The sequence below is a fragment of the Natrix helvetica genome (assembly GCF_964273705.1).
Source record: "Natrix helvetica genome assembly, chromosome: 3".
In the NCBI taxonomy this organism is placed as follows: domain Eukaryota; kingdom Metazoa; phylum Chordata; class Lepidosauria; order Squamata; family Natricidae; genus Natrix; species Natrix helvetica.
Window position 1 is genome coordinate 70,343,000 of NC_138549.1, and position 144,179 is coordinate 70,487,178.

The 144,179-nt window shown below is 37.7% G+C and overlaps 1 protein-coding gene across 2 annotated transcripts; it reads left to right on the forward strand.

The window, feature by feature from the left end:
* Nucleotides 1–41,317: 41,317 nt before the first annotated feature.
* On the forward strand, nucleotides 41,318–119,690 carry PLA2G4A (phospholipase A2 group IVA). Of its 2 annotated transcripts, none has more exons than XM_081948796.1 (18): nucleotides 41,318–41,476; nucleotides 69,008–69,155; nucleotides 74,688–74,769; nucleotides 80,042–80,190; nucleotides 81,759–81,872; nucleotides 83,043–83,080; nucleotides 83,649–83,781; nucleotides 84,883–85,019; nucleotides 86,894–87,116; nucleotides 88,133–88,247; nucleotides 92,439–92,576; nucleotides 93,415–93,507; nucleotides 98,477–98,545; nucleotides 99,126–99,368; nucleotides 107,953–108,137; nucleotides 111,819–112,014; nucleotides 113,346–113,503; nucleotides 119,249–119,690. In XM_081948796.1, exons 2-18 carry the CDS (start codon nucleotides 69,123–69,125, stop codon nucleotides 119,375–119,377), a joined length of 2,235 nt encoding a protein of 744 aa, XP_081804922.1. In that variant the 5' UTR covers nucleotides 41,318–41,476; nucleotides 69,008–69,122; the 3' UTR covers nucleotides 119,378–119,690. The 2 variants fall into 2 exon arrangements, with proteins under 2 accessions (XP_081804922.1, XP_081804923.1); XM_081948797.1 differs by having other exon boundaries at nucleotides 83,652–83,781.
* The last annotated feature ends 24,489 nt before the right edge of the window (nucleotides 119,691–144,179 follow it).

The window sequence follows — 144,179 nt, forward strand, 5'->3', positions numbered from 1 at the left end:
AATAGGAAAAAAAGATTATAAAAGATAAAACAAAAAGTGAAGGATAACAAAAAAGCAGGAAAAAGAGAGGAATCTAAAAAAGTTACTTCCAATCTTCTTTGTAGCAAATATAAACATAGCAATTACTGTTCCAATGCCCTCAAGTTGCATATCATATTTCCCTTCTTCCCATAAACAAACAAACCTTTTAATCAATAAATCAGAAAATCAGCCATTTTTATCTATTTTCAGCAAAAAGTCTATAAAGGATTTCTAGTCTTTTATAAAAATAGGTCTAGTTCCCTCTTTAATCAAAAAAGTAAATTTAGACACTTTTGTAAACTCAGTCATCTTCACAGTCTATTCTTCCATCTTTGGAGTTTCTGTAGTCTTCCAAATTTGTGTATAAATTAGCCTTACTGAAGTTACCATATACGTATAAATCCATTTGTCCATGAGCCTTTCCTAGTTGGGTGTCTATAAGTCCTAACAAAGAAAAGTTTCAGTTTCATCTGAATGTTAAGTTTTAAAACTCTCTGTATGCATTTCCCTCCAGTATCTTTTCACTTTTTCACACCACTAATGATGAAATGTCTCCTCATATTTTTCTTAATCCCAACAGTGATTAGAAGTACCTTTATACATCTTAGACAATTTCTCTGGTGTCATTTAAAAGTTTTAATGTGTTTAATTGTGTTTGTAACACAATATGAATTTCAGGTTTTTTAATCTCATTCTCTCCCATTAATTCATCTGAATATTGTAACTGAAATTCTTGGCCTATTTTACCATACATCTTTAAACTTTTCCTCCATTTCAAATCTCAATAAATCTGTGTGTACATCTTCATCATTTATACATATTTTGTTTTCAATAGCATTGGAACGCATTCTATTCCTGATACTTTTTAAAATAAAAATTAAATCTTTCCCTTAATTATGCAAAGGGAACCATTGATTACTAAATTGTGTTTATATGCTGTGCTAAGCAGCGTTTTGGTAAATGATTGCTTATAGGATATGATTACAATGATCATAAACTATGATTGTTGTCGTATCATATAGAGTGAATTCAGTCAAATTAACAATACTTAATTGAATTCACTCTAAATCATAAAATGATTTAGTTTGAAACTTGTTAGGAAACGAGTAATAGTTTCAAAGTCACAATCATTGGGTTCACAAAACATAGTAAATCAAAATCTATTAAAGAAAAGAAATATAGTTTAGAGATTAAGATGATTAAGATGATTAAGACTGGAAGACCCTGATTCAAGTTTCCACTTAACTGCAAAGCTCACTGGGTGTTTTTATCAACGATATCAAGCCAGTTAATAGCAAGAAGCTAGACACAAATATATGGAAAGGTGAACATTTTTCATCAATAATTAAAATAAAATTGTCAGAATTCTATTAATAAAAAAATTGAAAACTAGCAGCAGTCATAAAATTGTATGTGGAGACTTTTCATTCCACTTGATGATGTAAAATAGATATTAATGTGCTAACTACCAGATATTTAAGAACCAAGGAAAGAAAAACTGATTTGCAAACTTCAAAAAATGCACCTATATACAAGCCTAAACATACATGGTTGGAGAAATTAAAACAAATTTGAAAAACATGGGCCTTGAACAGGGAAATGTAACCTAATGTAACCTAAATCAGAAATGGAAAATGGTGAAAATTCTTTGTTACACTGATGATTTAATAGCATGAGCAAAGGATCAAAAAGACATCTTGGAGATAGTGAACAATTTAAATTAATTAATGGAAGTAAATTATATATCTTGGATATATTATTACACTCTAACTTAGAATGGCAATAAAAAGGAGAAAAGCAGAAAATACATCTTTAATTGGAAGATAATTTTACTAGACAGAATAACGTGTCTAGGTCTCATGAAGGAATGGACGTCAAGTATACCTATGGAAGTTGGATATTTTCCTAGAAAAGGAACTAAAGGAACTAAAGTGAGTTACCAAGCAATTAACAATATTGGACAGCTGTGGAAAACCTACTACACATTGCATCAGTGAGCAGACTTAGAATAGCCAATACAGTTGGCCAGATAGGTGGAAAAGTCAATGAGCCAAGACAAGAAGCTCAGACTGCAATAAAAGGATTAGACAGATACTTAAAAGAACAATGACTTTAATTGAAAACTGCCTATACCTAATGATTGGACATCTTTATTTAGATATGGCTGAAGATTGCACAAATCATTACAGCAGATAATTTCATACATGTGTCAGATATGAATTAGAAAGTTGGATACATCATCTCGGTCCACCAAATTGGTGTAGAATACAGGAGGGATCAGTGGGTGCACTCATTTCCATATCTACCCTTCTGCTCTCATGTCCATAAAAAGGCCAAAGGCCATTCCTTTTGGGTCTTCATGCTAATTACCTACAGTATTGTTTCTAAAGGTTACGAAAAGTTCTATGCCTTTTGATATATACATAAATAATGTAAATTCTTGCATATTGATGTTCTCCTGGCCCTGCTTTTTCTGTTTCTTTTTGCTAGTGAATTCTTTTTGATGTTTGCTGATACTTGAATAATCAAATGTTATTTTTGGCTAGCTGACCTGAGCAATGCATGTGCTTTTTCTGACCTTGACATAAGAGCTGCGGTGGCACAGTGGTTAGAATGCAGTACTGCAGGATACTTCTGCTGACTACCAGCTGACTGCAATTTGGCAGATTGAATCTCACCAGGCTCAAGGTTGACTCAGCCTTCCATCCTCCCAAGGTGGGTAAAATGAGGACCCATATTGTTGGGGGCAATATGCTGACTCTGTAAACTGCTTAGAGAGGGCTGTAAAAGCACTGTGAAGCAGTATATATGTCTAAGTGCTATTGCTATTGCTATTATCTAGAAGTGTACTGGGTGCCAACTAAACAATTTTCCAACATACATAACTGTAAATGCGTTTTCTAGATAACATCTAAACATTTTATTAATGTGGTTAAGTTACTCATCCCAGCAGGACAGTGTGGTGTATTCAAATTAACCCTGTAGAGGAAAAATAGACTACTCTCATATGGAAATGAAAAATGATCTCAATGCAAATTGCTTTCAATCCACTGTAAATAAGGCATAATGCAGAAAGTGCCCAAATGTGTTTCCAAGCTTATCTGTTGCATTGCTTATACTATTTATTTAATTATTAACTATTTTGTTTACCAAATTTAGACACTCCCCTTCTCACTATCCAAGTAATTCTGAGCAGTTTATAGATATAAGCCACAAAACATATAAAAATAGTTAAAACAGAATTAAAAAATGGAGTGAAGAACAAAACAAGAATAGAGTTAAGACAAGTTAAAGGGTAGAGGAGTTGTATGTCCATTTTGGATTCCCAGCCAGCCAAGTTTTCACACCCTTCTGATTACAAGGGGACGACAATCCAGTGGGACCCCAACGGTGCTTTTCCAAAAGGCAACTGGACTTTCTTGGTTTTTCCTTGAAAATGTTTCACTTCTCATCCAAGTAGTTTCTTCAAAGCTGAAGAACCTTCTTCAGAACTGAATTCTGAACTGAACTGAGTTCAAGTTCTGAATCGAGTTTAGTTTTCAAGAACTGAACCTTCTTCTTGAAGAAGCTTCTTGGATGAGAAGCAAGAAATTTTCCAGGAACTCCCCATCCCCCCAGAAAGTCCAGTTGCCTTTTGGAAAAGCATCTTTGGAACAACCATGACGTGAATGATTGAGAATCTCTATAGATTCTCTGGGAGCAAGATATCCAATAAGATGAGGGCAATAGCCTAAAGTAGCCCATGGTGAGATAGGCAACAAATAAATATGATGATGATGATAATAATAATGCAAACAAAGCCAAAATTGAGAAGATAGCAACAGATAGCAAATACCGCCTATGCAAAGAAACCGAAGAAAGTGGACCACCTCACTATCAGTTGCAAGAAGCTTGTATAGACTGACTACACACAAGAGCATAACAAAGTAGCAACAATGTACTACTACAACAGAAGTACTATTTGCCTGCAAGCAAGAACTGGTGAGACCATAAACCAGAAAAGGTAATAGAAACTGAAGAAGCTGAAGTGCTCTGGGACTTAGACTTCAAACAGACAGGCACCTGCCACATAAACATCCCAGACTTAACAATTGTTGATAAGAAAGACAAAAAAAGTCTGTATAGTGGACTTGGCAGTACCTGAAGACAGCAAAATAGAAGAGAAAGAACTGAAGAAAATAACAAAATTAAAAGGCCTGTAAAAAGAAATAGAAAAACTGTGCCAAAAGAAAGCAAAGGTAGTACTTAGTCTACCTTTAGTAGTCATAGACTTCTTGGGTGAAATCCCAAAACAACTGGAACACACTTGTCTATGGCGATTCTCAGTCATCCAGGTAAGATTCTAATTCTCCCAAAGGTGCTTTTTCAAGAGGCAACTGGACTTTCTTGTTTTTCTTTGAAGACATTTTGCTTCTCATCCAAGAAGCTTCTTCAGCTCTGACTGGATGGTGGGGAATGGAAGGATTTATATTCCTTGCAGACAGCTGGTCATTTGCATTCTTTTAGAGAGTCGTTGAGGACACCTGGAGGTGTATCTGTGTCATTCAGGGTCACATGCAGTGCAAATGGGTGTGGAGCCTTCTTGGAACGGTTGAAAGGATTGTGTTGTAGCTTGGAGATAGAAGATGTCAAATCCCGTCCTCTCTGTTGAAAAAAGGCTATTCAATTTTGACATAGATGGTGTCTTTGACCCCTCTTTCAAACCAGTGGTCCCCTCTGTCCAAAAGGTGGACTTCACTGTCTTCAAAAGAGAGGCCTTTTAAATGCAGATGGACTGCTGAATCTAGTCCTGATGTGCTTGTTCTCTTATGTTGTCCCATGCACTTATGAAGTGGTTGTTTTGTTTCCCCAATGTACAGATCTGCACATGGCTCACTGCATTGTATTGCATATACCATGTTGCTCAGTTTGTATCTGGATCAGGGTAGAAATGCTACTGGTTCTGCCTGGGTCGCTGGAACCGGTAGTAACGAATGCTGAACAGGTAGTAAAAAATGCTGTTAAAAAGTTAAAAAAAAGGTTCCCACGATCACAGGCACAGCTAATTGCCTTTTTTGATGCTGATGAACCTTTTTTAAAGCATTTTTTACTACCAATTCACCCAACTGGTAGTAAAAAAATGCTTTAAAAAGTTTTTAAAAAAAGGTTCCAACTATCAGCTGTTTGACAATCAGCTGTGCTGGGGGATGATGGAACCTTTTTCTTTTTACTTTTTAAAAGCATTTTTAAACTACCTATTAGCCCTAATGGTGACTCTGTCAGGTTCCTGCTTGTTGCAGGGCCATTTTGTGTGAAGTCCAGCTGCTTCTGCATTGTTTGTGAGTCAGTTGTGTAGGAGTCAGTTGTGTAGCTTTTGTGTTAATTTTGTGTAAAGTGTGATAGTTGGTTTTTGAGCTCTTTGTGGCTTTGTGAGGTTCCTGCTTGTTGTTGGAGGGACCATTTTGTGTGTTTTTGCTTTGTGTGTGAGTCAGTTGTGTTGTTTGTGTGTGAAGTGTGAAAGATGGTTTTTGAGCTCACCCGATCACATGAGCATGACCACCAAACCATGACCACCTAGTCACATAACCACCAAGTCACGCTCACCAAGCTACGCCCATCAAGCCGCAACCACAAAACCGGTAGGGAAATTTTTTAGATTTCACCACTTGTCTGGGTGTTTTATCATTAGGGTGGACATGCCTCTGCCTTAGTGTATTCTTGGGTTTAAAGTGTGCACATATGTTGTGTTGGCTGAAGATCCTCCTGAGCTTTTCAGATATTACTGCAATGTTCTCATTCGACAGTAAAATAGATAGGGACTAGTGGACAATTATATGCTAATCTGCACAACCCTCAAAAACAGGATGACTTCTTTTGCAACAGTTTTGATTGGTCTTGCTAATTTGGAAGGTCCTCCTGTTTATCCCTGGACATACAGAAATTGAGCAAGTTCTCTCCCCACCCCCCCACAACACCAATAATCTAATTAATAATCTACATAGGTACTTAACTGAATTACATGTGTCTCCATCTACTTTTTAAAGTACAGAAGTAGGGATAATGGAAGGGATACTTCCAAACTGGAAGATGGTTCAAGAGTTCTGGCATTATAAATCATCAGCCTTTTTCCCACAGATGCCTTACAGAAATCTGGGAACTATATTTCTAGAATTGCCAATCAGCATCATTAATGACTGGGAATTCCAGGAACTGCAATTCCAAAATCTCTTGGGAAAGTGGTATAGACTAAAACATTACAGCATTCATAAAAACCTTGACAACCTATGCAGACAATGATCTACCTGATCTTCTATCTTCTTCTTAGAAATCAAATATATGCTTTTCTTTCTTCCTCCCTTTCCCCTACACCATCTCCTCTAACCATTTTCCTCTGCTTCTTTCCCGCTATTTTCATTTTTAAAAAATCTATGTTTTGATAAGCTAATAAAACATTTGAAGTATGAATAAATTATGACTTTATGAATGAGAAGGGTTCTTTTCTATTTAATAGATATGAATGTACTCTGGCCTTGGGAACTGATTTGACGTACTCCTAGATGACCTCTTCTGCTCCAAGGGAACTTCATTAACTCATGCTAGAAGATCTTAAAGCAAAAAACCTAATCAGGTTTTTGCACACGAAGTATTAACACTGTTAAACTCACATTAGGCTTTGCTTCCCATTTCCTTTGTACAAGCCTTTAGTGAACAGCCCCAGTACCAAAATCTGGGACCTCTTATAACATATTGATTAAATTTTAATTTGTATAAGTGATAAATCTTTTCTTGTTCAACATGAAATAGTTCATAGGAGTTCATAGACTCATAGGCATAGTTTGTACTCATTGGGAGTCATATAACTTCATGTATTATGTTAGGAGATCATGGTTTGACAAACCACTAATCTAGGCAACTTATTGGCTACCGCGACTTGTAAAGCTTATATAAGGTTATTGGTCACTGAAGATTTCCTTGAGAAACAGTTTCATGTTACATGTATTCAAACACAATGCTTACCCAAAATATTTACTCAATTTCCTGGACTTTCATAACATATCAAGCTGAAATGTGACTATCTAGAATGTCACAGGACTATGGCTTTGTGTGTAATTATTACCACACATTCTCAGCCTGCAATATTTCCTCCAGGCCCATCTTCTGATGATATACGTATGTCTCCTGAGCTTCATTCAGTCAGTTGCTATAACTTAAACCACTTTTTAAGTAACATCGTTTCAATAGCTTCTATCCTTCTCTTTAGTGGGTTATTTTTTTTTTTTTTTGTATGAACATTCTGACAGAAAGAGATAAGATAATACACAAAGAAGACAAATAGCTTTGCCAAAATCTAATATGTCAGTGGTTTTCTCCAATGTCAAACACGCTTCTCTTTTCCTAACTACTTCTTAGGGTGTCTCTGAATAATTTTGGGTTACTACTTCCTGCTCCGAAAAAAAACCCTGAAGTATGGGAAGGAAGAAAGGCTGAAGACTTCAGGGAAGATACTTGTTAAGACAGGACATTGACTCATATATTGTCAACATCTTGCCAATAAAGTAAGTTTGGGATAAAAAGCTTATCAAACGGGGTGGGGGGAATGTGTGTGTAACTTGCTGAGGAACTTTCAGCATACCATTAGAGGACAATACTATCCAAACTTAAAAATACCTAATTTTGAATCTCAGTTCAACTTGAAATCTTATTAGATCATGGGTGTTAAACTGGCAACCCTTGGGGCAGATGTGTCATGCGCAGCCCATGCTCACCCTAGCCCACAAAAGGTTAAAAAAAATCACAAAACGTCATGTGACAGCAATATGACGTGGCGAGTTTGACACTGGTTATTAGATGATCTTAGAGTCTGATCTCTATTGGCCTAACCTATTCTCAATAGTTTAGAATATGTAGCATGCTAACCTATTATATGATTTGCTTTGATATATTTTTATTTTGCTTAGCAGGTTTGCAAGCTATGCATTCTGACATAACGTATCATGGAAACCCAGCTCAATTGTAATTTTCATTGGTGAACCAATGATTACCAAAATGATAATTTGGCATGCGTAACCACAGCCAGATAATTGTATTGAGGGTAGAATGGTGAGAGAAAAACCTTTTAGGACTCCATAATTTTTTTGAAGAAAAGTTGGAATAAAATATGCTAATCAGAAGACCTAAGAGCACCCATTTTTGACAGATAAACAAAGAATTAGCTGGAGTTATTAAGACATCAAACATTGCTGATAACACAAAGAAATCTGAACTTCAGTTGAAGTTGCAATGTACCTGTAGGAAGGACAGGAAAATCTTTTTGGTAAAAAGTCCTAAAGGAGATTCAGATCAGATAAGAGTGAGCGAGTGCTATATTTTTAACCTTGTCGCTTAAAAGTGGATGGTTTTTTTGTGTTTTGTTTTTCAATTCGCGTATACGTATCCATTGCTATTTCACATTTCCTGTGGTTTTTTTAGTAGACTGGCATCTTTTGTGTAATATGCGTTGTGATTCACTGCCCAGTATTTTACTCACTTTTAGGTTTGCCTTTACTAGCCTGCAAACCATTGATTATGCTGAGAATTGTGGTCTCTGCATTTTTGTTGCGTATCACAAGTTATCATTTAATATATTAGTCAATGTGGAAGTTTGGGTTCAAGAGATTATGACATATTCCTCAACTGATCCACTAAAAACAATATATTTGTGATAAGTGGAAGTCTTGTCATTCTGGAATGGATCTTTTTATCTGTACCCATATTTTTGGTAACTTTTAATATTCAATACATTCTATAATTTTCCACATTTTTCATATTCAGTGTGCAGAATCAGTCATGCTTTAAAAATGTCCTTTGGAGTTTGCATATATGTTATGCTGTGCCATTTCACCTATTTCTTTGTCCATAATGGCTCTTTGAAACCAGGGAGTAGGTTTCCACAAAAAGCCTCAGGACATTTTGGTGGCTGAAGTAGAAAATTCAGAGTTAACTTTATACTATTAGGAAAAATAGGAAGTACGTAAATGTGACTTTTCTGAAAAGTAGCAGTGGACTGATAAGATACTACAGATTTTTTTTAATAAGTATGGTAAAAATAAGTACTTTTTAAATGGAAAAAGTCAACCAAGAGTTTCAACCAATTTCATTTAAAAATAATTTGGGGGTTCTGAAGATACTATTTGGGGGAGACACGTGTGATAGACTGAGAGCTCTGACTTAGATCAAGGATTCTCACAGACTCTGTTGAGAAACAGAATGAAAGGAAATGATTGTTGGCACCCCATTTTTTGTATTACAAAATCTAATGGCTTTCACCCTTTGTAAGACAGAGATCCCCGAGTAACTTAATGTTTAGTAGAATATACATTTTTATAATGTTGAAAAATAATGCAATAGAAGGTTCTGCATTTCTATTAAAAATAGCATCAGTTGGCAGGAAATGGTGATAATGTAACTTGGCTACTTTTGGTTGATGTAATAAATAATACATGAAATAAATATGTCTACATAAGTAGGAATTAACACTAGGCATGCATCTAATAGTTGATAATTACAGTAATATGTTCATACAGAAATTATCTGACAAACTTCCCCCAACCCAGGAGTCTGCAAATCCCAAAATTCTGTTTCAATCCACTAGGAAGTCACCAGAATGGGAGATATAGTTTCAACATATCATATTAGGCTACAATCCTATATCACTTATCTGGAACAAATCTTACTATATTTGGCATAGATTTAATGAGGATAAAATATACCTAGAAAGGTTTCTTAAACTTTGCAGTACCCTGCCCCCATGAATAAAATGAATGATTTCCTTGAGTTGAAGATTGGTCAAGAAATAAATAAGCCATTGACTCATAAGCCACAACTCATTCAGAATATAGTTTCATAAATAGTTATGAGTCCACTTCTGCATGCACACATGACACTCTGCTTTGCAAGCTGCACTCATTACTAATCAATTTCTGGATGCAATTCAATATTATCTGCAGAGGACCTTCATGGCTTGGAGATTAGTTACAGTATGTAAGGTACAGTGGTGGGTTGCCAATTTTTTTACTACCAGTTTGGGTGCGCTCCCATGCGTGTGACGCTTCTGCGCATGTCGGCGGGTAGGTGGAGCCTCCTGCTGCCACTACTACTGGCAATCTGGGCCTAACAGGGAACAATCCACCTCTGGTATGGTACCACTTTTCCACAATTATCTTTGCCTGTCCTGTTAGGGACTTGATGTTAGGCTCCATGGTCTGTCAGCTGAACAGTGTCATTGTGTAGAACCCTAGAGGCGTGCTGTCTCTGCTGTCATTTCTGCCCCCTGGAATGCCATTCTCCATTGTGAGGGTATTTTTCCGTTCCAACTTTGCTATTCTGTACAAAATCTTTTAAAGCTTGCCTTTCCCAAAAGCCTGAGGGAAGGGTGATCCTATTTGATAGATGCATCATCCATTAAATAGAATCTAATTATTGGATGACGTATGACTGGAGTGCTTTTGTTTGTCAATTTCCCCAATTCACTCCTTTTTTTTCATTTTATGATGATGTTTATCACTGTATGCTGCCTTGAATGTCTTGATATGGCAGACATAGAAATTTAATGTTATTTAGTAGTAGTAGTAGTAGTAGTAGTAGTAGTACTGGCATTGGGCTTGGAAAAGAATACAGTTGAGTGAGCTCACATAATAAAATGCAGGCTGGATTTGCACTGCAGACTAAGCAATAAGCTACAATATTACTTAGTAGAATGCCCAAGCAGTGATAACTATTGCTATTGTACAAAGAAAAGTACACGGAGCTGGACAATTGCTCTTTTTCTATTGCTTCTCTTTCTCTGCTTTCTGTCCTCAGCAACTCTTGGCAGTCCTTACAATACAACTATAATTTATGGTTTCTGAGAGCTTTGGCTTCTAGCTATTTACAGTCATTATGTGCTAAATACCAAGGAGGCTGAAATGTTAATAAAAAGCTAATTGTCCTTCACTAATCTAATGGAACAACAAAATGTTGGACATGTAAACTTTTCCGCAGGAAGCCTGTAAAAATTTAGAATTCCAAGAGTGATGTGGCAAAGCTTACGGGGAGTTGTGTGTGTTTATGGCCCACTTCAGTCAAAAATAGAAGATTAAAAAAAATAGAATATAAACATTACTACTTATAACTTTGGGGCACAGGCTGGGGGTCTAGCAGAGCTGACCATTAATATGGGGAAGATTATTCAATGCCCCGGTTTGAAATACTAACAGAAATGTTAAGAATTAATAATTTAGATGTTTTCACTCACAACAGTTACAGTATATGCCTTTGCTTAAATGCAGCACAGCATTTCTTCTCTGGTTCAAAGAGTGTCATTCCAACCCATTATTACTTTTGAGTAATGAACACTTCAGTTTCCTAAAAATATACTTCCTTTGTCAAAGTGTACTTCTTCAGTCTCACTGATGTTTAGAAGAAAACAATGTTTTTGTTGGCTGGCTTTATTTTCTGTGTGCTGCCTTTTTTTACCATGCTCTGAGTTGCTTACAACCATAACTTTATCACTATGAAGTGGCGTGGGAGGATGCCAATCCTCACCCCACCCCACATCTCTATTAAGTCTTCTGCTGCCTATTTCCTGATCCCAACAAGTCTAACAGGAGGAATTAAATCTAGTTGTCTTCCTTTGAGATTTGAAAGTTGTGAATCTGTGTGATTGGATTGGATGCTAAAAGCACAATAAAATATCTTTTGTCCATGTCTTAACTATAATAAGTTTATTACGATTCATGAAGCTTTCTGAGAGTTTTAATTCAATGTGGATCACTTTGATGTTGCTTTTCCTTGTGACTTGTAGAATCAGCTTAATTCAACCAGGGATTTAGTGCATAAAATCTAGACCACAATTTCACTTAACAGTCATTAACTTTGTTCAAATTTGACACTGAAAGACAATCTGCCTAGTTTCCTATATCTGCAAGTATAAATTGGCTGAGATTTAGAGAGAGGGTGTGAATGCATCCTGCATGCCAGAATACAGATTCACAATCTTCATCCACATGAGGAAGATGTGATCCTTTTTTATGTACACAGGCCTTTGTCTCTCCCTCTATCAGATACTACAAAGATTTTATATTTCTAAAATAAAAGAGAAAAATCCAGGGGGAAAATGGGTTTCTATCTTCCAATGGCATGTAATTTATTAATTTATTAAATTTGTATGCTGCCCATATTGCCAAAGGTGAGTCTACTAAGCTTTTATTTCTTAATTTAATAAAAAAGCTATTTTTCCCAGCACTTATGGTGCTGCTTTTTGCTGGGAGATCTTTGTGAGGTCCAGCAGCCAAAATATGTAGCCATGGCAAATGTTGCTCGGGGTATACCACAAGACTGGTCTTCATTGTACCCTGAAAGCCAGTTTTGCCTAGTGGTTAAAGTAGCAGGGTAGAAACCAGGAAACTCTGTTCTAGTCATGCCATAGGTATGCAACCGGCTGGGTGGACTTGGGCCAGTCACTCATTCTCTTTGCCATAGAAACATGAAGCAATAGCATACCATTCTGAAAATCTTGCCAAGAGAACTGCAGGGACTAGTCCAGACAATCCCAAGGAATCAAAACTGGTGTGTTCATACACACAAAGTTGAATACATAGCCAGAGATTTAAACTAAATGTGACTTGTAATATTTTGAACTTTGTAGCAGCTGAGTGCCACAATATGGTCAATTTTGAGTATTGTATTTCCTGTTGTATTTTTTTCTGGTCTAACTGTAGTTGTAATTGTAAAGTTCTGAATAGCCGTGATCTGGTAATGTGGTTTGTAATTTTCTCCTTCACATTGCTCATCTGCATTTAACATTTAAATTAAATTGGTGCTTTCATTTTATCTTTTTTTTAAATTAAACTTAATTAATTTAATTTGTTTAATTATTGTGAGATTGAATTACCTTCCAAGAGACAAAAAGAGGAAGGAATGACAAAATCCCTTAGTCATTATGACTCTGCTGCATATAGTGGCAGTATTGAAATTATTTCAACGTTTGCATTTTAATATTCTGATTACCAGAAAAAGCAGGGAATGGCAGCCCCATCTCTCTTGCACATTGTGGTTAGGGACTGCCTGGTGAGAGCCTTCTGAGGACAGGTGATAGCAACAGGAACTACCAAGCCACAACAAAAATAGGAGATAGACATATGATATGAAAATTATAGCGCTTCAGAGAGATGGTATCCTATTGCGCCGGCTGGAGGGGCTGGGGGTAAGGGGCACCGTTTTACTGTGGTTCTGCTCCTACCTCTCCGACCGGACGCAATGTGTGTTGGCAGGGGAGCAGAGGTCGACCCTGAGGCCACTCACTTGTGGGGTGCCACAGGGGTCGGTCCTCTCGCCTCTCCTGTTCAACACATATATGAAACCGCTGGGTGAGATCATCCGTGGGTTTGGGGTGGGATGCCATCTGTATGCTGACGATACTCAGCTGTACATTTCCACCCCGAACCACCCCAACGAGGCCGTTGACGTGATGTCCCGGTGTTTGGAAGCCGTATGGGTCTGGATGGGAGACAACAGACTTAAACTCAACCCCTCCAAGACGGAGTGGCTGTGGCTACTGGCCTCTCGGTTCAACCAGCTGACTCCATCGCTGGCCATTGGGGGCGACCAACTGGCCCCCGTGGAGCGGGCGCACAATTTGGGCGTCCCCCTAGATGCCCGGCTGTCTATGGATGACCATGTGGCAGCCGTGGCAAGGGGGGCATTCCACCAGGTTTGCCTGGTGTGCCAATTGCACCCCCTATTGGACCGGGATGCCCTTCGCACAGTCACTCATGCGCTGGTGACGTCTCGTCTGGATTACTGTAATGCTCTTTACATGGGGCTTCCCTTGAGATGCACCCGAGGACTGCAGTTGGTCCAGAACGCGGCCGCGCGGGCAGTGATGGGGAGTATGAGGTACTCCCATGTGACACCTCTCCTGCGCGAGCTGCACTGGCTCCCTGTAGTCTTTCAGGTGCGTTTCAAGGTGTTGATCACTATCTTTAAAGTGCTCTATGGCACAGGACCTAGCTATTTGCGGGATCGTATCCTGCCCCATACATCCCTGCGACCAATTCGCTCTCACAGAGAGGGACTTCTCCGGGTGCCGTCCACTAAGCAATGCCAGAGGGCGGCGCCGAGGGGTAGGGCCTTCTCTGTGATGGGCCCAGCCCTCTGGAATGACCTCCCCCCCGACATTAGGACAGCTACCGATCTCCGCTCCTTCCGCACGAAACTCAAGACCCACCTGTTCCAACTAGCCGGCCTGGCCTGAATTATAATTATATTTTCTAATCCCCCTGGATAATTTTTAAATTTTAAATTAAGTTTGACTTTGGGTATTTTAATTGTTTTTAATTGCATTATGTTGTTCTTAACTAATTGATTATTTATTTATTATGTATTGTACAATGTTTTTGTATATCTCCTCCTCTTTATTTATTTGTTGTGTAATGAATTGTACGCCGCCCCGAGTCCCTTGGTGGAGAGGGAGCGGCCTATAAATTGGATTAATAATAAATAAATAAATAAATAAATAAATAAATAAATAAATAAATAAATAAATAAATAAATAAATAAATAAATAAATAAATAAATAAATAAATATTTGTGAGGAAATGTTAACAGAGATTCAGAGATGGACTAAACATTTGTATAAATTATTGGCTCTTGCTTATTATGTGAACCTTGCTTACTATGACTTCTTTAGTAACTCATAGTTAACAGATAATATTTAGTATATGTATTAATGAACATTTCTGTCCTACTCCCTGATTTGATAAATTTTAAGATCTTTGCTCATTCGCCATCAGGGGGGAAAAATCTATGACATTGCTTTTTCATATAGATGAATTTAATTCAAGTTTTCCCCTGGTAGTAAGTACCTTATATTAGAAAGAGGCTTTGAATAACTTCATTTCAATTAGCTCTTGTTAATCTTTTAACTCTTAATAACATCTTTATTATTTTTTCTTAAAATTCTTAAGGAAAAGCATGTTCTGATGTTTTTAATGAATTGTAACAGTTTTGCTCTTTCGTTTGTTTTAAAAAAAAACCAAATGTCATCTAATAGCCTCATATTTGTTTAGCCTTCTTAGAACATATTTTGTAAATCTTTATTGCTAGCAGTGCCAATCATACACTATAATTATGTGCTCATTCAGTAGATGATCATTCATCTTCACTGAGCTAATTTGCATTTCATACGAAACATGTTTTTGCTGTTGCCATAGCAAGTTGGTTAATCAAACAATAAAATCAGAGCAAGAGCCCAGAAACTCTGTTTCAGCCTCCAACCTCTGGAACAGCATCTCCCATAGAAATAAGGACAGCACCCCAGAGGTGTGGATTCAGCCAGTTCGGACCAGTTCAGGTGAACCGGTTGTTAAAATTCTGCCCAGTTTGGCAAACCAGATAATCCCACCACTAGCTGGCCCTCCTCTCACCCAATTTTTGGGCCATTTTGGATGTAGTAGTAAATAAGTAGAGAGGGAAATTTTACCTTGTTGTGGCCTTTGAGGCGAGTGGCCGGGAGGCAGGGCTGGGTGTGATGAGTGACGTTGAGATGGCCAGATTCTGTGGCACACAATATTTGCTAGGGGAAAGATGCTTTACAATATTGCAGGGGTGTCCAAACTTGGGAACTTTAAGATTTGTGGACTTTAACTCCCAGAATTCCCCAGCCAGCCATGCTGGCTGGGGAATTCTGGGAGTTGAAGTCCACAAGTCTTAAAGTTCCCAAGTTTGGACACCCCTGCAATATACAATAGCCATGTTTGTGGTAGGCAGCCTACTTGGTACAGTTAAACAAGGTAGCAGCAATAAGCAAATGTACAATGATTAACTTTAAAAGTAAAATACCAACAATGAGAGTTGATACTACATTTTTGAAATATTTTTAACTGGCAATGTTTCAAAATGTTTCAAAGAAATATTTTATGAGAGCAATAAAAGGCAACCACTTAGTTCATCAGAACAGAACTGCAAGCAAGCTAGAACTTGTTTAACAGCACTCTTTCTTTTTTAGACATGATCACCATCCTTTAAAATATAGTTAAGGACATTTTTTAAAACCCAATCAAAATGAACCAAATATTAAAACTACCACTTGAGGGAGCCAGATGTTGAACTTAGAGTTTCCTGCAATGAAATCACTTCCCCCAAATCAATTTGTATTAGGTTATAAATGCTGACTTTTAACTTTTTTGCTATCTTCCCTTGGAAAGTAGAAACCTGTTCATTAAGAAAATCTCCTGTTTCATTTATGATTTATTATCACTGTACTGTATAGTACTTAATTAAAGATTTCATCTTCCAATCTGTGGTATGATAATAGCTACCAATAGTGATCAAGATTTTTTTTAAAAGGAGAGACTTTACTATAAAATGGAAACCATTAACTTGGAATATACTCATGTTTTCCAAATTACATTTGTGTTGTTGCGTGCGTACGTATGCACAGATGCACACATCTTGCTTACAGAACTGAACAGAGAAAGATAAAATACACCCAAACAATGTTCCCTCTAATTTTTTTTCAGTGTATGCGGAAAAGTATAGTGTTTGAGCGGCACATTTTCATGCCTATGCACCTGAATTTTTTTCACAGACATTTGTTAAGTGAGTTTTGCCACATTTTACAACCTTTCTTGCTACAGTAAAGTGAATCACTGCGGTTAAATCACTAACCTGGTTGTTAAGTCAATCTGACTTTCCCACTGTCTTTGCTTGGCACAAGGTTGCAAAAGGTAACTACACAGTGGTGGGTTTCAAAAAATTTTAGAACCTCTTCTGTAGGTGTGGCCTGCTTTGTGGGAGTGGCTTGCCAGCCATGTGACTGTGTGGGAGTGGCTTGCCAACCACGTGACTGGGTGGGTGTGGCCATCTTGTAAAATATGATGAAACTCACTTAACATGCTCTTGCTTAGCAACCAAAATGTTGGCACAGAAACTCTGGCAGTTAAAGCACGCAAGTCTTAAAGCTGTCAAGTTACAAGACCCTTGCACCCCTAACCCTTTAGAAAAAAAAACCCAGGGGTGTTCAAACTTGACAGATTTAAGGCTTGTGGACTTCAACTCCCAGAATTCCTCCTCCAGTCATGTTGGCTCAGGAACTCTGACATTGAAGTGTGCAAGTCTTAAAGCTGTCAAGTTATAAGACCCTTGCACCCCTAACTCTTTAGAAAAAAAACTCCAGGGGTGTTCAAACTTGACAGATTTAAGGCTTGTGGACTTCAACTCCCAGAATTCCTCCTCCAGTCATGTTGGCTCAGGAACTCTGACATTGAAGTGTGCAAGTCTTAAAGCTGTCAAGTTACAAGACCCTTGCACCCCTAACCCTTTAGAAAAAAACTCCAGGGGTGTTCAAACTTGAAAGTTTTAAGACTTGTGGGCTTCAACTACCAGAATTCCTCCTCTCACTCTTCATCTTGATGAGGTGCGGACGGACGGGGGGAGGGAGCTGGAACCGATTCTAAACAGCACTGTAGATTCGTGGAACCTCTTCTATAGAAGAGGTTATAACTGACAGGAACCCACCCCTGTGACTACATGACCCTAGGACACTGCAACCATCATAAATATGAGGCAGTTGCTAAACATCCAAATTTTGATCAAGTGGCCATGGGGATGCTGCAATGATCATAAGTGTGAAGAACAGCCGTGAGTCACTTTTTTCAATGCTGATATAACTTCAGTCATTAAGTGAACTGTTGTAAGTTGAGGACTACTTGTATTCAAGTTCAATGGATGACTCTCTATGGGAAAAGGATCAAAACTTTCCTCCACCCACATTTTCCATACTATGAATTACTTTATACGCTTTATACTTTCCCCCTTACTATCCAATAGTCTTCAGTGATATTAGCAAGTTATGAATAAATTACCAATTGATCATTATAGACTATGTTTAAAATATGAAGAGTAACAAGTTTTACTGGCTAAGACCGAGTGTGAAAATTGATTTAAAAATCTCAGACTACAAGAATGATATGGGAAGAGATGCTACATAGGCTATACAAATGAAAACAGCTGATGTCCTAATAATTAAAATGAATATATAGATAATAAACCAAAACAGTGACCTTAATAGCTTTTCTATATTGGATTTACAAAAGAGACCTGTTAAACCTTTGTAGAATTTTTTTGAGATGGTACAAAGAAAAATGATAAATATGTATCATGTTTTAGGACTTTATGTGAAGTGATTAAAGATCAAGTTTGTTAAAAGTAAAAGGAGGAATATAAAGTTGCTTTACTTGATCAAGCTTAAAATGACTATGTTGTCATCTCTGGTAACCCTTAATGGACTTTTGCTGACCAGGATAGAATGACAATGTTGTAAGAATTTGTTTATAGATAAGAGATGAAATATGGGAAGAGGAAATTGTGTGTTGTATTTTAAAAGAAAGTGGTAATACACTAAAGTTTCTTATACTTGTGATGAAAGAGGAAGTCATTTCTTTTTTCTTTATCATATTATTTTTTCTATTTTTTCTATCTATATTTTTCTGTACTTTCTATTTTTTCAAGCTTGTAGTAGCTTTTATTGTTTTTAATTGCAATCTTTAATAAAATTACTACAAAAAAGCTAGCTGTGTATGAGTGAAATCACTGGATGGCAATTCCATTCACGATCAATCTATACAGATGTTCCAGGGGTTTACCCTGATAACAAATTACAAGAACAGTGATGAAACAGAACTTTTCCTATTCCTCTCCCAACATTCTACAAATGGAATGTTACTCTCCTAACATTCCAGTGACCAAAGATGTTTGATTTCCAAATTGAAGCCTAGGCCTCAATTGTTAAAGACTCAGAAATTAAAGGTAATTCAAGAGTGATTGCTTTGCTACAGATTTAATCCCTTTAACTGAAGGGGGGGGGCATTCTTACTATTGAGATCTCTACAGGTTTAGTAAATGTTTTATGGAAGATGGTTAACTTCCTCTATTAAAGAAAAGATAATTTTATCTTGGCTGCCTACAGAATAAGGACTGAATATGTTGACAGGCAAGCTTGAATCCTGCTTATCCTTAGCTGAATGACACTAACCTTTCCAATATGGGGATTTCCAAAAAAGAAGGAGGAGGAGGAGGAGGAGGAAGAGGAGGTGGTGGTGGTGGTAGTTCTTCTCTATTACTGTTATTCTTATTATTATGGGAAAACCATAAATCTACAATATTTGAAAAGAGTTATTGTAGTAGTTTTTATAAATAGGAAGACATCTTCAATACTTTTAAAGGATTCATTTGCTTTTCCTTTTATACATTTTTTTTGGTAGGGGGAGGATAGGAAATTACAATTTTGTATGATCTTGCCTGTCAACATATTCAGTCCTTATTCTGTAGGCAGGTAAGATACATTTCTCTTTGTATGAAGAGGGACTATATCCTAGTGATTTTTAGACAAAAATCCTGCAGTTTTAGAAGGCTATGTTTGTTGTTATCTAGTTGCTAAGTTGTGTCCAACTCTTTATGTCCTCATGGACCACAGCATGCCAGAATCCCTGTTTCTACTGTCTCATAGAATTAGAAGTCTAGGTACACAGGATAAAGAATTACATATCAGCAAATGAAAAACCAGAAATATTTATAATACCTCCTCATGGGAGAGGCCAAAATCAATCAATTATTTTTTATTATGGTCATAGACCATTGCATTAGGCCAAAATAACATATAGCGTATTACAACAGAAACAGAGTAGGGTGCAGGTTTTATGTTGCTGGATATGAACTCACAGTATCCAGAAGTATGACTTGAGTATCCAGAATTTTAAAATGGGCTCTCTATCTATCTTTTCAAATTTCATTCCGTTTTGTTGTTGTGGTGTCCCTTCTTGCTCTTTTCAGAATAACTTAGCAAAGATCACTAAATGGTCTTGCATTGTATTTCTTCAATGTCATTCACTCTCTCAAAATAATGTTCTGTTGATAAAAAAAAACCTTCAGTATAATGTCAATAGTTCCCCCCCCCAAAGTGTTTAATGCATGATTTTAATGATCTCATTCTCCAGTTTTTACTAGACCATGGACAAAATGTCGAGAAAGTAAGTCCTTCTGAACATGAGCATTATCTTCCAAAAAATATTTGCTGCAAAAGCTGCATTCTCTGTTTGGATTTTCTTTTTACAGTTTCCAAGCAGTGCTTATGCAAAACATATTTATTTTTCCTGCATACCATTGTTATGTAATATATTCCAGAGAAAGAGATTTTGGATTTTGATTAATCAAGAAAAGCTGACAAGACATTAATACAAATATTTTGGTTGGTGCAGAAGTAATAGAAATCAAATGTTCCTCCATGATAGCTTTGGGCTCTTCAGATTTGTTGGACTTCATAATTTAAGCACTGAAGATTGGAAAAAGCAGATTTCAATTATTGAATGTTCTTACAGGTTTTCTGACGCCAATCTATACTATACAATTTAAGGCACTACTGGACTGAAACAAATGGATGAAAAAAGTGACATTTGTAAATGAGTTTTATAAACATTAAACAAAAGTTAAGAATGTAGCCAGGAAAAATAGCTCTAGCCACTAATTTCATAATGGCATTATTTATGTAACCAAACAGTTAAGAAATTAATTCTTTAAAAAGAAATTCTAAAACATTTATCCACTGCGCAGAAATGAGATACCAAAGTAGAATCTCTGCCATAGACAAGCTTTCATATACTTGATGTGTTATATATGATGCAATCTATAGAAGCAACTTGCATATGCAATAAACTTTCAAGGAATTAAGTATATTGCAAATGCTATGGATGTGTACCATTTAGTTAAGAAAATGAGTTACTCAAATTCCAAATATCTATACTGAAGAGTTTTTGTGATCAATTGTTACTATTCCTTACTGTAGTTAGTAACTCTTCTCCGTCCAGAAACTCACCACACCTCTCCTCCTTTCCCTCATAGCAAATCTTTGGACCTCTCAGGTGAATTTATGAGTAAAAAATTTAACTTGGCTCAGGCAGAGAAGTCTGCCTAGGATTTTGTGTGGTCATTACATCTCAAATGGCTTTTTCTGGTTATTAATTGGAACAGCAGGACTTGTTCAAGGCATTTTGCTGACCAAAATACACATGGTGCCTTCTCATTTAACAGATTATAATACAGAAAACAGAACATTCTATGTATACTGTTTTCCTTTCTTTGGCAGGTTGCTATTTAAAATAATTTGCCTGAGATGACTACTTCATTCTGCCTAATGCCACTCCCCTCCCCCCTATTTTTCCTTCTCACCATTTCCATTTAACATTATCTCACAGAAAGCACGTAACAAGGACTAACATAGGTCATTACCACTTTTTTTCAGTTCTCTGCATTCAAAATAATACTTAAAGGTTCATAAGCCAGTCTATGACACACAGGAACATAGATACATGCATTCTTTTCTTCTATCCTCTCAGGATTAGCGCAGATTGACTGTCAATCTGTATTTACGACTGCTTCTTTCTCAAGGATTTCAATCCTCTGACATTTAGATGAATCTGGGTGCAATCTGATCCAAGGAAATCTCAGGAGTCTCAGCAGAGACTAGATGTCCCAGGAATCCCCCATTTTATAAAGTGATAACTGCCCAGAGTTACCTTGAGATAAAATGGACAGCCTATAAATTTTATAAATAAATAAATAACCAACAACAGCAGCATTAAAAACATAGCTGAAAACCACAACCCTTTTCCTTTGCCATTATGCATTATAGCTTATTATTCTTTATAATTCAGCATTGTCTGCAGTCAACATCTATATTTAAAAGGAGAAATCTTCATTTAATTTTTTCAGTACTGTAAATCTGCCATTCCTCATATGGTGCTTGTTTTGGATTATCAGATATGTTTCTCTCTCTCCCTCCCTCCCTCTCTCTCTCTGTCTCTCTCTCTCTCTGTCTCTCTGTCTCTCTCTCTATCTCTCTCTCTCACACACACACTGATAATTTTTATGATAACAGTCTGAGCAAAATTGCAACAGGTACTTTCATTTAAAAGGCCTACTCTCTCTCATTATTCCACTTCCTCAATTTCATTCTCCCTTTTTTTATATCATACATTATTCTATATTTAATTTGGGAAAAGATACACCTTAAAAAAGATATATTTCTGCATTACTTGGAGGTCCAGGAAAGAATGCCGATGGCCTATACCAGGGGTGTCAAATTCACGTTGTCACGTTGGCATCACATGACGTATCAGGACTCCCCCCCTTCGCTAAACCAGATGTGGGCGTGTCCAATGCGTGATGCATCTGGCCCGTGGGTCAGGAGTTTGACAGCCCTGTCCTATAACAAGACCTTATTTTTCAGGGGACATATCTTTCTAACGACGGCTTTTATGGTTGATTAATAGGGAAAGGAAGCAGAATGGAGAAAAAAGGGATTTTCCAACTTTCATTCAACGCATGTTCCTTGAAGTTAAAAAGCAAAGAAACACCTAATTGGTTTTGGCCAAAAATCAATTGACTGACAAACTTTTCATAATGAAAATTGAGAATAGATTCATATGACTTGCAAGTTGTGAAGCCAAACTCAACATTGGAAACATATTTGGCAGCCTAAAGCCCAATCTCAATTCACCTGTAGAGTTTGTGATCTGCCTGATAAAGTAGAAAGCAGCCAAAACAGCTGGATTCTCCCAGGTTCTTAACAAGCTGTAAATGGCAGGTGGAGTGCATTTAGCTTGATCATTAAAAAAAAATTCTAATTTAACTAATGGAGCATGCGAAGGGAGAAGTGAAAAAAAGGTTTCCGGCCATTTAATTTTTTAAAAGGTTTTTTTAGGAAACAAAATATGTATGCTGTTATTCTTTAACTGTAATACAAGCCTCAGGAAAGCCAAACAGGATCATCTGAAAATTAATGGCCTGTGCTATAATTAATAAAGTGCTAAGGGGCTACTTAAAGTCATACAAGGTTACTTATATTATTTGTGAAATAAATATCCGGTGATAAAAATCTTTTAGCAGCTTTTTCTTTATAGAACATTGAGTTTTATTCTTCTTCTCCCCATCAAAAAGTTTGATGAATGAAAATAGGGTCCCAGCCTACATGTTAAGTATACCTAATTAACTTGGACGTATCAGGAATTGGGAGAGCTGTCCTCTGAACAATAGCTAGATTGAGTTTGGCAAGTTGTACAAGTTCATTGGCAAAGTTTCAACCGGAATAATTGTTTTTTCCCTCCCTAAAAATATTTACAAAAAAGAAGGAACTGAATAGTGTTCCCTTCCTACCACTGGACTAATACATTTGATCCTCTGGCTTACTAATAAGATCAATTCCATAAGAGAAAATAGGGAAGGTTTATCTGGTATGCCAGATATTTGAAGACATACCCACCAATAGCATTTTGAGGCAGAATGGGGATATGTATGTATGTATGTATGTATGTATGTATGTATGTATGTATATATGTAACACACACACACACACACACACACACATATATATGCTGGTTTTGTTGTATTCGGGTCTTTTCTCGAATACAACAAAACCAGCATACCTACACCCGTGAAAATCTACGAAAACAAATATATATATATATATATATGTGTGTGTGTGTGTGTGTGTGTGTGTGTTACAACCCCTGGTATGCCTAAATATGGGAGGAAGGTCACACTCCCTCTTTCTGTCCTTCGGCTTCATCACAGAAGACCATGCAGGCAGAAAACCATATTTTTATTTTTAATTTTGGAAATTTGGCGGTTACAAAAAAAATGGTGCAGAACGGGAAATCGGCTGTGGGGGGAAAAGTTGATTTTTTTGATTGGAACCTGATTTGGTCATGGTCAGAAGTGTCTGTGAACAGGGGTTCTACTGTACACACACACACACATACACGCACACACACATACAGCCAAGAGAAAGTTGTTATTTCATTTCAGAAGAAGAGAGAACTAGAACATTTTGTATTTTGCATGTTCGCAATTCTCATAAGAGAGTAATGGATACCCAAATATCTGGTCATGAATTCATAATTAAGCAGACATCCCAAACCTATTAATTTAATGCTGATTACCAACAAAATAAAGAAGGGGAGAAAGGCTTAGAATGATGACAAGAAATTAATGGCAAGCTAAATCATTATTAGATTTCTCTGAACCAGAGTCTGGTGATTATTATGCAACCTTTCATAAAGGTTTGAATGTCTCTTCCCAATGATCTATGTTTCATGAGAGTCTGATCTTTTTATAATCTCATATAAGCAATTTCTGGATGTGCAAGGCAATTTAAGGAAAAGAGGAAAGATCTGGGTTTAGAAATATGAGATTGTTCAGGATGGGGGAATAGTATTAAAAAGGCATTACAAACAAAAGAAAACTACCTGAACTAACTTCAAAAGTGTTTTTAAATAATCCACAGTGTGCAGCAAAGCATGGCCTGTGCTTATCTTCATTGGTTTTCACTGCAGGTTTTCCCTCTGGAATAATAGAGCTTTCTAAACAAACACATATTAAAAAAAATAATATTCCTATGTAGTTACTGATGAAATCACAATGGCTGATTTCATGTTACTCACCAGAACACATGCTGCTGTTTGCAAACTATAAAATGTAATAATGATACAATAATTGGGTATATGCAAAGTGTTAAGCTTAAATCAAACAAGCCAATTTCCATCTTAGCATACTGGAAACCAAGGATTCCCAACCTACTTTATGAGGGAATAAAGTACACAGTATAAATGACTTTCATTGTACTTCATATTGTAAAACACCCATCACTTTCTCTAGAAAAAGTCTATCAATATGCAACCATGTCTTCAATAAGGATCTTAAATTAGAATGGAAGCAATGTTTCCTTTCTGAAATGCATGTTCAATATGAGGGCAAATAGAGGATCCTTGCAAATTTCCATATTCCTTTCAAATGCCTGAAGGAAACTTGTAGTGATCCTTAAGCCATTCAACCACAAATGTTATTCTCCAATTTTTAATTCCACACTTTATTTTCTCCCAAGTTACTTCTAACCTGTGACCTGTGAAGGAACAATTTGGCTTGGTTCTCATAGCTTATTCAGAACAACTCTTTGTATTCAAACAAACAAACCATTTTAGTGGATTAAAACAATATCCTAAAACAATGGCTTAATTCCATAACAGGCAAATTGCACAAACTAATCAATCCCATTTTGTGTATCACAGAAAGTGGCAGTACTTAGGTGATTTTGCCTGATTTCAAGCAAACAAAAAACTGAAACTTGGTTATTATTTTAATCAGAGCCTACTAGGAAATCCCCCAGCAAAAGATTAGACAGAGTAAAATAAGATAAAATAAAATAATCTTCCAGAAGGCAACCCAAATGATCTAAAGTCTAAATTTAAGTTCAATAGCTGTTAGAAATATGCAGTGAAATAGATGTCCTGCATTCGCAGTGTAGGAGATGACCAGGCTGAGCCAGTGGGAAGGGTCAAATGCATCATCAGTCTCAAGTCCCTTCATGCCCACAAGAGATCAACGTCCTGCCCACCTTGAATTCTATTGGCTCTTATCTACCGCCAATTTTCTTTGAGCATTAGTAGTTCAGATTCTTGTAAAGAGCATGAGCTTGCAATAAACCTTTTCATTTTAAACTGCCTGGACTTCCTGATTTTTATGTATTCGACAGGCAGTTTATGATGCATACTTTAGTTTTTCCAGGTCAGTGAATTTGTTACTTTAATAGAATAAACTGATATTTAATCCAAAATGAAGGTCACATATTCAATAGAAGGCAGTTTAGAAAAGAGCCTTTATATTTTGCCTTTCAGATACATGTTATATAGCTAAATCCACCTGCTCCTTTCGAAAGAAGTGAGTCAGAGCAGGAATCAGCTGATGGTTGTGGTTGCTTAATCCTTTTCCTACTCACCACTTTATTTCCACAACTGGTTGCATAATTACAAATATGACTACAATGGGCATATGTGAATGCAACTAATGCAACTTTGCAAGGAGGAAGTGTGTGCACTACCCATTTTATGCTCTTTCTGAAAGTGGCAAAGGTCTCTTTGTGTCACTTTGTCAATCAGAATTGCTTAAGGCGCTGTTATGCATGATGGAGCCTGGTCTAGTTTTGACACTGAGAGGTTGCTTTGGGCTGGTTGTGCTGACACTACAACGGGGAAAATCCCCAGTTTGTTACTTAGACCAGCATTAACCCTTAACCACAGACATACTATTTTGCCTACACTATTACAGACATGAGGTCATAATGACCTCAGCAGCAAAAAGACATTCAATGTTTTCATGGTTGAATGTAAACATTGATGTATAGAGCAACAAACAAACAAAAATATCAAATCCACATCACAGAGATCACTTTTTGTTTCTTCATCCTTGAACTTCAATCTTTCTTCTCTAATTTTTACATTGATCCACTGAATGATGGTGCCAATAATTTCTTTAGAAAATAATAATTTCCAAATCTCTAGGGGAATAGGGGAATTTCCGAGATTTCTAGCTGCTGGCCATAGTCCAGGTAATTGCACAACAATATTGTGATTAGCGGTTCTGGTTGTATTGCTTCCAAAAGGTGTAGAAGACCATTTGAATTTGTTCTTGCCATGTAAATTATTGCATGATGTAGATTGTACCTGCTCATCTATTTCATTGGGAGCTTCATCGGCAGTGGTGGGGGGTTCTTCATCATCCATTACAAAACTTTTGTCATAATCTAATTCCACTTCTCAGATCACTCTCTGCTTCTCCATGCCATTTTAGAACAGTTTATTTGAAATTTGGATCATCAAATCCCACTCCTTTGGTGGAAAACTTGGGCCTGACATTATTAAAAGAAGCATGTTAAGAAAGATCTGCGGTCAAAATGATCAAAACTCAAATTAAAATGCTGCTACAGAAAACACCAAATAACTGATGCACGTGCAATGCTACATACACTCTTATTGGTGGGAAAACAAAAGCTATTCATAACTGGAATGGTCAATTTCTAAAAATAGTGGTGTTCCAGACATTTTGAAAAACTATTGAGGTTAGTATGATCTTAGGTCTGTGGTAACGGATTAAGACTTCCATGTTGTCTTGAGCAATTAAATCCCATGCAAGTATGTAATACAATAAAAAGCAAATGAGATCCAGAGTGAAGCACTGGATTCAGAAATCATACCATAAAAGAAATCATGAATGACTCTTAATTCAGTGTATCTCATTCATTCATTCATTCATTCATTCATTCATTCATTCATTCATTCATTCATTCATTCGCTCGTTCAGTCATTCATTCATTCATTCATTCCTTCCTTCCTTCATTCATTCATTCATTCATTCACAAACATTTATATAGCTACCCATCTTTCAGCAACTCTGGGTTTCTCCCAATCAAAAATTAAGTCATTAAATCACTTTAGAAACTAGAAAACACAATCAATAAAACATAAAGCATTAAAATCCCAAAAGTGCTTTTTCAAGAGAACTGGACTTTCTGGTTTTTCTTTAAAGATGTTTCACTTTTCATCAAAGGAGCTTCTTCAGCCTTGACTGGATGGTGAGGAATGGAAGGATTTATACTCCTTGCAAACAGCTGGTCATTTGCATTCTTTTAGCAAGTCTTAAGGTCACCTGGAGGTTTATCTGTGTCATCAGGGTCACTTGAGTAATGCAAATGGATGTTGAGCCTTCTTGGAACTGTTGAAAGGTTGTAGATTGGAGATAGATGATGTCATATCCCTCCCCGTCTCTGTTGAGAGGGCTATTCAATTTTGACATAGATGGCCTCTTTGACTCCTCTTTCAAACTAGTGGTCCTCTGTCCAAAATGAGGACTTTGCTATTTTCAAAAGAGTGGCCTGTGTCTTTTAATGCAGATGGATTGCTGAATCTAGTCCTGATGTGTTTGTTTTCCTATGTTGTGCCATGTGCTTATGAAGTGATTGCAGATCTGCACATGGCCCAATGCATTGTACTACATATACCACATTGCTCAGTTTATGTCTGGGATTTTTTTATTTTTGGGGTGGACAAGCTTCTGCCTTAAAGTATTCTTGGGTTTGAAGTGTGCATGTATGTTATGTTGGCTGAATAATGCTTTAATAAAGCATTAAAGCAACAAAAACCTGATGCCAGTCTATGTTAATATCATCATCTAATCCTCTCCCAATGCTTGGGGGGAAAGCCAGGTCTTTAGAGCTTCATGGTCTGCTGAACTGCAGAAAACAAGGTATGACATACAAAAGGTGTGCTTCCCATTAGATAACAATATATGGGTGAAGATAGTAGGTAGGAGTATGCCCATCCTGCCATACCTGGAAGGACGGGCAGATGTCTTTAGGGAATGGTGGTCTTGCGGATATTTATGCATAAAGATGGAAAGATTTGGCATTGTCTACCATGAAATGGTTGGTGAGGATAATGGAACTTGCTGAAATGACCGATTGACTTCTTTGATGTCTACGTTTATTGTTGAGCGGAAACTCCCTATGGATATATTGTGTAAAATATAAAAAGTGAACTTATGGTTTTGATGATTAAATAAGATTGGACTACAGAAAGAAGAGACATGGTGTTAATTTAGAGTAAAAGCTAAATTTGTAATTGAGAGTTTAACTATTGTAAAAAAGATCAGATGCTGTTCTTCGTATTTTTTTCCCTTTTCCTCCCCCACCCCCTTTGCACATTTAGCCTTCTGATTTCTTTCTCTTTGTTTTCTTTTTATATTTGTTTGCATTAGTTTTAACCTTTTTTTTTTAAAAAAATGTTTATTTAATAAAAGGAAGTGCATCTGACTTCCTCAACATCTGCTTTTAAATGGAAGCCTTGGTTGAATGAATCTGCTTTTAAGGACAGCTATTGACTGAATAATTGCTGGGTAAAATATTTGACGGGTTACGTAATGAAACAATCCTTTCCACAATATTGAGGAAACTGAATCCCCCATAAGAATGTATGACAATTTCAAAGGTTTGCCTGTTCTATACCGGCATACCTTTCCATGCAAAGGCAATACTCTTGCTGAGTCTGCAGATGAACTGGTTGTGTTCCACCTGCACACACATGCAGAGTTCAAAGATATATAGTTGCCTTTAGACGGGAAACTTTGCACATCCCTATGGACCAAGTCATTGTGTATTACTGCATTGTTTAAGATTATATTTTAAGATAATTTTTTCACACTAAATGAATGAATTCCGGTCAAACTAGAAATTTAGAGTTTCAATACAACCGCTTACTTATTGGATTCTGGGGGGTGGTCTCATGATCTCATTAATTTCAAATTCTAATTAGGACACCTAGCTTCAGAAATAGGCCAACATAAATAAACCACAGATACTGATAGGAAGCTGAAAATTAGAAAACAAATTAAGGTACATATTGCCATTAACTGACTACAATGGTTTAGCTTTTGGGGAAATTTGCAAAAGAAATAGCAATGCCAAGTGATTATTGTATGTTTATTTTTATTTATCAAATTTCTATACCCCCCTCCCATCTCATCTAAGCGAGCCACATATTTTAAGTGTATTTTATACCAGGGATTTAAAAATCTTTTGAACTAGATTTTGAAAGTTTGGAACCTTCTATCACTTGAAGTGAAGCTCTAGTGATAGAAATTGGCTGCATTTGAGTGAATGTTTTTCCTCTTAGTTTCTGAGAACCCTATCAAGTTCTTGTGAAATTTCACAGAGCAGTTTGAAAAAGCATCATTTATTTTATTTATTAAACAAATGTATATAGCTGCCCATCTCACTAATCAAGGTGAACAATAAAGCTAAAATCAATTAATTATTATTATTATTATTAAAAAGCATTTATATAACAAGTACAACTTCAGCATTATTGCAACTGAATTGAAACCATTACCATATGTACACAAACTGGAAATAAGATTTTGAAACTAATTATAAAAATCCTTCCTGTGATTTATTCAAAATCCTATTAAAATATATGAAGATTTTGAATAATATTAGAAACCTTTCCATAGGAATACTGTGGATTAGGGAAAACATGATAAGAGGAGACTTTGAAGGCTGTTTACTAGAGGCAGCCAGAAAGAACCAGAGATTACAATTAAAGGAGAAGACTCATTAATATAGAACATAGAAAAGAATTTTAAGTCTGAAAGACAAAGTAGCAGTAATTATGGAAACTGGGTGAATTCATTTCAACTTCAATGCAAGAACTGTAGTGGAAGATTATACATTCTTTACTACCTATTCTGTGAGTGTGGCCTATTTTGTGAGTGTGGCTTGGCAGTCATGTGACTGGGTGGGCGTGTCCAACTTGATGTCACTTATCAGGAGATGTCATGGATTGGGTAAATGTGGTGAAGCTCACTTAACAATGCTCTTGCTTAGCAATCAAAATTTTGGGCTCAATTGTAATCATAAGTCAAGGACTATCTCTGCCTACCTCTGCATGGCAGTCTTGTCCTCGTAAACTCCTTCTCCTTTCTGGCAATTTTCCTGTTAGAGGCACCAAAATAATCCAGACAATGTAAGGTTTCCTGCTGCAGCAGGAGGTTGGACTAGATGACAGCTCAGTAGCCTTCTAGCCCTAAATTGCTGTGTTGTTCTTTTTCCTTCCTTCCTTCCTTCCTTCCTTCCTTCCTTCCTTCCTTCCCTCCCTCTCTCCTTTCTTTTTTCTTTCTTCTTTCTTCTTTCTTTCTTTCTTTCTTCTTTCTTTCTTTCTTTCTTTCTTTCTTTCTTTCTTTCTTTCTTTCTTTCTTTCTTTCTTTCTTTCTTTCTTTCTTTCTTTCTTTCTCCCTTCCCTTTCTGGGAAGCAACCCCCCCCCCCAAATAGCTGCTGAATGTCACTTTTCAAACCTGAGCAGCTTTTCAATTTAAAGCAGGACTCCAAAGTTTGCAGTTTTAAGACTTGTGGACTTCAACTCCCAGAATTCCATAGCCAGGAATGCTCAGTTCCGATTTAAACTGACAGCATTTGTTTTTCTCCTTTGCTGAATCTCCCAGCAGAAAAGTTACTTTCCTTTCTTCTTTCTTTCTCTCTCTTTCTCCCTTCCCTCCCTCCCTCCCTCTCTCTTAGTTTTTAAAGCTTTTTTAGAGCTTTTGACGGGAGAACAGGTTCAAGGGTATGGCCAAGCCACCATTTTTACTACTGGTCCTATCCGGTACACCAGATTTTCACTACCTCTTCAGGCATACGGGACCGTATAGGAGGAACCCATCTCTGGTTGGATTCCTGTTAGACTGACGTATAGATATCAACACTATTCTTTCAAATGGTGGGAAGATTGTAAAAAAAAAAAAGGATTTTTTTTCATTTGTGATAGTACTATGATAAAGGTATACTCTTTTGGCAAAAAAAAGTTTTGGAAAGATAAGTATCATCAATAAACTGAAAAATAATTGAATGTTTCACAGAGCTAGTCTTATTGCTTTTATTTTCACAACTAAATCATAATCTTAAAAATAAAAAAATGGATTAGCTATTCAATTTTAGCAGTCAAAACAATAATTGTGCAACACTTTTTTGTATATTTTCTATGACTTTTTTCCTTCTTTATATGTGTCTTGGATTTACGTTAATATATATACCTATTAATGCTTGGGAAAAATATAAGACATTCCAGTTTTGAATATGGATTTAAAAATGATAGGTTACAAAAGTGATATGAACAAAAATTTACAAAGGACTTAGAAATGAAACTGGTTGATGCTTTAATAGCTACAAGGGACACACAGACAATAAATTAGAAGACTTACTAGGATGTGTGAATTTCAACTCAGAAGAGTGACTGGACAACTTTGTAATTTTGTACCTACAGGAGATGTGTTATACTTATGAAAGCAGTCCTGAGAAAAGTTACAGAGAACATAGAAGCATAGGGCTGAAGGCCTGGCCTGAACAAAATAAAATAAATGATTGATTTGTTAATTTTAATCTAATTTTTAAAACGTTATTGTTCATATTAATAGGGTTTGTTTTTGGATACTCTATCTAATTTCTTTTTTGACTTTTGTAATATGTGTTTTTTTTAATGTTGTACACCGCCCTGAGTCCTTTGGGAGAAGGGCGGCATATACATCCAAAACAAACAAACAAACAAACAAACAAACAAACAAACAAACAAACAAACAATCTCAGTCAAATGGTTGTTCAGTCTATTTTTAAAAACCTCCCATGATAGAGCACCCATAACTCCTGGACGCAAGCTATTCTATTGATTAATTGTTGTCAGAAAATTTCTCCTTAGTTTTTTAGATTGGATCTCTCTTTAACAAGCTTCCACCCATTACTTCTTGTCCTGCCCTCTGATGCCCTAGGGCCATGATTGCGAACTTATGGCAGCCATATTTGGTGGTACGCCAGCAGTCAGCTGATTTTTTGCCCTTCCGGAGGGCCAGTGGAGGCCGTTTTTGGAGGCCTTCCAGAAGTCAGAAAGATATCATTTTTGAACTTCCAGTTGGGCCATTGGGGCTGTTTTTAGCCCTCCCCAGCCTCCAGAAGCTTTCTTGAAGCCTGGGGAGGATGGAAAATGGCCCCAATGGGCCATCCAGAAGTTTGGAAATGATCCATTTCCAGCTTCCGGAGGGCCTCCGGAGGGCTTGGGGAGGCTGTTTTCACCCTCCCCAGGTTTCAGGAAAGCCTCCAGAGCCTGAGGAGGAGTCACACACACGTGGGCGGGGAGATTGAGTGGGCACATGCATGTGCACGACAGCATGCACAAATGCAATTTTGGCAGGCCATAAGAAAAAGGTTCACCATCATTGCCCTAGGGAATAATTCAATCCCCTCTTGTTTGTGACAGGCCCTCAAGTACTGGAAGACAGTTATCATGTCCCCCAAATCTTTCACTTCAGTAGGCTAGACATACCTAGCTCCCTTAATAATTAATCTTGCCATTTTGACTCTAAATCCTTTAGCATCTTTACTGCTCTTCTCTGCCCTTTTTAGGGTTTTTTTTTTAGAATCATGATGACCAGAACTAGTCATCATATTCCAGATGCGGCCTCACTAGTATAAAGTGTATATAGTATAAAGCGGTATTATAGCTTCTCATGATCTTGATGCTCTCCTTTCAATGAATCCCAAGACTATATTGGCAGAAGCATTTTGTTGGCTCATATTTAAGTGATGATCCACTAGGGCAGCTAGATCCCTCTCACAGGTACTACTAATAAGCTAGGTATCACCTATTTTGTATCTGTGATTTGATTTTTCTTGCCTAAGTGTAAAATCTTATTTTTCGCACCACTGAGAAACACTGCATTTTGTTGGATAGGGCCCAATGGTCAAGTCTGACAGAAGAAGGAAGTTATGTCTTTATATTTCTTTTTTCTTTATACTTGTTTCCCCTTTCCCACCCCCCTTTTTCTTTCTATACTTTTAAAATATATTTCTTTGTTTGCATTAACAAAAATTTTAAAAGCCTCCTTATGACTGCCTTTCAGTGAACCCTGGAGTGAATTGCAAGACTTCCGGTTTCATAATTTCAAGTATCACACTGCTACTTATAGTATTAACTGATTGCCTTTTGGACTTGCCTTTCTTATGGCTCATTATTTAGATAGATTTTCTATGTTTGACTGTAAGTTCCATTTTGATTCTCCTTGTTACTCCATTGACCTTGACCATGGATTTCATGATGGAACTGAGTGAAGATTCACTGGAATAGAAAGTATGAGTCACTGAATCATTGAAGGGCATGCAAACACCAAAGAGGGCTCCCTGTAATATATGATCAAATAAAAAGAAATGGCCTTCAAAAGTCCCTTGACAATGTCCACTATGTTTCAGATACTTGCTCCTTTTTCAAAATTTCTGTAACTGAAAATCCAACTGAATAAACAAATAAATAAAAGCGGACAAGTGTTCTTAATAATTAAAATCTGTCAAGAAATATGTACCAATTCTTAGAAAGCAAATGTGTCCTAAGCAGACAAAATGCCAGCTGGATAGATTTTTTTTTTCTATTCCATGGTACTGTATGCTAAGCAATTTAGAGAACTGCGTTTATCATGAATAACTCAACATTTATTTATTCTATCTCTACAGCTACCACTCTCAAGCAGTTCACTCTTATGCAAGTGACATTTATGAATGTTGTGTAGTTATTTCGTTAATTCTAATTTCAGTCACAATCAATATATTGATAATTTTAATCATTGCATCATCTATTGTCATTATTAAATTCTAGATTCAGTGTAAGCTTTTTAGAGCATAAATGGCTTATGACTGAGAAAAATTTGCAGGAGAGAAAAATGATGTAAAAAAACTTGTACAAGTAGAAACTATGCAACCAATAGATTTAGCCAGAAATTTGACCATCAGAACTGATAGAATCTTAATTAGTTACTAAAAGAAAGAAAAATGAAATCCTAATGCAATACTGAAGCTCATAAATGTCATTCAAACCCCAACAACAAGACAGACCTCATACTTCTGTTCTTGTTTTTGAAAGAACGTCAAGCCTCTTGGATGAATGGATAATTATCTTTATCTGGGATGACCTGCATGCAACTTGATACTTGTGAATTATTATTCTGACAAACTAAGTTTCATTTCAAAATGTGCATTTTAAAAACATCTGGAAGTTAAAGCTCATCCTCAATAATTCCTTGCCCTGAGTTGGGATGGCCACTATGTCTCAAGCCCAGGAACACACTATGTTGTCTCAGTGTGAAAGCAATCTGCAGCTATCTTTTCTTTCTTCATATTAACCTTAGTGGGGTGGGTGTGGGTTGTTTGTTTTGAGATCTGATGACATGTATTGTATTACCTAGTTTGCATGCTGGGTCTTATTTTCTTGTAGGCAAATGCTTCTGCTTCAGTTGCTCTTGTATTCTGTAGCTGGAAGTCCCCTTCTCCTCTGGTCATTGACCGCTGCCCTATGTAGCCATTCCATTTTAGACTGTTGAAACTTATTTCCCTTCTTTTGATTTACAGCTTTACCCATGGACCAATGAAAGGCTGGGCTTTTTTTTAAAAAAAAGAGGTTCACCAATGGAATGGTGAAAGGCTGAACACTTTGGTTAAGAAATGTAGAGCAGTTTTGCTGATAAACAATAAAATGATAGAACTATTGACATTGTAATTCCTTCTCTTCCACTGCCCCCAGCTGAAATGAATTCCACCAGTTTTCCCTTCCAGGATGATGATGATGATGATGATAATAATAATAATAATAATAATGATGATGATGATGATGATGATGATGATGATGATGAAATTACATTTAAAACAGTTAAAACTTGACAAAGTCACCATCAGTCAAATGCAAAAAGCTGCACTGCTTGGATCTGCATGTATATTACGAAAATATGTTTCGACGTCCTAGGCCCCTGGGTGGGGCCCGACTAGTAATGAATGCCAAATCCGGCGAAACAACTGGCCGCTGTGATACAATTGAATAATAATAATAAATGTGTGTGTGTGTATACTATATCATCATCATCATCTTCGTCATCATCATCTTAGCCATTGTCTACCTACTGCAGGATAAAAGCCTCTTCTGCATATTTCCAACCAATTTGGTCCTGGGCTTTCTTTTGTCAATTCTGCCCACAATACTGGCTGTCGTCGCTCCATCTTGTTTTAGATCTCTTTCATGGATCCTTTTTGTCAAGTGGGATCCATTCTATGACTGCCTTGGTCCACCTGCCATCAGTTCTTCTTGCTATGTGACCAGCCCATTTTCATTTCAATTCTTTTACTCTTTTGATAATATTCTTTTGTTCTTTAATTCATGTTCATCTAATCCATATATAGTGTCACGAATTTGTCTGTGTGTACTCTTCATCAATGGTTGCACAAGACCAGAAGTTTTCATGTAAGAGGGGGAGTTTAATCAAAGAGGGTTTGTACAAAATAGAAACCTGATAGAAGTGGCTAAACAAAAATGTTTTAAAAAGGCTGGAAATCTATAATTATGAGAGTTATAAGCATGGTCTGGACCAGGGATGTCAAACTCAAGTTATCATGGCAGCATCACATAAAGTATTGGGACTGTTTCCCCCTTTGCTAAACCGGGCATGGGTGTGGCCAGCACATCATACATTCAGCCCGCGGGCCACCAGTTGGACAGTCCTGATCAGGACAGAATACATGGCATTTTCATGGCCCAAGCTGAAGAACAGGTTAAAAAATTTTCAGCTTAATTTCAAGCCAGTTTATGCACAGAAATCAAGTCGCTTAAGGCTGCAGTGGGGCCAGCCCGCTGAGTATTGACAGAACCTTTTTTCAGTCATTGACCAGTAAAAATACAATCAATAAAATGAACAAGGCAAAATATCCCTACTGGGCTTGAGTGCTAGAGAAGGCTATTCCTGAGTTTCCCATAGCATGCAGTGGAAGTTTTAATTCTTTCTTTTTGGTACTCTGAGTATCAAAGGTTTACATCTTTATATAAAATATCCATTTATACTATTGTAATTCAACCATGTAGCATATTTTAGATGTTGTTAAGCGATTGAATCAATTTGAGATGTAAAAATAATAATAAGTATTTTTTTCTCTTAAAAATATATTAAAGAAACCATTTACCGTAATTGCCTTTTAAAAGCTTGTAACTTTAGTCCTACATTGAGAGCAGTCCACCTGTGTGACAATAAATATATTCTCTTTTTGATTAAGCTATTATTTTCATAGGAATGTTCCCTTTCCATTTCTCAATAATCATTTCAATCATTCCCTTTATTATTACAGGAAGTGATAAAAATATTTTCATGAACTGGCTTACTGTGGCGGCTTCCCAGAAAGCAGGACTATCTTACATTTCCTTTGAAAGTGATTTTCAACCTCCTGACTTGCTGATTAATGTTAATTTGCTTTCATTATGCATTTTTTCTGACCCATGATCTACCTCTTGCTTGCTTTTATTTAATTCTTTAATATGATTTTTCTATTAAACATTTGGAACACATGAAAATGAACAAAGAACAAAGAACTTACATACAAAGTAAAAAGATAAGAAAAAGAAGGATAAAGAATCAAAAAGTGCAAAAAGAAAAAAGATAAGATTTTTTAAAAAAATATTTTTGGGAAAAAATTATATTACTGCATGCTCTCTCGTGGTGACTCAAGGTGGGTTATATGAAATAAAAACACAACATAAAAGAAATAAAAATAACAAAAATAATAACCTCTCACTTCCCCAACCTGGCGACAACACACACTCATACAAGCCATTTAATGGGCTCCATTTTGCTCTGGCTTGTCCAGGCCTAGTGGTAGAACCACGTCTCCTTGCCTTCCCGCTCTAGTGAATTGGGTGGATGTGACTGGCAAGAGACAATCCTTCAGATAACCTGGTCCCAAGCCATGAAGGGCTTTAAAGAAGACAACCAGTACCTTGCATTGTACCTGGAAGCAACCAATACAGCTCCCACAGAAGAAGTGACACCAAGGTCTTGCTTTTTTACATGTCCACCAAACATAATAAAATGTTCCTTCATGTTGTTTACAGTTCCAACATAAACCGGAAGTACCTTTGTACATTCTGTACAATCTCTCTTATTATATTAAACAATTCTGTTTAAAGTTGTAACATAAATTTCAGTCTTTTCCACCATATATTTCCCATTATTTTCCTTTCTATATGGCAGCCAAATTTTTTAGCATGTTTTATTAAAAGTTCTTTCACTTCTTTTATATTTCAATAAAAATGTTCAATTTTTGCAATTGTATGTCCGTCATTTCTACGCATTTCAAATCCAGCCTTGCAGTGTTTAAAAGCATAAATTAATTTATTTACTTTAAATCTTTTTAATAACTGTATTTTGTTTGCCAATTCTTCTGCTTGCATTTTTGTATTTTTACTAACAGCCTCATCTTCTATTTAACCTTAAAACTTGTTAGTGCACCAAATTCTTTTAATTTATCCATTCTTTCACTTCCTGTGAGTTTTAAAGGATCTTCCAAAACTAACATCAGGTCATCGACAAAAACGCTTATCAGTCATTTTTAAAAAATCTTTACTCATGCAATCCTCTCATCCTGTTATATATCTCCACTTGGTATTTAAGAACCAAAATAAGCAGGAGTTGGGGTCAATAGGCAGTCTTGTCCTACTCCTTTTTGTATTTTACATAGTTTGGTTCTACATTCACAATTATATGTGCTCATAACTCCTAATTGAATTAAATTGAATTTCTCCAAAATTTCTAAAAAATTCATAACTTTAAAAATCTTGATAACTGCAGCGAGATTTTTGTATCCACAATTATGGGAATGTTTGGTAAATATGACAGAAGTTGCTGATGGCTAAATTGAGTTCCTTGATCAGAAAAAAAAGACAATATCCATGTTTACTGGTGACAAGAAACACCTGAAGACATTTTTGTGTGAACTAGAAGGAAAAAAAAGCCTTATGATTTAGGATTTTGATTAAACAGAATATAGTAAGACTTAAATTTATAATTGTACCTATGAGTGCTGTAAAGATTCAAAACTACTTCTTTGTATGTTTTTTCTTTCTTTTGTATATATTTTTAACTTCCTTCCCCCTTTCTTGTATTTTTAGCTTTCTCTTTGATTTCTTTTTTTCTTTTTCTTACTTTATATTAGTTTTTTTTTAAAAAAAAAGGTATTTAGTAAAATATACATTAAAGAGCATGAGAAATAGAGAAATAAAATTTGGCTCATGTTCTGTTTAGACATCTTGCTAGGATTCCTTTTTTTTCTCCTGCTGATGAGTTAAGATAACTCAAATAAAGAATAAAAAGGGACTAGATCATGGTTGATAGACTGCACTTTTTGTTCAAGAACTCAAGGTGGTCATTTGGCACTCCTTTCTCACACCTGCTCCAATAACAACAAACCTGTAAGACAGGTTGGGCTGAAAGAGTGACTGGGCCAAAGAAACTTCCGTGGCTGAAGGTAGACTTGAACCTGGAGTTCCCCAGATTCATGTTAATGAGTGTATCACACTGTCTTAATGAATTGCACAAAGACACTTGTATGTCTATGTGACAAAATACTGTGCAATGGTTTGCTTGACAGTAGTTGCCTGCAAAAACAAAACATCTCAGGTTTTACAACATGCATCGTATATGGATTAAGTTTAAACTAGAGTAAGGAGACCAAGTTCTAGTCCACTTTCAACTCTGGAAGCTTCATGGGACAGTTGAGGCCAGTCATTCTCTCTCAGCCAAATTATATCATATGATGGTTGTATTTTGGGGAAAACTAATAGGACAAAGAACTATCTTGAGCTCCCTCTCCTCAATGAAGAGTGGGTTACCAATCTAATAAATAAATAAACAAATAAAAACATTATGGCATTGAGAAACAATTGTTCTCTGGATTCCATCTTTTGAATCAGATCTTTACTGAATATCAGGGAGTAAACAGCAGGTGTACCTTATGCCACAAAAGGTGAAAACTCTTTTTATATGCACAGAATCAGGCAACAGCTTGCAATCTATGGGAGTTCTAAAAAATGAAAGTTTTTCAAAGGCTGAATGTTCCAGAGGCTGAGATAATTCATTCTGCTTCCTTATCACTTGTCCTTGCTTCTATCCGCTTGCTAGACAATTCAAGCCACATCCTGTTTTTCCTAGCAGTAGAAGAGAGGGAGGGGGGGAGATAGAAAGAGGAAGAAAGAGAGAGAGAGGGAGAAAAAGAGGGAGGAAGGGAGAGAGAGAGAGAGAGAGAGAGAGAGAGAGAGAGAGAGAGAGAGAGAGAGAGTGAGAGAGGTGGACCTCTGCCTTGTTCAAACTATCAAGTTATTCTTCCTTCAATGGTTTAGCATAATGACATGGTAGCTGCTGAAGTTCTAACAAAAATGCAGGTTAACTGAGAATTTCAAGTGTTCTTTTCGTGTTTTAGCAGATGACATATAATTCTGATCTTTGAAATTCCAGTCTGGAGGTACTGGGTATCATTCATATACTTCGAGGCCTTGTTCTTCTAAGAGTAAAGAACTAATATAGAAACAGGTTTTTGCCAATCCAACTACCGTGTTTCCCCCCAAATAAGACAGGGTCTTATTTTCTTTTGACCCCCGAAAAAGTGCTTGGCCTTACTTTTGGGGAGATCTTATTATTTTTGAGCTGCAGGAGATGGCGAGCATGGTCACCTCATGGCCACTGCTGTGTTGCAATATTTTTGGGGAGGACTTATTTTCAGGGGAGGGCTTATTTTAGCGCATGTGCTCAAAAGCCCAATTGGGTTTATTATCTGGGGAGGTCTTATTTTCAGGGAAACAGGGTATTTCATAAAACTAGGTGGCATCATTTTCTTATAAAGATTCCATTCATAGTGTTAATTTAATTCAATGTAGTCTCCAATTGACTCAGGGCAGCTCACAGTATATTATCATAAAGTAATCCAATCCAATTCAAAACAAGATGAGATTCATTCACTATATAGAGATAAAAACTATAAAAAAAGCCATACCCAAGAAAGGGATCTCAACAAACAAGTATTCAAGGCTTTATGCCAATGCCAACAGGGTGGAGGGAGAGGCACATGGATTTCCGGGTGATCTCCAGAGGCACCACAACAGGGAAGGCTTACTTCCTGGGTCCTGATAAATGACATGGTTGAACCAAAGAGACCCAGAACATGCCAATTCTGCTGGCATGTAAGCCAGGCAGAAAGTTTGGGAAATAGGCAGTTCCTCAAACAACTGCAGTTGCTGCCAATTCCAGCTGCAGAAATGTTTATAATTACATAATTCCTAGCAATCAGTGTCTGAAGACTCTTCTCTTCCCGCTCCCTCTCTCCCCATTTGCCCTCATATAAAAAATGCAAAGAGAAGCTACAAACTTTCAAAAAACTAAAAACAAAAATACTGTAGGAATAATTTTAGTTTTTAAAATGTCTATTCTTTAAGCTATGGCTTTATTTTCTGGTCTAAAACCCCATTTCCCACTCTATATAGTTGAATCTTGTCTAGTATAGTGTTTTCTCTCTCTCGTCTTTTTCCCCAAATAGTGGTATACGCAGAGAGGAACCTTGGGCCTTCAACTAGCGTGGGAAAGGACTAAGATGCTGGAAAATGTAACTCAAGATCTGGTCCACCTGATTTTACGTGACTCTATGAACAGCCGTCGGTTTTCGCGAAGCGGAAACGAAACATGAACAGTAAGTGAGACCAACCACTGACGGGGAGTTTTTCCCAGGAGTTTTTTCCTCCTGAAACGCTACTCCACGTTTTTATTGCACCAACAGGTTGTACTTTCAAATGCTCACGTAGAAGCTAATCCACTGACTACAGAGGAGGGAAAACAGAAACTTCAGAGCGAATATACGTGCGGCTGGCTGGGTCGGCTTTTTCCCCCTGCAACTGTCACCACCGACCGCTTTCCCGACCCTTTCCACGTGCGCTTTGCCCACCGTCGGCCGTCATTCCACGCGTGACTGACGTTAGCAAAGTGAAGTTCAACTTTGAGCGCCTCCTTCAAGTCCTGGACCATCTGACTCTATAACTCCGCCCATTTGGCTTCTGTTGCGAAGGGAAAGTCAGCCCAGCCGAGCCGAAAAGAGGAACGTGTGAGTGAGCGGAGAACAATCCAAAGGACAATCCGATCTAGTTGGGTCGTGAGATGCGCCATCCTCGAGGCACCTAACGCGCAACGATCACATTGGTAAGCCATATGCTTAGCATGCTTCATTGTAGAGAGAATGTTTGGGAGGGTGGAAAAGCTTCTAGGTCTAGGAGAATGGAATAGGAGAGAGTTACCGTCTTATCTACTGGGGCAGAGAAGCCCTTTGCTTGTTGCTTAGAAAAGAAAAGGCGCTCTTTTTTGCCCGGGTGAAAAATTAAAGTTAGCTCCGTCTTGCTAACTTGCTGCAAGTTAGTAAAATTGAACGGGCGATGTTACATTGCAAGGGGAGGGGGAGAAAGAGGGCTTTCTGTACCAGGAGGAGTTGCGACATGTATTTGCGTAGCATATTTTGACCGGGTGGGGGGGGAAAAAAAGTTGCCTGAGTTGTGACTTTTACGGAACCGAGAATAATCCTCGGCGCTTGGATGTTTGACGATCTAAGGAATACGGATTTCTGTTTCTAAGAACCTCAGGCGATCTAAAAATGCGTGCCCTTGCAAGCTGTTCTTCCATCTATCGGGCGTGCTTTTAGTGATGTAGTCTTGGGAGAGAGATGGGGGTGGCAGGGTTTCGCTGAGTAGAAACCGACCATGTGGCGGTGTCGAGGTTGGGAGAGGAAGAACCGGCGTAAACACGGGAATGTTATTAGACGAGATAGTAAGCATGTTCAAATGCGAAACAGAGGGGTTAGAATTCTTAAAAGATTCTCATACCTGGGAATAAACTCTTTTGAATATATTACTAAGAATTACGCATGGGGTTTTGGGGTAAATAGATTGGCTGATATTTGTCCCTGCTTATTCAAGGATTAACATAATTAGTGGAGGACTTATTCATGTTTCCCCCAGTTTATCTGTGATCCTGATATTTCACTTGTCTTTTCTAATTCTTGATAAAACTGCTCTTAAACTGTTATTAGGCAAAGGTAGTGTATGAAATGGTTGAGTTATATTTTAGTCAAATGGTTCAAATCTTGAGCTACTTATAGTTATGTCAAACACCAGGTAGATTGTAGTATGCTTAATACCGCAATAGGGAAGCCTTTGGAATTGGGTAAGGAAGTCTTGGGTGTTCCAACAAAATGGTCATCAGGATGGACATAACCAGACCCCCCAAAATCCAAAGGTTGATTCTCCACCATTTTTCTTTCTCCATGTTATTTTTTTGAAATGTATTATTGTATTATTAGACTTATTTTTATGCCTTTAAGTCAGTTTTGACATCTGGTGGCTGCCCGGAAAACCTCTGCAGTCTTTTGGGGGAGTTTTTCAGAAATAGTTTGCCATTGCATCCTTCCTAGGGCTGAGTGAAAGTAGCTTTATGGCAAAGGCAGGACTACAACTCATGGTCTTCTGGTATATAACCGGCTGCCTTAATCACTAACCCCTTGAAGGTGAACCTATGGCACGCAGGACCCTGTCTGCAGGCATGCTAGCCGTCGCCCCAGCTCAGGTCCACTGCGCATATGCGCGCGCCTCCCTCTGGCCAGCTGCTTTTCGGGTCTCTACTGCACATGAGTGTGGGGCGGGGCACATGTGGGAGATGTGTGTGTATGTGCAGGGCAAGCCGCACATGGAGGGGACATGCGTGGGGGTCCTGCATGCATGTGTGGGCCATGTGGGTGGGTTGCACACTCATGCGCGGGGATGTGGTGCACAGGGGTCATGCGTGCATTGCATTATGGGTGCGCACGCACACTCTTTAGGCACGGAACAACAAAAAGGTTAGCTTTCCCTGCACTAAAACATATGAAGAACGGTTGCAGGAACTGGGTTTGTTTAGCTTAAGAGAAAGAAGGGCTAGTGGAGACATGATAGCAGTGTTTCAATATCTCAGGGGTTGCCACAAAGAAGAGGGAGTCAAACTATTCTCCAAAGCACCTGAGGGTAGAACAAGAAGCAATGGGTGGAAACTAATCAAGGAGAGAAGCAACTTAAAACTGAGGAGAAATTTCCTGACAGTTAGAACAATTAATCAGTGGAACAGCTTGCCTCCAGAAGTTGTGAATGCCCCAACACTGGAAGTCTTTAAGAAGATGTTGGATAGCCATTTGTCTGGAACGGTATAGGGTTTCCTGCCTAGGCAGGGGGTTGGACTAGAAGACCTCCAAGGTCCCTTCCAACTCTACTATTGTATTATTATTGTACTACCCAAAACTGCTCATTAGATTTATAACTCACCTTAATGTGTACAATTTAAGGCAACATAATACTGCTTCCTATTTTCATTGCAACGGTAAACCTGGGTTGGGCTGGAACCCCCCCCCCCACCATTCCTCTAAAATCCGCTAACCAGTTTTCAACTCTGAGATTGTGCTAGAACTCACATTCTCCCAGTTTCTACTGCAATACCTGAACCATTCCATCAACCCAGCTTTTACTTTCACTTTTTTACTGGGCTGGTGTGAAAACGTGTAGGTAAAGCTTCATTCTTTTCTAATAATGGCTACAACTGCCTTGTAAGCTGCTGGTTCTCCTTCCCACTTACCTATTTTGTAGTTATGGAAAACAACCTAGGAGAAAACCACAGGGCATAGCAAGCAGAAAGTATGCATCATATGCCTTTGAAATTGCCTCCAGTGGAAAAGTTTCTGGGAAAACTGTGTGACTCTTAAAAACTTCCCAGTTGATGGTTCTATATTGGTTGTGTTTAGCCCAGAGATGAGAAGATTGTAGTAATGAATAATAACTGTCTTAAAATAGCTGAAAGAGGCCATCATGCACAACATGGGGCAACATTGGTTTGGTTCTTCCAGAGGATAGGGTCATCAGTAGATTAAGATGAGCAAGAGAGTAAATGGTGACAGGACACTAGGAAAAGTATCTTAATAGTAAGAGTTTTTCAACAGTGGACAGACTGCCTCGGGGTGAGGGGTGAGTCTTTCACTGAAGATGTTCGAACACTGGATGCATGGACAAGAAATTTATCTACATCAGGGGTGTCAAACTCGAGGTCTACGAGCTGGATGCGGTTCTCGGGGTGCTTGGAAATAACAAAGGACTAGCCCGCAGTGCCTCTGGCAGGCAAAATGGGCCATGCAGAGGCCTCCCAAAGCTCTCCCAACACCCATTGTTGGCCTCCCCGGCTTCCAGCAGTATTTTGCTGGAGGCCGGGAGGCCGAAAATGGGCTGCACAGGGGCCTTGCAGGGATTCTGCATGGCTGTTTTGGCCAGCAAAGTGCTGTAGGAGGCGTCTATTCCCCGCCCACCCACCCCGGCCTGTGGAGAACTACAATGCTGATCTGACCCTCAAAGAAATCCAGTTTGACACCCCTGATCTAGATGATCTTCAATATCCCTTCCAATCTTTATATTCTGTGACACAGACATCAAAGAAGATATTTATGGATGCCACATTACTTGTCCTGGCTTAAAATGTCAGAGTTGAAAATGTGTATGTATACTGTATATTCTTTCTCTCTCTGTGAATGTACGGTATTCCCTAAGGTAGGGGTGTCAAACTCACGGCCCGCGGTCCAGATGGGTCATGCGTTGGCCACACCTATGCCCCATTTAGCGAAGGGGGGAAAAGTTGCGATATGTCACGTGACACTGCAACGATGTGAGTTTGACACCCCTGCTCACATGATTCAGACTTTTTATTCCGAAGGAAAAACAGTTTGTTAGTGTGGAGGAGAAATCAAACTCTAAACTGAATAGGCTGAGCAGTCTCCCAAACAAGGAAGATACTTCCTTCTTCTGTTCTTCTCTCAATACTCATCATTTTCTGAATTTTACCACTTAAAACTCATAGTATACTGGGGAACACAATAGGTAGTATGCAAGGAAAAGAAAGTAGAGGTTATTTAAAACTTTTTTGTGCTTTTCAAGTTCTCTGACCATTGTTATTCTGTGTGATTGGGTGGTGCATGATGCAATACCCAAACACACATAACCAAGAGATTGTGAGTTCTAATCCTGTTTTGGCTATGAAAGCCAGCTGAGTGACTTTGGGCCAGTCACAGTTTCAACGCAACTTACCTCACAGGATTGTTGTGGGGAAGATAGGAGGAGGAAGGAGTATTGACATTTGAGTTTGTTTATAAAAATAATAAAGGTGGACTATAGATAAATTTATCTGTAGCATAACCTTCATACAACCTAATTGGAGAGGGTCAGAGAGCAGGGTATTGTCTTCTTTTACCATGCCATCCCCTTGTGCTGCATTATCAAAGAGCAATAAGGAGGAAGTTGCAAAATGTGAAGGCAATTATCTTTTATCTATCCTGCCTCTCTGGATAAAGATTGAATGTAGTAGACAAGCATTCGAGATTTTGGGTTACCAGGAGATGGAATTCAGAAGAGAAGGAACAAAGTAGCTCTTCTTCCCTTGACCACTCCAGCTGTTGCTCAAGTCCTCAACTCTCCTTAACTTCTTTGCCCTAGCAGTTCAGGCTACCATATCAGGTGAGAACTTTCCTCTATTTGCATGCTTTATTTACTCTAAGAAGCAAGCAGAACCCATAGGTTGAGGCAGAGAAAGCAATGATAGTTTTGGGCAGGAACAACTGCTGTCTCAAAACTATTCAGTAGAAGGATTGGATAGTTTTTAGTAACTCATCCTCTGCCTCCCTTTTAAACTCCAGCATTTTTGGAAAATGTACTGCAAGGAACTAGTTTCAAAGGGAATGAATGAAATAGAGCTGCTTCTCAGTCATCATTTTCTCACTACATTTTCTGGATGGTTTATTTATTTATTTATTTTGTCAAAAATGTATGAGATAAGTATAAACATGGACATGAGCACATGAAATGAGTACAAATAAATGGGGACAGTAGGACAGGGACGGTTGACATGCTGGTGAGCTTATGCAAGCTCCCTTACAGACCTCTTAGGAATGGTGTGAGGCCCACAATAGACAGTTTAGAGTTGAAACTGTGAGGATTTGAGGAAGTAACAATGGAGTCAGGTAGAGCATTCCAGGCATTGACCACTCTGTTGCTGAAGTCATATTTTCATCAGTTTGGAACGGTTTACCTTGAGTTTGTATCTATTGTTTGCCCATGTATTATTGCGGTTGAAGCTGAAGTAGTCGTTGACAGATAGGACATTGTAGCAGACAATTTTGTGTACTATGCTTAGGTCAGACCGTAGGTGGCGTAGTTCAAGGTTGTCCAAGCCCAAAATTTTGAGCCTGGTGGCATAAAGTATTCTATTGTGAGCAGAGGAGTGGAGTACTCTTCTTGTGAAATACCTCTGGACCCGCTCAATTGTATTAATATCTGATAAACAGTGTGGATTCCAGGCAGACAATTGTATTTGAGGATTGGTCTGGCAAAGGTTTTGTATGCCCTAGTTAGAAGTACAATGTTACCTAGTTGAGCTACTTAGACCCAATTTTATGACAGTGAGATCCAAAAGGAGTTTACAGTTAAGCAAGAAGGAAATGCATGCTCCTTGTCCAATCACCTGTTCTGCACTACCCCAGCCTTCTAAATTTTCTCCAGTGTGTAACATTGTGGTCCCTCCTATAGGTAGAGAGGATGATCAATAAAGAAAGAAGCCACCATTAGTTTGTCTTGCTTTTTAGAATTTGATGGAAGTTGGGCAGGTCTTTTTGGTGTCAGGCCTGCAGCCATATTGCTTTGGATCTTTGGCCTGCCACACTTTCTATTATTCTACTATGCTGTTTCTATTGTGGGAAAATGGGGGGGGGGAGATGGTATGGAGTTACATGCTATGTAGCCAAAATAAAATTCCTTTCTAGAATCCAAGGTCATCCTTTGTCTTTACGCCTCTGCACCTGACCAGAACTGGATGGCAGTGAAGATTGGACCATGTGATGGACTTGTGGGTGTGGAGGCAAGATCTTGAACTTTTACCTGGGTGGGGAAAACCAGGAAGCTTTCAGATTCGGGTTTTCCCAGATGTGCCAACATGGCTCTCTTAATAAATTGGAACTTTGAGCATTACTTTGCTTTGGACTCTGATTTAATTTTGGATGCTATTTGGAACCCTGACATTTGGTTTGTTTGTTTTTCCCCCAGCAGGTATTGCAAAGCAAAGACAATGATCAGTTTACATACAATATGTCTCTGAACAAAGCTTGGCAGTTCGAATAGACACAGCTTTTTTGGCACCAATTTGGAAGTGGCTTGCTAATGCTTTCTCTGAGATGTTTTTTTAACTTATGAGACCAGCGATGCTTTATGATATTTTCCTGAAAGATATCCTGTCTGGACAACCAATGATGTTGACTCAAGTAGTGATTGTGAGTAGTATTTATGCCACAGTTGTGGAACTGCAGTCATGTTGTCCATGCAGTAGAAAACATAATGTGGGTGAGGATATAGTACTAGAAAACAAAACTTAGTATATACAGTTAGGAAGAATTTAACTTTCTTCCTGTCTATTGGTTCTTCCTTTCAAATAGATCTTCCTTGACTGGCTATTAAACTAGAAGTGATTTTTAATGGCTGACATTTGCTCTTAGAAATAAAATTTGCAGTGGAGTTTAAGCTTAATGTAAGAAGAGTTGAGGTCACACCTTACAGATACCTGATTTCTCTCTACTGCTAATACAGATTTAGGGAACCAATTTCCTGAGAGAATATCCATTCGTCTTCTGTCACTTATTGTCCAAAAGACAGGATGATTATCTTGCTTAGAGGAGACTGTTCTTTTATACAATGGCAAGCAGAACAATAGTTCTTTTAAAGAATGGCGAGCAAAGCTATGTTCCCTAACAAGGAAGGGCTGGTATGTTGTGGTAGATTCATACAATAATATGTGAGTTCTTCTTGCCTTAATACAAATCTGTTAATGTTGGAATTATGCATAGTAGGACAAGCCTGATTGCATGACTGTTTATATCTTGGGAATGGTAGAACCAAAGGACTGTTAATGCTCCTGTAGATATCAAACGAGTGAGATTCACAAATGAATTTGTAATCCTCAATGGAACTGCGTAGAGGAACTGTGCTGGGTAGGCCCAGTACTCTTCAAAATTTTCATCAATTATTTAGATCAAATTTTCAGATGACTCCCAAGCTGGCAAGAATAACTTTAGACTTGAACACTGGGCCCTGTCTAACAAAATGAAATTCAACGTAGAGAAAATTAAGGTTCTACATTTAGGCAAGAAAAACCAAATGTACAGGTGTAGTATAGGTCTGTGATGGCAAACCTATGGCATGCGTGCCAGAGGTGTCACGAGAGCCCTCTCTGTGGGACATGCATGTCGTCACCAGCTGCTCCTCTGGGTTCCATTGTGCACATGCACGCATTTTGCGCATGGGTACCAGCCAGCTGCTCTCTTCTGGGTTCTGTCGCACGCATGTGTACTAGCCAGCTGGTTTTTGTGCGAAGACCAGCTGGCTGGTGCACATGCACGCACCGAAACCCAAAAGAGGACAGCTGACCAGCGTGCATGTACACCAGACCAGCTGCTCTCTTCTGTGTTCTGGCGCACATTCCAGTTTTGGCACTGAGTGCTGAAAAGGTTAACCATCACTGGTATAGGTGGTTCCTGGCTCAGTAGTGGTAACTGTAAGAGGAATCTTGCAGTCCTAGTAGACAATCATTTAAATATGAGCCAGCAGTGTGCTGCAGCTATCGGCTTGGCCCATTCATAGTTTTATCTTACCTCCTGGCAGATATTTTTAACTGGGAATTTTTAGGTTATTATTTTAATTTTAACTTTTCGGGGTATTTTTAAGGGTTATTTTATATACTGTTTTTAATCGCTTTACTTTATGATACAGTTTTATAGCCTCCTCATCTAAGTATTTAAGGTTCTATGTATTTATGTATTTATTCTCATGTATTCTGTGTGTTTTAATTTGACTGTACACCGCCCTGAGTCCCTTTTGGGAGAGGGGGCGGTCTAGAAATTTAAAATAAAGTAAAGTAAAAAAGTTAAATAAAGTAAAAAAGCCAGCTAAGTACTAGGTTGCATTAACAGATGGATAGAATCAAGGTCACATGAAATGTTAGTATCACTTTATAATGCCTTGGTAAGACTACCCTTGGAATATTGCATCCAGTTTTGGTCACCACAATATAAAAAAGATGTTGAGACGTCTAGGAAGAGTACAGAGTACAGCAATAAAGATGATTAGGGGACTGGAGGATAAAGCATATGAACAGTTGCAGGAATTGGGTGTGTTTCGTTTAATGAAATGAAGGAATAGAGGTGACATGATATCAGTGCTCCAAATCTAAAGGGCTGTGAAAAAGAAGAGAGGGTCAACCTATTTTCCAAAGCACCTGAAATCAGGACAAAAAGCAATGGATGGAAACTAATGAAGGAGAGAAGCAGCCTAGAACTAAGAATAAATTTCCTAACAGAATTAACCTATGGAAGGGATTGCCATCAGAAGTTGTGGGTGCTCCAACACTGGAATTTTTAAAGAAGAGATTAGACAACCATTTACCTGAAATGGTATAGGATTTCCTGCCTGAGCAGAGGGTTGGACTAGAAGACCTCCAATGTCCCTTTCAGTTCTGTTTTTTTTTTAAATGCTATTAAGTAAACTTGGTAAAGTGCAAGTAACCTCTTAAAAGTTTATTGTTTGGACAGCAACCCATTCTTACCTTAAATTGTTTGGTTATGTTCGATTTATGTGGATTACTAATCTATTCTTCAGAAGTTTTGGTAACTACACTTCCACTTTGAAATGTTTTGTGTGTCAAATTGTATGTCCCAATATTTGAGCACTATCTTGAAATAGTAAAAGATAAAGAGAAGTATTAAGCAAGAATATTTCGAAATTTCCTTATGTGAAAAATTTTCCTGGAAAAGAAAAGTAAGGTGGAGCACTCACTCCTCACAACATTGTTAAAACTTTTTTTTTTCACACAAAGAACTCTTGATGTTAGAACAGATTACTCCAGATTCTCAATTTTCATCACATTATTCCTCCTTTTAAGCATCAATGTAAATGTCAAAAGTGCTCAAATAGGGCTGTGTAATAGATAATTGTAAACACCCTGGCCAAGACTAAAACGGTGCAAAACTGATTCTAATTGATTTGCAGTGGCAGAGATTAAAGGAGCAAGCTCTCCCACTTCACCCCATTTATAAATTCCCTAGGAGGTACCACCCAGTAATTAGAGATCTATTCTAGGACTTTCGCCGTAAATCTGAACAATGGTAAATGCAGGGGAAATCAGGAGATTAAAGCATTTCAAATGAGTGTAAAGATTTATTGCAAGCTTAAGATCTCTACAAGAATTGGACTATCTAACGGTCAAGGAAAATGAGTGTGAGATAAGAGAGGCATTCAAGGTGGGCTGGACTTACCTCTTGCAGTCCACAGTGTTTCATTACATATGACATGTTTGATCCCTCCCTCAGGCTCAGCCTGGTCATCTCCTACAAATATTCTCTAATAAACAGATAAATATCATTGTTAAATGTCTTGTTCATCTTTGATTTAATAAACAAGTATAATTATAATAACATAGAGGTGCAAACAAATTAAATTTGTATTTCAAATTATATATAGATATTAAAAAGCCTAATCTGAAAGTGTACAATACAATAATGCACATACAACATAACATTTAGATCTATATTAAAAGCCTTACTTTTTGTAAACCCCAATGGTAATTTACTATAGCTGAATAACAGATGTTGTTGTAATGAATGAGTTATTGTGCCATAGGGCAAGCTCATCATGACAAGCAATTTGGTTCTTGTAATAAAGCTATTAACTTGGAGAAAGTCCCATTGAAGTTGCTGTGGTGTAATTTCAACCATAGGATGGTGTAGGCAGCTCACTCCAATATTTAAAATCGACCTGGGAGGAGTTTGACTTGGTTGCCATCGAGGATTTGGACAGAATGCGTGGACGACTGCGACCCACCACATGTTTATTGGACCCGTGCCCCTCCTGGCTTGTACTGGCATCCTGGGAGGTTACACGAGACTGGCTCCTGGACCTAGTGAACGCTTCGCTGAGCGAGGGGTCTCTCCCGGCCGCCTTGAAAGAGGCGGTGGTGAGACCCTTACTCAAGAAGCCTTCCCTGGATCCTTTGGAGCTGGCCAATTATCGTCCTGTCTCCAACCTTCCCTTTTTGGCGAAGGTTGTAGAGAGTGTGGTGGCCTACCAGTTTCCACGGCATCTGGAGGAAAATTATTATCTAGACCCGCGCCAGTCCGGCTTCCGCCCCGGTCACAGCACAGAGACGGCCTTGGTCGCATTGGTGGATGATCTCTGGAGGGCCAGAGATAGAGGTTGGTCCTCTATCCTGGTCCTATTAGACCTCTCGGTGGCTTTTGATACCATCGACCATGGTATCCTGCTGCGCCGGCTGGAGGGGTTGGGGGTCCGGGGCACCGTTTTGCGGTGGTTCGGCTCCTACCTTTCTGGCCGGACGCAGCGTGTGTTGGCAGGGGAGGAGAGGTCGACCCTACGCCCCCTTACTTGTGGGGTGCCACAGGGGTCGGTCCTCTCGCCACTCCTGTTCAACACATATATGAAGCCGCTGGGTGAGATCATCCGTGGTTTCGGGGTGGGATACCATCTGTAAGCTGATGATACTCAGCTGTACTTTTCCACCCCGAACCACCCCAACGAGGCCATCGAAGTGATGTCCCGGTGTGTGGAAGCCGTACGGATCTGGATGGATGACAACCGACTCAAACTCAACCCCTCCAAGACGGAGTGGCTGTGGGTACCAGCTCCCCGGTTCAGCCAATTAATTCCATCATTGGCCATCGGGGGCATTCAACTTGCCCCCGTGGAGCGGGCACGCAATTTGGGCGTCCTCCTGGATGCCCGGCTGTCCATGGATGACCATGTGACAGCCGTGGCAAGGGGGGCGTTCCACCAGGTTCGCCTGGTGCGCCAATTGCGCCCCCTACTGGACCGGGACGCCTTACGCACAGTCACTCATGCACTGGTGACGTCTCGCTTGGACTACTGTAACTCTCCCTACATGGGGCTTCCCTTGAAATGCACCCGGAGGCTACAGTTGGTCCAGAACGCAGCCGCGCGGGTAATTATGGGGAGTACTAGGTACTCCCATGTGACACCGTTCCTGCGCGAGCTGCACTGGCTTCCTGTGGTCTATCGGGTGCGTTTCAAGGTTTTGATAACAATCTTTAAAGCGCTCCATGGCTCAGGACCTTGTTACTTGCAGGATCGTATTCTACCCCATACATCCCTGCGACCAATCCGCTCGCACAGAGAGGGCCTCCTCCAGGTGCCGTCCACCAGACAGCGTCGAGGGGCGGCGCCTAGGAGTAGAGCCTTCTCTGTGGCGGGCCCAGCCCTGTGGAATGACCTCCCTCCGGATATTAGGAATACCTCTGACCTCCGCTCCTTTCGTGTAAAGCTCAAGACCCACCTTTTTCAAGTTGCTGGCCTGGCTCAACTTTGATCCAACTATATCGCTCCTGACGGGTTTTTTTATTTGGGGTATTTTAATTGCATTCAATTTATTTAGGGGTTTTTAAACATTGTGTTTTTACTTGTTTTTATCTATCACTTCACCTCCTCCTTGTATATGTCGTGTATATGTCTTGGTATATGTTTTGTTATATGTATGTCGATATATTTATTTCCTATGTTTTGTTGTACGCCGCCCCGAGTCCTTCGGGAGAGGGTGCGGCTAAGAAATAAATATTTATTATTATTATTATTATTATTAAAATATATTTCGTCATTAGATGTTCTGCATTGAAAGTGTTAGACTTTATTATTTGAACAATATGATATATATTTATGTATATGATATATCTATGTCTGTCTGTCTAGCACCGTGATGGTGAACCTATGGCACGCATGCTACAGGTGGCACGCAGAGCCCTCTCTGCTGGCATGTGAGCCATTGCCCCAGCTCAACTCTACCATGCATGCGTGCCTCCCTCCCATCGGCCAGCTGATTTTTGGGTCCCGTTTTTGCTCCGAGGAGGCTGCAGGGAGGCCTACTAAACAGGGTGTGGAGGGGTCACACGTACGGAGAGGTGGGGTTAGCACGAGGGAAGCATGTGCCCATATGCGGGGGTGGGGGGCAGGGGGACAGCGCACACATTGCATTATGGGTGCAGGCATGCGTGCATGCTTTCGGCATACGACAACAAAAAGGTTAGCCATCACTGGTGTAGCATTGTCTGTCTGTCTGTCTGTCTGTCTGTCTGTCTAGATAGATAGATAGATAGATAGATGATAGATAGATAGATAGATAGATAGATGATAGATAGATAGATAGATAGATAGATAGATAGATAGATAGATGATAGATAGATAGATAGATAGATAGATGATAGATAGATATCATCCATCTAATGCACTTTGAATGCAGTGCATCTAATGAGGATATATAAATATAGGTGAAGCTGTTGAGCTACATAAAGGTAATCCTCAACTGTTCTAAATTACAATGACACTGAAAAAAGTGGCTTAGACTGGTCCTCACACTTAAAACTATTGCAACTTCCCCACGCGATGAAAATTCAGGCGCTTTGCAACTAGTGCACATTTATAATGGCGGCGGCATGCCGGAGTTATGTGATCACCATTTGCAATGCTCCAAGCAAAGTCAATGGGAGAATGATTGCCTGGTTCGCTTAACAACCGCAGCGACTCACTTAACAGTGGCAAAAAAGGATGTGAACTTGGGCATGACTCACTTAAGAACTATCTTATAAGCAGCAGAAGTTCTTGCTTAATAACAGCATTCTGGTCCAAACTGAGATCATATGTCAAGGACACTACCTATATAGTATTCCAGGTGAAATAGGCTTCTTTAATTTTTGATTTAATTTTGTTACTACAGGATACATATTAAAAAGACTTTCATATTGAGAAAGTGGGAGACTACAACTACTATCATATTTACTGAAAAATGTGGTCCCCAGAATAACTGGGAGCCAGGTGGCATATAAATTTAATAAACTATAATCATTATCATGCTCTTGAAGAAGAAAACATAGGGAAATGACATTTATTAACTTGGAGACCTCCCAAATTTCCCCAAAGTTTAGTTAATGGTCCATGTGTTCAGAAAGTTTGACAAATACTTTTCTTGTCAAGGGCACATACACAAAATGGGAACTGAAGTGTCTGCAAATAGACTATAGGGTGAGTGTTGATATATCAAACTTAACTATACAAGTTAGACAAAAATGGTAGTTAGTTGTAGTAGTGTCCCGAAATTCTTTTTATGTTAGGTTTAAATTCTTTGCTACACTCTAAATAATGCATTAATATATAAATAGCAGCTGGTAGAGTGGGGGAGAAATCAATGTTAATAAAAGACTGGGTAAGTGCTATCAGTTATTATGTTCACGTATGACATGTGAGCACTGTTATTGATATAAGCATCCTTTGAATTCTATGGATTTGATAAGGCTTTTGTTCTCCAGACATAAATATTTACATTATATGCAAAAAAACAAAACACTACCCAAACTTGGCTACAAATATATTCCTGCTTTTCTTAGGCAGAATAATAATTGTTTTTGTTGGAGTCTTGCCATAACAATAGCATAATTGTTAGAATAAGGTAATGTTCCAGAAGTGGAAATTGCCCATCTGGCAGTTTCCCTGGTCAAAAGTCCCAATGTGAATCCTATCTTGGAATGTTCTATGAAAAATTCTGCCCATTTCAAGGAGATGCAAAACTTGTATTGAGGGATAGAAGTCTTTTTGGAATTCCATCCTGCTGTCTAGCCAGGGAACCAGCCTCCATTCTAGATCTGGTAGAGTTGGCTCTGATCCTGCACTATTTGCTCCTTAGAGTAGAACAGCGGCCCTCAACCTTTTGGGCACCAGGGACCGGTTCTATGGAGAGACATTTTTCCATGGACTGGAAGGGACGTGGTTTCGTGTGCTGCCTGCATCCCGCAGATGGGTCTTTGCTTGTTTGCATGGACTGGTTGCTGGCATGCCGCAGCCCAGAGGCCGGGAGTTGGGGACCTCTGCAGTAGAAGAAGCTGGTATCGTTTATTGGTCAACGCCTTGACAAGACATTTGTTTAGAGCAACCATAAACTTTATAAACTTGAAATTAAGTATTGCATTTTAGCAAGAGTAATGATTCATTGTAATTAACAGTCAAGCTTGGAACTAGTTAAGCAGACCTATGAATACCCAGGAAACATTGCTAAGTAGTTTAATTGTGGAAAAGCTCTTATGAAGGGATTGCAATAACGGCTGTTGTATCAAAAGCAAAACATATTTATAGTGTCCTGCTCCTCTGTTGGGAGGAGCAGGATACTTCATGTTTCTTGGTTTGGTAAAGGATAACTTTGATATTTTACTGTTTTCCTCTGACAGTTTGGAATTACCGTAACTGTCACACAGGGAACATTTATGACCAATGAGCACACATGGTTTTAATAGTTTGTGAGGATTCTTATAAATGGTTGTTGTTACGAGCAGCACAAACCTTAAATTACTCATTTCCTAGAATCATAAACTATAAGAGCTGGAAATCACCTTCATCACCATCGTGTCCATTGAAAGAAATTATTGAAAGAAATTATTGTATAAATGGTTGTTGTTACATCCTTCTGTTGCATTACCTCCAGTTTCAAACCAAATAGCTGCTTCAAGTAATTATTGCTATTTCTAATGGCAAGCTAGATAATCTTATAAATAATTTATTCCTGGTTTAGTACATTTGCTGTTTCATTTTTCAAGGTTTAATATTACACTAACAAACTCACCCAAGAACGAACATGGCAGTACAGTCCTGATTGGCACAATCCGTTTTCTCACAAGTTATTATTTTTCAGTGCTAACTTTTCATCATTCAGGCTGTTTAAGATGCAAGAATTAGAGTCTCAATTTTAACTCATATTGATTTTAAAAAGATAATGGGACCTATTTACCTGGTTAAAAATTTGTGTTATCCAAACAGCTTGGCTAAGCTTTATGTAGTCAGCACATTTAAGGGAAAAGAGGGGGAAATGCTTGTTACAGAATTACAGAATAACAGAGTTGTAGGGGATCTTGAAGGTCTTCTAGTCCAATCCCCTGTTCAAGCAGGAGACGCTATATCATTCTCGACAAATGACTGCTCAACCTCTTCTTAAAAACTTCCAGTGATGGGACAATTACAACTTTTGGAAACAAGCCATTAATTGTTCTAACTATTAGGAATTTTCTGCTTAGTTCTAGAATGCTTCTCTCTTTGATAAGCTTCCATCTGTTACTTCTTGTCCAACCAGGACCGGATGGATTACATCCCAGGGTTCTGAAGGAACTAGCAGACGAGATCTCAGAACCACTGAATTATATCTTTCAGAGATCCTGGAACACCGGGGAACTACCAGAGGACTGGAAAAGAGCTGATGTGGTTCCCATCTTTAAAAAAGGGAAAAAATTATTTCCAGGAAACTACAGACCTATCAGCCTGACCTCAATACCAGGAAAGATTCTGGAAAAAATAATCAAGCAACGAATTTGCGATCACCTAGAAGCAAACAATTTAATATCCAAAAGCCAACATGGATTGGTTAAAAACAGATCATGCCAGACTAATCTTATTGCATTCTTTGATAATGTGACAAAATTAGTGGACCAGAGGAATGCCGTTGATATAGTTTACTTGGACTTCAGTAAGGCTTTTGATAAGGTAGACCATAACCTACTACTAGATAAAGTAGAAAAAAGTGGGTTGGACAGCATCACCACCAGATGGATTCGTAACTGGCTGACCAACCGCACTCAACGGGTAGTCCTCAATGGAACTGCATCTACATGGAGGGAAGTATGCAGTGGCTCTGTTTTAGGCCCAGTACTCTTCAACATCTTCATCAATGATTTGGATGAGGGAATAAATGGGGAACTCATCAAATTTGCAGATGACACCAAGCTGGCAGGAATAGCCAACACTCCAGAAGATAGGCTTAAGATACAGAAGGATCTTGACAAACTTGAACATTGGGCACTATCTAATAAAATAAAATTCAATGGTGAAAAGAGTAAGGTTCTACATTTAGGCAACAAAAATGGAATGCACAGGTACAGTATAGGTGGTACCTTGCTCAGTAGTAGTAACTGTGAAAGGGATCTTGGAGTCCTAGTGGACAACCATTTAAATATGAGCCAGCAGTGTGCAGCAGCTGCCAAAAAAGCCAACACAGTTCTAGGCTGCATCAACAGAGGGATAGAATCAAGATCACGTGAAGTGTTAATACCACTTAATAATGCCTTGGTAAGGCCACACTTGGAATACTGCATTCAGTTCTGCTCGCCACGATGTAAAAAAGATGTGGAGACTCTAGAAAGAGTGCAGAAAAGAGCAACAAAGAAGATTAGGGGACTGGAGACTAAAACATATGAGGAACGGTTGCAGGAACTGGGTATGTCTAGTTTAATAGAAAGAAGGACTAGGGGAGACATGATAGCAGTGTCCCAATATCTCAGGGGTTGCCACAAAGAAGAGGGAGTCAAACTATTTTCCAAGGCACCTGAGGGTAGAACAAGAAGCAATGGGTGGAAACTAATCAAGGAAAGAAGCAACTTAGAACTGAGGAGAAATTTCCTGACAGTTAGAACAATTAATCAGTGGAACAGCTTGCCTCCAGAAGTTGTGAATGCCCCAACACTGGAAGTCTTTAAGAAGATGTTGGATAGCCATTTGCCTGAAACGGTATAGGGTTTCCTGCCTAGGCAGGGGGTTGGACTAGAAGGCCTCCAAGGTCCCTTCCAACTCTACTATTGTATTGTATTGTATTAACTATCATGTTCTTTGGAGAATAGGTTGACCCCTATTCTCTGTGTCAGTCCCTCAAATATTGGAAGACTGCTCTCATGTTACCTCTAGTCCTCTTTGTTAAACTGGGCATGCTCAGTCAAGCTTGTGTTCAGCAGGAATGAATAGCCACCATATCACCCGTAAAATGGCTTAATGTAGGGATTGGCAATTGTTTCAAATGCCAGATACAACTCATGATCTCAAAAAAAAAAAAAAAAGTTAAAATTTAATTAAAATGTAAAACGATCAAATTCCATTGGTCATGCTATTTTGATCACTTTATAAAATATGTATTTATTTATCAAGGTTCCATAAAGGATCTCAATGGGTGTTGCACTAATATCTCTTGCTTAAAGACTGTTCCAAAAGTGTGTGCAGTGTCCTACAACTTTAGTGATTTAATGCAGTAAAGAAGAATGAGTTGTTGGCTTGAGTGAGATTTTCAGGGACAAGAAGGATTAAGTCCTTGAAATGATCAGTGGAGGAAAGTGATCCTGCATAGTTCTGCTAATTTCCCAATCTGTAGGAGAAGAGGCTGGGGGCTGAGTGAAGAGAGGACTCAGCCTGGAATTGTTACATGTCCACAAATCTCCCCCTCCCCCAATTCTGTTGTCTTTTATCTAGAACCAATTTAGTGTTTACCATTAGTTGACTAGATTCTTTTGCATAGGCATGAGCAATACAGCTCTTTTTATATTTATTCATAAAAGTTTGGGTCCTTTTTGCACAGTTACTACAAACTTCAACCTGCCTCAAGTTGGATAACTATGTGTTAGGAATTAATTGTCCTCATGGAAATCAAGAGATTGTTCTGTCTACCGTTCCTGTCAGTATGCTAGTAGGGAAATTGAGCCCATGAATTCTGATTAATCTTAACTATTACCTCCAGTGATCACTTTCTTCTGCAGAGTAGGATGTCCTTGCTAATTACTAGATAGCTTATGTTGCAAGTTTGCTTGTTGTGATATTGCAATTGCATAACTAATTTGCTGGAAGTGTGTGTTGCTGTTTATATTTTAATGCGTGCACTTCTTGAAAGATGATATAACATGTTAAACATGTTGCAAGTAGATGTTAAAGATATTTTCAGTATAGCGTCTACCGAAACTAGTTGCAAAACGTAATATGTTTATTATGTAGTAATAAATCTGGGCTTAAAATTCAAACCAAAGACCAAACATTTGGTCTGTGCTGGTTCAATTCTTGGTGCTGAAGTCAGTGATGAAAGGTGACAATGTGATTCTCTTTATTTAGCTTATTCAGAATTTCTAGGAGCATTCATATCTGTTGGATGAGCCAAGATTGATTACCTTTGCGTATCATTTAAGGGCTAGATTACATGCAAACAATTTCCCCCCTAAAAAGTGTAAGAATGTTTAAACTTTGTGGTTGAAACCACAATCTGTGGAAAGGGTGGGAACCCTTCACTTCCCAAATTTAGAATTGCTATACAGCTTCTTTGCTGTATTTCCTTGCAAACAGACTAATGACTGAAGCCGTTCTAAATAATATACACATTGAGTGCTCCTGTTTCCTTTTCTTTCTTGTTTTGCAGTTTGGGAAGAGGTTTTCATAAAAGATTTGATTCTGATTTCCCAGAAGAATAAGGTGGGACCCAATCAGCTGTTAAGTAGCATTCCAGGGCATGACATTTTTCAGTAGCAATTTCCAGTCTCAGGTTTTAAACTCCTTGAAAGCTCTCAGTTTCAAAAACAGCTGTGTCAAATGGCTTTAAAGAACTGTTGCATGATTATCTGGAACCAAATAGCGTACCATCTTTTTTAATTTTGCCAGTTCAGTAGTCCTTTTTTTTTTTTTACAATGTCTCTGATTCATATAGGAAAATTAATATTTTCCAACTACCCTTAAAGTCAACTTGAATTAGTATTTGTTGTCCTCCTCAAATGATGCCCTCTAAATGCCTTTTGCTTAACATCTATGCTGTCTGTGGATGTGGCTATCCTTGAAGAGTATTTGGAAGCTGCAGCTGGTAGAGAATGCAGCAGCTTAGTTACCAGCTTGTTTCTAAGTCCAATTGCAGGTGTTGGTTATTAGCTTTAAAGCCCATTATGACATGGATTCAAGGTATCTCCCCAATCTGATCAATTTGCTTGACCTCGGCTGTCAAGGAATTTTGGCTGGCAATGTCAAGGAGAAGAGCCTTTTCCGCTGTGGTCCCTGCCTTATTGAACATTTTGTTGAACAATCTTCTTCCAGAGTTGAGATCTGCCTCCAAAACCTGATTTTGCTAGCTTGGCGCCCTGATGGGGGCGCCATTCACTGGAAGTGGTTGATGAGTTTAAAAAGTTTACCCCGATGCCATCTGCCCCCCTTGGCTTTAGTTTTTAAGTCTTTTAATTTTAACTGTTTTTATATTTATCTTTTTACCATTTTATAACCATCCCGAGTTATTTTATCGATGAGAGAGGTGGCATATAAATTTAAGAAATCAATAAAAATAAAATATTGTGTTCTACCTGATTTGTAATTACCAGATGGGAACCTGGGGGATCAAATGCAAATGAAGGCACTGTACATTCAGTACAAAAAGAGTGACATTTAGCCTAAAAGACCTACCGTATTTTTCGGACTATAAGACGCATTGGAGTATAAGACGCACCATGATTTTGAAGAGGTAATTTTTTTAAAAATTTCTTGCACTCTGCAGGCCTCCCAAACCCTCTGCAAGCCTCGTTTTTTGCAGAGGCTTGTAGAGTGCTCCTGGAGGCTGGGGGGGGGACAAAAGCAGCCCATTTTTTTGCTTTTGTTTTTGCCCTCCCCAGTTCTCAGGAGCACTTTGCAAACCTCCCAAACCCTCTGCACATCCATTTTTGCAAAGGGGGCTGGGTTTTGGTAGGTCAAAAATGCTGTATTCAGTGTATAAGACACACCCAGATTTTCACCCTCTTTTTTGAGGGAAAAAGGTGCGTCTTATACTCCGAAAAATACGGTATATAATTTCAGTACCTAAATGTATAAAAATCCATATATTCTTCTTTCAGTTCTTCAAATGCATCTTGCGTGTTTTCAACTTGCTGCATTACTTACGTCTGAAAGGAAGGAAGCTATAACTTAAGAAATAGAGGTATCTACTGAAATACCTAATCAGGTCATATGTTTCAACATATATTTTCCAAAGAAGTACATTTGCATTTTTGCCACAGGACTTTAATTGTGTAACACCCTATCTAATGTGATATGAGAAACCTTGGATTATTTTTGACCTTGTTAAATGGTTATCAGTTCAAATTGGCAGCCGTGTCTTGTATGACCAGTTAGACTGCATAACTCTCATTCTTAAAGAAGAATGTAATTTTAACTGTTCTTTTTTGGTCAAAGCTGAAGGTAGGCTAGACATTTTTATTACTAATCAAACAATTACAATGCATCAAGTATACAAGTTGTCTTTCAGGTGTATGGAACTTGCTTTCACTTGCCTGTTTTTGGAGGTAATTTTCAGGGCAAACAACAAAAATGAGAATTATATTAAATATATGTTGACTTCTGCTGAGCTTGGTAGATCGCACATATCCGGAGTGGACAACACCCAGGTGGACTGGTTGAGCAGGACCACCATAGATCCTGCGGAGTGGAGACTGGATCCTGCTCTGTTCCATCAATTGTCCCGCAGATTTGGCACGCCGATAGTCGACCTCTTTGCGTCCAAGGACAACGTGCAACTTCAGCAGTTCTTCTCCCGCTTCCACACCCCAGGGGCGGAGGGGGTGTGGAAGCGGGAGAAGAACCGCTGAACCTTTGCTGCAGCTGGCTGCGGGGTTTACTGTACGCCTTTCCCCCTCTGCCCCTCCTCCCGCAGGTTCTCAACAAGATCATCACGGAAGGCACAGAAGTAATCCTTGTGGCCCCCCATTGGCCCCGCAGATCATGGTTCGCCGACCTCGTCTACCTGTCGGTGTCTCCTCCGTGGCGGATTCCCCCGAGCCAGGTCTCCCTCAGCCAGGGGGCTGTTGTCCATCCGGAGCCTTAGTGGCTTCAACTGGCCGTCTGGCACTTGAGGGGGACCTGCTAAGGGGCGAAGGTTTGTTGGAGGAGTTGGTGCGCACCATCCAAGCGGCTAGACGTCCTTCTACAACAAGGATCTATGATGCCTCCTGGGCCGCCTTCGCCAAATGATGTGAGGAATTGCATATTGACCCGGCTGCTGCACCTGTTTCCTGGGTTTTGGACTTTCTGCAGGGTGGTCTCGACAAGGGCTTGGCTCCTAACACACTCGTCGCCAGGTGGCGGTCCTTTCCACCGTTTGGTCTGGTGATCTGGCTTTGCCCCTCAGCAAGGTCCCCAGGGTGCACCTTTTCCTCAAGGGTGCCTCTAATCTTCGGCCTCCCACCGTTCACCGCTATCCTACCTGGCAGCTGTCTGTGGTCTTGCAAGCGCTCAACGTTCCACCCTTTGAGCCCCTGCGCACGGCGTCCCTACGCCACCTGACTCTCAAGACAGCCTTTCTTATTGCCATAACATCCGCCCGTCATATCTCGGAGCTGGCGGCCCTGTCTGTCTGACAGGACCTGTGTGTGGTCCATTCCGATAGGGTGGTCTTGAGATTGGACCCGGCCTTCACCCCAAAGGTAAACTCGTAGTTCCACAGGGCGCAGGACATCGTCTTACCAAATTTTTGTCCACACCCGTCGCACCTCAAGGAGCGCTCCTGGCACATGCTGGATGTTAGGAGGGCTCTGAAGGTTTACATCGTCCGCACTGCGGAGTTCCGGAGGTCGGAGGCCCTCTTCGTTTCTTTTCAACCTGGCTCCTTGGGGAAGAAGGTCTCGTCGCCGATGGTTGGCAGGTGGCTGTGGGCCTGCATCGCTTCGGCCTATGAGAGCCAGTCCAGCTCGATGCCTCGCAGCGTTACTGCTCACTCCACTCGGCGCGCAGCCACCTCTGCGGCCTGGGCCACCCAGGCATCGATAGTCAACATCTGCAGAGCGGCTACGTGGTCTTCGCCATCGCCCTTCGTACGACATTATAAACTGGACGTTTTTGCCTCGGCTAAGGCATCTTTTGGCAGGAGAGTACTCCAGGCGGTTGTGTCAGCGACCGAATCCTGGGAACCTTCTGCCCGCCCAGATGGACAGTAACTTGGGTATGTCCCATTGCTTGGACTCTCCAAGCGGTGCACAGGAAAAAGACCATTGGTTTACCTGAAGGGTCCTTTTCTGTGTACCGCGGGAGAGTCCAACCCGTCCTGGATGTTCCGTCCGGGATTCGGGTTCTTCATGTCAACAGGATTGTCCTCCTGGGTGCTTCGCTCCATCCTCACGTTCCTGACTTTATCGAAATTCTGGGGAGTGGCCACATGAGGAGGTGTGGTCAAAGGAAAAAAAGTTTCTCAGTCCAAGGGCAACCAGACTGAATTAACCCATTGCTTGGACTCTCCCGCGGTGCACAGAAAAGGACCCTTCAGGTAAGCCAATGGTCTTTCTCCACCAGCCAAGACTTTCCTAGGATTTTATTTTTAAGTTATACAGAAAAAAAATTATCAGAAAAGGGGAAAACAGGGAAGCCTGAACATTATTTTTCCTGTTTAAGAAATACAATAACATACTTAGCATGTTTTTTTTAATATAGTTAGTTGACTGTTTGGGATTGTGTATGTATAATGTAACTCTGTGCTCTCTTTGGGGTGTGTTCTGATCCAGGCTTCCTTAGAAAGCAAAAGCAAAATTCCTTTCATTCAGGGTCAGCAAGGCTTATCAAACAGTCTTTCAAAGGAATGTTTATCTACATGCACTTTATCCCATTAGGAGTGTTGCTAGATAGCTAGTGTCCAAACAGTAGAAGTTCTTCAGCTGGACAGTCATGGGGGTGTGAGCTCTGAAGAGCCTCATATGAACTCTGTCTGACAAACCAATGCCGAGATCCTTTTGGATCAGAACATCCCGGAGGGGAGGAGCAGCGTCTCATCAGACCCAGACGGAGTGCAACAGGTCCCTTGTAGGTCGGAGATTTGCTCTCTGAATCAGCGTCAGATGGCAGCATGGCAACACGGCTGCACAAGAAGCTGACTTCAGGCCAAAGCAACTGAAAGGAGTCTGCAGGAGACAGGATGAAAGCCTGGTAAGAAGATCTAATTAACCCACAGTCATAAATTAGAATTTGGAAAAGGCAAAGAACCTTGAAAGTATTAATAAATAATATTGATGGACAGATCCGGATTTTGGCAAAAAGAAAGAAAGAAGGGAAAAAATGGAGGGTTGAATCACTAGTCCAAAAGCGAGCCATTTGCTTTAAACAATTTGGACAAAAAGGAGAAAGCAGAGAAGTGACAGACCCATTGAAACACAAACTATAAATTTTTAAAAGAGACTAGGAGGCTGAAACGGAAACCAAAACATACCGAGGAGATTTGCTTCGTTCGAGTTTCTTCTAACTAATATATCTTAAGGAACTCCAATTAATGAGAAATGGAATGTAAAAAGGGAGGAAAAAACTCAAGAAGAAAACACTATTTTCTCACTGATAATCTTCTCTGTGCAGTGCATGGAATGTGAAAAGTTTTAATTAACCAATTGTCATAAATCAGAATTTGGAAAAACAGGAGGCGAAGAAAAACATACTGGAGATTTGCTGTATTTTGATTTTATTCCAATTAATATATTTTGAGCAACTATAACCAACAAGAAGCAGAAGGTAACAAGGGAAAAAAAATAATAAAATCAAGAACTGGGAAAATATGAAGGGTTTTTGTTGTTGAAGGGAGAACAAAAGATCAAGATGGCTTCCGTTTCTCTTCTTCTTCTTCACATCAGCTGAATTAGTTAAATTTAAGGTGGACCAGAATTCTGAAATAAGAACTGTATAACTGACTGTAATTTTGGAACTGGACATTAAGGTAACAAGGGGGGGTGGTAAAATCAAGAGCTGGGAAAAGACAAAGTTTTTTTCTTTTGTTTTTGCTTTTTTTTGCCGAAGGAAGAACAAAGGATCAAGATAGCCCACGCCTCTTTTCCACTCCACATCAGCTGAACTAGGTAAATTTAAGGTGGACCAGAACTCTGAAATAAGAACTGTGTAACTAACTGTAATTTTGAAACTGGACATTAAGGAAAGGTGGGAATTTGAAGAACTACGTGAAATTATAAAAAAATATGCATAAATCATTAAAATCAAGTCTAAATAAAATTTTGAAGATAGCTATTGAGGAGAAGCAGGAAGTGAAGGAAGAAGAGGGGGATAATGATAGGGTAGAAATGGTGGAAAATAAAAAGCAGACAAAAGATCTGACTGAGTTTGACAGTGGCATAGGGAAAATTGAAGAGGGGGGAGGTTACACCCCACAAAGGGAAATGCAAAAGATTTAACTGGGTTTGACAGTGGCTTGGGGAAAATTGAAGAGGGTGGACATGTCAAAACAAAGAAAAGGGAGAAGACAGGAATAGAGAAGTGGGACAAAAGACTTACTAGGAAAAAATCAAACAATTAGAAATTGTTATATGGGAATATAAAGCTGAGATATGTGGTTTATTCCTATATATGATAATAAAATTGAGTTGCTAACTGATTGAATATGATAATGGAAATATAATTAAAGGTTAAAATATATGGAATGTGGACAAATATGAAACTTATGTAGAGAATGTAAAATAGAGGTATGTGATTCATTTTTATACATGATAATGAAACTGAGTTGCTAACTGATTGAATATGTCAATGGAAGGACAATATAGGTTAAAATATATGAAATATGAACACACATAGAACTTCTAAGATGATGAACAAAGTGAGATATGTATGAGGAGTGAAAAGGGGGGAGAGGAGAAGGAGAGAGGAAGGGGAAGTAAAGTAGGGAAGGATGATAGAGGGAAGAAAGGAAGAAGAGAGGAGGAGGAGAGGGAGGGAGAAGAAAGTGAGGGATAAGAACAAATGTGTAGGGAGAGCAGAAGAACCAATAATTGTTTTGGGGAGTTGATAGTAAGACGAATTGATGTAAACATTTAACAATATAATATGATGTTGTATAATATGATGATGTATGACCAATAATTGTTTTGAGAGTTGGTGGTAAGATGAATCGATGTAAACATTTAATAATACAAAATGATGCAGGCTATGTAATAGTATACATGTAAATTATATGTTATGAAAATGAAAAAAAACATTTTACAAAAACAAAAAAGTGAGATGTGTTCCGCTTGTTATTCTATATAGTAGATTAATGGAATTGTAATGAACATTGAACAGTAAGGATTGTTATTTAAAGACAATTAAGGGTGAGCTAAGTCAAGATATGGAAAAATGGAGAGGGAACATGAAATATACTTACAATGGGAAATTATTGAGATTATAAAGGCAGAACTACAAATTTGGGGCATGTAAGGATGCATAACTATATAAATATAATGATGAAATAGCTGGGAATCATAACCAGGTCTATATCTGGGCCAAAAATAGGCTGGGGAGGGGGGGGGTTAAAAATACAATTATTATATGTGTATACTTTTTTCTTTTAAAAAAAGAAGGAGGAAGATATCTGTTAAAATTAAATATGTATATTGAAAAGGAATTATAAATATCATCAACATAAAATGGAGCTTGCTCAGAGGCTGAAGCCAAGTAAATGAGAGGAAGAGTGTGAAGTAGAGGAAAGAGGTAAGGGAAGAAGAGAGGGATAGGACAGAGGATGAAGGGGGAAGAGGAGGAGAGAAAGAAGGAGTGGAAAGGAGAGAGAGGAAAAGAAGAGAGGAAGGAGAAGTAGAGAAGAGAAGGATGATAGAGGTAGATAAAGGAGGTAGGGAGGAGGAGGAGAGGGGGAGAAGAAAGTGATGGATAGGATACAAATATGGTATATGGAGAGCAGAAGAACCAATAATTGTTTTGGGGAGTTGATAGTAAGACGAATTGATGTAAACATTTAACAATATAATATGATGTTGGTTATGTAAAAGTATACATGTAAGTTATTTGTTATGAAAATGAAAAAATAAAAAACTTTATATAAAAAAAAAACAGAGCAAAACAAAACTTGGCAGAGTTTCTCACAAACAGAACTTTCCAGACTGGTGAACAAATTGTTTCCTGCAAAACCCCACTCCCCATTCGTTCCTCTTTTGTTTCCTATGGAGGGGGCCAATCACCTCCAAGGTGTGGGTTTACTCTTGAGTCGACCCTGTTTTCTTAGTTCTTCTTGTCTTCTGGCAGCTCTGTGCATGCGCACACTGGGAATAGGCTCCAGCTGTTCCTCTGCCTCGCTGCTGTCTGTCTCTCTCTCTCTGCCTCCAATGCAGAGCCCTCAGGCCTGGCCCCTGTTCATCTCTAATCTCCTCACTGTCTGACTCTGCTGACAGCTCCACAGGCCGTCAGTGGACCACAACAGGGTAAGGTACAGGATGTGTACACATGCTTTTTAATCACACAATCCTGCTAGTTTTAGGAGTTTTAGGATCAGGAAATACAATTTATTTTAATAAAAAGGAATAGTTAGAATTAAAATTTGGAAAATCTGAACTGGAGAGAGCCAGCTTCTAAAGTCTTCGGGATTAAAATGATCTCAAAACAAATGATTCAGAAATACCCAGCAATGTTCATTCTGCCCTGTCTGCCAAGCTAGCATTCAGCTGGGAATACTCCTGAATTTCACACCGGAAACTTTTTCTCAGATCCACTTAATAAATTAGCTTTTCCTGTCCAAAATACCTAAATTTTTCAATTAGCTGAGATACGTTTAAAACATTTCACTTTAAACTTTTTTTATGTGCATGTTGAACGTGTGTGTGTGTGTGCGCGTCTGTGTGTTTCTCCCTGTATGTATCTCTCCACGGAAAAAAACCCAAGGCATTGGGGCATGAACCCAAAATTTCAACTTAAATATAATGTGTGATTTGCCCATCTCTTCCCAGAAGACAAAACTCAATAATGCCTGCAAATAAACCTCTTTACAGGGATATTTTTCTTTCACAGTTTTAATTCTAACTTAACTTCTGTGGTCCACATCCCATGTTTAAAAGGTTCCTAAGGGGATGTGCGTAAGTCACTGGTGGGAGTCACTTATCTTTGCTACCAGTTTGCAAATGTGAGTGCGCTCGCATGCACAGAAGCTCGTGCATTATGTTGGGGCGGGTGGGCGGCGCCTCTAGCAGCCGCCGCTACTGGTTCACTCAAACTGGTAAAAACCGGCTGAATACCACCTCTGGCGTAAGTGCACTAACGTGCCTATCATCTCTTGCCACGTTTTGCTTTTTTCATTTTGTTCGTTTAAATTTGTAGTTTTTGTTCAGCAAATAAATAAATAAAATAAATATGTCAGAGCAAGTATTCATAAATCAATCTACTTCAACGTGATGCCTCCAAAACCTTTGGAATTCTTTCTCTACAATTTCTGCAAATAGGGGAATGCTACCTAGAGATAGTTAAATGATAGTTCAACAGGTCTATAAGGTAAACCATTTTGAAAAATTGTTGCAAGGTTTATGGATTTATTTTACTTTAGATGTTCTTATTTTAATAAGATTTTTCCTTATGGGCTTTGAGTTGCCCTGGCTTGTTTCTTCTCTGCCATTGTTTACCTTGCCTTAACACCAATAGGATCCTCGTCAGGTTCAACAATGATTTATTTTACTTTAGATGTTCTTATTTTAATAAGATTTTTCCTTATGGGCTTTGGGTTGCCCTGGCTTGTTTCTTCTCTGCCATTGTTTACCTTGCCTTAACACCAATAGGATCCTCGTCAGGTTCAACAATGATTTATTTTACTTTAGATGTTCTTATTTTAATAAGATTTTTCCTTATGGGCTTTGGGTTGCCCTGGCTTGTTTCTTCTCTGCCATTGTTTACCTTGCCTTAACACCAATAGGATCCTCGTCAGGTTCAACAATGATTTGACTTGTGAGGTTAAGAAATAATAATATTTCATCTAGAAATGTGTTACGCAATAGGATAAATACTTTGTGTTGTTTTTCAGCCATTTGCAGAAAGTGGAAACTCATATTGGAGGCTGTCTTGGGAACAACCATTATTACATCTACAAGAGGTAGCATAATTCTTATCCTATCACAGACTAAGCCACTGATTCTACAATGTCCAGTATAGATCCGTATCAACAGATTATGGTAAGTGGATAATTGTTTTATTTTGATTACTCAAGATAATTATTTTAATTATAGTAACAATATCAGGACCTGCATGTTTTGAAATATACAGATAGGAATAATTTAAAATAAGGAAATAAAACGGAAAGGCACTGAGTTAAAATAAATAGTTCAAATTGCTTGCTTGAAGTTCTATAAAAAGAAACTGTACTAACTGCCCTATGGAACTGATTCCAAAAACCTGTAGGAAATTACAATATTTAGATATTTGAGCTGACAATATCCAAACATTCCAGTATCCTGGAACAAGTTCTTGCCATTTACACTGCAGAGATGCTCTAACTCCTAACAAAATATATCATATATTTGTTTTGAAAGCTAGCAAATCATTGTAGTTATTTCAGAAAGAAGCAAAGTAGATTATTGGGATTCATTTGAAATAAGTAACTGATCTGGTTCAGATATCACATTTTCTCAGTCTGCAAGCTGTGCTTGGGAGATCAGAAATAAATGGCAACCTTTTCTAGTTTCCCATTCCTATGTCTTCCTTTAAAGCAAGCTTTTTTATTCCCTTCTATGGTTTGCCATGGTTATTTGAATCAGGCATTTGTCAAGAAGTCCCAACTAATCCTGGATCCTGATTGCTTATTTATTTCTTTGAGTGTTTGCAGCCAGTGTTGTGCTAGAGAGAGAAGGAAGCTACAAAAGAAATGCCTTGACTGAATTTTCAATTCCTTATACATCCTTTATATCTGCTGATTGTAACCTTGTAAGGATGTAGTCCTTATATTCTTTTAAGTACAACAATAGCTCATACTTAAAAAACACAATGGCTGTTCCACTTTTAACTATATCGTCACTGGGTTAATGTTACCCAGAGCTTCTTTTGCCTACTTCACACAACTTTAGTAAAATAAAGAAAATTAATTAGTAAATTAAATCATCAAGATTCATAATTGTATATCTTTGAATATGCATATGTAGGGCCATATTGTAGAAGAAAATCATTTTTTCGCACTGCAGTTGCGAACCCATTGCAAAATGTTAGAATATTTAGCAGACCAGCAATGTAGCAAAACCTATAAATTCAGCATAAGCTGCCCACCAACTGCTATCTTGCTGCATGTATGCCTGGAGTTCTCCATGCTGTAATAGAGAATGTGCAAGTTCCCATTATATAAGAAAGAGGGTGTATCTACCCGATTAACTGTTTTGCATCTTCATGCTATTGGTTTGGGCTCAAAGAAAAAGAGAAATTGGATATTGATTAAAATAATCAAGATATACAATATGTCCTAACATGGTTTGATTCTTAGCTTGAAAGTAAGACTTCAAATTGTTCTCATTATATTTATAGAGAAGCACCTTCCATGGAGGTTTTACAGATGCAAACTAAAAATTTAAGTGACTATCCTGTTGTATTTTTGTTTCTGAAATTATAATTCCTGCTAAATAATTCTTTATTGCTTTTAAGTTGCTGAAATACAACAAAAGGCTTGTAGTTCTTATAAAATGAGTAACACCAAAGCATTAAGCATATGAAAACGTCAATATATATCTACAAGAAATTCCATTGTGTACGTGCAAGAAAGAAGTACCTGGGAAAATCCCTTCCAGAATTGGATTTCGGTTTCTATAGCTGAAGAGTACTAGGTTCCCTGTCTTGCTGGACAATGTTAATATTTCATCCTGGTCAATTTTGTCTCACTTCTTTATCCATTTATGGTTTGCTCAATTTTGCACAATTTGTATCTCTTGAAAGTTGATGCTCTACTTGTTCCTTCCTGATTCATTTTATTTTTTTAATATATAATTTCGTTTGGGGTGTATTTTGGAATATATGTAGATCTTGCTTAGTGACCACAATTGGGGCTTGGAATTGTTGCTAAGCGCCGCAATCACTAATTGGAAAATCATGTAACCATGACTGACGTATGACCAGCTCACTTCCAATTTGATTGTTAGGCGAATCACTGTGGTTGATACATGCAATTTTACTTAGCTCTGCTTGTCGGAAGCTGGTTGTGAAGCCTAGAAATAGTGACTGTATGACAGTGGGACATTTTGACAGTTATAAATGCATACCAGTTGCAAAGCACCGAAGTGGCAATAATGTGACGATGGGATATTGTAACGGTTGTAAATGCAAGGATTTGGGTTTTTTTTTAATACTGTTTTAATCTTGAACATCATTAAACAAAGTAGTTGATAAGTGAGGACTAGTTGTAAACACAGATCAGGTAGAAATACATGCACTAAAAAACGATGGTCTTGTTTGCTGTCCTTTGATAATAGACTTGGTCATAATATTATTTAGTAGGAATGATGATCACCAAATCAAAGTGATAAGGAGTTGTAAAATCAGGAGTTAATCACCACAAATTCTCTTGTATTAGTAGATCCTTTCAGCAGTTCATATCTTTCAGAGTAATCTCTGAAAAAACAAACCTTTTTTGTTAAAAAGTATACATTTAATAACTTCATCTTGAAGATATTAGTTTCTTTAGTTCTTTAATCTGTGGCAGCAAGTGAAACACCTACTAAGTAAACTGTATGAATCATTTTTAATGCTATACTATTTGTTTTCAATATCTGGGAATTAGCAAAGTGTTTTGGCTGCTTGACTTCATACATTAGGGAAACAACTCAACAGTTACTGTAAAAATTATCATGTGCTCTCAAATGCACAGGTTTTCTCCATAAAGTTCACATTCCTATAACTCTAGTCAAACAAAAAAGTTAAAGTTGAGTTGTATTCATATTCTTTGGAAATAGTTGGCAAAACATGCTCACCAAGCAAATCCTTCATCATAATGTTCTTCTAAACATATCCTTCACTTTCTTGGAATTTTTTTAAAATTTGTGATGTGGATTTGACTCTTACAGCAGTCATATCCTTCTGAGACAACTAATAATTCTCAAAAAGCAATGTTGATGCAATAAGGGTTTCCCCCCTTTTTTACCCCCTTTTTGTTTGAGGTTTGACTTAGTGGGACAAAAGGAATGGAAGTGGAATATTGCAAGTTGTGATAAATAAGGTAATAGTTATATTGTTCAAGGATGCTTTGAAATAAGCTTTGACTGCCATCTCCTGGATAAAGGGTTCAAGTTGGAAATAAAATAAAATGGGTTTTCCTCTCTTTATGCAAATTTGCTACTACACAATTGATCATTTTCATTTAAGAATTAGCTTTATGTAAAAATAATGTTCCATTCTATGATTTGTTTTAAAATCATGACAGGACTTTTGCCCATCAAAGCTGTTGAACAGTTTCCTGCCAAAATCTTTTTTTTTTATTTGCCTTCACACATGCTGTGAGGCGGTTATACCTTCCTTCCTTCCTTCCTCCCTTCCTTCCTTCCTTCCTTCCTTCCTTCCCTTTTCCCTCCCTCTCTCCCTCCCTATTTATCAAACACACACACACACACACACACACACACACACACACACAGCAACTGGATATAATTTGGAACAGCTTATAATTCTCCAAAGAGGACCAGATATTTCTCTCTTTTTTGCATATTAATATTATGTCTCATTATTCAAATAGATAAAGCTCATGGATCTCCATCATTCATTAATAGGTGGAATCAGGCTGCTGAGCAAATAACTGCAGTATAGTTTGAAAGATAGTGACTCTTTTCCCCCTGAGCAATCCAGTAATGTTTGCCTTTGCATTTCTCTGAGTCTACCAGCAATCCCTTAAGCGTGATCTGTTCTGATGGTTATCATCAACCAAGATAGCAAGATTGTACATGATTTTTTTTATTGCTTGGATTTGATCCTGTCACTCAACAAAATCCGAACAACCAACAGAGATAATTTGTTTCTTTGTTCTTGTCTATTTTAATGTTGCCCATGGCTGTTCTTAGGAAGAAAATTGCCAAATTCTCTTTGATTCTATCAACAGTATTCTGGTCTGAGGAGGGCAGAAGAATCAGGGCTGTTATATATCTCAGCTCGCACACCCTTTCATCCTCAGTCATTCAGCCTTACTAGCTGTTGCAACAGTTGACATTTTTGCATGACAGTCATATCACTTCACTTCCAACCACAGTTCAAAATGCTGGTACAAGCCTTTTAACTCTACAGAATTCAAGTAGTGGAAATGAATGTGGCTTTTCATAGCAATGTAAGTCAGAAAAATTTGCCCCTTACCACCACCAGCAGGATGTTAGCATGACAATGTTTGTGAAGGTCCAGTTAGTAGTGATTATAAAGAAATAAATCTTTCTGACCTCATTCAAGGAATGTTCTTTCCAGACTAGGCTGCTTGGCACCAATTTGATAAATTTTTCAGTATCATCAAAAACTGTAAAGGTTTCTTTAATTATCAAATTACAAATTTTCAAATTATTGCATTTTTTTGTTGATGTAAAGCTATTTGGAATATATTGATATAACATAAAAACTATTTTGAATATATCAATGCAATTATATCAGCATTAACATAACTATATAATGAAATTATAATAAATAGTAAACTGCATGACTGAAATTAGTTAAGTTAATTAATAGGTTGGCTAGCTGGTCATTTCTCAGTTTGCAAACATTGACAGATTGCTGTATGTCTCTTGAAGCAGAACATGCTTCCTATATTTTGTTCTATATTTTGGTCTCCCTAGATGTATTGCAATATACTTGCTATGCAGGCAATAATAGGAGTTATGGTTTGATTCATTCATGGGATATAAGATGGAGAAGGTTGCTGTCTTGCTTTGTATGGAAATGACAAGTTTCACTTTGGATTCACACAAGATTTAGGCAAAAGCAAACTCTTCCTTTGCATCTTCTCCTAAAGCTGACTGTCGGGGTACAGATGGACGCTTCTTCCTTCTTAATCTAAACATTGCTTGCAAAGACTTTTGAAATTTGGCAGATAGTAAAGGATATTTTGATATGTCTAAGTTTGGACAGATTTATGGACAAGTTTTTGTTTGGCACAGGACACACTGTTGAAAAAGTTACTCAAACCTGCAAAGTTAGAAAATCACTGCTATAAGTCCATATAGTCCTGAATACAGATCTTTTTTCTATATTTGTGAGTTGCATTCTATGATCTTTAGACATCATTAAAAATTGTATTTAATCAGTTAAATTTAATTAAAAATATATATTTTTCCCATGGGAGGAATGTGCATGCAAATTTACCTAAAAGATTGCAAATGTATCTAAAAGACTCTTGTAAAATCAGTGTCTACTTCTAGCAGTGCTCTTGCTGACTAATGACATATTTGAACAGTACCTGTGCTTCAAGGGGAGGAGAGTTAGTATGATGAAACTCAAACTCAAACACAAAGAGGAAGAAAATAACCTCAGATGAATAGGAGTGGTAGCAGTCAGCTGTGCTCAATGTAACCTATTGATCTGAATTTTCAATAAAGCTGAAGAGAAAATAACTTTATAATACACAATGCTGTGTGTTCCGGTGTGTACTTAATTTTCTTTGGGGGAGGAAAGGGGAACTGTAGGTTAGCTAAAAACTCATTAATGAGCTGTTACTATTGGGTATACATCTTTTGCTTCCTAACCAATTGTTGTTTGACATTTAGGTGGAACATCAGTATTCGCACAGATTTACTGTGACAGTTAAGCAAGCTAAAAATGTCACCAAGGGGGCTTTTGGAGATATGTGTAAGTATCACTTTGGTGTTATTTGTATTGCATTGTTTTCTTTTCAGTTCTTACCACATGAGTTCAGATGTTCTTCAGGTATGACTGATTTTCAAATTAATTTTTGCTGCTTCAGAGATTTGAAATGTAGCATGTGTGTGTTATATTAAATAAATAAAGCCAATGCAGATCTGATACCAATTTGAGTCATTCTAGAGCTTTATTGGTGGAGATTCTTAGGATTACAAACTTACAATGCCTTTGCAGAACTGATAACATTTTTTTTTCTTCCAGGCTTTCCAGATAAGGAAAAGTCTAGGTAGAGGTTGAAGGAAATATGGAGAGGGTAATTTTGTCACTGACAAATCTGACCTTTAATTACGTTGAAATGTTTTATCTGGAATCTCCCCTATGGGGTTTTCAAAGATCATTATTCTTTAGAACTTTTTTTTACTAGTTTTGTTTCTTAGAAACAGGTATATTACAAATAGTGTTTTTATGAAAGACCACTTTATTTTGAAATCAAGTGTTTATACCTCATAAAATGCAGTGATATGGAATGGGCAATGTTCAAATTCTGATTATAACTTTTTTGAAGCAGAGGGAGAGGCTTGTAAATGTTGTGCAAATATTATCATAATCACCACTATCTTTCCTCTTAAAATGGTCCTGTGACCATGCAATGTGTTGCATGTTCAGTTGATTATTAAGGAGAAAGGTGGTGCTAGAAGCCGACTCTAATGTCATCCTGAGTGCAGGTAAATCCTTTTCATATAGTTTCAAGTGAGGAAAAAGGAAGGTCCTACTTGGTTGCTGACCAATGAGTTCGATTTACTTGCACCTGGACATTTGGAATCTTCTGTCTTACGATGATCATCTGAGCATACATTCTTGTGCTGTGACACAATCATTTAAAGGTGTAGTAAGATACCAGCAATACTACATTTTTTTTCATGAATAGCTAGAGCAAAATCCAGAATTTCCTAATTTGCTATATGGCAGACTAGATTTCAAAGAGTTAATGATATGAATGTTTCAGTTACCAGTTATTGTTTTTTTTAAATAAGTTAAAATGAAAAATGTTTAGAACAAATTTCACTACTTTGTCTGAAGTTTATAGTAAACCTCCCATTAAGAAAGAATCAGCTTCTTCTAATTGTTTCCAATTCTATTACATTATGAAAAATGTTTTAGCCATTTCTTTACGTCAATGAGAGATTTTGGAATTCTAAGCTGAAAACGACATTCCAATTTGTGACAGCTTGCAGTAAAAATCAGTTCCAGTAAACCCCCAATTACAAGAATATAAATACATTTGCAAAAATGCTATCAAAAATCCCTAACAATTATTTATAAATAACGGTGTCAAATAATGCAACTTCAGAAGGACAAAATCAAAATTCCAAATAAGAATCATAACAGGGAAAGCTAGAATATAAAAACAGTTTTCACATAACTGAAGATGGACAAAATCCAAATGTCATTGAAGATGATCTGAGCTCCAGGTTCAGCATCTAGAGGTCACAACAGATGTCTTTATTGTTGCCAAGAAAACTACAACTTCTTCATATAAGCAGGGGCAGTCAAGTACCATTTGAGGGATTTCATATTGCTTTTCAGTGTTTCTCATATCTCTGGCTTCATTGTGAGGACCGGCATTAAAATAAGATACAATATAATAGTGCAATCTATGTTGTAATTGTTTATAGGAAAATATTTAGTTGAGTTATGGTTATTCCCTGTGAACATGGATAAAGTTTTGGACTGATCCTGCTTTATCATTTGATTTATGTTTCTGATTTTAGAACAAGTTATCTAAACAGCTGTCTTTCCTTTTCCTTTTCCTTCAGTTTGATATAATGGTTAAGATCCTGGCATAGAAACAGTAGCTTGTGAATTGTAGCCCTGCCATAGGCATGAAATCTAGCTGGGTGACTTTGGGTCACTCTCTCTCTCAGCCCAACCCATCTCACAGGGTTGTTGTTGTGGTTAAAATAGGTAACTCACCACTTTCAGTTACCTATTAAGTAATTAAGGTAGAATAAAAATTTAATAAATAAAAAATAATTTCTCCTGATTTCTTTTCTTCTAAATTTTGCAAAAGAAATGCATTTAACTAAAACACATTTCATCACCCAGAATATTTCTTTGTTTTTTCCCTCTTATTACCTCACTTTCATTAAGCCCATAGCAGAGTACCTCTACTACTTGTTAATAACAGAACTGAACATTTCTCAGTTTTTTAAATTAATAAATTGTCTATTACAGCTAGTAATTAAATTAGAAAATTGTTTAGAAGCTTAATTAGAAGATTCTATTGATCCCTTTTTCATTTTCAAAAATACACATTTAATTCTGACCTAACAAATTTGAATATTAGAATGTTAGTAAAAGAAGTATTGTTTGTAGTGAGTCTGGAAACTAGATTCTGAAACAGTCTATTAAAACATGTATTTTCCATTCAATTAGTCAACAAGCCATCAATCTTCATACATCTTGCTGAAGCTGATTACATCACATTTTCTTAAGGGCTGGTTGCAAAATTAACTAGAGATCAGAATTTGATTAAAAGAGAGAAACAACAGCTATGGTGGGATAATGATTTGATTTATAGGATCAACTCAGCATACGCTAGAACACACAATGTTCCAAGGGAAATACATGTTAAATTTCTTAGAAAGACTACAAGAGATGAGGTCTTCGGAGCTCAAAGGGTGGGACCATTAAAATGCAAAGACAAAGAAATAACCATTCTTAAACAAATTCCGAAGAAAGTAAGAGATAAGAGGAAGAAATATTCCTCTTTATCGAAGAAATTATATAATAAAGGAATTTGGTTTAAATGGTTATTTCCAGAAGGAATGCTGATTTTCTGGGAGGGCAGCAGAATTAGAATCAATACAGCTGCAGAGGCGGAGGCCTTCATTAAAAAACATAGTGCCCTCCTAGATGAAATAGGGGACAGTACAAAAGACATGAAGGAGGGAGGGGCTGTGGCTCCGCCAGTAGATGGGGGGGGGGGAGGATGCAACAGTGAAAAGACTCAGGTCACAAAAATGAGTTTGAAACATTATTGCAATTGTTGTTATAATGTAATTGTTGGAAGTGACACAAAAGATGATTGAATATATTGATGATATAATGTAAAACAAAAAGCTGCTAATGTCTATCTTTAAATTTTTGATGTTTTTTTTTTCTGTAAAAGTTGTGAGATTCGGGGGGATTTCCACCTTTCGCATGATGTAGCTGTCAAAATTTTCTATACCTATTTACCCTTTTCTTATAAACATTTGTAAAAACCAATAAAATTCTTTTTTAAAAAAGAATTTGATTGCAATTTTAGCTTTAACAATGTTTAGTTTCAGTCTTCTATTCCAGTATATTTTTTATCATAGGAATATTTTTCATTGTTATGTGTATAATAAAATTTTAAAAGGTATCGGGTTTAAAAGCAGATTGGCTTTATGATAGTGTAACTCAACCAGCCAAATAAAGATAAGATGCAATTTTACTATGTACTCATCTAAAAAACATAAATATGCTCCACTGTTCAAGTTTTGAGCAAGCATCAGCATTCATAGGGAGGTATCCTCATGGAAAACAAACAAACAAAAACCCAGAATGTCTGCTTTATAAAATCACCACAATAAAAATAATTTAAAATGTACTCAACAATACATGAGCGTATTTGAATGTACTTTTGACTTTTGATGACTTATATTGCTGGTCACTCTACTGAAGAAATTTTCATTCTGGAAGTTAAGAAACTTTGTTTAAAACAGAAAGCTACTAAAAAGACTTTATTCTGCTAAATCAGAATCTCTAATGCAGGGAAAGCACACTGTAATAAGATGCTATGAACATCAGCATCTTATTGTGCATTATCCTCACCTGCTGTTACTTCAAAGCCCATCCAGCACAATCTTTTCCCAGTTGAGCATTACCTATGCTAAATGCTCAGGAAATCTACCAATACTCAGGGGGGAAAAGTTGGAGTCCTTTACACTGTAGTTGCTCCTACCTTCTTCTTCCTGCAAGCAGAGATGATAGCAAAATATGAATGTTCTTTGAGATACAGTAGCTCTTATTCCAAAATTTTCACGAAGTCAATCTTTTGATCCAGATGATACTGTGGGATTTGGGATGAAAATGTCCCGCTGTTGATATACAATTTTCTATGCCTGGGATTAGGTGGGTTAGGGATTTATTTATTTTTTGAGTTGTTGAATGCCGTTCATACCTTGTGGGTAGTAAAAAGGCTTAACTATAAAACAAGCAAGTTGGTTATTCAGACATAGGATGAATTTATCCATACATTGACTAACATTAATGAGACTATCATAGTGGCTTCATATACAGGTATTCAAAGTGGCTACATATGCCTGTAAAGTCCTGTATTGGAGTTTCCCACCTGATGATCTCCTGACAGTCCTAGGTCAAGAGCAGATGCATATATTTGCCTGCGGAAGGGATAAGTCATTGTTTCACAATGTTAGATATATACTTCAATGAGCATAAAACTATAATTAGCATGCTTGCTCTTGGGCATTAATTTAGCCAAACTGGCTGCATGAATGTCTATACTCTTTACATAAGAGTGATGTGAGTGCACAGCTCAGGTTCGAGACCAAAGTGCCACAGGACGGGATGAGCTTCCATCCTTACTTCAGCTCCTGCTAATCTAGCAGTTCAAAAGCATGCAAATGCGAGTACATAAATAGGTACCACTTTGGTGGGAAGATAATGCTGGCCACATGACCGTGGAACTGTTTTCAGACAGTGCTGGGTAAATGGCCTTGAAATGGAAATCATCTCCTATAGTCAGCAACAACTAGTGAAGTAAAATCTGCAGGGCCTCCTTTACTTTTACCTTTTTCTCTGTATATAATATTATGCTTAATAGTGGGGGGTGTTTTTGGACCTATTCACCGGCTCTTTAATTCATTTTGGTCTGTTTAGTTGTTTTCTCCTTACTAAATAAAGCTAATTAGATGAACAATGATTATATCAAACTTGATGACCATTTTATGTTATTGCAAGAGTAGTATAACTTTCATATAGTTTTATATGGTATATAGTTTTAAATAGAAATCATAAAACTTTTACATAGTACTTTTTTTTACACAGTACTTTGATAGTATCTCTTTAGAAATCAGTTATTAAAAGGATATTATTAAATGCTTTAATATAAACCTATATTAAAAAATAGGTTTAGGGAATATGATGTTATGGTTGGCCTACAGGTTTTCAGAGAAGCTACTGCTGATACCTGTATGTTCTTTTTTTATTACAGTAGACACTCCTGACCCCTATGTGGAGCTCTTTATTCCCACAGCACCAGACAGCAGGAAGAGAACAAACCATATCAACAACAACGTGAACCCTGAGTGGAATGAAAGTTTTGAGATAATTTTGGATCCCAACCAGGAAAATATTCTGGAGGTACTAGTACAAATATCTGTAGAGAAAAGGACTCATGCAGTGTAGATACCATATTAAAAATATTAAATGCAATGTCAAAAGAGGCAGACTAATTCAGCAACTCTGTGTGTGTTCCTACAATTGCTTACAGAGGTGGTATGCTTTATTACTTTTTATTATAAATGAAAGCTTACTTAATGAAACAATCTAAGGGCTGGTATTTGCTTTTCTACATGGCACGAATGTGTATTTAGTCATATTAGTCTGTTTTTTGTCTGTCTGTCTCTATCATCTTGTCTCTCTCTCCCTCTCATCCTTCCCTCCCTCCCTCCCTCCCTCCCTCTCTCCCTCTCCCCCACCTCTCTCTCTCACACACACACTTCTAAACCACCCACCACCCATCTCTCTTGCAGAGGGACTCCTTCAGTCTAAAGTTATATAATCCAAATTGCAAGGAGACATAGACTCCTTTCTCTCTCGCAAAGAGAGAAAGGCATTTGGAGAATGGAAAAAAAGAAATTAAACTGGGGAATCTAAGAGGATTAACTTGGACAGTGTGTTTTTTCAGCACCTTTTCTACCATTGTGAAATAACACTGACCAAAATGATGAGTATAAGATGACAAGATGAGACAGTCTTGTGAGCAGAGATTTGGGGATTTAGTAGTCTAAGCCCATCTCTCTTTTGATGAAGTACTTTTACAAGTGTAAAATATGAGAAATAGTAGGAATCACAGAGCTAAGATTAACACAGAGAAACAGACACACTCACATGTGTGTACATCTAAAATATACAGGCCATCTATAATATACCTTAATATAGAACAGAATGAGAAAGTTCTAATATGAATTTCTCATTTCAAAAATGCATGCTTTATTGCAGCTGGTCTACAGCTTCTGAATGTCAGTCTAGCTTGAAATAAGCTTTGTAATTTTACTTATTTCTCTCTTTCTAAGTAAATGAGCCCTTTTTGAGAAAGGATAAAGAGAAGAACAACAGGGAGAGGAATGTTCAAAAGAGGGGCAAAATCTTGGGCTCATCAGAAATAATTTTGCCTCAGAATATGACATTTTGTTTGCTTTCTGAACAGAATAATCACTTGTTATCTCCTGCCTTTAGCATATAAAATCAGAAGTTGTATTTTTACAAAATATTACAGCATGATATGAACCATCAAGAGTAAATATCAGTTTGGCCAACCTAATTTATGACTAATAGGTAAACAACTATGTCCATTCACCCCGAAGAACTAGTTGCAGTCCTAACATAATTTTAGTACTAATAATTTGTAAAAATACAAATATTTTTTCAAAGCTATCATGTGTGCAATCCCTCAGTATAATTGTTTTGCCATATCTGGTAAAGGTTTACAGATCTTCCAATTAAAAAAAGTAAAAATATTTAACCAATATTGCTTTATTGACTTGAAGTGAAATAAGTTGGTAACAAAATGTGTTTTTAGATCTTTAATCAATCCAATGTATATAATTGAAAATTAACGTAAAATTCATGTTTGCTTCTTTTTTAAAGTCTTTTTTTACATTTGTATAGGATATGTGAAGGTTCAGTTTAAGTGTATCTTTTTTCAGATTACTCTTATGGATGCAAATTATGTGATGGATGAGACTATTGGTACAGCAACTTTTCCCATTTCATCTTTGAAAATTGGGGAGAAGAAACAAGTTCCATTCATCATTAATAAAGTAGGTTCCAAAATCAATATGTCAGTTTCACTTGTTGATCTCAAAATGGTCACTTTCCAAGTTATGTCGAGGATCTAAAATCTAGAATCCAGTCATTATACACAAATGATGTTCTTTAGTTCTCTTAAACATTTCTGGTACTGAAAATGGTGCGATCTGTTGAAATTACAAAGATTACAAAATGATGACTGGGATATTAAGGATATAGTCAAACCATATCTTTTATTTTATTCTTTGAAGCTTTTCTAAGGGGGCTAATCTCAGTATTTTTTAATATGAGATTTACCTGGCTGAAGCCATTGCTGTAGGCAGTGTCTTAAAATAAAATGTATTTTATAATCCAATTTGCACAGATTCATGCACAACACACATGTTGATAGCTGCAATTGTGAAGAGCCATCCATGAGAAGCCATAAGTCATGTTTAAATATACTTATATGTCGCTATCCCAGATTTTTTTACTCCATTTGTAGTGTTAAGACCTGAGCCATATTCATATATCGATTGAACAACTTCTAGTTTTTTTCCTAACTGGATTGCTGAATCTGGTATTTGTTCAATTTTGGATAATAGCCATACTTTGAAAAATGAATCTGATTTGAAAAGACGCCTGTCAAGTTTTTCTATTCTCTTTGATATTCTGCATGAGTCTAGATTTTAATTAATTTTTTTTAGTATGGATGAAATGTGTTAGTTTCAGTTTTTTCCCTATCAGTAATGCATTTCCCAGATAAAATTGCTCTGATTACTTATGCAATATGACAGTATTATTTATTATCTGCACCCTATGTAACAGCATTGCTAAAAAAAATCATATTACATTAGTTATAAGATGATAAATGCTGAGAAACTGAAGTGTAATTCCATTTCATTTTTTTACTAAGTTGTATGTTATTCCTTCTCTTAGGAACATATATTAATTTTTTCCCATGTCTTCCAGAGAATATAAGATGTAACACTTCTCTTGCCCCAGCAGTCCTCCTCTCCCCTCCCAATCTCCCAGTGTAGTGGCTTAAAAAGGCTGTTAAAGCCTGGAAAGTTAGAAAAAAACCCTGCCCTAATATAAACTGGTAGGTGATTAATGTTAGGTGAGACTCCTTTGTTTATAAGACAATAGATCACAAATTTCTTGACAAAAATTCTGATACAATTATAACATTGCTTATTTAGGTTACAGAAGTCATGTTGGAGGTATCTCTTGAAGTTTGGTAAGTAATCTTGATATTCATAAAGTGTATTTGCAGAAATGATAGCACTGAGACATGTCTCCCTTTTGTGTGCAATTAATGATGTATAAACTGTATCATAAAGATCTATTGGACTACAATGACATAGGATTGAGAATCCATTGAGATAGACAATGGATGCACTGCAGTATTGTCTTACTGATCTCAAAATAGGATATTGCTGTAGTTTAGTTCTATGTATATTTATTTGGCAATCCTGTATTTTGCCTTATCTGTAGTTATGTTCCATTGAATTCCACTGTCCCCTTTTCTATGTATCCACAAGCATGATTTATACTGTCTTGTTACTATTTGGCCTGAAGCCTGATAGCAGTGGATCCAGACAATTCACTTCCTCTCAGCCTTTTGGAGCTGCAAGCATTACCACCATATTTAAAAATGCAGCCCTTTAAATATTATTAAACCATCGTTTAAGTGGCATTACAGAAAGTCCATGCTTAAACAGGACTTTATTGGCATAGAACTTAAGTAGATTTAATTGTTTGTTCTTTAAGTGGGAGTTTTAGGACTAAACACGTGTTTTGCTTAGCAGCTCTTCAACTGACCTCCGTTTCAGCATGGCTCTGTGTGATGAAGAGAAGAACTTCCGACAGCAGCGGAAAACTAGAGCAATGCATCATCTGAACAAGTTATTGGGAGCTGATTTGGCCTCCATTCGTGATGTAAGTCTGGAGGGCTTATATCCAACAGTCCTTAGTTAGTTTGATCCCAGAATGATCCAAAGCTTCATTGCATTAGATTTATTTTTTTTACTGTAACTTCAACAGTATTTCACCTTTCAACTCTCTGTAAATTTTTGTTTCCATATACTTTCATCAGCAATCCACTTGGTCTTCTCCAAACCTGGAATCCTTGTTAAAGTTCTCATATCATTTTGTTTCAGTTGAAAGCTTTGGTTTTTAATCTTAAGCAAAACACTTTAAACTTTCTTATCAAATTCTGAGCCTAATGGTATGCATGATTGCTAAGACTTTGTTTGCTTTCCTAACTAGCTAATTCTAGTTCTAACTAATGTGGTTAGAATTAGTTATTCTAGTAATATAGAATTATAACTGCTTTGGGTTTTTTTAAATAAAAAAATCTCTAGTCTCTAATAATTTTAATTGGTTTGTTTGAGTTGAAATTATGAAAACTTATTGCAACATTTTTTTGATCTGTGAGACATGCCATTTCGATATGCGGGAAAATGGAAACTGGAAAGGACAGGGAGATACACACAGTGTTCTTATTTTCCCAAATATTTATCATTGCTTATAATGTCCAAATATGACCTTTTGTGTTGTTAAACGATCCAAAAATGGTTTTGGTCAGCACAGCAAACAAATTAACCAAGCAAATAATTAATCATTATCTGTGCTTTCTCTATATTGAATATCTTAAAGTAAAATTAGAGATTATTTCTAAATTTTAATACATACAGGAGAGAGAAGTTACTACAAATGATATGCTAACACATAGGTCAGTGCGCCAATTTTTAAAATGGTGGGACAGTAAAGTTGTTTATAGATTAGAATTTTCTAATCTATTTTTTTTTCTTACAAAAACCTCAAAACTGATCTGTCTGAAGAATATTAAATATAGATCAGCTCTTGGCAAATGTGTGTTCAAACCCTGGATGAAGAGAGATAGTGAACAAATGATTTTTTGGGGGGTGGATTTTCTGTTACATTATGTGTTTTATGTAATGTTACCATGACTATAATGTCTTGCTTGTGTTGTGTGATAAATACCTTAGAAGGCATCTATGTTGTATGTTTTCCCAGGTGCCAGTAATAGCAGTCTTGGGATCTGGAGGTGGATTTCGGGCAACTGTGGGATTTTCTGGAGTAATAAAAGCACTGTATGAATCTGGAATTTTAGACTGTGCAACATATATTGCTGGATTATCTGGATCCACATGGCAAGTTTGCTTTTTAAAAAACCTTTTTTTATTTAATAGATAATACCTTACTCTTATTATGTATATTTTAATCCCTTGATTCTATAGCCAAATTGCCAACATCTTTTATTAAAAAAGGTACATCAGCTTTTAGCTACTGGTTTACTGCAATCCCTTCTATTTCTAATTCTTTGGTTTGGTGATTTAAAAATCTTTGTGAGTTAATCAAAGCTTGCAGCTTAGATTTTTAATGTTTTGATTATACTTTTTGAGGAAATTGAAACCTATAAAAACAAATTTGCCTTAAACTTACATTTATAGTGCATGGTTGACTAATCAGTTGAAATTGTCTGCAAGAAATCTTCAGTATAGCTGAAGGGAGATTTAAATATACTGAAATTAAAATATCACTTAATAACATGAAAGCAATTATGGTGTATATTATTACTGCATCCTTAAAATAATGCATTTGATTGATTTCTAAAACTAGTAGAGCATAAAAGCAAATTCATAGTCCCTTGAAGATAACTTTCTCAGGGAATTTTTGTTTGGTGGGATAGTTCTAGACTAAAGTTCTCTTACTGCTTGAAGAAAGATTGAGTCTTCTGGTAGCTTAGCTCATATTGTCAACATTTAAAAAAGATCCCAGACAGCCAAAATAAGCATCTGAGTTCTGGACTAGGAGGGGAAGTAGAAATAGGTAGGACTAAGACAACTTTAATTTATAATATTACTTTGTTTTCTTTCTTGGAATATTCTATTATTTTATATTGATAGCTAATAATTGATTCTCTCTTCATTTGTGACAATGGAATAAATTCAATAAACAAACAATATTTTTCTGTTGTAAAGACTAAAGAGGCTGCAGCCCTAGATTAAATTTTGTCAGTTTTTCGGAATAAACCTAGTCAAAATGAAGCATAGCTACTGTCAGATTTATGTTGATGATCAATAGATATGATTTAAAATCTTGCTTCCAAATAATGAAATTAGAATTCTTAAATTGAAGTAATCTCCTCTTTTAAAAACGATGTTTCTGGTAGCATACTGTCTTAAACACGGAGATTAGAGAAATATATATTGTGTTTCCCAGTTAATTAGAGGACTGAGTATGTATAAACAATTAGAGTTTTATTCAATATTATTATTATGGATATAAGTTATTTTAGATAAATGTAAAATATTCAAAACTTTGTAATTAATAAAATGATAGTTTGATTTTCCCCAAGAGCTTATAAGGATAAAACCCTGGTACAAACAAACACACACACACACACACACACACACACACACGGTGATAATCAGATCACTTAATGGGCTCCATATAATTCTGGGGTCACCAGGCCCACAGGCTGTCCTGCTAGATAGACCTTCTTAGTATTCCCTGCTTCCCCATTATGGCGAGTAGGGTAGATATGACTGGAAAAATATGATTCTTCAAATATCTTCATCTCAAGCTATGTAGGTTCTTTGAAGGTGATAACTAGCACCTTGAGTTGCACTGAGTAGCAATTTGACAACAGCCATCCACAAGAGAAGTGACACATGCAATTCTAGACTTACCCAAAGGCATGTGGGCCACCACATTCTGAATCAATTAAACCTACTAGATACTTTTCAAGGCAGCTCCATGTAAAACACATTGCAATAGTCAAGATAGGAGGTGACTTATGTGTGGGGAACTGTGAGTAGGAATTGTTGGTTCAGGAAATGGCATAATTGATGCATAACCCAAAGGCCCTCCTAGCCACGACTGCCACCTGCTCTTTAAGCAGGAGTTGTGAGTCCTGGAGAACGTACTTCTTTCATTCATCGCCATTGTTGGTTGAAGATCTTGTGACCATCTTTGTTCCATTTTTATGTGCACTAAAAATATTGTTTTGGTCTCTTCATAGGTATATGTCAACCCTGTATTCTCATCCAGATTTCCCAGTGAAAGGGCCAAAGGAGATAAATGTTGAGTTGAGGAACAGTATTAGTCACACCCCACTGAAACTACTTACACCACAGAAAGTAAAGCGATACATTGAAGCACTGTGGAAAAAGAAGAGGTCTGGGCAGCCTGTGACATTTACAGACATCTTCGGAATGTTGATAGGAGAAACACTGATTCAAAATGTAAGCATTGGTCAAAAGATTTAGGGAATCTGTTTAAATCTTAGGTGCGTAATATTTGTCTAAATAAAGCTTAATGCATTAGAACTGCTGACTTTGTAGTAGAAACTTCAGACAATGATGAGAAAACTTCACTAATCACAATTAAACCAATGGTTTGAGTTCTAATTATAACTACAACATAATCTAATGTAAATGTGAGTTGGGCTCTGCCTTTTAGTTACCCAGAAAGCTGCAGTAGCTACCCAATACTTCTAGTACCACTTTATCATAAATATTCAAATGTCAAAAACTTTCATAAAACATAATAGGAGAATCTAAATTATCCTAAAGGTCCATATATGTCAACTTTAGCTAGTATAATCTCTGTTATTTTAGCACATAAAATTAAATAATACCCATTTAGATCAGCAATATAACCTGTTGTACATCAGTTGAAAATAGCAGTAGCACTAGAATTTATATACCACTTCACAATGCTTTACAGCCCTCTCTAAGTGGTTTACATCAGCATATTGCCTCCAAAAATCTGGGTCCTCATTTTACCGACCTCGGAAGGATGGAAGGCTGAGTCAACCTTAAGCCTTGAGAATATCCTTTGAGTTTCCTAATATATGAATACTATATTCACTGTTTTTAAATTTTTATTATAATTAATATTATTTATTGTGAAAATTATACATAATTGGCACATAACCTGCTCTGAGTCTGAAAAAGTAGAAGTACTTTATAAATCTAATAAATAAACCCAGTCATCAACAAGTCCTGATTTTTAACCCGCCTAATCAGTAGTAAGAAGGCTTTCTTAGTCTTTATTACAAGATTATTACTTTATATTTATAATCTTGTTACATTTTTGGTGTATGTTCAGCTGGTTTATGACCACAATGAAGTAACTTTTTGTATTTTTTAAAAAATAAAACTCTGAGGGAGATAGGTGATTAAAAATATGAAATATAAATAAATATATCTGCTTCAGTCCAAATATTAAACTATGTAATTCTGTCTCCTTTTTGCAGAGAATGGATACCACTTTATCTCATATGAGGGAAAAAATCAACAAAGCACAGTCAGCTTTGCCACTTTTTACCTGTCTTCATGTTAAACCTGATGTGTCAGAACTGATGTTTGCAGGTCAGTGTTCTCACTATCTGGGTTCAGTCAACCTTTTTTTAATTTAAGACCATCCTATTCAAGAATGATTCTGGGTGACTTATAAAAGGAACAATAATAGACCGGGGGGGGGGGGGGATGAATTTCCAGACAAGACAAATTACCCAAACACACCTATGAGGAGTTCAACAACCACCCTACTTCAGAGTTTGGGAGAAGAATCTCAGTTTTAAGGACTTCTAGGACCCCATTTTTTAAGAGAGGTACATGTCTCTTTAGAGAGATATTATTCTAGAGGGCAGACATGTATGTTGGGTCCCAATACATGGTGGTGTTTAATAGATGGTAGGTAACATACCAACTGTGTAGATCTTACCTGAGGAGCAGAAACCATGGAAGATGGTCCTCAGATAACTTGGCTGTATTTATAGGTAATAACTGCCATCTTGAATTGCTTCTGGAAACTCACTGGCTATCAGTGCAACTTGTGCAGGAATGGCTTATGCCAGTCACTTCCTGTTCTACTACATTTTGGATTACTTGTAGTTTCCAGATGATTTTCGAGATCACATAGGACGCATTGCATGATATGATGAGGATATGAGTAACTAAATGAACAGCCTCTTAATGCAGTAATGGACACAATTGACACACAGGATGGAACTATAGAAAGTGGTGGAATCACTGACTAAACTAGTGAGGGCAGTAAAAACATGTTCCAGCCATGGGAGGAAGTAGCAGAGACCAGACTACTGAATTCTTTATCTACTGGTTCCCAAGAAAATGCAATTTCTGGCAAGATTCTTGTAAATAGACAATCAATAATAAAGAAACTACTTTGGCTTACTCACAAAGCTGTTCTGGTTTCTTGTACCTGACACAAAGTACCTCTATATCTGCTAACTTCTTTTCAAGTCCAAGATGATCCCCAGGTTTTATACCAGTTTTGAATACGGAAGGTAGCCTATTCCAAAACTAAAAATGGAAACTCCTCATTTTGAGGAGCCAGTGGGACCTGTCCGTTTGCACAGCCTCCAGGCACCATGACAGGACTCTGGCACAGGGTCAAATTGTACACAACTGGGAATCATCAACACATTGATGACCTTATCCAATAGCTTCATAAAAAGGAAGGGAAAGAGATTTAAATCACGAAACATAGGAAAAAGTGTATATTGCTTCAAGTAAACACGGCAAAGCTTGATTTGTATTGTCTCCATCCCAAAAAAGAAGAAATTAAAATGACAAAGAGGCAGAATTAAAGACAGATGGAGCAAAAGTGTTTGAGGATGAAACTTGATGCTTTTGGTCTGGATTGATTGAATGAATTGGTGCTTGCTTAATGGTTGTATCAGTATACTGCTCTTTTTGTCTGTCTCAGACACATATGAGTGACCCAGTGAGATTTTTAAGGTAATAATTATGAATCAGATAGGTCCTTTGTGTTTTAAGCAGCTGCTTTTTAATGATGTAAATAAACCAACATAAACATTCTCTTGATGCTATAAAAAACAAAATTCTGATTCCTTTGTGCATGTGCATGCGCATAGGTAAGTAAGTAGGTTTATTGTTCAAACAAAACAATATGTGCCACATGTAGAGTCCATGAAATAGAATGACTGATAGCTGTAAATTCCAGGGCTTGGAAGGTGGGTGAAAATTATGATTTTTATTAATACAATAATACTGCATTACATTTATGTTAGTAAAGTCACTGGATTGGCAGAATTGCTTAATATTTGTTATCTACTGTGTAAGTTGTCAGCTCAGTATGAATTTTGACTTTGTGATGTTGCAGATAGTCAGTGGGACTTAGTTTACTATGGGTTGGTGCCAAGCTCTATTTTTGTTTTTGTTTTCATAATGGATCAATTTATTTATGGTAATAGATCAAAGCCCCATACTCAATAAAGCAAAACACATGAGCAAAACTGTAATGTTAAATTAGTAAAAGAGATAATAATAATAATAAATATTTATTTCTTAGCCGCACCCTCTCCCGAAGGACTCGGGGCGGCGTACAATAAAACATATGAAATAAATATATAGACAAGACATACATATAACAAAAACATATACCAAGACATGTACAAGGAGGAGGTCGGCTAATGAATAAAAAACAATTAAAATACAATGTTTAAAAAACCCCTAAATAATTGAATACAATTAAAATACCCAAATAAAAACCCGTCAGGAGCGATATAGTTAGATCAAAGTTGAGCCAGGCCAGCTACTTGGAATAGGTGGGTCTTGAGCTTAATACGAAAGGAGCGGAGGTCAGAGGTATTCCTAATATCCGGAGGGAGGTCATTCCACAGGGCTGGGCCCGCCACAGAGAAGGCCCTACTCCTAGGCACCGCCCCCCGACACTGTCTGGTGGACGGCACCTGGAGGAGGCCCTCTCTGTGCGTGCGGATTGGTCGCAGGGATGTATGGGGCAGAATACGATCCCGCAAGTAACTAGGTCCTGAGCCATGGAGCGCTTTAAAGATTGTTATCAAAACCTTGAAACGCACCCGATAGACCACAGGAAGCCAGTGCAGCTCGCGCAGGAACGGTGTCACATGGGAGTACCTAGTACTCCCCATAATTACTCGCGCGGCTGCGTTCTGGACCAACTGTAGCCTCCGGGTGCATTTCAAGGGAAGCCCCATGTAGAGAGCGTTACAGTAGTCCAAGCGAGACGTCACCAGCGCATGAGTGACTGTGCGTAAGGCATCCCGGTCCAGTAGGGGGCGCAATTGGCGCACCAGGCGAACCTGGTGGAACGCCCCCCTTGCCACGGCTGTCACATGGTCATCCATGGACAGCCGGGCATCCAGGAGGATGCCCAAATTGCGCGCCCGCTCCACGGGGGCAAGTTGAATGCCCCCGATGGCCAATGATGGAATTAATTGGCTGAACCGGGGAGCCGGTACCCACAGCCACTCCGTCTTGGAGGGGTTGAGCTTGAGTCGGTTGTCATCCATCCAGATCCGTACGGCTTCCACACACCGGGACATCACTTCGATGGCCTCGTTGGGGTGGTTCGGGGTGGAAAAGTACAGCTGAGTATCATCAGCGTGCAGATGGTATCCCACCCCGAAACCACGGATGATCTCACCCAGCGGCTTCATATATGTGTTGAACAGGAGTGGCGAGAGGACCGACCCCTGTGGTACCCCACAAGTAAGGGGGCGTAGGGTCGACCTCTCCTCTCCTGCCAACACACGCTGCGTCCGGCCAGAAAGGTAGGAGCCGAACCACCGCAAAACGGTGCCCCGGACCCCCAACCCCTCCAGCCGGCACAGCAGGATACCATGGTCGATGGTATCAAAAGCCGCCGAGAGGTCTAATAGGACCAGGATAGAGGAACAACCTCTATCTCTGGCCCTCCAGAGATCATCCACCAACGCGACCAAGGCCGTCTCCGTGCTGTGACCGGGGCGGAAGCCGGACTGGTGCGGGTCTAGATAATCATTTTCCTCCAGATGTCCTCCAGATAGCTAATAGCTCTCCACACAAAAACAATCAAATCTCTATACTAACAAATGTTTGTGTGACACTTTGTAACCGTCAATTGTGCAAAACGCTGCATCATAGGGCAAAGTTGGTCAACAAACGTACTTCAAACAAGCTAATTTATAGAATGCTGGGACACATTACTCTCCCATGGGATGAAAGTTTTGAAAGATGTGACTGTTTCAAAGAGGAAGAGAGGAAGGAACTGGAAGGAAAGAAGGAAAGAACAGGGAGGAAGAAGGAATGGAGGAAGAGAGGGAGGAAGGAAGAGGACAAACTGAAGCTGAAGAAACATCTCAGAAAAAGGCCATGGCAAACCACTTTCAGTTAACACTTTACTCTATCCCTCCATTGTTGAATTTAGCAAAGCAGTATTAGTATCTGAAGTGACAATTTCAGCAGATGCTTAACATTTTGTTCTGTCTTTTGCTATGATTCTCTAATTGGAACAAAGGTATTTCTTTACCCAAACTATTCCCCCAAATAAATAAATCACATGGTATATTCATGTGATCACACCAGATGAGTTCAACTTGAGGTAAATTTGATTATACTAGTTTACATGTTCATATTGTATATTGGGAGTAGAAAAGTGTGAGAAAATCAGAAATCTGAACCAGTGGAAAACATCTCTTTGCAAGCACTGCCTTTGTAGTAGGTTAAGTCCTCATTTCTCTGTCTGTTCTAATCATTGTTTATTGCTGGTTTCAGATTGGGTGGAGTTCAGTCCCTATGAGATTGGAATGGCTAAATATGGGACCTTCATGACTCCCAATCTGTTTGGTAGCAAGTTTTTTATGGGCACAGTAGTGAAAAAATACAAAGAGAACCCTCTGCATTTCTTAATGGGTAAGTACTAGATTAAATCTCAGAAAATAAATAATGCTCAAACATTATTATTTTAAAAAAGTAGCATTGTTCTCTGAAAATCCAAGGACAAAATGATATTAATTTTCTAGCAAATATAGTGTAATGGCAATAATAATGTACACCTTTTATCTATTTTGTAGGGTGGTTCCTCCTATATTATGAAGAATTATATGTAATTCTTTTAACAAATCTTGCTAGACAGATTCAGCTAGATAAAGGTTTTTCATTACATTGTTGAAAATGCATAAAGGTTTAAAAAGAAACCTCACCAATAAGAACCAAGCTAAGCTTCTAGCTACTTTTTTACCTGTGTGGTATTATAGAATTTTAGAAGATTCAAGCATGTCAGAATTATAGCAAAAATAATTGTGTGTATTACTCCTAGGAATGTTTGGTCTGGGCAGAAAAAATCTGGTTGACTTTTTTCTTCATATAAACGTAAAGTACCATTACTGTATCAGATCTAGAGAATGTATATATATATATGCTACCAATTAATATTATAGACATTTACAGCCCAAATATATTAGTTTAACACACAGTTAAAGTATGTATGAATTACATTTGACTTTTCTAGTCTTATGAGCGAATCCTTACAGCTAGATGAACGGAAAGTTTCTACCCAGTGTAAGGCTTCATAGTTTGTATTCTTCTTCACGCTGTTCTGGGATCCCTTTTACAGTAGTGTAATAATATATTTTTTTAATAAATGCTATAAGTTTGTTTGTATTTTAAAGTGTGATTTGAAAATGAATAAAGATATTAAAAGGATAAAATATCAGTTATCAATTTTATAAAATATTGTACTTGTTTTCAGGTATATGGGGAAGTGCATTTGCTATACTGATTAACAGAGTGCTTGGGGTTTCTAACAACCAAAATAAAGGACCCACAATGGAAGAAGAACTAGGTATTGTAATAAAAGTTGCAGCATGCGTCTGTGTTGATATTGCTGTTTAAAAATAATTACACAAATGTAAAATTGGCAGGCTGAAAAGTAAAGTCCCTGCCTCCAAGATCATCTATTTCCCAGGTCACCTTTTAGGTACAATGTAAATGCTTTGGTTGAAAATGTCCTACTTGCCGATTAGAAAAAAGAAAAGCAAATAGAAATGGCACAGAATACCTGTAGTGCACCTTGACCTGCAGGGATGGAATCTAGAGGTAATGGAGATGTCTAACTATTAAAGAAGTACTTTGCAATTGTCCATGTGTCCCATGACAGCCAGATTGTGAATGCTAAGTTCTTCTCAGAGGTTTTGCAGCTAGTAGAAAGAATGTTCACCCTATGTACTTATCAGTGTAGAAGAACTTGGGATCCCTGGGCTAATTTTAAAAGTAGCTTAGATAAATTCATGGACTTTAGTAGTTATGGCTGTTACAGCTATAAGCAGCTTGGACACCGTATTTCTACCAATAGTGTGGAATATCATAGGAAAGAATATTGCCTTTATGTCCTGTGTAGGAGCTTGTCTGAAGCATCTGGCTATATATTTAGGAAGAACAATGCTTGATTACAGGAACTCTAATCTAATTTTTCTGAGTTTTATTGTTCTACTTATTCATTGAATGAATGTCTATTCATCTGTTAGGGATAAAAACTTCATGTTGCTTTCCCCCCCATGCAGCTTATGTTAGAGACTGTTATCTGTCTCCCTCATTAACTAAAGAACAAATGAAGAATAATCAAATAGAAAGATAAAATTGCTGCAACAAGATTGTTTTTTGTAATTACAGATGGCTAGATCCATAAGTTCAGCCATCTCTCATACTTGTTCCAGAAAACACGAGCAATCTGGGAGGGGGGGGGGCATTGCAACTACTCCTGTTATTTACTTCTGATCCCTCTGAAGTCCACATGTTCATAGGTTTTGGAACCACCCTAATTTATGCCATTTTATTATTATTAGCCCCCCAAAACTTGGGAGAATGGAAGCCTTTTCCTTAAAAATGATGGAACATAACCGGTCATACTGCGCCAGTATAGATTAGTAGATATGTTTCCAACTTCCTAGTCTAGGGCTGAGAGAAAATAACTTGCCCAACCGTCACCTAGTTGGTTTCTATTCCTGATGAAGAATTAGAACTTGGGTCTCCCCATTCCTGGTTCAGTATCTTAATCAGTGCACCACTCTGGCTGTCTGCATGACATGATATGACTTTATATAAAAATTGACACAGAATTTTAAATGGAAGAATTGCTACAATGGACAAGAGTAAAGCATCAGAGGTCAATACAGATTTTTTAAAGCAGCACTAAATCTATTTTGAGGAAATGTAGAATACCATAAAAGGTTTTCTTTCTTTCCAAATAGACAACAGAGAATGCAGGAGGTGAGCTGTCTCTGAAAATGTCTTCATTGCAGTAGTCACCCATGTCACTCCTTTATTTACTCATGGTTGACTGTCCTTAATTTAGTCTGTGGTCCCTTACAGAAACCCTCATTTTCTCCTCCTGCCCCTCAGGCAGTGGTCAGGCTTTTGAAATACTGTGGCTGAGAAAAAATATATCAATGTACATTTTTGGCTAATTTGTGGCTCCACATATCCTACAGGAAATTTCATCTCTTCCTAAAAGTTTAGGTAATAAAATTTGGGAGCATCTAAAATAAATTGCTAGTTGGTAGCAACTGCTTGCGTATGCAAGCACCGTGAAAGTGTACTTCATTTAAAAGAACCATTCAAATTATGCATTACATGCCTGTCCCCTGTAGTGGAGAAATACATAAGTCTTTCAAAGGCATTGAGACTTACTCCCAAATGGATAAAACATTATTCCGAAAACTAAAAGCATGCCTAATCCTACTGATTTCATTGACTTTGATATGGTTAACTTTGCATTCCAGGTAGTTCTTGACTTACAACAGTTCATTTAGTGACCAAAGTTACAACAGCAATTTAAAAAGTGACTTATGACCGTTTTTTCACAGTTACGACCTTTGTAGCATCCCCATGATCATGTGATCAAATTTCAGATGCTTGGCAACTGATTCATACTTATGACTGATGCTGTGTCCCAGGGTCATGTGATCACCTTTTGAGACCTTCTGACAAGCAAAGTTAATGGGGAGGTCAGATTTACCTAACAATCAGATTATTAATTTATCAACTGCAAGGATTCACTTAATAATGGAGTCAAGAAAGGTTGTAAAAGAGGGCAAAACTCACTTAACAGCAGAAATGTTGTGCTCAATTGTGGTCATAAGTCGAGGTCTACCTGTATTTCAAAGCTAGATCTGTTTCTCTGCTTCCTTTTAAAATTATTCAGGGGTAAGCGGGGTGGGTTGGTTATGATGCACTCATTCTCTCATGACTCTTTGAATGCCTGATCATTTGTCGTTACGGTACTGCAATGTGTTAGTCAGAAATCCTTAAACCAGAGTCAGTCTTATTGCAGAGGTTTTTTTTAAAAAAGTGCATTGGTCACAGGATAACCCAGATACTGATCTACACAGACATTCACTCAGCTGGCCATTGCGTGAGAGCATGTCTCTTACAAAAATCACACTCTCAACTATACTTTTAAGGAAGGGATGGTACTTGCTTTTCAAAAGGCGAACCACGCCCGACCGAAAATTTATGTGAGAAATAATAATACAAAAGAACTCATGAAGAGTAAGCTAATCTAATTCTTTCATAATGAACTTAGGAGAATAATGTCAGTTTTTTTGATAAGAAGAATAAGATATCTTGCCCCCTTCGTTTCCCTATATACAAATATACTTTGGAAATCCATTTTTAGCAGGAAAAATATTGCAGTTACCTAGTAATGAGAGCCACACGTACTAAGATATTTTTGAAAGTATTTGAAATGTTTTTAGTATGCCAGACTGTGTTGGATTTCATAACCATGAATCGAGTCCTAAAGCCAGTTTTCCTCACTTCCTAGTTTCCAACTTTTAGTGCTATCGTAATGTATTTAAAATGCCAAACTGATTTAATATTGGATAACTAGATGGAGCACTAAAACAGGATTATATCCCACTACTGTTTGTTACAAGTAGGTGTAATGTAGAAAGAGTCGAGAATTGAAGCAGTGTTTTGAGAGTTGTGTCCTCCCCCCCCCCCCCCAAGCTGTTGCTCTGAGACAGAACCCTATGTTAACAAAGCTTGTCTAAATCTTGGATAATGGTTCCTTTGGCATAGGGTCCTTTTTTTTTCTATATTAGGGCTTTTATGAAGGACTTAGTGCCGTGATGGCGAACTTATGGCACGTGTGCCACAGGTGGAACGCAGAGCCCTCCCTGTGGGCACGCAAGCCATCGCCTCAGCTTCGCCACGCAGTTGGATTTCGTTTCTCTGCCGTGCAAATGGGGGGAGGGGGCTCATGCAGGAGATGCACAGTGTGTGTATGCATGAACAGGGTGGCGGGGGTCGCGCGCACCTGCACACGGGGTGTTGCACGCACATGGCATTATGGTTGTGCATGTGTGCACTTTCGGCACTTGGCGCCGAAAAGGTTAGCCATCACTGGCTTAGTGAGTCCAATGGGAAATAGCTTGCTCACTTCTGAAGATGTAATGATTCATTGCAGTGATGACATGAGAACCAGCATTGAGGGACTAATTCTGTGGCATTATTTATAGTAGGGCGATGATTATAGAAGTGGGTCCTAATAGAGGTTGATTTGAGGGTCTCAGAAAGAAGGAATTCCAAGAGGAGACTAGATTGGTGGTCCTTTGTCCTTTTCAGTTTTAAGGATTGGGAATATCCTTTTTCCAGCTAGCCTGTATCTAAGTATATAAATAGAACTCATCCACCCTGGTGATCAAATTGCATACTGCATTGAACATATAGAAGTTTCCTCTTCATTTTTTCTTTTATTGCAAGTGATAAATCCTACATTACTTTTAAAGGCTTTACTTTTAAGTAACCTACAAAGTACTTTTTAAAATCTAATACTGTATGTAGATCTTCTATGATCTTTTCTGAAAAGATAACCTAAAAGTACATGCATTGCTATTGTTACATTGACAGCAAGCAGAGTAGGGGAAATTGTAAGCTACTGAATCTCACTTGTACCTCAGAAGTTTGATTGTTGTATTATTTTGTTTCTCATACTAAATTGGGTCTTGCTTTTGACTCCATTAAGACTGATATGCCTCACATTCAGTGTGTTTGATTCCAGTAAAACAAAAACAGTGTAAGGTGTCTCCCCCCCCCCCGCCCAAAGGTGCTTCCTTTTATTTTAGTAATACCGTAATAACAATAAATAGTTACAGCAGATAGCAAACAGCAAAAGGAAGTCAGTGTCAGAGAACAAGAAGCTAGCTTTATAAATTATGAATTTATTTCTTAATCTCTTTTATCAGAGGGTGGCATGAACTGCAGCTTTCTTTGTAAGAAAAAAAATCCAACTTTTACTTTGCCATCCGTTGATATTTATGGAGATGGAAAATCTTTTGGAATAAAAAAACCTGCAAAATTCAAGTTAATTTTAAAAAAGAGCAAAATATCACAATGACCCTGTTTCCTTTAAAGCACCTCTATAGGGAGGTTAAGTACAAATAACTTTCTTTGCCCTATATTGCTGCCATAGTCCAGTCTCTATGTCACAAGTGGGGAAAGATGGACCTTTTATGACTTGTGAACTTCAACGCTCAGAATTTCCGAGCCAGCATGACTGGCTTAGGAATTCTGGGAATTTTAAATCCACAAGTCATAAAGGGGCCATCGTTCCACACCTATGTTCTATGTGATGGTCCATAGAAAACACACATTCTCTTTGTGTTTACAGAGTGAAAGGCAACTGTAGTAAAGAAATACTCTGACTGACTGCCTTCCCCTCCCCAGTACTAATATATTTTCTAATTTCTTCCATTTCTCTATTTTTATTCAATATTTAAAGTTTCAAACTGTTTCTTTCCTTGTTTTCACAGAAAATATCAGGATGCGACAGATTGTAAGCAATGATTCAGATAGTGATGATGAATCACAGGGGCCAAAAGGTAAGAAACGTTACCAATCGTGACATGCCTATAAAATATTTTATGGACAATGCCTTACCAAAGAGAGACATAACCAAAAGAGTCAAACAAGACTATGTGTTAATTAGACAGAGGTATTTCCCCCCCTATTAAAATTTCTGGATGCTTCATACAAGTGTCTGCTTATTTTTTTTCTTTTTCTTTTATAAAATTAAATATAGATGTTTAAATGTCCAGGTTATGTCCCAGATTAAAAAAGCATAGGTTAAAAATTCCAGAATGACCTTGTAATTTATATTTTACGTTGATATTGAAAGCATATGTTATCATCTTGTAATACTTAAAACAATCTGCAATATAGGCCTGAACTAAGAGTTGGGCAGCAAACAAACAAACAAATAAATGTTAGTATTGCCACATTGCAGACCAGTGATGAGACACAATTTAACTTCTCTGAGCACAGGTAGTAAGTTCATGTAGGAACAGTGATGTGCTGCTTAATGTTTAAGTACTGACTTCATTGTTACCTGCTTGCCAGAGAATAGTTCATTAGTGTGCTAGATTTCATTGCTGATGCCTTTTTTTTAACCTTCTCAAACAGGCTCAGAAAACCCCCATGCTGAAAAATCTCACGAACAAAGCAGCCAGGAAAGCTGGGTTCAGAGGATGTTTATGGCACTGGTAGGCGACAGCACCCTTTTCAACACCCGAGAGGGCCGGGCTGGCAAAGTCCACAATTTCATGTTGGGTTTGAATCTCAATACTTGCTATCCGTTTTCCCCTTTCGTTGGGGTCAGTACTCAGGAATCAGTGGAGGATGATGAAATGGATACGGCGGTAACAGGTGAAAATCCATGTTTCTTCATTCTGTTTCTCTGGTCACTAAGACAGAATGAAATGTAAAGCAAATGTCAGGGTTCCAAGTAACATACCCACAGCAAGCAAAACTCTGAGGCAGGCAACTTCCTCAAAAAGTAAGTTTATTGGATATATCATATTGGCACAGGCTGAATAGTGAATGATCTCGTGTTTTTCTCCTCCGTCACATGGTCCAATCAGAAAGATGTCCAATTGCTAGGTGACTCCAGTCTCCTCCTTCTGAGCACCTGCAGGAATGTCCTTGGTTCCCAAGAGAAAATATTTTGTTTTAGCTACCCCAGTTTTCTCTATTCCCCCCTCCCTATCCCTCTTCTCCAGTGTTTCAGTACTGAAGTCTCAAAATTGCCTCAGTCAGGCCAGCTTCAGTGTTGACAGCAATCTTTTTTTTTTTTTTTTTGAGATTTGCTTCCAAATACAGGTAGTTTGACTTACAACCATTAGCAACCATTAGAAGTTACAGCAGCCCTGAAAAAAAGTGACTTACAATCGGTATTCCCATTTACAATCATCACAACATTCCCCACGCTCACATCATCAATATTCAGGTGCTTGGCCTATGGCATATATTTACAAGGGTTGCAGCAGCCTCCTGGGGTCATGTGATCGCCATTTTGCAACCTTCCCTGTGTCTGACAAGCAACGTCGAATGAGGAAGTCAGATTTGCTTAATGACCGTGTGAGGCACTGAACTGCAGTGACTCCCTTAACAACCGTGGCAAAAAGGTTGTAAAATCAGGCACAACTCATTTAGCAACTGCTTAACTATTCTGATCCCAATTTTGGTTGTAAGTCGAGGACTATTTGTATACCTAAAATGGGGGTATCAAATTCAAGTCCCTGATGCAGCCCTCAATGAAATCAAGTTTTACACCCCTGACCTAAAGAGTTGTGCATAGCTTGGGCCTTACCTAACTAATTTCACTCACTCCATCGCACACCCTCTTTGCCCTTGAATTTGTCAAAACACTTCTTAGGCACACTAGTTGGAACAGAGCAGACACTTGGCACATCATTGGATAATAATCTCTCGCGTGTTTTGGAATGAAGCCACTTTAAGCAATTGCCTGCCCTTTGTCAATAGGATAGTGCAGACCTCTTTTGTATCTGCCACTGTTTAAATCCAGCACTTCTATTCCCTGCCTTTCTCGGCACTTAAGAGACATCTGGCTTTAGTCTTGTGGGGTGGGGGCAGTTGGCAGTTAACATGATCAGCATTCTCATTCTGGGAAGCTGTGGCAATTAACATAATTTTGACACTTCCTGATCTTGTCATTCATGGGTTTGGTGATTAGAAACAGCCTGACAATCTGATGTCAGGAGTTGGATTCAAATAGTAAGCTGGAAGATTACTTTGGCTGTGTCCAAACTTTGAAAATTATGATTAGGGACAATCAGGGAGTAGAGAAGGACTATTCCCATGAATGCGTTTATAAGGTTATCCTTCTAATTAATGGCATTATATCAAAATCAAACCCAGTGGGAACAGCAGTATATCCTCTGGAAATTGACTCTTATTTGCATGTTTTTACATCATTTCTATTATTAAATGTATTCCATATTTTAATATAATTTCCAAAGGAGCTTTAATTAAAAAAGGATAAATATTTTAAATATGTGATGGTAGAAGTCAGGGTCCTTAGGGCTATAGGTGCAGCTACATTTATGTTAGATCCATGCCAGTGGTGGGTTGCTAACCGGTTTACTACTGGTTGACTTGTGTTCGCGTGCGCAACGCTTCTGCACATGCGCAGAAGCATCTGGACAGGTGGGTGGAGCTTCCCGCCACCATCACTACTGGTTCGGCCGAACCAGGCCGAACCGGGAGCAGCCCACCGCTGATCCATGCCCTTCCTAGTTGTGAAGACCCCAGAGAGGCAACATGTAGGTGTACTGTATGTAGTGATGTAGACCTCTCTGTGAGAGGGGATATTTCCATCAGGTCTGAAAGAGGTAATGGTGTGTCCCTTTCTTAAGAAGCCATCCTTGGATCCAGCCAAACTGGATCATTTTAGTTCATTCAAGTCTTTGAGAAGGTTATCTCCAGCTTGCCAGAATGGAATATAGGATCATCCAAGAATAGTTGTAATCTTAGACTCAGTTGATGCAAGATGGAGATATTTGTTCTCATCAACAGCAAATGCCCTTCCAAAACCTTTCGCCAGGTATATCATAGAATCATATAGGGCTGGAGGTCTGCTAGTCCAACTCGCTGCCCAAGGCAGGATATTGCTTAGCAGTCCCTCTTTAAGCAAGGCCCTGGGGGTCCCTTGATTAGAAGGTTAAATTCTTATTTCTATTGAAGGAAGCATTTTGAATCCATCAATTGTCATATTATTTAAGTAAACATTTCTTTTATTGTATACACAGTATAACAAGAATATATAAAAGACTAAGTATTCCCCACTGCCATCTCCATGAAGTAAAAACTGTTACATTTGATGCCCAGCAGAAGCATAATCAGTAACACAACTTAACAACTTTTCCTGATCAGATACTGAATAAATAAACTTTTATCAATTCTTGGGTAAATAGGATATGTTAGGAATAAATAGGAGTGAAGAATAGGATAATTCATTCCATTGTGTAACATGGAATATAGCAATCTAGGCATTTTAACCAGGATCTGCCATTATTATTATTATTTTTTGCCTCCCAACATGTGAACTTTTCTGGTATGTCTTTAACTTACCATATACTGTGACCCCTTCTGCACCTTCCAAAATTTTCTTTAGTTACTCCTCCTAGTTACTGGAAGTTGCATAATAAGAAACACTTGGTTCCAGTTCACCAATTTTCTCCTTTATTTATTTGTAGTAAAATTGTTCAAATATAAATGGAGAGTAAGTAATCTGGATGATTAGTTTATGAATATTCTCGTACAATCCCTTTCATACCTGGAACTCTTGCTTTCTAAAATAAACCCCTGGCCCTCAAATTGTCTTTTCTTTGGAAGAATATCAGCCAAAATGGAACTATAAATCCGATCTAAAGGTTAAAATAGCATACATTTTGAAAAGTTTTTCAGTAAAAATATTTCTTTTAAATATCTCCTCATAACAAAGGGGTGCAATGGTTCAGCAGTTAAAGACGTTGATCGTGCCAGCTGGAAAGCTGACAGCCCTGATTCAATACCAGACTTCCCCACAACCCAACATGCCTACCTAGCAGTTTGAAAGCATGAAAATGCGAGTAGATAAATAGGTACCACTTTGGGTGCCTTGATTGAGAAACGGAGATGAACACCACCCCTTAGGGTCAGTTACAACTGGACAGTAAAAACCTTTATCTTTACTTTTTACTCCTCATAAGTTTTTAAATCCACCATGTTGTTTCTCACAATAGTCTACCAAGGGCTACTTACAAGCAGGGAGTGAAATGTCTTTCTTCTATACTTGTATTTCTACAACTCCTTTTTTTATTAAAAAGAATGGGTTTATCTGGATTCAAAGGATTTTCTTATTAATTCTTTTTATTTGATGTAAGCTGCTGGGAGTCAGTCTCTAAATCTCAGCAATAAATAAATCTATTTCCCCAAGCTGCAAGTTAACTTGAGTCTTCGAGGCTCATATTCTTGCAAAACTTCTAATAAGTTATCCAATTCCCTTTTAAATCCACCCATATTGGTTGCTATCACCACATTTTGTGGTAATAAATAAGTAAATTTAAAAAAAAGCTATATATTCTATGAAGAAGTTACTTCTTAGGTCTGTTCTAAATCATCTGAGATCATTGGATGATCCCTGCTGCTAATTATTTATAAGAAGGGGAAAAAAACCTGTCTAGTTTCTACATGCCACACATACATCTCAGTATTCAGGATTTTATTCCATACCACCTCCCATTAAGAAAGCTGTTCATTCATCTCTGTTCTTTGATTTCTATTTTAACCATTTTGCAGTCTCCCAAATGATGGGGCTTCTTCTTCCCAATTTTACTCAAGAGTTTTTTTATGAGAAACATATTTAAAGTTTTTTTTTTTAGAAGACCGAGTATTTAATATCAACAGGGTCATTGCAGCCACATGGCTAATGATAGCCTCAAAAAACTCTCAACAATTGATACAACAAGCTATATCTTTGTTGAACCCCTTCAAATGTTTTTCAACAAGTTTCATTATAATTCTCTTGCATTACTGTATGTATCTGATTATTTTTTTCTTTCTCGTATTAAGAATGTATTTATAAAGCATTTCTATCATTTCATAATGCATTTCTATCATTTTGCCTGGTTAAGCTGGCCAGTTTGTAATTTGTAAAAAATTTTCCTGGTTTGTTTGTTTTCTTAATTGGTGTTATACTGGCTATCTCCTAGTCCTCAGAACTGAAGCTGATTTGAACAGTGACTTGCAGTCAGGGGAGGCAGGGGAGGCGGAGCCTCAATGCTCTCATCATGAAAATAAAAAAAATTACTCCGGGAAGCCGTGAAAGTGGCTGGGAGAGGCGCGCGGCTTGGTTTAGCCTCCCTGGACATCTCAGCAGCAGCCCCAAGTATGCCGATCTCGCCTTTTTTTGCCTCGGGCGAGCCCGGGATCCTTGCAAGGAAAATGGGACCACGTGTGCAGGAGGCTCCTCAGCTCCAGCCTCAATCAGCGCAGCCGCGGTCCCCTTCATGTTGATTTAGGAAGGAGAGGAATGGAACCATGTGTGCAGGGAAAGGGATCACAGCTGCGCTAATCTGAGGCTGTGCGCTGCTGAGGAGCCGCTTGCACACATTTTCCCATTCCCCTTGCAAGGATCGTGGGCTCGCCAGATGCAAAAAATGCCTAGGTAACAACGTCAGTGCTAGAGGCGGGGGGGGGGGGCGGGAAAGGAGGAGAAAGGAGAAGTTTCTCTTCTCAGAAATGTCTTTTAAGTGGAGCTGCGGCAGCCTGCCTGCCTCTTTCTGATATTTCTGAGAAGTTTCTCTTCTCAGAAATGTTTTTTAAGTGGAGCTGCGGCAGCCTGCCTGCCTCTTTCTGACATTTCTGAGAAAAGAAACTTCTCTGGGCTGCGCGCGTGCGTTCGGAGAAACCACGCGGTTTGATGATGTCACCAGTCTAACCAGTCATGAGCAACCACGCGGTTTGATGACGTCACCAGCCTCACCAGTCATAAACATCACCGCACGTCACTGGATTTGAATAGCAGTTAAATTTGGGGGGGTGGGAGGAGCAAGGACTTGACAATTTCACATTTGAAATTTTTCAAGAACTCTTTAAGTGGATGCCATCAACTCCCAGTGATTTATAAGTGTGTAGGCTCTCAAGGAAGGAAGCCTAGAATATCTTTTGTTATTTATCTGTTTCCTTCTGTGAGAAAATCAGGTATCCTATAACTTCTATAGTGGTGTGTGCATGTCAATATATATTAGATTAGGTGAGAGTGGGCAATGCAGTGGCTCAGCAATTAAAACACTGGGCTTGTCATCTGGAAAGCCGACATCCCAGGTTTGAGACCCGAGTGCTGCACAACTGTTCTTGCCCCAGCTCCTCCCAACCCAGCAGTTTGAAATCCTGTAAATGCAAGTAGATAAATAGGCACCACCTCAATGGGAAGGTAACAGTGCTCCATACCACTATGCTGGCCACATGACCACAGAAACGTAAATGGAGATAAGCACCGTCCCCTGTAGTTGGCAATCTGCAGGGACTCCATTAATGACAATGTCTATTTTTTATATCTCTATATGTTGGTATATACACAGAGTTTTGAAGAAACGGGGACTGGCACTTTATTTTTAGATGGTTTTACATTTAAAGTCTAGTTTTAATCTAGGAACTCAAGGTGTTGCCTATAACAACAACTTTCTCTTCATTTTGTCCTCCCAACTGTCCTGGGCACTTTCAGAAGTGGCTGAAATAGATGTTTTTTTTTCCAAATTCTCTTCAGTGGAAAATGAATAGAGGGTTTTGTACCCTGTATTCATTCATAAGTTCTCATTCAAGCACAGGCTCAAAGTGAAACAAAAGTACTTTCTACACTTTGTGGCTTTCCTTAAAAGCACTTCTGGAAAGGAAACATCTCTGTTTCTCACGAACTCTTGGTTTAGTTCATTCTTGGAAGAGAAAATGCATTATTTCAGATGAACTGCTTGTACATATGAAAGCTGCAACTGGAAATAACAAATGGAACAAGGTTGGAATAATCTGAACCAAATGTCCGGTTTTCCATGCCAAATTTGTATTTACAAAAGATACCCAGATGCCCATTTGTTCTTAGATTTATTTATCCATCCATATGAAACTTCGTTCTGCATGGTCTAATAAAGCTCTACAAAAGTAATTGAAACAATAGAGTGGAAAGATGAGGTTATGTCTGCCTCATCTTGGGGGAAAAAAACTAGCATTAGCGAATGGCCCATAAGAAACTTCATTTAATACAGATGTCCCCTGACCCCATACTTGGACAAAAGGTTTTGGCATCCAAGTGAAGAAAAAGGTGTGTGGTCCTTTCTTCCTTTTCCTGACACTTTACAATTCATTTTCTGGCTTATATGAAATTGGAATTCTTCATTGCTTTTAAATTAGAAAATTTAGGTTTAACATCAGTTAACAAATCAAGATACTCACAAGAAAGAAAACTGTGGTTACCCATACCATTAATAACATTTCAAAGTGGAGCATTATGGAAGAACTAGGGATTAGTGCTTGGTTAATGGCCAATCCATTAAGGTTTTATTTTGCTAATATTAAGGATGTGCCCTATCCCGAATAAACATTGGGTAATTCCACTGGATTATTATGCCATGCCTTATACCATTCAGTGCTTTAAACAGGCAAAATGGTTTTTGCTATCCCACTATTTCTTTTTTGGGGGGCGAATGGCTTTCCTTTTTTAATAATAATAATAGCATTAAAATGGTTGCTTCATGCAGCTACATTGTTTTTCACACACATTTTCCTTCTCGTGCTAATCTATGTTCCATAATTTAGATATGTCACATTTGAAGAGAATGTATAACTGACTGAGATTGTCTCTTCTCCATTGCTGCAGGCACAAATCATGCAATCCACTGCTTTTATACCCCATCCACCTTTGCCCATGAACTCAAAAAAGATGCAGTTTTCTTTCTTTTCCTTTTTTCCTTCCCTTCTGTTGAGTAATTAAGCTCCCCGTTAGGAGAGCGGGTATGCAGAGAAGCGTAATGAGAGTGATATGGAAGAACACGCACAAACCAGCATACAGAGACACTGAATAGTATAAAAATATAGTAGAAATGTCGAAGTATTCAGAGTCCGGTTAACAGTCCAAGTCATACACGGTTCAGTAATTCAGTTATCAATATTCTCAGTTTAACACACAAAGTAGCTAACAGTAGCAAGACTCAGTAACTCACGAGCAGTATCAACAGTATCCACGATCAGCATCTAACAAAACAGAGAGAGCTAACAGCCATTCTGGCTCCCTGTTATAGCTGCTTGAGGTAACAAACCAATTATATCTCCTAAGCATTTAAAGTAACAGTAAAGTAATCATAGCTTATATACATTGCCAAGCCAAGCCTAGGGTTACATCCCTAACAACTTCCACTCTTCAATGAATCACAATAAGGTAGTCTAGTCTGAGAGACATTGACTGTCTCCAAAGTCCGCAATGGATATGGCTTGTATTTTCAACAGTCTAACCACTAAATGCACTGTAGAGATGAGTGGTGAGCCCAAGAGACTAAAGGATAATACCACTCACCTATAATATGGGTTATGTGTGAATCAATGCCTCACCCCTCCTCTCCACATCTCCACTTTGACATCTTCACTTGGACTTATTATCACTGTAAATATCCTGAAACTAGTTACAGTAGTTCCCTAACAGTATAAATAATAGCTTGCTTTTATTTGAACCAGATATGTGAGACTTTCAAGTATTTTATTTTTTTTCCACAAAATGTTACTGAATTTAAAAAAAAATAAAGCACAAAAAAGAACGTTGCAAAGAGAAAAAGGGAAAAAGCAACAGTGGGGGAAGGGTGTATATAAGAAGGAGAAAATGCTATAGAAAAGAATAAGTTCTGATTTTCTTTGGTACAAGCATGAAATACAATGACCCTTTGAACTATAGAAAACCATAGCACAGAGCTTCTGTGGTTATAAACAGTTGTAGTCATCAGATCCCAAGATTAAAGTTTAATTTCTTTCAGCTTCGAGGAAAAAGACCAAATGTGGTTTCCAAGAAGAAACAAAGCTAGATAAAGTGTTTTCTTTCAACCAAACAGTCAGTTTCATCATCTTCACCAACTCCAGTAAACTTCATTTATTTTTCCATTGTTGATATTTGGGGATCCTTTCATTATTGTATATAAAGAAGCCTTGCTGCTGTTACCATGTGTAAGAAAAGAATCTCATGGTTTTTTTTTTATCATTTTGTGTGCCCATCAAATGTAAAACAAAACTCTCTGGTTTCAATTGTGCATTCAATTTTAGAATTCTCGGAATTTACACGTACACATCTGATCCCACTATTTCTTAGCTTTCTTGCACATACGAAAAACTTTCAAGTATTTTTTAATTTGAAACATGAGAATTTGTTTTTGGAAAATGGATAAATCCTTGATATCATTACCTCTTTTCCTAGATCCCAATGAATTTGATAGGATATTGGAACCTCTGGATGTAAAGAGTAAAAAAATTCATGTTGTGGACAGTGGACTTACTTTTAATTTGCCATATCCACTTATCTTAAGACCACAGCGAGGAGTTGATCTTATTATCTCGTTTGATTTTTCTGCTCGCCCCAGTGATTCTAGTCCTCCTTTTAAGGTGAGTAACCTAGGGCAGTTATGGACTTGAATTGACAACATATATCACTCTAGATTTTAAGTTTGTAAGTCTTCCAACAAGTTCTGAGTAGTGGCTTAGAGGTTGGAGCAGATTCAAGAAACATCAATATTAGAGCTCCCATTGAGCTATATAAACCTGAAGTAGTCAGCCTTGTTCAGCTCAATCCTACCTCATAGAAGGGAGGGGATAAAAGGAGAGGTAGATCAGTTATAAATAGAATGAACATAAATTTTATTATATATTTGTGATATTACATTTAAGAAAGAGAATAGTAAATATTGAGGAGGAGATAGCATCCTCTGATTGGGCATTTTCTAATCAACCTAAAATCATTTTAAATAGACTCTTCTATGGTTATTTAGGTACAGTGTAGATTGGAAACTAGATCTGTTCTAAGGACTAGATACTATTCTACCCATGGCTAAAGAGGTTTGATAATATTTGGAGGGTTATTTTTTGTGCAGGAAAGTATTTATTCTAGCCATTTGGGAGAAGCTAACTTCCACTAGCACAAGTCTTTTATTCTCCTGTGGAATGACTGCAAGGATAGCTTAGCCAAGTCACCCTCCGTGGAATAAGTCCAAAGGAGTGAAACACAAAACAGATTTCTCTGCTTTATGCTGTGGCCTCATCTGTCCTACATATTTATTCCTCTCTGAGAAAAATGTGGGTGGACTGAAACTCAACATCTTTGAATCTGCTCCAACTAGAATATCTCAAACAATGGTTGTGCCTAAAGCTGGCCATTTCATGCCATGTCCCTTTGGGAAATGTACCATTCAGAGATTTTGTTTAATATGCAATTATGCTTGTGGCTTATTTGACCCATTGAAAGAAGTAAATTCTTGTTTCATTTATTGTGCTGTAAATATGACATTGTAATACTACCAGGAAAAATATCAGAAACTGATAACATTATACATTTGGGGAAATATTTGGCACGTTGATCATACAATAGACACTTGAGAATAATGTCATAGCTTTTGGGAAACATGGAAAAAATAGAAATTGAGCCATAAGTGTCAGCATAATTTGTAACATTAAAAGGAACTGCCTTTATGACGCAGGAAATGTTATGACCCTCTTGTTTTATAGAGTTCCACCCTTTTATAGTCAATTAAATGTTACATTTATAATTGCAACCATACCAAACTCATGGGGTAGTGTTTCTCACAAAAAGCTACTGGCAACTTAATAATATACTGATGAAAGTGGAATGTGGGATTTTGAATAGTAACATTCCCAAACTTTGTTGTTTGAAAGCTTGGATTATGCTTTTATTCTTCCTGCTAACTTTATGGACACCACATTTTCCACACAGAGGGAAAAAGAAATAGGATTCTCTCTATTATTCTTGCAGTTTGAAGAGTACCACCTCAATTCTGCCGATTTACTAGGATCTTAAAAAGCAATAAAGCCTAACATTTATATTATCTAACAGCTAATCACAAACAGATGTTGAAGGCCCATCCAATATTGTACCACATGACCATTATTTAGAATCTGATATTCTTCAGTTTCCACAGAGTGTATTAAGAGATTCAGCTGCCGACCAGATATTGGCATTTTAATTTTTACTACGCTGTTTCCCCTAAATAAGATCTCTCCGGATAATAAGCCTAATCGGGCTTTTGAGTGCATGTGCTAAAATAAGCCCAAAAATACTGCACCACAGCAGCAGCCATTAGGTGACCATGCTTGCCGCCTCCTGCACCTCAAAAATAATAAGACCTCCCCGAAAATAAGGCCAAGGGCTTATTTTTGGGGAAACACGGTAATATAAGAAAGAGGACAAAGAAAGAAATCATTATACCTGCTATTCATTGATCATATTTTATTAACAAATAAAACATTTAAGCAGTCATGATTTTCTACTAATAAAAAAGAAGTATGAGATTGTCGTGTTCTGAGGCAGAGCATCTTACACAGAGTTGTTTCTCCAACTCTGTTTTTCAAAGTACAAATAATTAAATGAGGGTCAAATGAATAAATAAGATTACATTTTTAATGCATTTTCCCTATTTAATGTTCTCTTAACTGAAGCAAAGATAAGTGATATCATTATGGCAGGAAATAGGGTATTTCCTTCACCAGAGGAAAAGTATATTGAAATCAAGAGAAAGCTACAATTTTTATGGTATTTTACACTCATCATGCCTCTTCACAACAAAAGATTGGTGTGATGTACATGTTTAATCAGTATTGAACAGAAATGGCTATATTTGATTCAAACATAGAAGTATCACATATGAGCTATATTTCTGATAATTTTCCTATGAAAGGGGAAGAATCACTAGAAGCTCAAAAAAGTAATAGAAATAAAAACAATGACTGTCTCTTCATCATTATCTTTAAAATTAAACACTAGTCTTCACAATTATATTCGTGAAAGATGACAGTTACTTAATTTTGGCTTTTACATCTTTCCTTTGGCATACTAATTGAAGGAAATTATGTTATTGCCAAGCTGCAAGAGTTGATGTTATTTTGAATTCCAGCTTTTCTATAGTGAGTAATTACCATAAGCTCCTAAAAACAGGAAGTCTACAGATAGAATATGAAAATTGTTGTTAACAAAATGTCTTTTCATGCTGTTTGTTCTGTTTCTCTAAAATATGTTTCAATTAGAATTTTACAATGCAATAAAGATATAAAAACGAAACAGTAGAATAAGAAAAAGAAAAAAAAGGAAATAAAAAAGAAAAGCACTGTAAAGAAAGAAAATACAGAATTTTGACTTCCACACTTCCTTCTATGAACGTCTTTAAAAAGAGTCTTTATCATTTTTGCCTGACGAATTTGATCAGCTTTGCCATTTTTATGAACTTTATCTATCCATTGTGGCTATTCATGCTATCTTTTCTGTGTGGTTTTGTAGATATGGGAATAGGTTTTGTAATCTGCAATTGCATGTGCAGGGTAGCTTTGTTTTGAATGAGAAAGGGTGCAGAATGTGATTTCCAGTTTCCAAAAACAGAACTAAAGCAATTGTTTGTCCTCTGGATAGAATAATGTGGTTGTAGTATGCGTTCTTGTACATTTTGCCCAGCTGAGAAATCCATGTGATGGAAAGGATTACACATTATCACTTAGTGCATTGTACTTAGTACAATGTGAAATCTGAACCATGGAAAGGATTACACATTATCACTTAGTGCACTGTACTTAGTGCAATGTGAAATCTGAACCATTATTTTGCAACGAAATTTTTACTTTGTTTTGTCATTTTATTGGGTTAGGAATATTTACTTATGATTTTAATGTTTTTATGTTGTAAGCCGCCCAGAGTCACTTCAAAACCAGATGGGTGGCAAATAAATTTAATTAATATTTTTTTAAAAAATAAATAATAAAATAATAGAAGACTGTGTTTATGGAGACTCTCAGTCATCTGAGTCACGGTTGGCTTGAAGGGACTTTTTCAAAAGGCAACTGGACTTTGTTTTTCTTAAAAGACGTTTCGCTTCTCCTTCAAGAAGCTTCTTCAGTTCTAAATGAATGGTGGAGGATGGTTGTGATGTGCATCCTTCCAGTGTTCAGTCAGAGGAATAGAAGACTATCCTCTTTTCTCTCAATTATGCATGATTGTATCAGTTTGTTCCTTTCTTGTGTTCCTTTATATGATGCATGTGTCTTCAAAAAATATGCCTTTCTTTCCAGGAAATTTTACTTGCTGAAAAATGGGCCAAAATGAACAACCTTCCTTTCCCGAAAATAGACCCAAATGTGTTTGATCGTGAAGGTTTAAAAGAGTGTTATGTCTTCAAACCCAAAAATCCTGCATCTGAAATAGATTGTCCGACGATTATACATTTTGTTTTGGCCAATATCAACTTCAGAAATTACAAAGCACCAGGTTAGTGCCAGAAAAGCATCATTACCACAAAAAATAAATCTGACAATCAGTTCTTTGTAAAGATAAGCCTTGCTCTGTATAGTTTTATGCTCTTTTATTTTATTTTTTAACACTAAATTTACTCTTTTTTTCCTGTCTTTTCTTTTGGACACTACAGGGAAAGGGAGGTAGGAATGGACACAATGGACAATGAATTTCAAATATAAGAAATTATATCTTAGCTTATCAATTTATTTAGATCAGATGGGCAATGTAATGTAAATAAAGTCACATTTTTGCCAACAATGCAATTGTACTCTAGATTTGGATTTCTTGTCTGTTTGAAGAACAGCTTAAGAATAATCCTGCCTTCTCAAGAATCTTAAGACAATAGGAAAAAACTGTACAAAAAAAAAGTCCAATCACTTATGGCATTATGTTACTACGAAACCAATTATCTTTGGTTTTCACACACATTCCAAATTTTGTACAGGTAGTCCTCTACTTAAAACCATAATTGAGCCCAAATTTTCCTTTGCAAAGCAAGTGAGTTGTTAAGTTTTCTGCCAGAGTTTGTTAAATTACTGCAATGGAAATGCAGTTGTTAAGTTAGTCTGGTTTCCCCCATTGACTTTGCTTGTCGGAAGCCAGCTGGAGAGGTTACAAAAGATGATGACATGACCCCAGGATACTGCAACTGTCATAAATTCATACCAACTGTCAAGCCCCCGAATTTTGATCACGTGATCACGGGGATGCTGCAACATTTCTCAGTGTGAAAACCAAACAGTCACTAAATAAATGGTTGTAAGACAAGGACTACCTATATGGTATCCAGCCATAAAAATATTGGTCAGTTTTTCATATAGCTTGTATAGTCTATGCCAACTTTGTCAAACTTTGTACACCAGAATTTAAAATCTACAGGCAACTGATTCTGGATTAATATATTATATTTTAAATGGATTTTCTTTACTTTCTAAGATATTTTTTTTATATTCTTTTTATATTCTTTTTTTATATTTTCAGTTATTATTTCATTCAATCTCTTTATGATCTTTGGAGCAAATGTGTATGACGTCTTATAAGATTCTGAAACCAATAAGCCAAAATTCCATTTCAGACAGTATCAAGGGTTCAGTAAGATTCACTAATGTTTCACTGACTTTGCTGAAACTGTTGCTTATTCTAGGTAGCATTTTCAGTGTGCCTAGGAATTTAAAGACTGAAAGAAGGAGGAGGAGCTTACAAGGGAAATTTACAGTTATTAAACATTCAATTGCATGCATTCTATACCCACCTGCTGAATTATTTGGTCTTAAGGTACTTCCTACTTCGCTCTCTAATTATAGGTGTTCCAAGAGAAACTCAAGAAGACAAAGATTTTGCTGACTTTGATATTTTTGATGATCCTGACTCACCATTCTCCACCTTCAATTTCCAGTATTCACATGAGGCTTTCAACAGGTTGCACGATCTGATGGAGTTCAATACCCTTAACAACTTAGATGTATGTATAATATACAAGAGAATTTTTAAATGCTCTGTTGAATTCAGTGACTCGTATATCTACCATTTAAGTGTTCTTCTATCTTGATAATTATTATTAATTTCTAGATAATTCCCTTTCACTTTCAAAACCAGAAAGAAAACGGACCCAGATAACATAAAATAAAAATGTATGTGTTAAATAACACAGCCAATGGCCTTGTAGTGATCCTGCTGCTATAGCTTACTTGTATATAATGGGTCCAATTTTGAATAGCAGAAAAAAAGCCCACTCAGAAAAAAAACCCACTCAGTTTCCATGTTATTTCCATGTTATCATTTGAAGAGCAAGGGATGGGAAAAGAAAATTATTAAATATGGACAAATTACAATACAATAAATGGTCAATGAAGCTGTTGGGCAATGCCAGAACCATGGGTTTATTGGGCAAAAGTAATAATTTCCTCAATTATGAGAGATAAGGAAGAATATGTTAATATTGTCCATTCTTCCTGCCTTGAGTTCTGCAAACAAAGCTTGGGAAACGAACCAAGATTCCTGTTGCTGCTTTGAAGTGCTTTCTGCTTTGGAGTTCCATTGATTCTTATCCTGCAGAGAGTTATACCTATTATTTCTTCAGCAGTTTGGAAAAGTAGATGAGTAGACAGAAATGATTTCTGCATCTAAATAACAGTTCTTTTATTCAGTGAGCGCATAGTGCAGACACACACACACAGGTCTTGGCGTATTTGGGTGTTTTCCCGTGTAAGATTGACAGTATCTTGGCGACGTTTCGACGAGGTCACACTTGTCATCTTCAAGCTGGTGCCTTTGGCTTCGTGCTTGTGCGAGCAAAGCGTGATCGGAGCTGCCGTTTTTCTATAAATATAGGTGGGTGGGTGGGGAATGTTGGCTTTGTTGCTTTAAATAGATCTATACTTTATATATATATATATATACACACACACACACACACACACACAGTATGTGTGAGATACATACATACATACATACACACACACACATACACACACACACACACACACAGAGTATATGTGTGTGTGTGTGTGTGTATGTTGTATTTGTGCTGATAAATAAATAAAGTATAGATCTATTTCAAGCTATTTAGCTCTCATCAGCTAGCCATACCCTTACTGGGATTCGAACCTGGGCTGTATTACATATTAGGCAGATGTATTAGCCACTGAGCCACAGGCTCTCCTCCTTATCAGCTGAGCCAGGTAAATAGGTATGTATTTGTGTTACAACCCCTGCTATGCCCAAATATGGGAGGGAACTCACTACTCCCCCTTTCTGTCTATTGGCTCACTGAAGGAGACCATCCAGGCAGAAAACCATATTTTTAATGTTGCCTTTTTATATTGGTGTTGTATTTGTGCTGATAAATGGTGGCTAATATATCTGCCTAATATGTAATACAGCCCAGGTTCGGATCCCAGTAAGGGTATGGCTAGCTGATGAGAACTAAATAGCTTGAAATAGATCTATACTAGTCTCCCTTTATTTATTTATCAGCACAAATACAACACAAATATAAAAAGGCAACATTAAAAATATGGTTTGCTGCCTGGATGGTCTCCTGCAGTGAGCCGATAGACAGAAAGGGGGAGTAGTGAGTTCCCTCCCATATTTGGGCATACCAGGGGTTGTAACACACATACATACATACATACATACATACATACATACATACATACATGTTGTATTTGTGCTGATAAATAAATAAAGGGAGACTAGTATAGATCCATTTCAAGCTATTTAGCTCTCATCAGCTAGCCATACCCTTACTGGGATTTGAACCTGGGCTGTAATACATATTAGGCAGGAGTCTTAGCCACTAAGCCACAGGCTCTCGTCCTTATCAGCTAAGCCAGGGAAATAGGTATGTATTTGTGTTACAATCCCTGGTATGCCCAAATATGGGAGGAAGCTCACTACTCCCTCTTTCTGTCCTTCGGCTCATTACAGAAAACCATCCAGGCAGAAAACCATTTTTTTTAATGTTGCATTTTTATATTTGTGTTGTATTTGTGCTGATAAATAAATAAAGGGAGACTAGTATAGATCCATTTCAAGCTATTTAGCTCTCATCAGCTAGACATACCCTTACTGGGATTTGAACCTGGGCTGTATTACATATTAGGCAGGAGTCTTAGCCACTAAGCCACAGGCTCTCGTCCTTATCAGCTAAGCCAGGGAAATGGGTATGTATTTGTGTTACAACCCCTGGTATGCCCAAATATGGGAGGAAGCTCACTACTCCCTCTTTCTGTCCTTCGGCTCATTACAGAAAACCATCCAGGCAGCAAACCATATATTTTTTTAATGTTGCATTTTTATATTTGTGTTGTATTTGTGCTGATAAATAAATAAAGGGAGACTAGTATAGATCCATTTCAAGCTATTTAGCTCTCATCAGCTAGCGATACCCTTACTGGGATTGGCTAAGTGGCTAAGACTCCTGCCTAATATGTAATACAGCGCAGGTTCAAATCCCAGTAAGGGTATGGCTAGCTGATGAGAGCCAAATATTTATTTATCAGCACAAATACAACACAAATATAAAAAGGCAACATTAAAAATAAAAATATGGTTTTCTGCCTTGATGGTTTTCTGTAATGAGCCGAAGGACAGAAAGAGGGAGTAGTGAGCTTCCTCCTGGGCCTGGATTTCTCTTGAGGCTGAAAGCAATTTCCCTAAGCATTCCTATGGGCAGAGTATCTTTTGTCAGTCATCCCGGTCATATTTGTCCCAAAGGTGTTTTTTCAAGAAGCAACTGGACTTTCTTGTTTTTCTTTAAAGGCATTTTGCTTCCCATCCAAGAAGCTTATTCAGCTCTGACTGGATGGTGGGGAAGGATTTATACTCCTTGCACACAGTTGGTCATTTGCACTATTTTAGAGAATTTTTGAGGCCGCCTGGAGGTTTATCTGTGTCCTCAGGGCCACCTGACTAATGCAAATGGGTGTGGAGCCTCCTTGGAACTGCTGAAAGGAAGGTGTTATGAACTGGAGATAGATGATATTGTATCTATCTTCTTGGATGAGAAGCAAAATGTCTTCAAAGAAAAACAAGAAAATCCAGTTGCCTATGGGAGGAGTAGTTGGCAACAATTTTGGAATGCAATGCCTATGCTCCACTCATCCCCTCCCATATGGTAATGCAATTCATGGTGGAGTTGCTGTTTAAGGATTGGAGAAAATTCCAAAATCATGCCCAGTGTGCTTTTCCTATCTTATTTGCTCTAGAAGCTATGGTCAAGCATGTATCAAAATATTATTTTTAGATTACATTCTAAAGTTATTCACTATACCAAATGTAACTTAAGGCTCCTTTTACTAGATCTTGATGCAATGGACTTCTCAGGCAGCACATCAACTTTCTGCTATTTGCTTAATGATGCCATCATGCAAATAAACAATTTGCATAATTTATATCATTTGATTGTGACTTCATTGTATTTTGTTTACATAGGCAAACATAAATATTCAAATATCTGTGGTGCCTGTATCTCTCAACTATTCCTCTTAGGTTCTTTCCCTACCTTAATCCATTCAGATGAGGTTTCATTTGTAGAGTTATAAAACCACCTTGTTTTTCCTTGCTCTAACTCTAACCTTACTTTCTCGTTATTGCTTTAATTTCAAAAATCCATTTTGTAGGCTTAAGATATGAACCAAACCCTTAGAAGTAGTAGGCTACTTTCATATTTTGGTCAGTTCTGGCCATGAATTTACCTGTTATGCTTTAATGATAAGTAGAGCTTCTAATTAACGCATATTGGGCAAAATTGCATGGTGAACTACTTCTACAGAATGCAGACATAACTTTGTTTATGGAAAAATAGCAAATTTGCTAATGTTTCATTGAAGAGAAAAAGGAAGGCACATGATTTCCATTTGCATAGACAATGACAGTTTTGTTACATTTAACATTTTGTAACCCATCCTTCCTTCCCCATAGAAATTCTACATATGGATGTTGATGCATGTTCAATACAATGGAATTTTATCTATTTGTTAATTAAATGTATATACTGCCCATCTCATGGTTTCAGGTGACTCTGAGTGATAGAAATTGATTTGAAGGTCTCTTTCACACAAAACTGAAAAATTGAGGAATGATTAGATGGAGAAGCTGGGAAACTTAGTTTATAGTTGTGCTCCTGGACAAAACCACAGTCTTTATATGTAAAATAGAGTTGAAGTGGTTTTTTTTTTTTGTCTAGACAGTTTAGTAATTACTAACATTACTTTTCTTGTAAAAGTAGGAACTGTTGGGTATATTATGATTAAAAGATGCCATCTAGCGGTTAAATTTCATTCTCCATTAAAAAAACCCACACTGTAAAAATTAAAATAAAAAGCATAAATTATTAAATCATACGTCACAATTGTTCATGATAATATTTTCATCAAAGTCTTCACTATTGCATACATTCACCTTTCATATAATCTCCTTAGTTCAGCCATAAGTAATTCTAACTGAAAATGGAGTCCCAGAAGTTAAACTATGCACATAATGTCTGAAAGAAAGGAAACATGCCCCCAAAGGATATACAAGATCAGTGCACATATTATCTTATCCATACCTTGGGGAAATAAGTCCAGCCCTCACTTGCATTAAAGATATGTTAAAGTTTTTTTTGCCGCTGCTGCGTTTATGCACTTATGAAATTGTGCTATTAACTTTGGAACATGGCTAGAATCTGTCATCTTTCTGGAGAATGGTACCATAGTATATATTAGAAAGTGCCTTTCTCTTTTTTATTTCAGAAAGAAGAAGATTGCAGCAATTTATAGATAGATAGATAGATAGATAGATAGATAGATAGATAGATAGATAGATAGATAGATGATAGATAGATGATAGATGATAGATAGATAGATGATAGATAGATAGATAGATAGATAGATAGATAGATAGATAGATGATAGATAGATAGATGATAGATAGATAGATAGATAGATAGATAGATAGATAGATAGATAGATAGATAGATAGATAGATGATAGATAGGCAGGCTTGGGATGTGTGCATAAACTCTTTGAGTCTCTCTAGTGTTTCACATTCAAACACTCAAAAAGGGACTTTGAATTATTCATGTGCTATAATACATGTATGGGAAATGTATGTGTGTATAAACAAATATGCACAAAGCGAACTGGATCATTATATTTCCATCAGAAATTATTTCTTTAATTGAATTGATCTTTTGTTCATTTAGTGTAAAAATTATGCAGTGCAAATCTTGATAGATACTGTGTTTCACCAAAAATAAGACCCAACCAGAAAATAAGCCCTAGCAGGATTTTTCAGGATGCTTATAATAAAAGCCCTACCCCAAAATAAGTCCCAGTTAAGATCATCAGCCAGCCAGACAATTTAGTACTGTGTTTCCTGAAAAATAAGACGTAAGTAGAAATTAAGTCCTAATGCATCTTTTGGAGCAAAAAATTAATATAAGACGCGATCTTATTTTCAGGGAAACACTGTATGTCTTTAGAGGATGGTTCCACTGAGATTAATGGAACATATTCCTCTGTAAACAGGCAGAGCATATATGATAGAAAATTTAGATACTTTTTAAAGGCTTTATCTTGTGAAAAAAAAAGGAAAACAGAACAACATGATATCCTTTGTTTGAGACCGATGCTTGTATAAATAGACAACAGAATACCCAATGCTGGGTATTCTACTTTCACCACGTACAGTTTTGATGCTATTTTTGCTTCTTTCTTCGCAGGTAATCAAAGACGTGATAACAGACAGTATTGAGTATAGAAGGCAGAACCCATCACGCTGTTCTGTGTCACTCAGCAATGTTGAAGCAAGGAGATACTTCAACAAAGCTAAAAGCAATAACCATACATAAGGATCAGTACGAGTTTTGCTACTTAGAGCCAAGGATTGTTGCATTGATCAAATAGACTATATGCAGAAAAGAATCCTCTGGAAGCGAATCAATACAAAATAAAGGAATACAATTGCATCCCTGATGATGATGATGACGATGAAAATGATAGCAGGTTTATTTACAGCTAGAAACCAAATAACACATACAGTATAAATTCCAAAATAAGACATAAAGGAAAAAGGAGAAAAAGGACAAAGTAAAATACTTACTACATTAGAATTCATAAACATCATAGTAGATAATGTTAAAATAAAGTAAAATTTAAAAAATGGTTCAACTGGTTTTTCTTCAGATCATATAAATCTTCTGACCCAGTTATTCTTGCACATTTCTCCTCATTCCTTTAAAACACTTCTCCCCAGCAAGGGTTTCCCCAAATATATTGATTTATTTAACATGTTGGAAGTTGTACAGTAATCTTAGGTAATTGGAGGCTGAGTTGAGGAACCATTATTTTAATAATACAGTACTCTCATTTTTTATGTGAATAATCTGTGGTGGTATGAATGCTGTATTCTAAGTAAACTGTTTCGTGAAACTATACTCTTCCCAGGCAATTATGTAAAAATGTTTGCATCACTGTGAAATGAGTGTTAAAAATCTAAACCCATCTCCACCATCCATTCATTTAACAGCATCAAACACAAATGAGGTGGATAATAACATTGCTTTGTTTTGTTTTGTTGAATATTTGTATAGTTGAACATAGTAGACTCTTGATTTAGTTTAATTTACTTAAAGGACAGGGACATTGTTTTTTTTAAAAAATGTTTGTTTCCTTTTAAGTAAAGTTGTACATTCTATAAAGGGACTTAAACTATTAAAACAAAGAGTAGCTTCCTTTCACAGTTAGAGACATATTCACAATTATTTGTATTGCCAATTGAGCCATAAACATATAGGAAACCATTCTGCATAAACGTTTTTTGCAAACCACTTGTTTTTTTTTTAATTTTTAAAAAACATTATAGATTCCTTTCCCCTTCCATCACACTCCTGTCCCATGCAAACCATCTGTCATTGTTGCAATTTGTGCATAATTCTAAATCACAATGGGGAATACTTTTTTTTTAGCATAACCTGATCCATGAATCTATGCCCTACAATAAATGAATATTTGAGGCTGTTATGGCTTGCTAAATACCCCTAATTTGGTATTGTGTATGAGCCACACTATGAAATCATCATTCTATATTTAATTTATGGAATATGTGAGATATTTTAGAGCCAAACCATAGGCAGTCCTTCTCAGGACATGCTCTCATCCCTTCTCTTGGTTCCTTAATATATAGTTGTTTTCCCATCTAAGTAACAAGCAGGAATATACAGATAAGCTTACTGGTAGAACATCATTGCTCTTCATGAATAGACTGCACAATCTGTTTTAGTTATGGAGTTGCCTTCTCAAACAAAACAGAAAATCCCTTTATATTTCCCTTGCTGGTTCCTGCTTATGATGTAAATCTTGACAAGATGGGCTGTGCTACTGCTTGGTACCTGAAGAAATCATCATTCTATATTTAATTTATGGAACGTGTGAGACACTTCAGAGCCAAACCATAGGCATTCCTTCCCAGGTCATGCTCTTATCCCTTCTCTTGGTTCCTTAGTATATATAGTTATTTTCCCATCTAAGTAACAAGCAGGAATATACAGATAAGCTCACTGGTAGAACAGCGTTGCTCTTCATGAATAGACTGCACCATCTGTTTTAGTTATGGAGTTGCCTTCTCAAACAAAACAGAAAATCCCTTTATATTTCCCTTGCTGGTTTGTTCTTATGATGTAAATCTTGACAAGATGGGCTGTGCTACTGCTTGGTACCTGAAGAATTAAATCTGGATAAACAATTGAGTCCAGCACTCAGGAAAAAAGTACAGATTAAATGCTAAAAGAATGATGTTGAGTTGAGTGGGTATAAAATTGAATACATAAATAAAACTTATTTCTTAGTGTGGGGTTATGCCTTCAAATCAACTTTTGATTCCTGGTGATTGCCTGGATAATTCCCTGCAGTTTTCTTGGGAAGGTTTTTCAGGAAGTGGCTGGCCGCTGCCACCACCTTACGACTGAGAGTGACTGGCATAAGGTCGCTCAAATGTTGACTTCATGTTGAAGATGGGATTAAAACTGATGACATTCCAATTTATAGCCTGGTCTCTTAAGCATCTCAAATAGTTTAGAGATGAAGCTATACCCACTGAACCAGAAATTTGACCCAATATCAGATATCAGAATTTTATTAGTCATAGACCAGAACAAATAAAACACTTAATAAATATAAAATTAAAAATTCTAGAATAAAATAATAAAAGATAAATCCAATATCTAGTTATTCATTTTGTATGTACTCCTTGCTGGGGACTAAAAAACTGTTCAGAGTTAATTTGTCCCTATTTCTTCTTTGCTCCAGCACCCAAAAGCACCAATTGACTGCACACAAGAGCCTTTACTTCCCTTAGTAGTTTTTCCCTACCTCCCTTCCTACACAAAAGAGAATTTTAAACCCTTATTATGGCCAGACACTGAAGCATAGTACATGCATACCTGCACTGACATTTTTGCTGTCTAACGTATATTATTCAAGTGCTGGGAACATGAGAAGTTACAGTAACTGCATTGCTTTTGACTGGAATGTGAAGTGATCTCATATTTGGGCAATATCCATTGAAGTAACATGATTCTCTTTGCCAAGTTGTAGCAGTTTGCAATGGCAAGTATTGTAAATATGTATGATCAGATCTTTCCTACTTTAATGCCGTTTCAAAACTAATGATCCTTGGCTGTTAAAATGCTTTGTTTCAAAACTTGTGCTGATCTCAGAACAAAAATATTAATGCCCCTGGAAACTGGAACAGAAGATCAACTGAAGGGTCATGTTTTAGAGCTTTGTTTTCAAGATAGATTGAACGAAATAGTATTCCCTAATGGATGTAATCCAGTAACTTCCATGGTTGATGATGATTTCACTTCAGAGAGTTTATGGTGAACCATATAGAGCCAGTTTGCTCTTTAACTGTTGCCCCTGCCCCCAGTCCCTCGTTTAAGAAAGTTTTCAGGATGTTTTTGCTAGAAATATATTCTAGTTTTCTTCTTTGTTTTGCAAACATGTATAAGCAATTAAATGATAGTATTTAATTCTGCAAAACTGGGATATATTCACGTTTTTTGTTTTTGCCCTCTCTTGATTTAGCTGTTACTAAATGTTTATATATTATAAACATCAGGCGTTCTTAATACATGATCTGAATTCAGCCATAGCTTTTAACATTTATATTTCTTTACTGCCAACTGATTAGTATTTCAACCAATGCCATTCTACAGCCAGTGTATCTTAGAATTAAAAAAAGCAACTTATGAATGCAAATAAATATGCAAAAATAATCATTGGTGTGGGTTCCCCCCCCCCAAAAAAAAACAGATAACTATAATTTTTCGTTGAGAGAAAATTAAAATCATAACAGATGTGCAAATGAATTCTAATTCCATCCTTGGAATGTTTTTTATGCAACAGGGTATTCAGGAATACTAATCTTTCATTAGTTCTTTATATTATATTTTAAGTGTTCTTCTTGTTTGGCTTGTATAAATGACAAGTATGGATTTGTTACGTGCTGCAAATAATTTTATGACTGTTTTGCTCTCTGTAATGGAGAATGTATAAGCTATATATCTTAATTTCCAGTAAGTCCTTGCTAAAATAAGATTTAAATGTTTTAAATTGACATCCTAAGGAGAATTGTGGGTGCCATCAGTAACTTCCATAAAGTCTCAATAGCCAGGATGGTTGGGATATGGTTCACTTCATTTTTAATGAGTTCCTGAGTGGCATCATTAAGCGAACATGACAATAGATGAACGCTGAGGTTAAGCAAATCCATCTCTTCCTATGGGTATTATGTTCCAGAAACTGGCTGAAAAGACAGGAAACCAGCAAACCCTGTTAGCGGTCATGCAATTATGGAATACTGCATTAGGCTGTAAAGACAACCCAAGCATCCAAAATGCAGTCATGTGACCATGGGATTATGTGTAGCCATCAGATCTCTGGAACTGGGCCAAAAGTAGTTTTTTGGGATCTGTCATAATTTTGAGGTTATTAAGCAAGGTTGTTAAGCAAAACTACCTATAGTGCTTCCTATAAAACTTCCTGCAGATTTAACTAACTTCCATCTACATTGAACATTACTTTCTATTCTGCTGACAAAGGTCCATCTCTTTAGTGGAGATGTACATTCCAGCATGGTTATAGTTATTGAGATGGAGTGATTTTTGTTGATTTATTTTCCTTGTGGGACAAGCCATTTTAGTTGATCTGCATAAGATTTAAATCTCTTATTACACAGCTATGTCTTCATTGCTCATTGCAGCTCTAAAACAAGAATAAGAGAATGCTCTAAGCCTGCTCTTAAAGTATGCTGGAAAAACTCACACAAATAGAATGATTTAGTGCCCGTAATCTGATTTTTATATTCTCTATGGTATATTTTTAAAAAGTTATAATACCTTCCAATTTTTAAAGACTGTTATTCAATAGTCGCTGGATTTGTAAAATCATTATTTCATTATTTTATTTTATTTTATATAAAAAAGTAAGTTGCTTACTTCATTTAATAGCTGTTCTATCACCTACTGTATTATTAAGACTACCAAAAGTTCTGTCATACTATTTAAACAGTTTTATGATAGTGTGAATTTAGATGTTTAAAATCATGACAGGATTTTATGGTTTTTTAAAAAAAACTTTCTGTGAAAACAAAAGATGTGATATAATCTTATTTTTAGTACGTATATATTTTAAGTAAAACCAGCAACATATTAAATCATTCATTTTTCTTTTATTTGGAATGTTTAATTGGTTCACAAGACAAACAATAAATTGTCCCTTGTATGCATAAAAACATTTCCTTTTTAAACAGGGAATATCATCTGTTTGGTCCCATGACATTATTATTTAATGTTTTAAATAAATGTTACTTTGTGGTTATATTATAGAGTATCAAATTTACTGTCTCACATTTCCATCATTTGTTGTACAGTTTTATTATAGGAAACATAATGTTGGTTTACTGGAAACCACAGGTTAGAAATCAGTTTGTTCTACCCAGAAAACCTCTTTTCTAGGTTTTGTAGAACATGACTGAAATTAGTAGTGTGGATCAGAAAGGCTAAGAATTCTCTACCTAGATTGACTATGGTAAATTAAAAGAACTGTCCAAACCATCTCTTATCCAACCAGTATGATTCAGTGTGTGTGTGTGTGGCCAACTTTTGCTACACTGTTTGTAAAACCAAACACCCTTGAATTGCATCAATGAACTTGCCGTAAACTATGTTATTTTATTTGGTTTTATCTGCTGCTAACTTGTTGAATTCTTTATTTTGCAATAAAGGTTAATATAATACAATTCATCCTGATTAGTAATAGCCTATTGTAAATATTTTTAATGGGGGAAACTTTGGAAACAGCTGTGCTTTTTTTAAAAAAAAGTATCTTGTCATCCCACTTTGTAACAGCATACAAGAAATATATTTTGTATAAAGGTCAGATGCTACCATAGTTGTTGGCTATTGTCAATTCATTCTGGAAAAAGAGACTATAGAACTGCTGGCCCAGGTTACGTAAACATGTTTGTCTGCTTTGCTTACGCAGCACAGTAATAAGTAGACATTTCCTAAAGCTCTTGGAATTTGCGCCTGGTATCTATTCTTTATAACTGCATCAGAACTTTCGTCTGTTTTGGCAGAGAAGTTAGACCTTTCTCACGCTAAGATGATAGAACATACATGCATGCAACCCTCAGAATCTGGTATATGACTACATTTGCTACTGCTAAAAAAAAAGAATGATATTTTTGAACGTTCAGCTGAAACTAATGAACAATCCCAGCTTTTTGTGTGTCCTTGAATGCCCTTGATTTGCTTAACATTATTGATAGCTGACTCTGATCTTAAAGAATGAAAGGAAGCAGGACTTAAATTGGTAGGAGCAAGTGTAGAAGGAAATCATGGCACACTCGTTGAAGACTATCTGGAAATTAGAACTGGTCCAGAATGTGGCAGCTTACAGTTATGGATGACCCACAGTTTGCTCATATTGTACCACTATTGAGTGAGCTGAACTACCTTCCAGTTTCTTAATAGGCACACATCTTTTAAACCCTAAATGCCATGGGATCAGATCACTTGCAGAAGTGTTTGTCGGGGAAGGTATCTAATAATCTCATCAGTCAGATAGGGTGGACATGTTCCAAGTCCCTTTTTACAGATCATGTGGCATTTAGCTGGTCTCCAGTTTGTTCCTCTGGAAAAATATTTGCTAAAGTTCCTACTTGTTTCCAATATAATCGATTCCCATAAAATATAACAATATCATCAGCTAATAATGTCAGCTCTATGGCTCATACTCGAGAATGCTTTACTTTTTGGCTTTATATATACTGTGAATCAAGGCATTCTGGTTTATAAACCATGGCTTATAGCTCAGTATTATCTGTGAAGGATGCTTTACTTTTTTGGCTTTATATATACTGTGAATCAAGGCATTCTGGTTTATATCTGCGGGATCGTGTCCTGCCCCATACATCCCTGCGGCCCATTCGCTCACACAGAGAGGGCCTTCTCCGGGTGCCGTCCTCTAGAGACTGTCAGAGGGCGGTGCCCAGGAGTAGGTCCTTCTCTGTGGCGGGTCCCACCCTTTGGAACGACCTCCCCCCAGACATCAGGACAACAACCGATCTCCGCTCCTTCCACAGTAAACTGAAGACCCACCTGTTTCGGCTAGCCGGCCTGGCATAATCTCGACAACTGTTCCACCCCTTGGTTAATTTTAATTGTTAATGTTAGCTTTTAAACTTTTATTCTTATTGGGGTTTTAACTTCTCTGATTATTGTATTTATTTATTTTTACCTCCTCCTTTGTAGTCCGTAGACCGTTGCTTGTGTACGTCGCCCCGAGTCCCTGTGGGGAGAGGGGGCGACTAATAAGTCTGATAAAATAAATAAATAAATAAATAAATAAACCATGGCTTATAGCTCAGTATTATCTGTGAAGTAGCATGAACTTTTGTTCACTGTTTAAAATCAGTTGGAGCTTAGTACAGTGTACAAATTTGGCTCCACTGAGGTTCTCAAATCTAAGTTTCCTCTTTCCTTATTCAAATATTATCTTTGCAGAAAGGGTTTTTAGGTTTTCTAGTTAAAGAAATCAAGACATGGCTAAGTGTCATTTTAATCTGGTTTTCACTGAAGTGGCAACTCTTGAGATGGTCAATATTATGTCATACTGCTAGTATAGAACCAACTAGGACTAGTGGTTAAGGCACCAAGCTAGGAAGTAGCAGTTGAAGTTCCACCTTAGGTTAATCTTGGCCAGTCAATTTCTCTCAGCTCAACTCACAGCTCACCTCACCTCACAGGGCCATTGTGGAGAAAAGAGGAGGAGGAGTGTGTATTGGATCCATTGAATTATTTGTAAAATAATAAGCAAGCAAGCTATAATGGAATCCATTTCCATACTCCCCTTCATTCCCCTAGTTAGAAGATGATATTAGACAATTAATGCAATTCTTTCACATATATTCTTTATGATATGACGATCTTTCATGTAATCAGTCTTGGATGATCTATTTCAGGTAAAACTTTGCCACATCAGGAAGAAAAAAAATTACAATGTAGATCATATGTGGAAGAAATACTGACTTTTTGGTGGTTCTGAAAGATGTTTGTTACTTCTTTCCTTTTCAGTGGATTCTGTCATTCATGTTTTTGGAACTGTTGACAATAGATTCCATCACTGAAGATTTTCCTCAAAATGCACATTGAACCTTTTAAGAGACAATTTTTCTAAGACAATGGCAAAGAGAGAAAAAGTGATATTTTCTTTTTTCTTGTCCATCCCAATCTTTAGGATGCTGTGATAGATGCTGCATCTTATGACTTTATCAAAACAATGGGGTCTAAGGATTTTTTTTTTTTGCTTTGTATATCCATACAGTGAGTTACTGGTCTCTTAAGTCTTGGCAGCCAGCAATCCAGGATAAATCTTTGAGGAGTATATATAGATTACAAACATTTAAAATTTTGAACTATGCCTAGTATAATTCAAAAGGCAATTTGCACAGGCAACAAGGCATGGAGAAAAATGAGATTTCTATGTTTTTAAATGAATATGCATTTTAAAAATGTTTATCTATTTTGTTATTATTAAGTTAGGAAGTATTACAATAAGAGTGTGCTAGTGAAAAGAATATCTATTTTCCTTGTCTGGTATGTATAGGATTCTTAAGTAAACTGTACCTTTAACAAGGTTCCAAAATAGGCTGAAATAAGAGAACCTTTACATGTTATAGTTTTATTGTTGTTCAGTGAATAAGGCATCGTTGTCAGCTTCAAACATAGTGCTAGGACAAAATATACTTATATTAACATGTCACAGAATTCTGCTGTGTTCTCATGACAAGAAATTATAAAGGTTGTTTAATTAACACATGCAAGAATAATTTTCCTACATCACATACTTTGCATCATTTGAATTCCAAATGGCCACCAAGGAACCAGAGCCTGCATTTTTATTTAGCATGTAGTCCAAACATAACCATAATGTAATTATGTCTGATTTAATAGAGTATTTGGATCCTTTACACCATGTGTGGAAGAACCTTCAGAAAAGCTCCCAGCTACAGTGGCAAACACATGCTGGTTTAGCTGCGTACTATCTAAAACTGGATAAAAACAAAATAAGAAACAAAGACTCACTAGTGGCAATCTGAATGAGTGCAGTGGCCCAATTTGCAATTGAAACAAAAGTGATCAAAAGCTGTAATTTAGGTCCTTCAATTAATGATTAGATACAATACAATACAATAGTAGAGTTGGAAGGGACCTTGGAGGTCTTCTAGTCCAACCCCCTGCCTAGGCAGGAAACCCTATACCGTTTCAGACAGATGGCTATCCAACATCTTAAAGACTTCCACTGTTGGGGCATTCACAACTTCTGGAGGCAAGCTGTTCCAGTGATTAATTGTTCTAACTGTCAGGAAGTTTCTCCTCAGTTCTAAGTTGCTTCTCTCCTTGATTAGTTTCCACCCATTACTTCTTGTTCTACCCTCACGTGCCTTGGAGAATAGTTTGACTCCCTCTTCTTTGTGGCAACCCCTGAGATATTGGAACACTGCTATCATGTCTCCCCTAGTCCTTCTTTCTCTTAAGCTACACATACCTAGTTCCTGCAACCGTTCTTCATATGTTTTAGTCTCCAGTCCCCTAATCATCTTTGTTGCTCTTCTCTGCACTCTTTCTAGAGTCTCCACATCTTTTTTACATCGTGGCGACCAGAACTGAATGCAGTATTCCAAGTGTGGCCTTACCAGATATTATTACCAGATATAGATATTTTTTTTCATATTGGCACACTCATAGCTTCTTTCCAAATGAAGTCATTCTAAATATTTCAGCTTGCCCATAGAAAGCAGTTAGACGTGACTAAGGAGCCAAAGGCTGTGAACATGCTTATAAAGTCAAAGTGTTCTATCTCTGTTTGAAATTACCCAATAAACTGATAAAATACGTTTGAGTTTTGATTCAAAAATAAAAGTCCTATTGGAATTGATCAAAGCCTGTCATCCAGGAGTGAAATTCAGCAGATTCTGACAGTTTCTGGAGAACCGGTAGCAGAAATTTTGAGTAGTTTGGAGAATTGGCAACTACCCCCTCTGGCTGGCCCCAGAGTGCGGTGGGAATGGAGATTTTGCAGTATCCTTCCCCTGCCACGCCCATCAAGCCAGACACACAGAACAGGTAGTAAACAATTTTGAATTTCACCACTGCTGTCATCCCATTTCCCATGACGACCAATCTGATGTAGCTGAGAAGTTCACAGAGGAAGGTTAAAGCAGCTAGCTTTGAACCACAGATCTTCCAGTTCATATACTTAGCCACTATATCACAATAAAGAAGCTTGCTGTCTCCAGAACTTTGAAATGTTAAAATGTCTTTGCTATATCGACAGAAGAAAAGTACATTGTCCCACCTATTTTAAGAAGGCACAGGACTAGAACAACTGAGTCTGGAAATAGTAATGATAGATTGAGAATCAAAATTAAGACAGATTTGTCCAGTTTGGGCACTAGAATTGGGAAGATCATACACATATTACATACATTTTTATACAATCTTCACTTCTGGCACAAATTCATAGTAATATAGAGAACTGGAGGTACCAGAATAAAAGATAACAGTTGGTAACAATAGGCCAATTTGTGTCCATGGAGAGTCTCTACTGAGTATTATAGACAATACAGAACAATATCTTCAGAAAAATCCTTTCAAGACATTTTTCTGAAGTGTTTTTCTTGAGGATGCAGTAAAGAATATTCTTCAAATTCTGGCATGCACGCTCTTCTAAACTATAATTGTGCAGAAGGGGTAAAGGGGAAGGAACCAAACTGACAAAAGCAATGGTGAGCAATTGTGACCTAAGCCATATCCCTTTTATTTACATGTACCAGAATGCTATATACATGCTCAAAAAGGGTTTTAGCTTGGAGCACAATGGCACACCCATGTTTGGATCCCTTTTATTTCTTTGAAAAAGTATTTAGATTTTCTACAGCTGTAGAGGATTTTCAACTTGTATATCTAAGTTAATTCCAATGTTTTATTTTAATGTCTTAAATGTCAAGTTTAATTGTTTTATTTTATCTCTTATGGTTGCTTAGCAGAAAAATCAGTGCAAATATATAAACAGAGAGGTCCAACGTCTGATTCAATTTCCCTTGGCCCAAAGCGGATGCAGTGTTTAACAGCTGAACCCATGAGTAGAATGATTTGTATCCTTATAATAAAATGCTAAATATTTTTATACAAAATCAAAGTACCTAAGGAAATATCGGTCCAGACATTTGGCATCACTGAAAGGCAGATTGCAAATAACTGACTAATTTTATTAAATTATGTGCGTGATAGATTTGACAGATCTTTAAACAATGCATAGAATTTATGTAAGAAATCACAGGGTGGCCTCATAGAGGGGTCTTAGTAAAGCAGCTGGAATGTTAACATTTAAGTTGTACGGTGACAAAAATTGCTTAATATCTGTTGAGTATCCACAGGCAGTCTTTCTGGGCTCAAAATGGAATCTGATGAAGATATTCCACTGTTACACGTTTCTATTTTTTTACCATAAAGTTTATCTGTTAATCTGCAACCTTCGTTTTGGTACATGACTTTACAAGAGCCAATGTTCTTAATTAAGAAAATAGAAAATTGTTAAGGTTTAGGTTAGGTTTAGGTTTATTAAATTTATAGACCGCCCCCTCTCCCCGTAAGGACTCGGGGCGGTGTACAGACTGTTCGTGTATAAAACAACAAAACATAACATAAAACACCAGACAAAACAACGCAAACATACCATCTGTATATACAACCCAAACTAATTAAATAATTAAAAACAATTCTAAAAACCAATTTAAAACCCCAAAATTTAAAATTTAAAAAGCCATCCAGGAAGGTCAGTAGTGGGTGTTACCTGTAAGTACAATTACAATTACAATTAGGCCAGGCCGGCTAGTCGAAACAGGTGGGTCTTGAGTTTCTTGCGGAAGGAGCGGAGGTCCAAGGTGGTTCTAATATCGGGGGTGAGGTCGTTCCAGAGGGTTGGACCCATCACAGAGAAGGCCCTATTCCTAGGCACCGCCCGCCCGCACTGCTTAGCGGAAGGTACCTGGAGGAGTCCCTCTCTGTGAGAGCGGATTGGTCGCAGGGATGTGTGGGGTAGAATGCGATCCCGCAGGTAACTAGGTCCCGAGTTAAGATCCATCATCATTTCCTAAGATGAAGTGGCTGCCTCCCTCAGATTAGAAGCATCATGAAATGGCAGTAAAAATATTTATCTTATTCATTATTGTATTTTTATGCCAAGTCTAAGGAGTAGTGCCTTATCAGATTGTTTACTTTATCAGCCAAGAGAAAGTAGTTTGAGTCTGAATTCTAGGCCCCTTGAATGTGTATATGTGCAGGAGATGGAGATATTGAATAGGTTTATCCCCTAGAAACAGCTCTAAATCATGAAAATAGATGATGCCACGAAAGGAAAAGATTACTGCTGATCCTCAAGAAAAATGAATCAATAAGCTTCCAATAAGTTTCATTTTTCACAGTAAACTCTACAATTCTAAACCTGCTATAAAGGCATGGCTTGACCCATTTGTATTTCATTAGTAATCTATTGAATAACATGCCAAAATTTGTCCTCCAATTTCCTGAATATGATCTTTGTGAGTGAGGCTTATTTTAAATCTCATTCTCAAAATGCTTTTGGCGTTCCTAATGAGGTGCTTCTAAAAGTGGCAATTCAGCCAGGTAAATGAAATAAAATTCATAGTGAAGATCAGTATTATTGATGGAAATGTCAATCATCCAAAGTAGAGGTTTCCCCCTGTTTGGTCATGAACTGATATTACATTATTTTTGAAGGGAGCATTATGTATACTATTTAAGAAACATCAGATTTTCCAATTACCAGCAAGTGTTCACCTTGTAGTTGATAGAAACTACAGCATGTATATTCACAATTTATGTCAATCTTACTAACAGCAGTTAAGTTAAATATTGTACAACATTTGAAGCGGTAAAAGTGCTAAATATAGAGATGAGTATAGAAAAATAGTGGGATAAACATTGCTTGTAAAAGTGACTTATTTTCTTAAAGGTTAACATAATTCAGAGAAGGGCAAGTTTGTAGAAACAAATGGTACAACTTTTAAAATGTTATGTTTGAAAATAGGAAACAGCATGTGGATATTTGTGTGTGTGTTAAAGTTCTTATTTTTCTTATCTTTTATTTCTATATCTACCAATTATATTTTTTTAAAAAAAGTTAAGGAAAGCAAAAGTATTCTGTATGCATGCATTCAAAGAAATTTTAAGCTTACCTTGTTGAGCAATGACTAAGAGAGCAGGCTATGTTTTATTTCTTTTTCTGTATTACACTTTTTTCTATCAGTCTTCAGTATTATAACATCTTTACTTGAGATATAGTTGGAACATGAAAATCTGCAGATCCCTGTAGAGTTTGCTCATGTACAATTTCCAGACCCCCTCCTAACCCAGGAAAATCCACATGGTAGCCGAAATCATCTCACCAACCTGTTCCTGGAGATGGAAAATCAAAGTACATTATTTTCCATCAAATTGATCAAAAATGGTTGACATTGTCAGGGGAAAAAACACCCTGTTAGAGATCGATGGACCGTGGCTGATTCCCTTCTGCATATCTTTTGAGATATTTAGAAAAGAAATACTCTTTAAGAAAATATTCTAATTAATAAACAAACTTTAATAATAAAATAATAAAAGTAGATGAAACAGAAAATAACTAATTGGTTACATTTTGATAATGAAAGCTACGTTTGCCAAAGTTGGCTGCCGAACAAAGAAGAGAGGAATTTTGGAATGTGTAACGCGTGCGCAATAAATCACTTTCAGATAAGAACCCTTTTTTGTTTTATGACCTGCGCAATAAAGCTTTCTTAGTTTAACTCTTGAGTGTCAGTTTAGGCAGTTCAGGCTTAGCAAACTTTTTAACATCGTGACACCCCTTCTTTTGCTAGTCTGGGCTGACGTCATCAAATCATCAATTAAGGCACATCTTCTTTCGCAGATACTCGTGTTGATTTGCGGCGAGTGGTTTGTTAAGCATGTCTGCGATCTGATCATGTGTAGAAACATATTGCAATTTAACAAAACCTTGCTTAACTAATTGCTTTGTGTTTTGATAACGAATGTCAATGTGTCTGGACCTAGAACCTGTAAAATGTGACTCAGAAATATAAACAACAGATACATTATCTTCCATCACGGTGATTGGTCGAATCGGACGTGTCCAGATATCTGTGATCAAAGCATCAAACCACGTTAGAGAATTACAAGCATCTGAAACACAAGCATATTCAGCTTCAGTAGATGAACATGAAACAAAACTCTGTTTTCTCACTTGCCAGTAAACAGGACAACCATTTAGGAACATCATGTAACCAGAAGTGCTTTTGCGTGACTTCTTGTCGCTCGCCCAGTCGGCGTCGGCAAAACAAATCAACTTTGGTTGATCAGTGTGTGTTGGTTCTAGCAATAACTTCATGTGCTTAGTGTGTTTTAGGTATTTCAACAACTTCTTAATGCATGACCAATGAAATTGTGTTGCCTTACCTACGTGTCGTGATAAAAGATTAACACTAAGTGCGATGTCAGGTCTGGTCCAACTACTAATGTATAATAGTGAACCAATGACTGAACGATAAAGTGTTTGATCCTCGAACTCAGGACTTAGTTCATGTGTTAAGTTGTGAAAATCTGTTTGCATGGGTGTCTTTGTTGTGCTAGCATCTTTCATGTTGCAATGATGTAGAATGTGGTCAATTTTCTCCTCTTGTGAAAGACTAAACCCCTTCTGTGTCTTTTCAATTTGAACACCTAAATAAGTGCTAATGTGTCCTAAAGATTTTAGTGTGAAGTATCTCTGCAAACTTTTGGCAAAAATCTCACTCATTTTCTTATTTGGACCAATATAAACAATATCATCAACATAAACAAGAATTATCTCATATGCATTGTTAGATCTTTTTGTGAACACGCATTCATCAGTTTCGGACTTAATAAAGCCCATTGAATTTAGTTTGTCAGTAAGACATAAATACCACATTAAACCTGACTGTTTCAGACCATAAAGACTTTTGTTCAGGAACCAGGTATCCCCTTCTTGCTTTCGGAATCCTGGAGGGCTTCTCACGTAGATCTCTTCATCTAGGTCTGCATGTAGATAAGCTGTGTCCACATCAAATTGGAAAACTTCTAAACCAAGAATAGTTGCAGTGGTTAAAGCAATTTTTACACTTTCAGTTCTGACTGTTGGTGAGTAAGTGTTTGTGTAGTCCTCAGGATAACGTTGAGCGAAACCCTGAGCTACAAGTCTGGCTTTGTATAAAGACTCACCATTCGGTTTCTTCTTGATTCTGTAGACCCATCGGGTGCCAATGACTTTCTTGTTTGCTGGAGGTTTTGCAGGTGTGAATACATTAAGTTTCTTCAAACTGTCCATTTCATCCTGCATTGCATCATACCATTTGTCTTGTTCTGAATCAGGAAGCTGTTTGATTTGTGTGAATGTCTCTGGAGGAAGAGTAACGTTGCAAATCAAAGGTTCTGGTGTTTTTGTCAGTTGCCATGAATAACGTTGTGGAGGGATTCCTTTTGTGGCCCTCTTGGAGCGTCTAGGAACATCAGTCCAGTCTTCTTCTTCTTCTTCATCATCATCCTCGTCCTCACGTTCGTCGCTAGCATCAGCATCCGCGGCTTGAGAAGACGGAACATCAGGTTGTGAAGAACTGGTAGAAGGAATATCTGCCTGCGAATTGTCATCAGGCTGCGTGGCATCTGGAACACCATCTCTAGGAAAATAAACTTCAGGATCATTGGAATGAATCCTGGACCAGTCAATGTCTTCCTCAAAATTAGCAGATTGTGAAATGACAATCACATGTTTAGTATCAATGAATTTGTACCATTTTGAATTATCATCAATACCCATAAATCTTAGTCTCTTTGGTCCTTGAGTTATAGGAGTGTTTACCATAGCATATGAACCAAAAATATGGAGGTTCTTGAGATTAGGCTTGTAGCCATACAGCATGTAGAAAGGAGTTTGATTGATTACACTGCTCCAAGTACGGTTGACAATGTAATTTGCATATTTGATTGCTTCACCCCAGTATGCGTTACTGAGATTGGCATCTTCTAGAAGACAACGCATCATGGTTTGTAGAACCCCTTGTCTTCTTTCTACGACTCCGTTATGAGCCGGTGTATATGGAGCAGATGTCTGATGAAGAATTCCATTCTTACGCATCCAGTCCTGGAAACGCTGAGACATGAATTCTGCACCACGGTCACTCTGGATTCTAGCGATGCGAACTTGGTATTGTGTAGAAACAAACGCTGCAAAGTCTTTAAAGATCTGAAAGGTCTCAGATTTCTCTCTCATAGGATATACAAATCCATATCTAGAATGATTATCTACAATTGTTAAAAAATACTTTCTGCCACCAAGTGTTGGTGGGAAAGGACCCACTATGTCAGTGTGTACCAAATCAAAAATGCGTGTTGACCGGCGTGTAGCGTGTTTGGGAATTGCAGCCGCCTTGGATTTAGCCTTTTTGCAAACCGCACAATCCAAAAACACCTCACACCCCTTTAGATCCAAACCTTTTGCGAACTCCGGCATCTTTCTAAGAACACGGAAACTGGCATGCCCCAATCTTCTGTGCCACTTGTGAATACACCTGGAATGCAAAGGTTTACCAGTTAGTGAATTCTCAACATTAACAGTTTCATGAGGACCCTCAGGCTTGCTTTGAGCAATCTGTTTCTGTTTTCTTTGTTTGTTGGCTTTAGGAGCCTTTGGCACAGTAACGCTTTCTCTCTCTGGGACAACTCTCTCTGGGTTTGCGTTGTGCCTTTTTGGAGTTTGCATACTTGCCTGTGCTTGCCCTTTAGGCTTTGGCTTTAAGTAATAAACACCACCAATCAGCATGGTTTCAGCAACAATATCACCATCTTTAACTAAGTAACTTGCTTTTTCGAGGTGGTGAACCTGGAACTTTAACTCTCTAGACAAGTGACTTTGACTAAGCAAATTACTGGTTGCTGAAGGTATGTAATAAACATCAGGGATGTGTGTATCGAGCTCTTCAATGTAAACAGTTCCTTTTCCCATAACCTTGCAAGTGTGGTTGGTGAAGGAATACAGTTCTCGATACTCGGGCTCTGGTTCGCCCATCTCTGTGAAAAGTTCCCTTCTGTGGGTAACGTGCACAGCTGCTCCACTATCTAAAGTCCACAAAAGACGTCTGTCGAACTTTGGATCAGGTTGTGGAACGTTGGTTATGGCCAGTGTTGCAAGCGGAGCTTGTGGATCACGCCTTGGACCACGACGACCTTGTCTTCCGCCTCTACCTCTGCCTCTGGAATCTGTTCCTCTGGGCTGGTACGTGGCGGGAGCTGGAACTCGTTGGGGACAATCCCGGGTGTCATGTCCCACACGGTTGCAGGTGTAGCATTTTGGCATCCTTGGAGCGTAGCCTCTTCCTCGGAAGGGACGTCTGGCTGGAGCCTTTGGTGCTGGAGGCCGTTGCAGATGTGGGGTAGCTAACCTGATAGCTTCGTCTTCCACTAAAAGTCTGCAAACGTGGTTAACTGTGCGTTGAGCAATAGGCACGTAGTTAATCTTTGCAACAGCATCTTTCCATTCATAATTCAATGAGTTAATGATGATGCTAATCATTTGGATATCATCGATTACATGGCCATTTTGTCTCAATTCACTTCTCATTCTTTTCAGTTTGGTCAAATGTCCACCAATTCGTTCACCAGGTTTCAACTTCGAACCATGGAACTCAGACATGAGCAAACATGAGGATTCAATTGAAACGGGCCTGTAGCAATCTTCCAAAATAGCCCATATTTCTTGGGCAGTTGCATCAGGTGGAAAGATACCTTGGATCTCAATTTCCATTGACATGAGTAAAGTCGTGATAGCTCTGTTTTCGAGATCTCTTATCGCAGGTGTCCAGGGCTGACGGGGAGGATTAAAAACCATGGAATGTGTGCCTTCTCTTCGAAGCAAGAGCGCAATTTCACTGACCCAGGCTTTATAATTCTCTCCTGACTCCTTTAATTTGGACTCACCAGTCAAGGGGGTGACTGTGAATACCTGCTGAGGAACAATTTGTTGCTCTGGTTGCAAAGCTGGTTGTTGAACCAGGGGATGCTGGGGTTGCATCATTGGCCTTTGCGTGGCAACATCAAATTGGCTTCCTCGAATTTGCCTTTGGCTTTGCCTTTTTCCATCTAGGGAGAATTCCACACCGCCAGGTGGTGTTGAAGACTTAACCTTTGGAGACAAAGTTTTGGCTTCTAAAGGACTCATAGACATATCTCTGAAAATCTGGTCCAATTGCTTAATCTTTTGCTGTAATAATTTTTCTCCGCCAGCAGATGGCAGTGCAGCTTCACTTTTTGGCTGCCTCTCCTTTCTATACGTATGCGGAAGTTCAGTCGACTCAAAGGGACCACGTGACCTCGGTGACGTGTACATGTCTCTTTGTTCTAATTGACCAATGAACTCTGTGGGGTGTGTCTTAGGCTGTTGTTTTGAAGAAGACAAGATGGCGTCCTCAGACTTTTTGGGAGTGGGGGAGCTTCTTCTACTTCGCCTTATCTCTTCAAAACACACTCTCGCCTCCCTAGCATATTTTTCAAACAGTTCTATTTGATCTAGATAGCTTTGCATTTCTTGCTCACCATCTGGGGAGATGTTATAAAATCTGCTTTCTGCGTGGGAGGATATTTTCTGTGCCGGCAGTTGCCATTCATCAATCGTTTGATAATCTGCGAGGGTCTGGGAATGGAGTGGCTCTGGCAGAGTGGGAAGTTTTGGCTTGGCCCCCAAAAATTCATAATCTCCTGGAGATATTTTAGAAGGAGGAACCACTGACCTCGTTTCGTGGATGTCGCGTCCTGTAGCTCCTTCTCCCATATTTGGCTCGGCACCTGAAGGAATTTGTTGTTCCTGAAGCACGTTTTGATCTTGCTTCTCTGTGTCCGAGGGAGCCTCCTTGTCAGAGGAAGCTGATCCATCTGTGCTCGCCCCATCTTTCTTTTTCTTTTTTTTCTTTTTCTCCGACATTGCTAATTAGGCTTAGTCGGTTATCTTTAGATAGCATGAAGGGAAAATACAGCCATAAATTGTAACCATCTCAGCTGGTATCATCAAAAGCCAAAACTCTGCTACCAAGTTGTCAGGGGAAAAAACACCCTGTTAGAGATCGATGGACCGTGGCTGATTCCCTTCTGCATATCTTTTGAGATATTTAGAAAAGAAATACTCTTTAAGAAAATATTCTAATTAATAAACAAACTTTAATAATAAAATAATAAAAGTAGATGAAACAGAAAATAACTAATTGGTTACATTTTGATAATGAAAGCTACGTTTGCCAAAGTTGGCTGCCGAACAAAGAAGAGAGGAATTTTGGAATGTGTAACGCGTGCGCAATAAATCACTTTCAGATAAGAACCCTTTTTTGTTTTATGACCTGCGCAATAAAGCTTTCTTAGTTTAACTCTTGAGTGTCAGTTTAGGCAGTTCAGGCTTAGCAAACTTTTTAACATCGTGACAGACATAAACTTCATCTTAGCATTAGTTTAGACAGAATAGCCAGATAGCGTGAACAAATACCAGGGATTACACATTTCTGGGCCCTCATAATTCCGTAGCTGGATGGGATTCTTTTCATGCCAAGAGCTGTGAAGGGAATCTCATGGTATTTGGCAGGGACCATTGCTTGGTAGAATACAGATTAAGTTCTGGTGGAGCATGAGTGTATTTCTGAATAAATATATGTAATCCAGAAAGATGCAGGAGAGTTTGGAAATAAATACAGCAGTTGTGGGTTTCACATTTTGTTACCACTGGTTCACTGCATGCGTGCCCGCCTACTTCCATGCATGATCCTGGCTGGCTGCACATGTGCTTTTCTCGCGTGCGTGCCTTCCGCGCATAAGACCAGCCTCATAAGCCCACCCCTAAATAGGATGGCATAGAGCCATGATGGGTGGGCCCACCTGCCCATGATTTCCGCTACCAGTTCTGGCAAGCCAGTCCGGACTGGATGAATACCACCTCTGAAATACAGTATATTGAAACTATAGTATGACAACTAACTTGTGACTTTGTACAGGACTATAGTGGGTGGAAGATTAGCAGCATAGGATGTGGTAATCTTGGATTGTGTAGGAAATAAATAAGCTAGACAAGCTGTGTCCAATTGGCTCATTCTTTCATAGATATTTCCTTACCTAAACAGAAAAAATGACCACAGGTGGGCAAAAAAAGCAGTGGGAGATATTTCCAGCTTCTTTCAAGTATCCTGTTGACATAGCTTGAGGGAAGCTGGTAGGATGTGTTGGAAATCATGCCTTCCTCTTCCCCATATGATCCATGGAACAGGGGAAACAAACACCCCTGTTCCTTTTCTTGGTGTTCCCCAAGGGTCCCCTCCTTCCGTGGAGGATGGGGGCTCATCCCTTGTTTTCCTCAAGCCAGGCCTTCCTCACCAGCAGGTATCAGAGTTGCCACCTTGTCCTTTTTTCACTGCCCACCATCATTTAGATATTTCATTTTTTATTTCAAAGCAGTTGATTGCCACTCACTGTTGACCAGCTGAATGGGTGCAGAAGGCGGCAAGAAAGAGGATCGGGATATGGCCCTTCCATCTTCCCTTGTGCTATGCAATCTATGGGTTTCTGGAAAGTGTAATCAACAGCTGCAATGACCAGAACCTTTCCGGAATTTTAATCCTGGAATCGTGGCTCCTGTCATTCTTTAAATTTGTCCGTGTGAGTTACCTTGGTTCAACAATTCTTGCCCTGTATCTTCCAGTTTTGCCTAACTGAAAGTAGCAAACAAACAGACATGAGAATTTTAACAATATATAGATATTGCCAGCAGAAATAAGGGGCTTTGGTACAGACCCAGTAAGGAAACAAAGATATAGAAGGGAGGAAATTTGCTTCTAAGAGTAGAAAGGGAAGACATGAAACATTGGGTTTGAGAAAGATCTAAAAGCTGTTGGTATGTGAGACAGGCACACACAACTACACATATGCACAGGACAGAAGAGAGACAAGAAGCACATATGAAGGCAGAACTAGGGAAAAGAAAAGGGAATCATTAGCATAATAAAAAGCAACCTAAGATGGTACAAAGAATAATAGAAAAAGTTCTAAGTTAAGGAAGAAAACCCACTGATAAGTAAGAGGTAAAAGTAAGAAAACACAATGATATTTTCTGCAGCCACTGTGCTCAGCTGGCATTCCAGTCTCTATTGTTAACAAGGGAAGAAGAGAAGCTCAGAGTTGCAAGGATTTGGGTGATCAGCTGGCACACTTGGGCAAGGTGGTTAGGGAGTCTGACAAGTTTTGTGTCATCTTTGTGCTCACAGTTCACAGCCTCCCAGTTTCTAGCCTGGTGCCTTAACCACTACACCAACCTGCATCTAATGATAATATTGTATAATATTGTATGTTCAATATATAGAGATGGCAGAAAATCTCAAGGAAGGCATAAATAAGATTGAAAACTCCTTGGATTCCATAAAGTAGGGGTCTCCAACCCCTGAGCCATCACCTAATACAGGGATAATGGCCTGTTTGGAACTGTGCTGTGGAAGCTGTGCATGAATGCTCATCCACCCACCACTGGCATGGAACAAATCCCTCTCCCCTTTCCCTACCAGTCTGCAAAACTGGAAAGATTGGGGACCATTGTCCTAAAGTTTAGAAAGTACTTAGTATTAAGATTGGTAAAGCAGAATATTTGCCTTCAGTGGTATCTGCTGGTTATGGCTAAAAAAAAGGGAAGATGGGATATGGTAATAGTGCAATAAACATAAAAAACAAATGTCATTTTGATCACACCATCATGGCCACCATCTCCACTTTTGACTATGATCTCTGGACACTACTGTAAACCTTTTGAAATTTCTTGTGGAAGGCATTTTAGAAAGAAGGTTGTGCAAATGCAAAAGTGCCAATGGATGTTTCTTCATAGATGGTGGATTTACGTGTAGTACTGTATAAACCAAACCACTCTTGACTTCTTTGAGGATTAGCATCTTCTGTGAATCCAGCCATCGTGCTTCATAAACATGTCCTTAAATTTACTCATTGTTTTCAAAATGCACATACTGTTCTCATTGGCTTGCAACTCTCTCTCAAGTCACAATTTAAATAAACTAGTGACGTCAAAAGACAATATATAAAGCAGTGATTTAAAAAGATGATTTATAAACAGTACAAACATACAGAATAGGCAAAATAGCTTTGTGGTAACCTACTGCTATGTACTGAGGTTGAGAGAAAGACTTGCCAATCAAGGGGCAACGTTAATCCGTTGAATCTAACCTGAGTGCAGCTCATGGAATGTTAGACAGGCTTCCTATTGGCGAACAGTTTGACAGCCACATATAAAAGGCTGGCAGTTAAGTTCGTTACTTTGTTCGTTGTCAGCTACGTTAATAAAAGGTTAGAGTTACATTGTCTCCTTGCAGTACTTCAGGAGAATACTTTCCACCTACCAAATTGAAATATTAATCTTTTGAAAAACCAGGGTTCAAAAAAAAAAGTAATGCTGGAAAGATAATAAAATAACAACCAAGCAAGACTAAGGGCAAAGAGCATTCAAGAACTGGGGAGCAATCACCAAGAAGATTTGCTCCTTGGTGTCATTCATGATACGTGATGAGAAGAGAAACCTAGAACCCAGAGGTGGTATTCTGCTGGTTCGCCCCAGTTCGGGCGAACCGGTAGCTATGGCGGTGGGAGGTTCCACCCACCCACCCAGATGTCATCAATGATGTTCTGCACATGCGCATAAGGTTTTGCGCATATGCAGAAGGGCCGTGTATGAGCTCCCGGTTCCAAACTGATAGCAAAGATAAGAGGAAACCATTCCTGCTAGAACTGCTCTTGCGAGGAAGCTGTTATCAGGCAGGAACATATGGAAAGAGATGTTCCTTCAAACCTATAGTTCCAAGCCATTTGAGGCTACAGGATTTGCAGATTAATCTTAAATGTATAGATTAATCTAGAATGCTTTACATCATGATTTATGGCTTAGTTAATGGAAATTTAATAAATCATGCTTAAACCAGTTATATTGTAGCATTCAGATACTAAAGTCAAACACAAGAAGGCATCTAAGGGTTGTACAGTGGGAAATTGAAGAAAGAAAAATGTTGTTCTTCCTGGAATCTGTTACCTGTAAATAAATCAATATGCTTTTTCTGAAGGACTTTCTTCTGAAGCATGAGAAATACATTGTAAGTGTGGCTCTTTATGACTTTCAGGCTCAAGCTTTTGTATACTGATAATTTGATTTCTAAAACAAAATCAGATTGAAGAAGCAAAATTGTAGATACACCTGCTATCCTCACATGTAATTGAGTGTGCATCAATTTAATTACTGTCACTTCCCCAGATGTTCATGGAAATTAATTTTTTTAGAGTTTCCTAATGTCTCGTAGGTCCTTACTTCTCTGCGAGGAACATTACTTTTTCTATCTACATGATTTTTCTTATGCGGGAAAATTGTGTTTGCTATCATGATTGAATAATGCAGCTATTCTGTTGAAAAAAAAATGTTGCCAGTTTCTAATTTCCTACCATATGCGTAGAGTGCAAAAATGGATTTGTATATGTTTGATGTATAATACAATGCAGATGTTTTTCATGCCTTTCCACAATTGCATTGGTCTCTGGGAAGGAAAGAAAAGTCAGGTGTGAAAGAGTCCTGATAAGATATATTGCAATGAAACTAGAAGCTATTTTAAACATCAAGGTTTTTTTTAAAGGACTAGAGAAATGCATTTTTAATGTGCCACTAGGTTTCTTTCATACTGAATCATCCTATTGTGCTCAATCTAAATTTTGTTACCAAATATATCTCTCTAAGTTTAAAACTCCTATGCTGCTACAATTATTCGATTGGTTTATACTGATAGAATAGAATAGAATAGAATAGAATAGAATAGAATAGAATACAGCTGGAAGAGACCTTGGAGAACTTCTAATCCAGCCACCTGCTCAAGTAGGAGAACCTATGCAATCTGAGACAAGTGGCTATCCAGTCTCTTCTTAAAAACTTCCAGTGATGGAGTACCCATCACTTTTTGAAAACAAGCTGTTCTACTGGTTAACTGTCCTTACTGTTAGGAAGTTTCTCCCTTAATTCCAGGTTGTTCTCCCTTTGATCAGTTTCCAGCCATTATTTCTTGTCCTGCCCTCTGGTGCTTCGGAGAATAATTTGACCTCCTCTTTGTGGCAGTCCCTCAAACAAATATTTTTGTTGAACTACTTGCTTCAAATCAAATGCCACTTCTTTTTTAACTGAAGCCATGATACAGTAGCGTAAATCTTAGAATTGCTAAGTTGAATGGAGCAAACAAATATGAATCAGGGGAGAATGGATTTATCTATATCTTAACTACTAAGACAAAAGAATTAATGTTGATAATTTATCTTATTAGACTGTTACCACTAGAGGAAATATTTTGGTGACAGCCTTTTTCGACTTACTTCGTCTTTTGTACTTTATGTCCCCTGGCTCAGAATCTAAAGGATTAGCCTGATTCTCACTTTCTGACTGTGCTAGCTGAATATTTCTCTAAAAAATAGAAGCTGTTTAAAATAATCAGTTCATGCTGCAATGCTATAACATAGTATGTCTATATTGTCTTACACTTTGCTGTAAGCCCCAGTTGGTTAGTTGGGATGTGAGAGATATTTTAAGAGAAGCTTCAACTCACTCTTGTAATTCACGGTTGCCACCTCTCCGGGGAGCTTTCAGATTGCTCACATAAGAGAAAACTCTACCTTAGAAAGGAAAGTCTCTCACCCAGTTATTTTAACTGAACTACTTTAATCAAAAGATACTTGCAATGCATAAGGAAGTCATCCTGCCAGAAACATTGAACTGGTAGGCCAGGCGTAGATTTCCAGATTGAACTATAACAAACAAAGGAGTGTTTTGGGAGTAATTTCTTATCATATTTTATTTAATACTATGTCAAAAATTTATTCTGTATTTTTTAATATACTGTTACTCTGTTCGGTGGAAAAGAAATTGTTCTTCCTTTTTATTTCATTT

What these genes read in the sequence shown, in the direction of transcription:
- PLA2G4A (XM_081948796.1), top strand. Translation starts at nt 69,123, where the DNA reads ATGTCCAGTATAGATCCGTATCAACAGATTATG. An exon ending in CACAATGGAAGAAGAACTAG is followed by an intron (nt 93,508 to 98,476) that starts GTATTGTAATAA and finishes TTGTTTTCACAG; the next exon opens with AAAATATCAGGATGCGACAG. An exon ending in TGAATCACAGGGGCCAAAAG is followed by an intron (nt 98,546 to 99,125) that starts GTAAGAAACGTT and finishes CTTCTCAAACAG; the next exon opens with GCTCAGAAAACCCCCATGCT.